General features: G+C 51.2%; 2 protein-coding genes and 1 long non-coding RNA gene across 14 annotated transcripts in view; 1 reads left to right on the forward strand and 2 right to left on the reverse strand.

Annotated features, from left to right (window-relative positions):
* LOC113612847 (uncharacterized) overlaps window positions 1–24802 on the reverse strand; it is a 116634-nt gene extending 91832 nt beyond the window's left edge. For 3 of the 5 annotated variants that reach the window (XR_003429989.1, XR_003429990.1, XR_003429992.1), the window contains exons 1-3: window positions 24516–24797; window positions 23856–23933; window positions 19587–19638 (exon numbers count right to left, since the gene is read on the reverse strand). This is a non-coding gene — a long non-coding RNA (uncharacterized LOC113612847). Of the gene's footprint in view, window positions 1–19586; window positions 19639–23855; window positions 23934–24515 lie in introns of all 5 variants that reach the window. The other 2 variants (XR_003429991.1, XR_003429988.1) reach the window with 2 other exon arrangements.
* A 2437-nt stretch (window positions 24803–27239) lies between these two features.
* On the forward strand, window positions 27240–28640 carry NINJ2 (ninjurin 2). The gene is made up of 2 exons (XM_027093365.1): window positions 27240–27550; window positions 28086–28640. Exons 1-2 carry the CDS (start codon window positions 27397–27399, stop codon window positions 28250–28252), a joined length of 321 nt encoding a protein of 106 aa, XP_026949166.1. The 5' UTR covers window positions 27240–27396; the 3' UTR covers window positions 28253–28640.
* Window positions 28641–31788: 3148 nt separating this feature from the next.
* B4GALNT3 (beta-1,4-N-acetyl-galactosaminyltransferase 3) lies at window positions 31789–121651 on the reverse strand. Of its 8 annotated transcripts, XM_027093094.1 has the most exons (22): window positions 56455–56677; window positions 55795–56228; window positions 54114–54316; window positions 53572–53675; window positions 52547–52624; window positions 45557–45652; window positions 45103–45193; window positions 44632–44732; window positions 44112–44179; window positions 42987–43065; window positions 42826–42892; window positions 41144–41287; window positions 40257–40366; window positions 39465–39565; window positions 39179–39240; window positions 37868–38666; window positions 36197–36516; window positions 35343–35496; window positions 35053–35125; window positions 34537–34690; window positions 33862–33988; window positions 31789–32208 (listed from the first exon to the last, which is right to left on the reverse strand). In XM_027093094.1, the coding sequence occupies exons 3-22, from the start codon at window positions 54247–54249 to the stop codon at window positions 32100–32102; spliced, it is 2973 nt and encodes a 990-aa protein (XP_026948895.1). In that variant the 5' UTR covers window positions 54250–54316; window positions 55795–56228; window positions 56455–56677; the 3' UTR covers window positions 31789–32099. The 8 variants fall into 8 exon arrangements, 7 of the variants coding, with proteins under 7 accessions (XP_026948895.1, XP_026948897.1, XP_026948894.1 ...); XM_027093096.1 differs by lacking the exon at window positions 55795–56228; XM_027093093.1 differs by lacking the exon at window positions 56455–56677 and having other exon boundaries at window positions 55795–56309.
* Window positions 121652–132240: the final 10589 nt, after the last annotated feature.

A 132240-nucleotide genomic window follows, 5' to 3' on the forward strand; every position in this document is an offset into this window, starting at 1 on the left:
GAAGTTTTTTCTCTCTACATTCTTTTCTCTGAGTTTCTGGTTTCTTACTTATGGTCTCTTTCACGTAACTTTCTATTTATATTAAAGGGCGAGGCACTAAACAGTTTACTGGAAGGGGAACTAAGTAGTGACAGATAGAAGACCTCTTCATTGTACCCTTTTCATTCTTTTGAATTCTGAGCCACATTAGCAGAAAGTGTATTCAAAAAACAAAAGTTTTTAAAGTTTATTTTAAGCTTTATGTGCATGGGTGTAGCTCATCCATTGAAGAACTTCACTGTAGACAAACAGAGGGGACTTCTAAATGTCAGTGTTTAAAAGTCTTCTTTCTGGGTCATCAAGTCTTTTCTGATGAGAATCTTCTAGACCTGCGTCTGGGGATAGGTGTTGGGGGAGGGTATCCACCTGGCTGACAGTTTTCTGGAATGAGGGTGGAAGGAAGGCTGAAAAGCCCACCGTTCAGAAGGCAGATTTTCAGCCAGGGACCTCAACCCTCTCCCAACTACACATACAACCGACCTGTCGGCCTCTAGCACCTGCCTCTCAAACCATCTGTGCTGAAGGACCAGTTATTAATCTCCCAATCTGTCAGGACCCACACATAGTCCACTGCACATGACAGTACACGTGACCCACCACACGTGACCCACAGTAGGGGGTCAAACATCAAACTGGCCTGTATCCTGTTCAGAAAGAAGCCACTGAGCATACGCCTGAATGTTGAGGCCATTTCAGATTTCTATAAAAATTCTAAACACTCTTACTTCTTGTACTTCTGTATCTTCCTGGGGCTAGTAACGAAGCCCGTGGACCTAAACCAGTTCACAGCGACACTCTGAGAGCACTGCTCTAGAAAGGAACAACTCTCTAGACTCTTGCCTTGAGGAGGAGCTGCCACCAGGCTGGCGGGGCGGGGCGGGGGGGGCGGACTCTGGAGGGTGGAACTGCTCTGTAAATAGGCTTTCGGGCCATCCCCCACCTCAGCTCTGCACTTCTCTCACACGCCTTGGTACCCTGTTTCCAAATCTAGTGCCTTCCTGAACTGCTCATGTCCTTTCTGCAGGCATCAGGACACAGCATCTACTGCTCAGCAGAGCCACGTACACCTCCTCGTTCTACCTGTTTCTGTTCCCATCCTCTTTGCTCTCGCAGCTTACACTTTTAAAAATACATATATTGTTGTTAAGATGGCAATACTCCCCACATTGATGTACAGATTTAATGAAATCCCTATCAAAATCCCAGCTGATTTCTTTGCAGAGTTGATCCTAAAATTCATATAGAATTTCAAGGGACCCAGAATAGCCAAAACCATCTTGAAAAAAAACCAACAAGTTTGGAGAACTCACATCTCCCAACTTCAAAACTTACAACAAAGCTACATTAATCAAGTAATCAAGTGTGGTAGTGGCCTAAGGATAGACATATGGGTCAGTGGAATAGAACTGAGAGTTCAGAAATAAACCCTCAGCTCTATGATCAACTGATCTTCAACAACAGTGCCAGGACAATTTGATGCGGGGGTGGGTGGGGGAATAGTCTTTTCAGCAAGTGTTGCTGAGACACTAGATATCCACATGCAAAAGAATGGAGTTGAACACCTACCTCACACCGTACACAAAAACTTGAACCGCTACCTCACACTGTACACAAAAACTAACTCAAAATGAATCACAGACCTAAATGTAAGAGCTAAAATTTAAAAACTCTTAGAAGAAAATACAAGAGTAAATCTTCATGAGGCAAAGCCTTCTCAGATATGATACTGAAAGCACAAGTAACATAGGGGAAAATAAATTGGACTCAGGAAAATTAAAAACTTTTGTGTCTCAAATGACACCATCAAGAAAGTGAAAAGAGAACCTATACATTGGGAGAAAATATTTGCAGATCATATATCTGATGAGAGACTTGTATGCAGAATATATTAAAAAAACCTTTTACAATCTATGATAAAAAGACAAATGACTCAAAATTTAAATGAACAAAGGATCTAAATAGACATTTTCCCAAAGAAGATATACAACAGCACATGAAAAGATACTCAACGTCATTAGCCATCAGGGAAATACAAATTTAAACCATAATGAAATACCACTTTATACTCACTGGGAGGGTATTATCAAAAAGACAGATAATAACAAGTGTTGTTAAGGATGTGGAGAAACTGGGACCACACGTATTACTGGTGGGAATGTAAAATAGTGCAGCCACTTTGGAAAACAGTCTGGCGGTTCCTCAAAAAGTTAAACATAGACCATATAACCCAGCAATTCCACTCTTAGGTGTATATATTCACGCAATGAACAACTGTCGAAAGCAACGTTATTCATAATAGGTAAAATGTGGAAACAACTCAAACGTCCGTCAGTTGAAGAATGGATAAATAAAACGTGGTACAGCCATACAATGGACTATTTTTCAAGAATGAAAAAGAAATAAAGCATTGCTACACCGTGAATGAATTTTGAAAACATTATGCTAAGTGAAAGTCACAATGGATCACTTCTGGATGATTCCATTTACATAAAATGTCCAGAATAGGGAAATCTATACAGACAGAAAGTAGCTTAGTGGTTGCCTAGTCTGGGGCCCTGTCGGGAGGGGAGGAAATGGTATAGGGTTTCTTTTAGGGGTGATGAAAATGTTCTAAGATGGACTGTGGCGATGGTTGCACAACTCTGTGACCATACTAAAAGCTACTGAATCGCACTCTAAATAGGTGAAACGTATGGTATGTCCATAAAGTGGTTGTAACGGATCTGGCCCACCAGGTCTGACTGCAGGTCTCCAGTGCCATCAGCTTTGACCGTGGGTGTCTCCAGCATGTCTCACGTACAGGGCTTCTCAGTTATCACCACGTTAGGGGATCAAATCCGAAGTCACACGTTTGTTCTTAACCTAATGGTACTTTACCAGATTGCTATTGGCTTCATTAGGGGATGTACCTAAAAATGGTGTTTACTGAGTCAGACAAATTAATCAACTGTGCCTGACTTCACTCTCTTATTACATAGGAAACGGTTTCTTTTATTTTTAAAGAAGAGATCTGGGCTTCCCTGGTGGCGCAGTGGTTGAGAGTCCGCCTGCCGATGTAGGCGACATGGGTTCGTGCCCCGGTCCGGGAAGATCCCACATGCCGCGGAGCGGCTGGGCCTGTGAGCCATGGCCGCTGGGCCTGCGCGTCCGGAGCCTGTGCTCCGCAACGGGAGAGGTTACAACAGTGAGAGGCCCGCGTACCGCATAAAAAAAAAAAAAAAAAAAAGAAGAAGAGATCTCTTTTTATTAATAGCAAATAATACAAAGAGCACCTGCCTACTTGCCAGCCTGGGAATGCATTGCATTCTTAAATGAGGACACAAATCCAGTTCATTCATTTAATCAACAAATATTTATCGAGCATTCACTATGCACTGGCTACTCTACCAGATTCCGTGAAGGCAATGGTGAACAAATTATAGAAAGGAGAGAGCTAAATAAAGAAGCCTTTAGGTCAGTGTCAAAGGACAGAGATATCCCTGCCAGAGGACTTGGTGCTGTTTTAATTATTGAGATGTTCAGAGAAAGGTCTATCCATCTATTTTTTTCCCTTTGAGAACTCAAGGTTGAGTTTTTTTTTTTTTTTTTTTTAAATAAATTTATTTATTTATTTATGGCTGCGTTGGGTCTTTGTTGCTGCATGGGCTTTCTTTAGTTGCAGCAAGCGGGGGCTGCTCTTCACTGTGGTGCGCGGGCTTCTCATTAAGGTGGCTTCCCTTGTTGTGGAGCACCAGCTCTAGGCGCGCACACAGGCTCAGTAGTTGTGGCGCATGGGCTTAGTTGCTCCGCGGCATGTGGGATCTTCCCGGACCAGGGCTCGAACCCGTGTCCCCTGCATTGACAGGCGGATTCTTAACCACTACACCACCGGGGAAGCTGCCCAAGGTTGAGTTTTTATAATTACATAAATATTAGAATAAGACTAACAGAAATGGAAAAAAGGAAGTTTACAGCAATTCTGCCACCTGGCCCTCCCCCGTCAATCTAATTTCAAAACTTTTCTCCTCTCCACCCACTTTTTAAAGCTTCCAGCTCCATCTCCCCGAGAGCTCTGTCCACCTTCACTGCATGTCTCTCGGAGGACCCAGTTCAAAGGACCTCCTGAGACTCACTGAGAATTTCAGACCTGAAGCGTTGAAGCCTGGTGTCAGCCAGGACTCCCCAGTTGCTCAGGAGCCTGGGGAGGGGGCCAAAGGAGTAAATGTGAATCCCAGCTCCAGCTCACTTCTGGGCGCATTCCGCACGACTCAGAAACCACGCAGCAGAGGCCAAAGGAGGCGGGCAGAGGGCTGCCGTGCCCAGCTCTGCAGAGGCAAGTCCCTGCCTTGCAGAAGGTTTGAGGGTCAGAGATGTGCTGTGAAGTCTGGCACGGCCTCGCTTCTCAGGAATGGTGGCTTGCACTGTGTCTAGGACACCTACCCTATTCTCAGGGGCTGCGATCCTCCTAATTTCTAGGAGTCTGCTTTGTTATTCTCATCACTCGGGGAGTAGAATTTTTTTAACGTTAAAAGGCTTATTTTGCAATATGACTACAAAGTAATACATCCTCTTATAGATCTTTGAAATTTTTCAAAAAACAACACAAAATCAAAATAATCTATAATCTGACCACTCAGAAACAACCAGTTAACACTTTCATGTGTAGTCTCCCAGTATTTGCTCTATGTGCATTGTATGATAAATTACACATCTTTACGTCCTATTTTGTATCCTAATGACATTATTCGAACATTACCCATGTCATTGTAATACTTATATAAAAGCATTTAAAATAACTAGCATTTAAAGATACTAATATCCCATAGTATGATTATAGCATAATGACTTAACCAATCCGGTATTGTTAGTTACGTCTGGTATTCACTGTTACCAATAGTACCATCATGAACATTCTTAAAGCTAAATCCTTGCACACATTTCTAATTATTTTCCCAGGATAAATTTCTAAAATGGAACTACTAGGTCAGGTTTTGAGACCCACTCACAAATTAACTGGGAAGAAAATACTTTTTAAGTTTGTGTTTTATCTGTTTAACATTTCTCTCTTTTTCTACTTATAAAAGAAATACATTCTTGTCCAAAAAAATTTTTTTAATTGTAGAAACATATATTAAAAAGGATTTAAATTTCCCTGAATTCTACTGTCCAGAGATAATGCTACTAACAGCTTGGTGGATATCAGGAGCACCTCACATGACACCAAGTGGTTGGACTCAACTGATGGCCACTTTCTAAACGTCTCCCCGCTTTCCGTCGTTCCTCACAAGCCCAGGCTGTCATGAGAGAGCTCCTTCTTTGAAGGTTGCCTCTGGCCAGGACTGAGCCATCCGCATACTTGGCTCAAGCCAAGCTGGCAACACAGACAAGCTGAGGAGGCCACCTCGGCCCCTCTCTGGATCCACCGCCGGTCCCCTCCCCGGGAACAGGAGGAGGGAAGGGCCACCAGAACGGAGCAGAGGAGACATTCACCTGGTGGACGCAAGTTCTGGCATTCAGCCCCTTGCTGCCCAGGGGCAGTGAGTGAAAGCCCCTGTGATATGGCCAAGTCTGGAATCCTCCTAGGGCACATGAGAATCAGGTCACTGGAAAGTACTATCTGTACGTATCCACACACACATGGGGTTCACAGCCGTGGGCTCACACACAGCATCAGCACCTGGATTCTGTCCACCAAGCTCCCTACCCCCACCCCCCCTCTACCAACATGCTCGTTTCTCAACAGAAAACTTATCTGCAGAAACTTGTGAGATGTGTTTATATATGAGAGACTAACTTGTCTCTGGAAGAAACCTCCCACCTAAACAAAAGAGCCCAGAGTCACAAAGAAAAACCCTATTGGTGATCATGAAAGGTCCCTTATGCTGGAAGGTTCAATATTATACTAGAAGCGCAGCCAGGCAAAAGGCTGCGGGCCTGTAACAGTCCAGCATCCCTGCAGACCAGCCTCACCCCAGTCCATCCTCGCCTTCCATTCAGAGTTCCCTCCACTCTTCCTGCTACAGTTCCTATGCCATCTCCTAGTGCTAACGGCTGCTGGTAATTCCAATTAGGAAATGCCCCTTCCTCCTCTATGACATCTTCTTGGCCAACGACAAGAAGTGGGAATTGCACTTGGCCCTATTCTGTCTCAAGGTACAATTTTTTGGAGACTTTTTCACTTCATCATATGTATAGAACATCTCCTTGACTTTATGTAACATGAATAATGCGCACTGCCTTTATTCCCTGATGTGTCTGACCTATTTTCACTTGTCCATTTCTTATAACTGGTAAGTCTGTCAGCGTCAATGTGTTACCATGTTCTCGGTACAACCCTTAGCATCCCTGTCAACAAAAAAGAAGCCCGTGTGTAAAAGAGCATATGGTAACAGTAGCAACTCTAAGGGTCATTGAGCAGTTACTATGTGCCAGGCGCTGCTGGGAGTCCTTTAAGTGCATTAACCCATTTAGTCCTCATAGCAACCCTATCAGGAAGGCATTATTGTTATTTTCATTTCACCTGTAAGAAAACTGAGGCACAGAGAGGTTAACTGTCTCGCCCAAGGTCACACAGGTGATAGCACCAGACAGCACTCAAGAGCTCACCACCTCTAACTGCTAACGTTTTAGTGTATAGCAGTCCACTTTTTACCTGTGTATGTAAACCATTTTGTTTTATTTCAGAAAATTGGGATCATAGATATACTTAATAGGTGTTGTGTCTTTCTTTGCTCAGGATATAAGTTTGTAATATTTGCCTTTTACTTTTAAGAAGTTCTTCATGTGGCAGAAAAGTTTAACCTTTTGATATCTATTAATTTTTTTCTTTGTGATTTCTGCCACGTGAAGTCACAGGTATTTTTTTTTTTAAGGTTTGAAAAAATCCTTCCCCATTAAAGGGTCATTATCTTGTCTTCTGGTTTTATTGTTTCTTTTTTACCTTTAGCAATTTGAGCTATTTGAAATTTATTCGATGAATAATGTATCCCTTTCCCTGGGGTAAGTTTTGATATTTCCTTAAGATCTGTGGACGGATCTGTTTATTTAATAGATGTTATTTTGTAGGGCAAGTCTTCCCTCTTCAGTCTTTTTTTCTAAGTGTTTGCCTTAATATGTTGCCAAATGAACGATAGAATTGTTACATCAAGCTGGCTGGCAATAAACCTGACAAATTATCTTGAGAAGAGTTGCCATATTTAAGATATTCAGATTTCTAATTTTTTCCATTAAAAAAATCATCTCCTACCATATTGGTAACATCTTTCTCAATTGTCCCTTTGTCTACTTGTATTTTCTGTTTGTTTTGTCTTGATTACACTTACAGAGAATGGTTGATTATACTTTTTCTTTGGCCATGCTGCACAGCTTGCAGGATCTTAGTTCCCCGGCCAGAGACTGAACCTGGGCCACAGCAGTGAAAGCGCCGAGTCCTAACCACTGGACCGCCAGGGAATTCCCAATATACTCTTCTTTCAAAAAACAAAAATCAATCCCAGAGGTTTATATACTAAATCTATTGACACTATGCTCTGTAACGTCACAAATTTCTGGAATCATCTTAATTTTGTTATTTTTTTCTATTTTCCTTATGTGTGTTTAACTGTTCTTTTCATAACTTTTCTGAGGTGAATTTCAGTTTGCTTATTTTCATCATTTCTTTTTTTTTTTTTTTTTTTTGCGGTACACGGGCCTCTCACTGTTGTGGCCTCTCCCGTTGCGGAGCACAGGCTCCAGACGCGCAGGCTCAGAGGCCATGGCTCACGGGCCCAGCCGCTCCGCGGCATGTGGGATCTTCCCGGATCGGGGCACGAACACGTGTCCCCTGCATCGGCAGGCGGACTCTCAACCACTGTGCCACCAGGGAAGCCCCATCATTTCTTATACTGGCAGCATTTACCTTTAATACAATTTTGACTACATTCCATAGTATGTTCTGATTCTCATAATTAGCTAAGGAGTCTGTAAATGATTTTTGTTTTTAAAGAGAAGGAAGTTTTATTCAGGGAGATACACACTCCGTAGACAGAGTGTGGGCCATCTCGGAAGGCAAGAGAGGCTGTAATGACTTTTTTTAAACAGCATTTTTGGAATATAATTTATATACCATCAAATTCACCTGTTTACAGTGTGCAGTTTAGAGAGCTGTACAACCAGCACCAGAACCTAATTTTAGAACATTTCTGTTAGCCTAAAAGAAACCCTGTACCTGTTGTCACTTACCTCTCACTCCTCCCTCCTCCCGACCCTGGCAACTATTGCTCTACTTTCTATCTCAATAGATTTGCCTATTCCAGACATTTCATATACATGGAAAGATGTAATACGTGGTCTTTTATGTCTGGCTTCTTACACTTAGCATGTTTTCAAGGTTCATCACGTCATGGCCTGTATCAGAACTCCATTCCTTTTTGTGGCCAAATAACATTCCCTTGTATGTACATTCTACATCTGATTTATCTGTTCCCTGACTGATGGACATCTGGGTTGTTTCTACTACAGCTATTATGAACACAGTGCTGCTATGAACATTCGTGTACAAGTTTTCATGTGGACAAATGTTTTCATTTCTCTTGGGTGGACATCTAGGAGTGGAATTGCTGGGTTATATGGTAGCTCTCTGTTTAGGCTTTGGAGAACCGCCAAGCAGTCCGAAGTGGTTCCACCATTTTACATTCCCACGAGCAGTGTGAGCTCCGGTTTCTGCACAGCCTCATCAACTGTTGGTATTTCAATCATTTTTATTGTAGCCATTCTAGTGGGTGTGAAATGGTGTCTCATTGATTTGCAGTGATAACTTATGATGACTAATTATGTTGAGCATCTTTTCATGTGCTTATCAGCTGTTCATGTAGCTTTTAAAGAAAATGGCCATTTGAAATTAGGGTTTTTGTCTTCTTATTTATTGGGTTATAAGAGTTCTTTATATATTCTGGATATTAATCCCTTATCGGATATATGATTTGTAAATATTTTCTCCCATTCCGTGAGTTCTCTTTTCATTTTCTTGATGGTGTCATTTGAAACAAACAAAATTTTTAATGCTTCATTTATGTATTTATTTATTTATTTTGGCCACGCTGCGAGGCATTTGGGATCTTAGTTCCCTGACCAGGCATTGAACCCATGCCCCCTGCGGTGGAAGCACGGAGTCCTAACCACTGGACCACCAGGGAATTCCCAAAAGTTTTTAATTTTGATGAAGTCCAATTAATTTTTCTCTTATCACTTATGTTTTTGGTGTCGTTTCTATAAAAACACCTTCTAACCCAAGGTCACAAAGATTTACTCCTATATTTTCTTCTAAGTGTTTTACAGTTTTAATTCTTTAATTTAGGTCTATATTCTATTTTGAGTTAATTTCTGTATATGATGTGAGACCAGGGTCCAAGTTCAGCCTTTTGCATATAAATATCCAGTTGAGGTGTGTTCTAAGTGTAAAACACACACGGAATTCTACAGACTGAGAATTACTAACATGCTTAAAGAAATAAAGAAGAAGATTGAAAGGACAGAGGAAGAACAGAGACTATCAAAATAAACTTGAAATATTAACAAACTAACAAAATAGAATTTCTAGAAATGGTGAAAAAAGCCAAAAAGCTGGATACCTCCAGCAATGATAGTAATTATCATTGGTAGTAACATCTCTGTATGATCCCACAGGTACTGCACTATTTTACATGTATTTTCCCTTTTCATCTGCACAGCAGTCCAGTGAGGTAGGGACAATTATTTGTCCCCATCTTCAGGAAACTAAGGCTCAGGGAACCCAGCTTGTCCAAGGTCACCAGGCGGGCAAGTAGGAAAGCCAGGCCTGACCCCACTCTGAGTTCAAAGTCCACATTTTTATCTGTTATAGATTCTTGCAAGAACGCAACAAGAATGCAAACAAGATATGCATTTTGGCTACAGCCTGTCCTAGATTTTAGACAGTTGGAGGGATGAGTAGAGCAGGAGGAGTGAGGGGTGACTTGGCCAAAATGGGGGGGTCTCTCTGCTCAAAACTGCCAGCTTATTTCACAGAGCGCACCTGCCGTTAGCCGGTTCCGGCTCTCAGAAAGCTCTCGCGTTAACATGACGCCCAGGCCCTGCCCCCACGAAGCCTGGCAGCGCCCCTAGCCCGGCTGCACCATGAGATAAGACACGAGGAGGGACCTGGGGAAAGAGGCCAGCCCGGTGACGCCCGACTGCTCCCTCCGTGACGTCCGTCCACAGCAGACACCATCCCTCCAGGGACTCAGGGCTCAGCCCAGAGCCCTCTGGTTTAAGACCAGCTCTACGGAGCTCTGATAAGCGCTGCCCTTCCAGAGGCTTCTGCAAACAGAATTGCCCCCGACCCTCTGGCCAAGGCAGCAGATGAGCCAGCCTTCAGTCCTGGGCAGGGGGTTCTCCGCAGCTGCGGCTGGGAGAGAGCAGGGACCGTTGCATCAGGAGAGTCAGCCCTCACACGGCTGACGTGTGCGGGGGTGGCGTGGTGAACGTGCAGGGCCGTTTCTGCCCCAGCGGAGTGCTGTCAGCAGGCAGGAGGTGAGGGGTGACGCTGCAGGGAGTTGTGAAATCTAGGCGCAGTGCCGCTGGGACCTTGCTGAGGGCTGGGGCCCCATCAGCCTGCAGGACGTAAAGCTGCCTCTGCTGTTGGTTCACAAAAACCATGGGAAGGAGCGGGGCCCTGACATCCAGGCAAGAGCCAGAGGACCCGGGGACCATCACGCCTCCCCCATGATCTGGGTCGCGACGCACAATTCGCCGCCTGATCGGAAGTGGTGCTGCCCTGGGTGGTGGGGACTCCGAGATGCCCCGGCGCGGTGACCCTGCTAGACCGCTGTCCTCGGCACCAGGCAGATAGGCGCCCCTCGCTTGCTGCAGAGCCACGCTCCTGCAAAGGCGTTCATGAGCTGAATCCTATAGGGCTGCACTGCTGCAGGCGAGATTCCAGACTGCGGGTTCAACCAGAAGCCCAGGGGTCATCCTTACCCCTCCCTTTCCCACACCCTCCGCCTCCATCATTCAGCAGCTCCCCGCATTCCACTTCCATTCCCGCCGCCCCGCCCTGTCTCCCGGCCTCCTGACTCTGCCCTCCCGTCCAACCTGGTGCTGCCTTTGTGGTGATCCCTCTAAAATGTAAGGAGGGCTTCCCTGGTGGCGCAGTGGTTAAGAATCTGCCTGCCAATGCAGGGGGACACGAGTTCGAGCCCTGGTCCGGGAAGATCCCACATGCCGCGGAGTAACTAAGCCCATGCGCCGCAACTACTGAGCCTGCGTGCCGCAACTACTGAAGCCCACGCGCCTAGAGCCGGCACACCGCAACCAACAGTAGCCCCCGCTCGCCGCAACTAGAGAGAGTCTGTGCGCAGCAACGAAGACCCAACGCAGCCAAAAGTAAAAAACAAATTAATTAATTGAAAAATAAAATGTAAGGCTATCACTTCTCACTGCTCCCCGGGGCTCCAGGATAAAGTCTGAGGACCTTATGGGACCGCCCAGCCTGCCCCACACGCCCGCACCTCTCCTGCCTCACCTACAACCTGCCATCTTGCATCCACGCCCAAGGACCCCTTGGGTCCTGAGCTTGAGCCCGCTGCTCCCTCCCTGAGATTCTGGCTCCTCCTCCACCCCAGGAGAACTAAGCCTGGAACACGCTTCTCCCCGCCCTGGCACCTTCCAGGCCTGAGGGCTCCCCCTAGATCTTCCATCTGTCTCTGCCAGTAGAGAAGAAGTTCCCTGAGGGCAGGAGCTGTGTTCCTCAGTCTCTGCAGCCCCAACATCTAGCATCAGTGCCCGGGACTCAGCCGGGGCACCTGGAACCTGCTTATAGAATAAATGAATATCCAGGAGAGGGTGTGGTTCTGCTATTTATTTATTGTATTCTTAATCTTCATTATGTTTTTCCTGATTATAAAAGAAGGATGTGCAGGTATTCTATTGCTCCTTCCCCTTTTATTGAGGAGCTACTGGAGGCTCCATAGGCAGAGAAAAGAAAAACGAGTGAATTCACCACCCTGAAAGCATGTTGTCTACAAAGTAATAAGCATTTATTGAGTACCTGCTGTGTTCATAGCATAGACCCTAAGTTCTGTGTTGGAGATAATGCCGCTGATTCCACAGAGCTCACTTGCACTCAAACTTAAGCAGAAATGCAACAATAATTTACACACTTATTAAGACAGAATTTAGAAATTTTAAGTAAGATTCAGTCAACACCAGGTTAAGCTCCTGTAGATACCCTTGGAATGACCACAGTTTGCATTTAATGTCTGGCATTGGAATCGTAAAGGAATGAGGTTTTCATATTTTACTGTTTTTAGCACACCTAGGTCAAATCTTCACTGTACCCTACAATTAGTTATTTCAACTATTTTTTTCATCAACCACTTTTTACTCTATAATAACTATAGTTGCCTTGCCTAGTTGTTACCTATTTTCTCTGTGCTCATCTAAAATAAAGCATGACAGACAAAAAAAAAAAAAAGACGTGTTAGTTGTCAAAAATTGAAATTGAGAAAATATATAATTTAGAAAGGGAAAGTCCTTACTGTGAGATAAATTCCTTCCATATTTTATACTATGCTTACACTAATGCACAGTAGTATAAAATAGATACTCTGCATATTTCGCTTAGTTTTTACCAATATAAGATCATATCTTGGACTTCCCTGGTGGTCCAGTGGGTAAGACTCCGCGCTCCCAATGCAGGGGACCTGGGTTCGATCCCTGGTAGGGGAATTTCCGCACGCCATTTGGTGCAGCCAGAAAAATAAATAAAATAAATAATAAAGATCATATCTTGGGCTTCCCTGGTGGCGCAGTGGTTGAGAGTCCGCCTGCCAATGCAGGGGACACGGGTTCGTGCCCCAGTCTGGGAAGATCCCACTTGCCGCAGAGCGACTAGGCCCGTGAGCCATGGCCGCTGAGCCTGCGCGTCCGGAGCCTGTGCTCCGCAACGGGACAGACCACAGCAGTGAGAGGCCTGCATACCGCAAAAAAAAAAAAAAAAGATCATAACTTATAAACAGCTCATACAGCCCAATATCAAAAAAACAACCCAATCAAAAAATGGGCAGAAGATCTAAACAGACATTTCTCCAAAGAAGACATACAGGTGGCCAACAGGCACATGAAAAGATGCTCAACATCACTATTTATTAGAAAAATGCAAATCAAAACTACAATGAGGTATTACCTCATACCTGTTAGAATGGCCATCATCAAAAAGACAAGAAATAACAAGTGTTGGTGAGAATGTGGAGAAAAAAGAACCCTCCAACACTGCTGGTGGAAATGTAAGTTGGTGCAGCCACTATGGAAAACAGTATGGAGCTTCCTTAAAAAACTAAAAATAGAGCTACCATATGACCCAGCAATCCCACTCCTGGGCATATATCCAGAAAAGAGGAAAACTAATTTGAGAAGATAGACGCACCCCAATGTTCATAGCAGCACTATTTACAATAGCCAAGACATGGAAGCAACCTAAATGTCCATCAACAGATGACTGGATAAAGAAGATGTGGTATATAGGTGTATACACACACACACACACACACACACACACACACACACACACACACACACGATACAGCTATTTGTGATTATTCTTCAGTGCTCGTTTGTCCATATTCTCTATTTTTCTATTGGTTCTCTTTAAAGACCTCTGTGTAAAGCAGGGAAATCAGTCCTTTGCCCTACGTGTTGCAATTTTTCCTCACTTGTCTTTGTCCTCTGACATTTGACGTTGTGTGGCAGTGTGGCGAGTGGCTACGGCACAGAATCTGAAGGCAGACGGCTAGGTAATCCTCGTTGGTCTCTAATTTACCAGCTCGGTGACCAAGATTCAGTTACTGAACCTCGGGTTCACGGGCTTTTATGAGAATGAAATGAGTTAAACGTGTAGAAAGGGTCCGGCACAGAGCTTAGCATGAAAAAGTGCTATGGGGGTATATGCTGCTGTTGTTACTATCTTGTATTCAAATAGCTTTCATTTTTATGCAAAATCAAATTCACTGATCCTTTACGAGTTCTGGATTCCACATCATGCTTAGAAAGACTTTCCTCAGTCTAAGGTTAGAAAACTAGCCACCAAGCGCGCCATTTAAAGGAGTCTGTGGGGAGTCCATTTGCAGAATGGATCTCCCCTCCCCAGCCCTCCCCCACTGTGCTCCTTCTAAGTTAATTCGGGATGGTTTTAAAGGGGAGGACTGCCTGTGTTTCCAACATGTGCAAGGACCAGGGAAGGTAGAAGGCACAGTGCTTTGGGAAATGGATGACAGTAGCTGCCGTTTCATGTCTAAAGGGTGGGCCTGGGCAGGTCACCCCTGCTTCATTAACTAAACCACTTCTGCTTGTCCATAAGTGGCAGCCTCATGCCAAGTTTCTGACCCTAAAGGAATTCATAGTCCAACATGAGAACAGACTAGTCATCAGGCGGAAGGTGTCACTGAAGGCCTGAAGGCCTCGTGGGGCGAAAGCATCCCTGATGGGAGGAGACTCACAGGTTGGCGGCAAGGAGGGGTGCAGAGGACGTTCCCAACACAGGGACAGGATGTCCCATCAAGACTCTGCAGACACGCCAGACCCTCCCGCTGCCTGTGCCCGCGGCCCCGGGGTGTGGTGCTGGAAGGAGGTGGTGAGGTGGAGACCAGCCAGAGGCCAGAGCAAGGAGCCGAGACTAAGACAGGAAATCTGGCTTCTCTCTCAGTTCCAGGACTTAACTTGTCAGATGGTCTTAAGGAAGTGACTTCACTCCTCTGTGCTCATTCGCTCATCCTTAAAATGCAGCCTCAGCTTGTGTCCTTAGGCCGTGCAAGTTCTACACGATGACACATGCGCAAACATTCTGTCCTGTGCAACGTAAACATTTGAGGTCCTCTGGCACTTTCTGCTGCTAACCGGTGACTGCAGCTGTTCCTGCCTGGGGGCTTCACTGTGGGTTAGGCCGCTGCTTTCCCTGGGGCTCCGCCCTGCTCCCTGAAGTGGGGCAGCTTCGCAGGGACCCAGGCCTCCACGTTTGCACCCCTTCCTGGTCGCCTGCGTCTCCACCCGACTCTCCTAGTCCTGCTGTTGACCCAGATCAGGGTTCTACTCCGGCACCCTTTAACCCTGACACAGCTCCCACACGTGAAGGGGCTGAGCCTCCTCCCCTGACAGGTTTCGGTAGCAGGTTAGAAACTGCCCGCAGGCACTTCTGGCCTTGTTTTCCTCAGACGCTAGTGTGGGCCCTCTCCATCCCCGGCAATTCCACCATCTGCTCAGATTAAGGGTGAAAGGGCAGCGAGCATCCGGACCTCAACTCCTCTCCACACCGCTAGAGCCCAGCCAACAGCGTCCTCCAGTGGGCGGCAGGGGTTGCCTCAGGAGAGCAGAGTCCTGGAGGTCTGAAGACCACTGCGGAGGGCAGCCCCTGAGCCTGGCACCCACAGTCCAATGCGTAGGGCTCCTTTGCGGGAAGGGCACTTGGTGGGAGTTCAGGAACCTGGGTTCCAGTTTCAGCACTGGCTGGTCATGTGACCTTGGACGGGTCCCCTTTCTTCTCTGGTTCTCGGTTTCCTCTTTGGTAAAAAAGAGGGTCAGGCACAGGGCTGAAACTGATGCCCTGCTGGCAAACAGAAGTGTGCACGGTTGGTTTGGGGCTGAACACCTTAAAGTGAGGCCGGCATTTCCCATGAGAAGAATTTCCTGCCACTTCCACCATGGAAGGCATCTGTGTTTGTGTTCTTTGCTGCTCCCCAGTCCTGGCACTTGGGAAAGGAGCTAGGAGCCTCTGGCCTTTCTGGCACCATTATTTAAGAGAGGCAGAAAATGCCACTGGCCACCAACAGGAAGCGCTAAGTACAGAACCAGATCTGGCAGGTTATCTCACCTCTGGAGGCCAACCTTAACCCAAGATGCAGTGAAGAGTCACTGCGTTTCCCAAGGGTGGTGGTCCTCTTGGTGACAGAAATCCTTAAACCTTTTCCCTGCACTTACTAGCAGACTGGGCTGGCTTCAAGGGGCCTGCTCAGAAGGGTCAGCACTGAGAAAGGGCCCGTGCTTGGTTTAATGCCATTACCATCTTAAAATTCTTCATACTTTTTTTTCTTTTTTTTTTTTTTCCGCTGCCAATTTCGGGATGCAGGATCTTAGTTCCTCGACCAGGGATCAAACCCGTGCCCCCTGGATTGGGAACGTGAAGTCTTAACCACTGGACCACCAGGGTAGTCCCTCCTAATACAGTTTGAACTAGGGGCCCTCAGGTTCATTTTGTACTGGACCTGCAAAGTATTATATGAACACCCACTTTGAAACTTTCACCAGTCTCTCCATTAGGGTACTGGTTCCCAAGGCAGGACTCTGATCTCCAGAGGAAGGACATCCTGAAGGACTCTTCTAGTCCCTCAAGATGAGCTGAGACGGCATACAAGCCCACAAATTCTCCTCCAACCTCCCCAAGTGGGTGGTCTCCTGTTTCCCACTTCAGCTGTCTCTCTCACAAGGCACCCACCTCTTTCTGTAACCCATCCCAGACTCCTCATCCCCGGGCTGTGCCCTCTGTACTCTGACTTCCTCAAAACAGAGGATGCTCGATAAACGTCTGTTGACTGAGGAAAGCAAACAGAGCTATCTTCTCAGAACAGGGTGCAGGGCAGTGCACACAGTGGGTGCTCAATCAATGCTGCTGACTCATGCACAGAGCAGGCTGGGGCACTGCACCACATGGCCGTGCCTGTCCTCAGTCAAGGCATCACGTGGACCATCATTCTCTCCCCTTCCGACCTGGTGAGGAAGGAAGGACAGGCCAGGGTTTCCTGGTGCGGAGGTGGAAGGACTATTCCCTGGGGACCCCTGGGGTCCCAGTGCCAAAATGCCCTGCAGGAAATGGTATTAAGAACCCCCGACACTTGCAAAGCCCTTTAAAGTTTAAAACCCGCTTTCATTAACTTTCTCCTCAAACTGTCTTGCAAGTCAAGGTGAATACTCCAAATACCAACTGTGGGTTGTTGTTCTAACATTTTTTCTTTCACTGAATATATTCCTGGAGGAAAAATTAGGAAATGCAGTTAAAGCCCAGAGAACAAGGACACCTCAAATCCTAGGGCCTAGAGATGACACTGTTAACATTTTAGTCCATATCTCATGAGATTTATCTCCGTACGTAATATATACCTTTCAAAACAGGATAACACTGTCACTGCTTTGTAATCTTACTATTCCCAGTTTTACAGGAGGCTAACAGAGGTCGCAGGTCATACAGCTGCTAGGGGTAGTGCTGGGGCCTGACTCTGGTGTCCTGACTCTGATGCTGGTGTCTGTATCCCTGAACCCGGCTGCTACTCAGACTCCACAGGGGCCGGAGGGGCTGATGGCCATGGGAACGGAGCCCCAGTCAAGAAGGGTTTGCTCGGACTGGGCTTCAGGGAAAACACCCCGAAACTGCCTGGGTGTCCCCCAGCTCAGCACGGGCGGGGCCGGGCCAGGCCCGGTGGCTCAGAGTTCCCACCTCTGCAAATCTGGATTTTGCCTGGCAGTAAACAGTCACAGGGATACGGGGTCAGCTGTCAGGCAGGGGCCCAGAGGGAGCAGGTGTCAGGTGGCAGGATCGGGCCACACAGCAGTGACCCTAGAGAGCAACTGGATATCTGTTGGTGGCCTTGGAGGGCTTGTCTGTTTGTATTTTTAGAAAAAGTGAGGGCACAGCAGTGACCCAGCAACTGCCTCGCTGCCTGGGCAACACGCTGGGCAGTGGAAAGGGGCTTCCAGCCTGAGTCCAGGCTGGTGGCTAAGGGCAGGACCGGCCGCCTCCCTTCCTTCTTTCCCTCCCCCCTCCCTCCCTCCTTCCTGAGCTCACACTACTAGCCAAATACTGAGTTAGGCACTAGAGGAAAGATTTCCTCAGGGCCCTGGCCTTCCACGAAGGTGGCAAAAGAACGAGAGCTGACCAGAGGCTTACAGAACAATAGTGGTCAAGAGCCAGAGCTCTGGCCCCAGACAGACCCAGGTTCAAATCTTGACTCCCCTGTCTCTAGCTGTGTGACCTCAGGCAAGTTGCTTAATCTCTCTGAACCTGCATTTCCCCTCTTAAGGTCTATGAGAAGCAAATGAGATAGTGCATAAACACACTTAGAAGAAGGCCTGGAACCTGGTAAGGGCTGGATAAACGCAGCTATGGAAAGAGAGGCTGTACCTTTGGAAGCATTCTGGAGCTCGGGCTGCCCAGCAGGGTCAGCATCACGGCTGGATCATTCCAGAGGATGCCGTGGGGCTTGGCTGAGAACGGGCCTGGGGCTTTCAGGGTCTGGCAGCCTGGCAGCGGCTCAGCCCTTCCACCACACGCTAGCCCCTCACAGTGAAGGAGGGGCCGGCATCCTCCTTTTTTGCCAAAGAGGAGGCTGGGAAGCAATGGGGTTGTGGGAGCTGCCCGAGGTCACCAGGGAAAGAAATGGCAGCCGGCTCCCACCCATCTGCTGACCCTGGCCCACGACACCAGAGCTGCCTCTCAGGGTGCAGGAGTTGGGGCTGGACGAGGGGTCTGCTGGGCCTGGCGGGAGAGTGGGTGACTCCTGGGGCTGCGGCGGGGGCGGCAGCAATCCTGGCAGGCAGGCTCTGGGCCGAGAGGGCATCTGACTCAGGGCTGGCCGACCCTGAGGGCTGTTTGCACCTGGCTTTGCTATCTGGGACCCAGTGCCCTGGGGACGCCTCACCGTCTTGATCCCACCCGCCCGGAGCTGCAGCTGGGCTTCTTCCGGTGAGAACAACAGCATACCCCATCCTCTCTGCCTGCCTGTCTATGCCCGGCCCCTGGCAGCGCCGACCCCAGGGACAACGGACACACATGGACACACACATGCACACATGTGCAAACGCGCTGAGGCTGTGATGCGGCACGGAGGGCCGCGTCAGGAGTGGACGCACCTATGGAAGACAGGCCCTTTCCTGCACCCACAGAGGGCTCCGTGTAAGAGGTCCAGCCAGGGAGCACAGCTCACAGTGGTCCTCCCTCCTCAGCCCCTGGTGAATGAATACAGGGGTGCCAGAGCCATCGTTGGCTCGTCAGGCTAGGTGCCGGGCTCTGGGATACAGCCATGAGCAAGACGGATAAAGTCCTTGTTTCCGTAAAGCTTATCTACTGGGGTGGAACTGAAAAGGTCTTTTTATCTCCCTTATGCTTCCCCCTTTATGCACTTGATGCTCTACTAATCCTTGTCATTTTAGGGGATTAGGCGAACAGGGGTGTCGGGAAGGTGGCGATCTCGTGGTATCCTCGCTGCCCAGCACATGCTAGGAGCAGAGAACACATAGGATGTTGGCAGGTCTGCGCACGGCTGGGTGGGGTGGGAAATTCACCACCTTCCCTTTTCCCATCTCCGTGACAGATGTGCTCTCCCGATGAGGTGTGCTCCCCTGGACTGAAGCCAGGGACTGTCGGCACAATGCTCACTGCTTCTCATTCTAATTGCCCGAGGTTTCAAGGAAGTAACGCTCGCCTTTTGCAAACACATCCTCTCGTGGGAACATACAAAACTCACACGCACCGTCGCGTGGAATGTTGATATTTTGCTTTACGATGAATTGTTCCGAGAGTCGTTTTCACTTACCCGTGTGTAGGCTTCCTATCTGGACACAGGTTCCGCCGCAAAATCTAAGGTTCTACAAAACCAAGGAAGGCTCAGTAAATGTTTGAGTGAAGACATGAAGAGGGTCTAAGGATAAACGTGTCAGGACCTGTAAACAGGCACGCGGTGGGCATGACCCGGCACTGGGGACGGGAGCTGCTGGCTTGTGCGGCTGGGGCCAAACGAATAAATTGGTTTTATTCGCCATTCAGTGGGGAGGTCTGGAGAGATACCCTCAGGGTCCACCTCTGAGGGGTTTCAGGACCTACGCTTCCAGGGACTAAAGACTGTAGTGGAACTTCCCTGGTGGTCCAGTGGTTAAGACTCTGTGCTTCCACTGCGGGGGGTTCGGGTTTGATCCCTGGTTGGGGAACTAAGATCCTATATACTGTGTGGCACGGCCAGAAAAAAAAAAAAAAAAACACAGGCTCCAGAGCCTGCCTGGGTTCAAATCCCAACTCTACTTTCAACAGCTGGGTGATCCCAGGCAAAAGTACTGAACTGTTCTAAGCCTTGACCTTCTCATCTGTAAAACAGGTGTTGTTAAAAGAACTCAGTGACAGCTGATGGAAGTGTCTAGCACGGAGCTTAGAAGATGGTAAGCATGTGAGGCGTTGGTGACGAGCTCAGTGTGGCAGTGCAGTGTAGACCAATGGCCCTCACACTTGAGGTGCATCAGACTCCCCTGAAGGCTTGTTAAAACACAGAGGGCTGGGTACCACCCCGAGTTTCTGATTCAGCAGGTCTAGGGTAGAATCTGAGAAGCTGCATGTCCAACAAGTTCCCAGGTGATGCTGCAGTTGCTGCTTTAGGACCATACTTTGAGAACCACTGGTCTAGAGAAGGGAGAACTCAGGTGTAGGACTTGGGAGCTGGGACCATCCCGCAGTGTCTGGTGACTTTGGGCAGTTAATCTCTTTGAGCCTCAATGTCTTTGCTTGTAAAATGGGACTCTTAATATCCACCTCACAGGAATTCCCTGGCGGTCCAGCGGTTAGGACTCTGGGCTTTCACTGCTGAGGGCCCGGGTTCAATTCCTGGTTGGGGAACTAAGATCCTGCAAGTTTCTCAGTGTGGCCCAAAAAAACCCCAAATAAACAAAAAAACCAACTTCATGGGGTCATGCCTGGCATACGGCATTCTCAGTATTTAGTTATTATTGCTTGAATTTTGGCTCCGTTTTTTGGCCCTTGAAGGATGGGTAGGATCACCATGAGCAGAGATGGGTCAGGCGGGCCTGCAGGACGCTGCTGAGAACCCCAAAGCCCAGAGCAAAGTGCCGGATGGATCTGGAAGCCCCAGAGCAATGTGCTAATTCGGAAAGAACTCGTTTTCCAATTCTATGGAAGTTTCTATGTGGCAAATCCACAATTAACTTTGGACCCTGACCCAGATGGCTGACAAGGTAACCTAAGAAAAAGGAAGTAGACCCACGGGGTTCCTATCACAGGCTCCGCGCCTTCCCGACCCTGCCTGCCCACTCTGCTCCCGCGTGTCCACGGCCCCCTTTTGTCAGAGAGAAAGCCTGTCACCTCTGGACTCACAGGGGGATCAAAATCCCTGGGGCCCCTGGCCAGGCCGGGCTGCCCCAGGGCCCACGCAACCGTGTGCACCTGGGACAGGGCTGGCGCCTTGCAAGACTGCACCCAGGGCGCAGAGGAGATTTCTGGGCCAGTTTGGTGTCATGACGGGAACAGCACGCAGACACCCCATCTGCGGTGGATCAGAGCCTGTCGATGTTTAAGGGCGAGACCCATTGCTCTTGGCACGGGAACACTGCAGGCCGAGTGCCTCAGGGGTCCGGGCCTTGGCAGGCTTTGGCCTGAAGACCAGTGACAGCAGCCGGCCTGAGTCACTGGTTCCGAGGCAGGATACCCGGGGAAAAAGGGCTCTCCCTGGACCAGGGGCACAGATTCACTGTCCAAACAGCACGCTCCTCACCCAGCAGTCCTTGGGCCTGAAATCCCACCCTCAGAGATCCATTGTTTGGTCTTTTTCAAAATAACTCTTTGAAGTAACTCTTTCATATAAAAAATTCAATGCTGTGCTCGTTTACTGGGCATTCAACGTGGGCAAATCACTGAGCCTGGCACCGTGGAGACCCAGGAATACGGAAGACGGATTCCCCACAGGAAAGCAGGTGGCTGGAGGGGCCACCTGGAGGGCTCCGAACACAGCCCAGGGTCTAGAAGGGAGGGCCGGCCTCCCAGGGGGCACGGGGAAGAAAGGCCTTTAGTCCTGGAGGGGGCAGGAGCAGGTGGAAGGCTGGGGCTTCAGGGAACAGTGAGTCATGCGGTACGGCCCCGTAAGGAGGGTGAGCCCTCAGCCCCTCCAGGGAGGGCAGAGGAGCAGGACACCAGCTGGAGACGCAGGTGGAAGCCAGCTGGGGGGGTCTGCACAGCAGGGACCGTGGGGACCCAGCGTAGGTGGGCTTGTCTGAGAACTTCCCTCCCTGGGAGATGGGCCTGCAGCAGCTTGAAGGGGAGCGTCCCCCAGGTGACAGGCGAGGAGACAGGTTCCCGGATGGGTAGAGAAGGGTTTCAAAGACCAGGGGTGCTGCTGAGAAGACAAACCTTCGGAATGTGGGCTGGGTCGGGCTGAGTCAGCACCTAGTACTTAAATGCCTCTAGGCCCACAGGTGGGAGTGTGGTCCTGCGTAGGAGAGTTTTCTCTCTCACCTCATCCTTGTTCTAAGGTTTCACAGCTTTCACAGCACATTCACCCACATCACCTCGCTGATCTTTTTAACAGCACTTTGGGCTAAACAGGGCATATTATTCCCATCTCACACATGGAGAAGCTAAGGCCTAGGTGAGCTGAAGTTATAAATTCTGCTTTATAGGAACCACTGGCCTTTTGGGGTGCATATTTGTTTCTGTTTTATTTATTTATTATTTATTTACTATTTATTTTTAGATAGTTCAAACATTTACATGAGTCAAAATTCAAAATGTCCGGATGAAAGCTTCTCTGTGAACCCTATTCTTCCAGCTGCCCGGGTCACCTCTTACCAGTTTGAACTCAAGCCTTTTGACTATGGGTGTAGGGCCCTTTCTGCCGCAGTGGGGCAGGGGCTCAGGACACAGCCTCCCCGTAGATTCAGGAAAGCCCAACGTAAGTGCCACCCCAGGAGGGGTGTCATACCTCCTCTGACAAGTGTCCATTTGGTCTTCTTTCATCTGAGGCCACATAAGTCTATCTTTAGAGCGTAAACTCCTTGAAGGCAGGGAGTCTATCTTCAACTTCTGGGAGGTCATAGAGTAGGGGTTAAAATTAGAGGCTCTGGCATATAGAGAACAGGGATAAAAACTGTGCTGTGGGACAAGTTACTTAGGCTCTCTGAGGCTCTGTTTTTTCAGCTACGATAAGGATGCCCTCACCAACTTCACGGGGCTGTGTGGGGACTGGATAAGATGACTTACGTCCCGTGTTTAGCTGTGTGTCAGGCACAAGGTCTGTAATCTGTAACTGGGAACTGCCGTCGTTCCCAGTGTTCTGGGGCCCGTGTGTGTCTGCAGCATGACAGACCCGGGCACCCTTTCACACTTAATCCTGACAGAGAATCAGGGATCTCAGGCAAATCGGCACAGTAGGTCCCTCAAATCCATGTATCTGAACCAATCGCTCACTCTTCCTGGGCTGGGATCTGCCCTTCCCGTTTGTGAAACCAGCCCTCCAAAGGCCGGCTCTTCACTGTCTCCTTTCAGGTGGTTTTTCTGGGGAGTCGGGCATTTTGACAGAGGGCCTGACAGCCCACGGCTCCTCTGGGCCTATTTTGTCTAATGCCCTGAGTCTGAGCTGATACACGGGGAAGCTGCCATATGGCTTTTCTCAGGGCTGACAGGAATGACTCACTGGAGGGTCACCCCTGCCCTGGAGCTGCCGAGGGCAAGTGACTCATGGCCTCTGCCTCTCGGAAGCCATGTCCTCGGCCCCTGAGACTACAGGCAGAGGAGGGGGCTTCCCCGCTCCTAGATCGCTCTGGGCTGGAAGGGAGCCAAGAAATCATTTATCCCACCTCCCTCATCTTGCAGATAAGAAAGGGAACCTGGTGGTGGGAACAGGCACACAGCCAGCTGGTTGCAGGAGTAGGATTTGTACCTGCCGTGACTTCTGTCGTTCCCTCTGGGCTGCGGCAGATCCCCACCCCTGGGCCTTCCAACCACAGCGCCCTCACTCCTGCCTCGGGCTCCAGGTCCTAAACACTCTGAGCAGTGGATCCCATGGCTTTTTGGTAGGACAGTTACTTACCCCTTTGGAAGAACATCCCTGGAATCTTGTTTCCAAGAAAGGGCAGAATGATCTGTTGGAGCTGGTGTTCCCACGGACCTTAGGGTCAATAAACAATATAAAATTGTGTTTACTTTTCTCTTAAAAGAGGCATTCCTTTCCCATCCAACTCAAGTTTTGTCAAGAAACAAAAATATAGGCCAGCAAGGATTAAGGGATAAATAATTGTCTGGCAGAACAATGGAGCAATCCATGACTTCAAGGGATGGAATCCACACCAGCCTTGGGAGCTGGGACTTGGCAAGCAAGCCAGAGCCCGGAAACAGGGAAGTCTGAGCGGGACGGAGGGCAGGGCGAGGAAAAGGGAGGGAAACGGCTGTGCTGGGGCAGGGCCAGGCGGGGGGCGACTCGGGGGACCCGGGGAGGGGTCTGTGGTGTCATCCCACCCCATCTCCAAACCCAGGTGCTCTTGCCGCCCAGAACCCCGGAGCCCGGACTTCCTATCAGCAGGGCCCTGCCTAGGCGCTCAGCTGCCGCGGGTGGGCAGGTTGAGGGGCGCGCGCATCTCCAGCAGGGGCTCGTCTCAGGCTTGGCGCCCCGCTCTCCTGGAGGAACAGTGCAGGGCGGGGGTGGGGGCCTGAGACGTAGACACAGAGGGTCAGGGGTCACGGCAAGACGCACTTCAGACGGGAAGAGTACGAGGCTCGGAGTTCTCTTTGCTTTGGGGAGGAGCCCGCTCACTCGGCCTCCAGAAAGGGATCTCCCCGGTTTGTGGATGTGGAAACTGAGGCCCAAACTGGGAGGCCCAGAGCCGGGGGTCCCGGCCGCCAGCCCCCGGCCCACGCCCGGAGGAGTCAGACGACGACAGGGGTCTGGGGAGGCCCGCGCGCTCCGCAGACCCCCGGGCGCAAGGGGCGGACCCCGCGGAGCCGCCGGTAGTCCCGGGTGGGAAGGGGCGGGGTGGGGAGGGCGCGGGCGGAGGAACTGAAGCGACTCAGGCCTGTTCTCAGGCCGGGCCTTTGTTCCCGGGACGCCGACCTTAAAGGGCCAGCGCCCGAGGCAGAAGCGCGCCCGGCGGCCTCCCCCCGCCCCCACTCCCACTCCTCCTGGGGTCGCTCCTGGGCTCCGGGCTGTCGGCAGAAAGTGGGGCGTCCTGCAGGATTCAGGGGTTCATCCAATCGAATCCTCAGGCCATAAGGGAGGGCCCTCAGGTCATTTCAATCATCCCTCTGCCTCAGGGCAGGGCTGCACCTAAAGTGGCTCAGGGGGATTAAGAAAACCCTTTTCCTGCTTTTTAAAGATACTGCCACGGGGCGACCCCTTTCTAGGCAGCGTCTCCCAGGGTCTCCCAGCCATCTGTCTTCTAACCAAGTCCCCACCCTGCAGGGTGACCCACCCACGCAGGCCCGAATATCAGGACTGGATCATTTGCACCCTCATTTGACACGCTTGGTGGGTTTTAGGCCGGCCTGGGCAGACCTGTGAACAGGCTCCCGTCCCGGGCCTCCACGGGGTCCAGGTTTCACACCAGTCCTGTCCTGTCCGAGGATCCCTCGCCACTCCACCCCCCAACGCCGCGCTGCTGGTACCAAAGTTGCTCCTCCGGGCCCTGAGCGCCACCACGCGGACACGGGAGAACGGTGCCCTGGGGGACTTACAGGGGCCCCTGAGAGCTTCCTGCCACCACTCTCAGTTATAAAGCAGCCTGAACTGGCGCAAATCAAAATAAAAGCAGGCCCTAAATTAAAGAGGAGAGGATGAGGCCTGTCCCCTCCTGTGCTCCTGGGAACCCACATCCTCTGTGAAGCGATGGCCCTGAGATCACTTAACAACCAACGCCCATCAGGTCTGTTAAAACCTAGGAACAGCCGTCGTTGCTGAGGCTCTGGAAGACCCGTGCCCGTGATACCCACCTCTGCTACCCCTGCCTCCACTCCCTCTCTGCTGGATGCTCAAAAACAAAACAAAACAACGAAACACCCCTAGAGGTTGGGATTGATGGTTTCGCCCACTGTTCCTATGCAACTTTTCAGAGAAGGGGGTCTCTCCCTGAAGCTTTCTTAGTAATTTCACAGTTTATCAGGTCTTGGACTTAGAGCCGGGTTGGGAAGGTGGAGAAAGTGCAAAGCTCGTCACTATGGGCAAACTGGAGGTGGGGGGCGGAACAGCGGCAAAGAAGCCCCAGCTCAGAGCTGTGCCCGGCAGAGGCCTCTGCGTCGTGGAGAGAGCCGGGGGCTGCCCCGTGGACTCATTCTCCTTGTGAGGGCATTTTATACCCAGAACAAAGATTTACCAGGTAAGCTAGGACCACAGGCTGTAGCCTCAGGGCCGACAGGGACAGTGTGGGCTTCGTCGGGTATTGGCCTTGGGATCCCTGGCCCTAACCAACCAGGCCAGCCAGCTCCAGACAAGCCCAGAATCCAAAAGGGGCAACCAGAGCTCTCTGAGACCTGCCCCATCCAACCACCCGCGCACCCGCCCGCTCAACAGACATCCCATCCAGGCTGTAGCATCTCCGAGACCTCCCTTCCTCTCCTTTCTCACCCCCATTCTCCTTCATTTCCTTGACAGCCTGACCCTAAATCAAGACCATAACCTTTCAACGGGTCTCCCTGTCTCTGGGCCCTCATGAGCCGCTGCATCCCAGGCGCCATATACTAAATGAATCTCCCTAAAACCTACCCAGGTTCTCTTGAGTGACGGCAGGGTTGCCTACACCATCCAGTCTGAATTTCTTGGTCCAGCGCAGAGGCCCACACCACAGGCACTGCATCGTGACTCTCTCTTTTAGAGTGAGTGACTTCTCAAGAAGAAGAGCTTCGTTTTAATATTTCAAAATCAAATCAAATGTAAATTATGCTTCAATAAATTCTCACCGAAAAGTAATACAAAAACAAACGAAGAGCCTTTGGCCAGTATGTTTTGCTGTGTGCGTGCGTGTGGGCACACAGACGTGTGCCCGAGCAGGGCTGCGGCTCCAGAGCTCCCCGCGAGGGCCGGGTGGGACCCACAGGCAGCTCCTGTTCCATTTGTGAAGCTCTGCACCCCACCTCGGGGCCGCATCGTCCTGGAAGAAGAGGTGCCTTTTCCTTCTCCAGCCAGGCCTCAGAGCTGAGACGCTTTCCTCTTGGAGGAAAAGAGCCGCCCAAGGCCAGGCCTGGCCCAGGTAAGATGGCGAATAAAATGAGGACTGCTCGTTTACAAGCAGCCCAGGCTCCTCCCTTTCGATGTGTGGAGGTGTGAGGCAGAGTGACCCTCCATGAAATAGACATTACAACACAGCATCATTTCCAAGTTCAAATGCACATAAGGGTTTTCTAGCCCACCTCTTTATTCTTTCAGACCACAGCACCGAGAAGGGGGTTACCTGCCCTCGTTTCCCACCTGGTGAGGGGAGACCTTTAAAACTCCACTCCTCTTCCCAGCCTCTCAACCACTTTCCTTCCGGAGCCTCCCAGGTAAGCCTGTGTTTTGTCCCCTACAGCCTGGGAACGCCAGCCCCAGGAGGAGCCCACCCATCAACCTGAACCACTATGCCACCAAGAAGAGCGTGGCAGAGAGCATGCTGGACGTGGCCCTCTTTGTGTCTAACGCCACGCAGCTGAAAGCGGTGCTGAAGCAGGGGCCGTCCTCTCATCACTACACCACCCTCGTCACCCTCATCAGCATCTCTCTGCTTCTGCAGGTGGTCATTGGAATCCTCCTCATGGTCATTGGTGAGGAGCCCAGGCCTAGAGTTGGCCTCGGGGTGGGGGGGTGCCCCCCCCCCCCGGTGGGAAGAAAAGCCTAAGTGCCTCCCTGTCACACCCTGCATTTGCACAGGCCACCTTCTCAGCCATAAGCTGCTGTTAGCCCTGTGCACCTTCAAATGCCCAAGTAACAACCACACAGTGCAGGCAGGCACCCTGTCCCACCTCCTGGTATCCCATCTAGTGGCCACTCCATAATACCTGCTGAATGACTATGCTCACTAACTCATAGCAGCGTTCCTTTGAGCCTCTTGTGCGAGCGTGCATCCCTACCCTTAGAAGACCCAGTATAACTTTGCAAATCCCGGCTCTATTGAGTACCACATGGATAGCCCACACTGGTCAGCTGGGGAGAAAGCATCTCAGCACACTGGCTGCCACCTCCCTTGATCTCTGAGGGACCAGACTTTCTCTGGACTCTAGCAGCTGTGGTGGGGGAAGCTCCAGGCTGTGGCCACCGCCCCCCCGCAGACACTTACCTGCCACTCCCCCTTCTCCACAGCTCGACTGAACCTCAACGAGGTAGAAAAGCAGTGGCGACTAAACCAGCTCAACAATGCAGCCGCCACCTTGGTCTTCATCACCGTCGTCATCAAAGTCTTCATCAAGGCCTTCGGGGCACATAAGACTGGGTTCCTGGCTGCCAGGACCTCAAGGACCCCTCTCTGAACACAGCCTAGAAGGCAGGTGAGGGAGGATGGGAGGTCCCCAGGTGGCGCTTCTCACCTCTGGGGGTTTGGGCTGGGAGAGAGAGAGCATTGCCAAGCAAAAGGGGAAGACCTGGGGCAGGGACGGGCTCTTGGAGAAGAGCTTGGCTTGGGACTCCCCAAGGTCCCCTTGTGCTCTCTCTTCTTAGGCTGGGCTTCTCTCCAGCCTGGGCTGGGTGGAGGCTGTGGTTAGTGGGGGGAAGAGGGAGATGTGGGTTTTCTCTTTGGCACCGTCCAGCAGCCCCTACAGCTCCAATCGTGGTCCACGGGCCAGCAGCGTCAACAAAACCACTGGGAACTGGCCGGCAGTGCAGAGCCTCAGGCCCCGCTTCAGATTCAGATCTGAACCTGTACCTGCGTCCTGAGAAGCCTGCCAGGGCAATCGTGGGACACTTCAGCCTGAGGCACTGGTCTGACCTGCCCTCCTCACCATCTCTCTGCTTCCCTACAGGTTCTGGGCCGGCCACTGCTTCCTGCTCTCTCCCCCGCTGATCTGCCAGGCTGATGGGCACAGTCCACAGCCCCTGGGAGAGCTCCTGGAAGGGCAACGTAGATACCCTTGCTTCCTACCCTCGGCCCTGGAACAAAGATGGGCCCTTTTATCAGCTTAAGTGAACTCATCTCGGCCTGGCGTCCTGAGCTCGGACTGGGGTACCACCCACCTTCCTCCTGGCAGCATCTCCTGTACCTCAGGCATGCATACCGAAGGCTGGGCCTGCCCAGCTTAAGGACTTTGGTTCTGACCCCACCCCATTCCTCCGCTCTGCTCCAGGCCTGTTTTCCCTTTCTGTGGGATGGAATGATTTCCCTTTATAAAGGTTTCTGCAAATCCACTGTGAGTCAGTTTTTACGTCTTCAGTTGGGGAGGCTGAGCACCCGGGCTGCTCTCTCCGTGTCCTAGAAACGGCTCAAAGGAGCAAGCCCTAGCCCGGAGGGAGAAGAGGCTTTTAAGTCATTCCCTCTCCTCTGGGTCCTGCTGAGTCAAATTTCCCGGCCTAGTGCCTTGGGCTAAGTACCATCTGCTGCATCAGTGGCAGACGAGTCATTTCTGGATTGGTCTGTGTACGCATGGTGCTTTTTGAGAACCTACTATAGGCTGCCCCAGCTTTCATAGCAGCATCTTCTCTTGGGCATGAGTTTAAGGAATACAAACTAATTTTGATCTCTGCCTAGACCAAATATGACTAGGACAGTACCTTTGTACCTGTAAAGCGGCAACAGGGCACCCCCAGCTCAAACAGAAATGACTTTTAGATTGTCTGCTCTTTTATTTTTATTTATTTTCACATTTTATTTATTTATTTGGCCGCGTCGGGTCGTAGTTGCGGCACGCAGGGTCTTCATTGCGGCGCGCGGGCTGCTCTCTAGTTGTGGCACGCGGGCTCCAGAGCCCATGGGCTCACTAGTTGCAGCATGTGGGCTTAGTTGCCCCGTGGCATGTGGGATCTTAGTTCCCGACCAGGGATCGAACCCACGTCCCCTGCGTTGCAAGGTGGATTCTTAACCACTGGACCACCCAGGAAGTCCCTATCTGCTCTTTTAGAATAAGCCACACCTCAGTTTCTCTCCACTGTTTACCCAGCCATCCTGTGTCCACCATCCTTTCTCAACTGAAACCACCAACCTCCATGAATCTAGTGCTCAGAAAATGCTCCTCAGACAGGAACCAGGTACGCCCCTTCAAGTAAACCACAGCCCAGGGAGGGTTGACCCCACCCCCCAGGCGGTGAAGGGTGGAGGGTCCCTGGCACATCCGTCAGAGGCTTGACAGCTGCAGGACGGCGACGTGAACCCTGGGCCCACCCCTCTCCCACCCTGATGGGCCAGAGGAAAACACAAGAGCATTTTGTTTTCTGAGAAGATGCTGTATTCAATGCTTTCCCTCCCCCCACCCTACACATTTCCCTACAGAGTAGCGGCCATGCCAGGCCCTCTCCATTAAGGCAGGCGGTGTGGAGGTAACAAACATCAAACACAAGGCACTGGCTGGGGCGGGGGGGGTGACGGATCAGGCAGGGGAGGCTGGGCGGGCTCCCGTCGTCAGGAGGGGTGAAGCGGGAGGGCTGTCTGGGTAGCTTTGGACCTTGCAGGGCGATGCCCAGGGATACGAGCAGCCCCAGAAAGAAACCTGGCACCGCAGCCAGCCAACTGCAGCTCTCGCCTACTCCCTACAGCCCTTTTCCCAAGGCACGGAGCCTGAGCAGGGACCATAAAAAGCCACGGCCTGAGGGCAGATATGGCCTCCGTAAACCACAGTCTATGAATTGAAAAGTCTGTGTCCTTCCTGATTTCTTAAGAGGGAGGCAGGGATTCTCTTCAACCTCCAGAAGGTTCTCGGGGGGCTCCATTCTCCCATAGGCCAAGTTCATGCTCTTGGTGAATGCAGGGCCCACCAAGTGGACCCAAGTAGACTTGGACTCCGCCACAGCACAGAGCCTGGGCCCAGCTGACACCCCCCCCGGGCCCTGCTGCACCTCCCCCTACGCCCTTCCTCACAGACACTGGGCTTCGAGATGCAGTGTCCGATGACCGTTGGTGAAGCAGAGTAGCGGCAGAGGCAGCAGTAGTAGAAAAATCCCCAGCCATGAAGGCGTCTGGGATCATTAGTGCAAGATACGTCTGTGATCGTAGGTGACAGAGAGGGTGCCCCAGACCACGAAGGTCAAGGGCTGTGTTCCCTGAAACGGCTTCACTTTTCATCCTCCGGCCCTGCTCCCTTCCACGTGAGGAAGTAGTTCAGAGCGATCCCCTCACCTCCCCAGACCTTCCCCCCGGGTCCCTGTTCCCTAGTTCCGGGTGTCTTCCTCCTCGTCTTCCCCACCGGGCCGGCCTGGGGCCCTCTCTGCAAGAGGGAGCTGGGCTGTGAGGACTCAAGCTGCCCACTTCCCTTCTCATCCCTTCCCGCTGGATCCCACCCCTCCTCTCCTCCTCTCCCGGCTCTGCTTCACATGGTCCCCAAGGCCCAGCTCACAGGCCGCTGGGACAGAAAGGGGCTTCTCGTCCCTGCCTTCCCCACCTTGCCCATGATACACGGCCTATTCACCCAACACCAGGGGGCCAGGAGCCCCCTGCCCATCGGTTCCCCGGCTCCCAACCCCCCGTGGCACCGGGAAGAGGATGGCAGTCTGGAGTTAGTGCCACCTGGAGGGTAAGGTTAATGCCCTAATTGGTGGCCAGCTGTTGGGTGGCCACCTGGGAGAGATATGCGTGTCCTGGAGCCACATGCCTGCGGGAGAGCTGAGAATGACTCCACGTGAGGCCAGCTCCTCGGTTACCAATCAGCTGTTGGTCAAGGACCGAGCGACGCACCTGTGGGTCTGAGGTATGCGGGGGCCCCCCTAAATGCACGACTCTGCCCCCTCACAGTCAATGCTGGATCTGGACAGGTACAGTTTTGGTTTTCTGTTAAAAAAATAAAAACCCCAATAAAATACGTCCAATAGGAGAGCTTCCCAGTCCACGGCCACTGCCCCCTGAGGGGCCCAGGGTGGACGCTGGAAGGCACCTCCCGGTCAGGGTGGTGTCGCCCAGGTAGGGCTTTCCTTCCTCAACCCGGTTCCGCTGCCCGTTCCAGGAGCTGTCCCGTCTCTTTCCCATCTTCTGGCCCCGGAGGCCCAGAGGTGGGGAGAGGCCTTGGCCTCCTCCCATGGAGGACGGCTGCCGGCGCAGGGGGTGTCGGCTCGGAGGCCCCTCGGGCCCAGCGCGGCCCCTGCTCCCCTCTCTCCTTCCCTCCGGCAGCAAGTGGGCACTGGCCAGGCCACCGTGGTGCAGGGGCTGGAAGCGGTGGGTCCAGCGGGCCACCCCCGGGGTTACGGCGTCTTCATCTGGCGGCGGTTCCACATGCCTCGCTTGGAATGGAAGTGATGGAAGAAATTCCGGAGGGAGAGACGCTCCACTTCCAGGCCTGCTTGGAGGATCCTGGGTGGGAAGGGGCGGGATGAGCAACAGGTGCACAGAGGCGGGGGTGGGGAGGGGGGCCCCCCGAGGAGCCTGCCTTCCACGTCTCCGCCAGGCCCTGTCCCTGTCACCCTCTGGCTACTCCCCATGGGGCAGGGGAGCGGGTGGGGCAAGCAAAGAGAGCCAAAGGGCCTGGACCTATGAGGCACGGCATCTTTCAGAGCCTCTCCCTCTACAAAGAATAGCGATGGGCTGGGTACGGCGAGGGTGAGGCAGAGGACCAGTGATGATGGAGGCGGGGGGCGGGGGTGGAGGGTGGAGGCCACAGAGCAGACCTCACCCATCCCTCCCCGCCCCCTTTCCATATACATGGCCTGTTGGGAGGCCTGAGCTTCCAGCAGGTGGAAATAACTGGAATTTGGAGCCGTTTCTCTCTCCTCGGGCTTCAGAGGAGGCAGGGAGGTCCAGAACTGGTCGAGGTCTGCCTCTTCGCAGCGGTGGGGGTGACACCAGCCTAGGCTTCTGTCCACCTTGGGGTCTGACTGACAGAGCTTTACGGGAGCTGCGTTATCGAATACAAGCTCCCTCACCCTCCCTCCTTTGCACCTTAAATTCCCTTAGTTTTGTCGCCTTCCCTCCTGCCTGCTCTCTAGGGAAAAAACAAACAGACCAGGTTGTTAAGCCTCCAACAGTCACAGCTGTGAGATTTGGGGCAAGTTGTTAACTTCTCCCCAAGGCTCAGTTTTCTCATCTGGAGAACGGAGACAATCACACCTACCTCACAGAGGTCTGGGGCGCAATAAAGGAGGTGATGGATGTAAATCACCTGCCAAGTACAGGCGCCCAGTGATTGGTGGGTGAGGAAGTGCCCTGTCTCTCAGGAAGAAGAGTGTATCTTCCCTGTCAAGGTCCCCTCTCTCCCGGAGCCCCTGACCTTGCCTGTCCACCTCCTCTGGGCACTGTTCCAGCAATTACACCCTTTCTCTCTTGGATTTTTCCCCTGTCCCTCCTTTGCCCCCACCCCTCAAGCTCAAATCTCAAGGGATCATCCGCCTCCCCTTCCCTTCTCTTGGCAATAAATTCTTGAAGGAGGAATCTCAGACTAAGCTTCCACTTCCTTACCACCCACATGCTCTGAAATCCCCTCACGCTGGGGTCCCACCAGCCTGCTCTCTGCTGCAACCCTTCTTCCCACCGCTCCCTGCCGCCGGCTGGCCCTGCCTCTTCTTTACGTACCACAGACCCTGTCCTCCTCCCCCAAACTCCCTTCTACCAGGTTCCAGGGACCCAGAACCTCCTGGATACCTGTTGCCCTTTAATGGTCCACACTGGCTCTTTTCCTGACCCTCTGCCGGGTCTCTCATCCACCGCCACAAGCTCAGCCTCCTCCCCAGCCGTGTCTTCCCGAGTGGGCAGGTGGGAGCCTTGCCGAGAACAGTACCACTCGCATCCACACAGCTCGGAGCCTGTGTTCTTCCCCCCGACAGTCTGCCAGGCACCCACCACGCCCGCCCTGTGACACAGGCAGAGGCAGTATCCCCTCCGATGGATCCAGTCTCGGCGAGGGAAGGAATCCGACCCCCAAGAGGCGGTGCTGGGCCTGGGGGGGTCTAGTCCTGCCCCCACCCGGGGCCCCTCCCCCAGGCCTCTCAGGTGCCCTCGCTCCCCACTCACCTGTCCAACAGCTCCCAGTCCTCTCCACCCCAGCGGTCTCGGAACTCCTTGGTGTTCATGCCCCCGATCCTGTCCAGGTCTGACTTGTAGATGCCGAGCAGCCCAAAGCCATTCACCTCCCAGTAGCCTGTGGACAGACGCCCCAGATGAGCTGACCCAGGGCCAGGAGGACAGAGAAGGCTGAAAGCTCTCATCTGCACGAGCCCCTCGCCTATGTGCGGGGGGAAGCCCCCGGAGCTAAGGTTCCGGGTCCAGGGGAGGCAGCAGTCCTACCAGGGAGGGACCAAGGGCCGGTGACAGCCCTACAGGAGGCTCTGACGGCAGCAGCCCCCGAGGGCACAGCCTTGCGCCGGGTGGGGAATCTTCCTCCCATCTTTGTATCCTCACACAGCACGCCGTCTGGCACATAGTAAGTGCTTAATAAAGGTCTGATGGACAAAAGAAGGGGAAGATGAGGCGGGAAATGTTCATCGCTGCTGCGGCTGCGTCAGCTCAGCCCTGGGGCACTTCTCTGCGGTCTGTCCAGCGGGGGGGCGGGGGGGGGGGGGGGGGGGGGGGCGGAGGGGGAGGGGGGGGGAGGGGTGCTGCCATTGTAGACACGAATATTTCCAGCTCTGGGTTAAGAAGCAAGACAGAGAGGCCTTTCCTACCCTCCCCAGCCCAGGACAGGCTCACCCTCAGGCCACTGGGGAGTGGCGCCGCAGTGCAGCCTCATGACCATGGGGGCGAAGGCCATCTTGCCCTCCACACAGTGCTTCCGGATGGTATCGATGATTCCAGCTGGGAAGTGGATGTGGAGGTCACAGAGGAAGATGATGCTGTGCGGGTCCTGGGGACAGAGGTGGGAGGGTCAGCAGCCCCTACAGACCACGGCGAGGAGGCCAGGCCGCTCTCTAGGGCAATCCTCAGGCTCTTTCCCATTTCAATGACTGACAAACTTGCGTGAAACAAATTGTTGGATGGGTTTCCAGGGTACTGGGCATCAGGGCGCAGTTCTCACCATCAGAGAGGGAATCTCAACTCCTCCCTGACCTTTCACGGACTCCGAGGACCCTGCATGAATGCTCCCACCCTGGTACCGGCCCTGCGGCGCAGCAGAGAGGACCCTGTGTCCTCGTCCCTTCCTCCCCGAGGAGCCGGCCGTCTGTGCGTCTCTTCAGCAGCCTTAGTCACGTCTCTCAGGCAGCTTACCTTCACCAGGTCCACGCCAGCCTGAAGCCCGGCTGAGCGTTCGAAGTTCCCACTTAGCTTCATGTACTGGTAGCTGCGGAGAGAGCAGAGAGGGGCTGAGCCTCAGAACCCGGCTGTGGCAGTCCTAGGTGGAAGCTGGCAGGCAGAGAAGAGGTGGTGCGTGCACCTGGGATGGGCCTACGGGCAGGCGGGTGCGGCCTCCGGGAAAAGCTAGAGGCTGGGAATCAGGGAAGCTGGCGGGGCTTCAGGAAGAAGTGGCTCAGGCTGTGCCCTGCCGAGAACACCCTCACCTCCGCAGCCTGGACCTTCGCAGGGCCATCTCGACGTCCATGTCCTCGCTGCTGTAGTCGGTGATGATGATGTTGAAGTGCGGGTCGCCGGTGACACCGAACAGGGTCTCCATGTCTCTGATGAATTGCTGCACCCAGCGCGCCTGGTTCTTTACTGCCCGGTGGGGCAGGCGGGGTGGGCGGGGAGAAAGAAGCAGAGGTAACACAAAGGAGGGCACCTCCACTCCCGGTTCCTGCGTGCTCAGGAGTCCCATCAGACTTTTGCTGAGGGTAATGCGGCTACGGGAAAGGTCAGCAGAGCAGCGGGGGACGGAGGGTAGAGGGAGAGCTCACCGTTACAGGGGCCTCCACACCACCACCACCACCACCACCCCGCAGAGCCTCCCAGGGAGGGCTCTGCGGGAAGGGCGGGGGCTTGTCATCAGCTCATCCTGGTAACCCTCCTGGGCTCTCACACTCAAACCTTCTAGCTGTCCATCTTACGGTCATCCTTCACGTTCTGTCCGACCCCACGGCTACACTCCTTGACAGGCTCCCCTCTTGCTATACAAACCAGCCAGTCTGCCCTCCCTGTCGCACTGCCCCAGGCCAGCAGCCCAAGCTGATTTTCACGTCCAACCCTGAATGCTGGGTCAGTAAGAAGAGCCGCTGGCCTATAGGTCAGCGTCCTTCCCAGCTGCAGCCCTGACTGCCCACATGACCTCACACTAGTTACTTTTCTCCTGTGAGCCCGTTTCCCGAAGTGGCCTCTCCCACAAGTTCTTGTGGAATCACATCGGGGAGCAGAGACCGGGTGCTCGTGATCACGTGAGGCCCCTGCTCCGCGGACAGCGCCCAGGTGGCAGGAGGCTCACCCGGCACAACGAAGTGGACCACGGCGTGGTGGTTCCAGGAGAAGCCCTGGGGCCAGCACAGCTTGGGCTCCGGGGCCCGGGCACTCAGGACATGTCTCTGGCGGTCGTGTGGGCTCCACACCAGGCCTTGCAGGTTCCGGGCCTCGGCCTCTTCCCCACCAGCGGCATCGACGCCCTGCCTGCCACGCGTGGACACGAACTCCGAGAGCCGCACCAGGTGCTGGCCTCGTTCCAGCAGCTCAAGCTCCAGCAGGTAGCGGCCCCCACGGAGGTGGTCCTGACGCTTCTCCACGTTCACGATGCGCCGCAGCTGGTACCTCCTGGCGGAAAGGGTGCGGGGCTTGGGTCACTCTTCCCGCATGTGGGAGCAAGGCCAGTCGTCAGGAGACCTTGGTCTTCGCCCAGCTTTGCTGTTGGTTAACATGCTTGCGTGATGCTTACCTGCTCCAGTGAGCACTGCTGCCATCTTTAAAAATGCACCTATTGGGGCCTCCCTGGTGGCGCAACTGGTTGAGAGTCCGCCTGCCGATGCAGGGGACACGGGTTCGTGCCCCGGTCCGGGAAGATCCCACACGCCGCGAAGCGGCTAGGCCCGTGAGCCATGGCCGCTGAGCCTGCGCGTCCGGAGCCTGTGCTCCGCAACGGGAGAGGCCACAGCAGTGAGAGGCCCGCGTACCACAAAAACAAAACAAAACAAAATGCACCTATTGGGCTTCCCTGGTGGCGCAGTTGTTGAGAATCCGCCTGCCAATGCAGGGGACACGGGTTCAAGCCCTGGTCCGGGAAGATCCCACGTGCCATGGAGCAATTAAGCCCGTGAGCCACAACTACTGAAGCCCGCGTGCCTAGACCCTGTGCTCCGCAACAAGAGAAGCCACCGCAATGAGAAGCCCGCGCACCGCAACAAAGAGTAGCCCCTGCTCGCGGCAACTAGAGAAAGCCCGCGCAGCAACAAAGACCCAATGCAGCCAAAAATAAATAAATTAATTAATTTAAAAAAAATAAAAGCGATAAAAATGTTCTGGAATCACGTAGTGGTGGTGGCTGCACAACATCCTGAATACACTTAAAAACCACTGAATCGTACACTCCAGAATGGTGAACTGAATGGTATGTGCCTTTTTTTTTTTTTTTTTTTTTTTTTTTGCTGCGGTACGTGGGCCTCTCACTGTTGTGGCCTCTCCTGTTGCGGAGCACAGGCTCCGGACGCGCAGGCTCAGCGGCCATGGCTCACGGGCCCAGCCGCTCCGCGGCACGTGGGATCTTCCCGGACCGGGGCACGAACCCGTGTCCCCTGCATCGGCAGGCGGGCTCTCAACCACTGCGCCACCAGGGAAGCCCGGTATGTGCCTTTTATCTCAACTAGAAAAATGTTGGTGGGTTGAATGAATGAATGAAAGAACAGAGCATTCATCCATGCCTTCTGCCCCCGCCCTTCTAGCCCACATCTGGGTCTCAAGGTGTCTTTTTAGCCCCAGTTTTGCCTGTCCCATCTCTTTACCAGCTCCCTCCCTGAGAGCCTTCCCAGTGTTCAGCCTGTGTCCTGGGCCAGGCCCCAGGGATCTCAGACCTTGCCTGATGGTGGGACCGAGACCTGACAGGCACTCATCCTCCCAGGCGCCTGCGGCCAGGGCCCCCCCCTGCCCAGCCCACGAGAGCCCTTTACCTTACCCCCGGCTGCGCTGGTTAAGCTTCTTCAAGAAGACCCGCGTGACCTCGAGCGCCTCCTGCTCGGGAAGCAGCAGGTTGCCAGATGTGTTACAGCTCAGGTCAATCCAGTCGGTCCGCAGGGCTTGGAAGTCGAGGTTGCTGGCACTGAAGGTCTGGTCCCAGTTCACCACCGGGTCGAACATGGACAGGTATTCCAACACCTCCCTCACCTCCTCCTCCTCTTCTTCCCCCTCGTCCTCTCCCTCCGCTCGTCCTTCCTGGCCGCCAGCCGCGGCCAACACCTCCTCCGCCTCCTTAGGCCAAGCCCTCCTGGGGTCCGGAGGCTCCGTCCTGTCGCCCCTTCTCTGCTTTGCAATGTATGACTCAACTTGACTCAGCCACTGGGACTGCCCCAGCGTCTTCCCGGGGCTGCCACCCGCGGGTCTGGGCCTCTTCACTGGAGGCGGGTGCCCTGCTGGGCGTCCCGGGGGCCACTTGTCAGGATGCCGTGGAGCCTGGTGGGGCTCGGGGTTGGGCTTCCTGGCCTTCTTCTCTGCTGGCTGGGCCGGGATGGCGCTGGTCCTTGCTGGGAAGGGGGCTGTGGAGTTCTGCGTGGGAGGGGGCACCACCAGGCCCCCCTGCGGCCGAGCCAGAAGCCTCCGCAGGCTTCGGAGGCGGCGGTTGGTGGCGTCCTGCCCGGGGGCCGTCGGGGGCCCTTGCTTCCCCTCCGGTGTCCTGGCGTTCTGGCCGTCAGGGGCAGGGGTGTCCTCTGCCGCTTCTCCGTACTGGGATTCTTCTAGAAGGCCTTCCTCGGAGCCTGCTGTCAACAACCATCCCTCGCGTGGGGTTTCAACCTCTCCCCAACAAGATCCACGAGACGGCTGAGGACCAGTGGGTGAGCCAGCGGGGGTCCCTGGCGGGGCCTGCACTGGGCCCGGGGTGAGTTACTCAACCTCAGCTAAAGCCAGGGTCTCCCTCTTCCATAGGGTTGTCAAGAGTGAGTGACACGAAGGACAGAAAGCACTAGCCAGGGCCTGGCACATGCAGGGACCCAGCAGATAGCCCCACTTAGTCCCCAGTACTGCAAGGAGAGAGGCCACAGGAAGACAGTGCTTCTGCACAGCAGAGCTTCCCTAATGATGGGCCGGGGTAGCGAGGCCCTCGGACAGTTCAGGTAGCGTCCCCCATGGCCCTTCGTCCTCTAAATGTGCCTTGGAAAGGAAGAGGGGGGAGAAGGGCTCCTCCCCCGACCCTTGGGGCTGGGGGGAAGGGCTGTGGGGTTTGCATTCTAAGCTCCTGCGGGGGGAGGGCGGCTCGGCTGTCACTCTGTACCTGGCTGCTCCGGCCCCTGCTTCGGAGGCTGGTCAATCTTGATGTAGTCCTGAAAGTTGAGCCTGCAGGAGTGAGGGAGGCTGGCATGGGCACCCTGCAGGCCATGGCGCGGTCGGGAGGGGCGGCCTGAGGTCATGCCCGGCCGGGGGTGCAGGGGGGGAGGCTGCGTGTGTGCACGTGTGCTTGTGTGAAGCACCCAGGAAGCGCCAAGGCTCCTTGGTGGAGGGTCTCTGTGGCCCTTCTGGTCCAGGCAGCCCTCCCGGCTCCTGCCCCATCAGTGTCTCACCTGTCCTGGTAGTAGGAGTTTTCCTGGTAGAAGCACTTATTATGGGTCTCCATGTGGCTCAGGCGGGTGTAGTCATTGGGGTAAACAAAGGACAGGTGAACCTGGAGGCGGAGAGCAGGGCTGCTGTGGACACAGCATCTGGATCCCACCCCACCCCTGACGTGCCCTCCCCTGGGCTCTGGACTGAACGTGCCCGGGTCAAGCTCCCGTGTGCACATCCCAGTGTCCTGCCCTGGCTCGTTCTCTGCAGCGGCAGCCGGGGCCACCCCTCCACCCCGCCCCTCCTGCGGCCTTGCCCTCTCCTGCCACCTCCCACAGTCCCGAGACAACCCCTGTTACTCCCTGCACTGTCTTTTGCCCCCTTTCAACATAGCTCGAGGCCTCGGCCACCAAAAGCCTTCTCAGCCCTGCCCCACGGCTGCCCCCAGCCTCTCCCGCCGTCACCTCTGGACCCAGGGGCGCAGCAGGATCCTGCCCCTGGGGCTTCCGTGCGGGCTAGGGGTTCTCCAAGGCGGAGCTCCACCTCACCAGCGCCTTGTCTATAAGTTTAATAAATACCGCCACCCTCGTTGCGGAGGGTGGGAGGCCTCAGCCAGCCCTCCCCGCACAGCTCCGGGCCCCGCAGGGCAGCCCATCCGGACCGGGCACAGCGAAATGTCGGTTCTCTGGGCCCCAGGAGGCATCCCACCCGCTGGCGTGTGGAGTGGGGAGGAGGGGCCAGCCTCTGCAGTCCCGGCAACGGGCAGCGAGCCCCCTCCCACGCCTGTCCCTGCCGCCTGGCCCGAGACTTACAAACCGGAGTCCCTGGTAGCGCTGCAGACGAAGCCCGTCCACCAGGTAGCTGGGCTTGTAGGGACAGTCGGGCAGGACGCGGCGGAGCTGGGACCTGGGGATCAGTGGCACTGGGACAGAAGGAGGTGGAGTGAGGTTGAGTGAGGGAGCCTGAAACAGGCTGGCTCACAGCCACAAAGCCTCCAGGCTGCGGGGCGAGGGCTGGATCTGCGGCCCCAAGCCCACACGTTTCTGTTTTCACTCGTGGCAGCATCCAGCCCGGCAGCTGAGGCCACCAAGCGGAGGCTGCCACCACTCTTGGGGGTGGGGGTGGATTCCAGGGGCAGCTGGAGGCAGAGAGCTCACACGCGGCGCCTGACTCGAGGCACAGGACGGTGCTGGGATCGCTGTACAGGGCCAGGCTCAAAACAGGTTTAGAAACTCCCAGTGAGGCCAAGAAGCCTCCCCCTAGGGCAGTGCCAGTAACTGAATTCCCTTCCGGCTGTCATGGCGGGGACAGGGCTGGAAGGGGACACTTTGTCGTCTTTTAAAATGTAAACACTCTGGACAGCTTAAGACTCCTACACCTTAGTGGGGACGTACTTCTCTCACTGGACAGCAAGAGCTAGAATCCAATAAGAAACCGATATACGTGATTGCAGAGGGCACACCTGGGTTCTGGCTCTATTTCTTGTCCTTTAATGTTTGCTCTGTAATGATTTGTACAATTGCAAAGCTGTACATCTGTCTTTTTGTACCTTTCTGTATGCATGTTATATTTCATACAAGTAAAAGAAAAGAGTCTCTGATTTGGGGATGTTGCGGTAGCACAGAGGCCTCCTCCTCGACATCCGCGGACCTGGCAGCGCGTCCCCTGGCCGGAGGTCAAGTCCGCAGGGAGGTCGTACCTCGATAGAGGGTGTCCCGAGGGTCGGGCCGCAGCATGTCGGCCAGGGGCTGCTCATCAGTGGGAAGAGGGTCTGGGGAGCCTGCATGGCTGGCTGCTGTCTGCGGGATGTGGCCCACCTCATCCATCCTCAGGACTGTCTCATCTGGGCCCAGGGAGGAAAGAACAGAGGGCAGCTGTGACTCCCAGAGAAAGTCAGCCCAGAAGCCAGGCCCCTGCCTCCTGGAGGGGCCAGGAAGGGGCCGACTGAAGGCTTCCGTATCCCCAGGCTGGTACAGTATGTGACGCGCTCAATCCCGCTTGCCCCCAACCCTGCCTCCACAGCCTGTGGTCTCCCTTGGACCCCCTCCACCAGCTCCAGGGCCAGCACACACCACAGTTTTGTGTGAGTTGGAAAAAGCCACCTCTTCCTCAAAATGTGTTACCTGCTGCCTGCTGGAAATTCATCATTAGAAGTCTGTTTATCTAACAAACACAGGAAGGGCACTTACTAAATAATAAGCCAGGCGCTGACCCAAGCATCTACAAATATCAACGCATTGAATCCTCAGAGCTGCTGGGGCTTATGTACTATTATCATCATTCCCACTTTACAGACAAGGAACTTGGGCAAAGGGAAACAAAGTCACGTGCCTGAGATCACACAAAAGCTGAGTGAACCCAGGCCTGTGTCTCAGCCTCTCCAGCAGACAAGCCCAGGCCCAGCAAGCAGGGAGCCCCTAGGCTTCCAGCACCCACCCCTCACCTCCCTCTGGGGGTCTGGTGTTCAAGACTACTTGTCCCCTATCTGACCAGCCCCGGGGGCTGGCTCCTTGTCTCTGCTCCCTGCTTCCTGAGATCATCTGCCGTGACCCCAGATAAGAGCTCGGTTACCTCTGGCCCATCTCACTGGCTTCTTACCTGAATTGGCCTCGGGCTTCCTTTTTCTTGGTTCACACTCAATCTATGGATTCCAATCTCCCTTCCTCTTCTGGCACCAACTGGCCCTTCTGCCCTGACCTCCTGCTTCGGTCACCGGCAGCCTCCCCCGACCCCTCTCGCCCCTTCCTCACTGCTGCCCTCTCCTGTGAACCAGACCTTCCGTTCCGCTCTCCCTCCTGCCCTCCGTGCAAACGCTCTTCCCACCGTCTCCCGGTCTCCTCCAGACCCACCTTCCCTTCCTCGCCAGGGCTTCTGCTCTGCCAGCTCCTCCTATACCTGGGCCCACACGGCCCACCTGCCAGTGGTGACTTCTTAGTGGGGCCTCCAGGCAGGGGGAAATCATAAGCAACAACAAGTATACTCGGGGAGTCCACTGACTGCAGCCTGAGAGAGGTGAGAACGCTTCCTCTCCTCTGGCCACAGCCGTGCGAGAACCATGGCGGCTCATCCGCAAAATAGGGACTGGCCTCCCTCAGAGGCTTTTCATCTGGAGTGAGCGTCCTGGTCTCTGGATCCCCTTGAAATCATACAGACAACACCGTGTGGAGGTGGACGGGTGTTTCTCTGGGGCGAGGGCTCGGAGAGGTTCCGGAAGGTGCTCACAGGTCACCGACCCCCCGGGAGCTAAGGACCTCTGACCATAGCGCCCTTCAGGCTCTGCTCCTTGGTCCGGACCCTCCACACCTCGTTCCAAGCAGCCCTCCCAGGCCCGCCAAGCCAGCCCCACCTCGGCCCGTCCCCAGGCTGGGGCAGGACACTCACTTGTGAAGAGGGACAGGGAAGCGGAGTCAATGATGCTGAACTTGGCCCCGGGGTCATTCCGTCGCCACTGGGAGAGGAGAGAGGGTGGACGCGGCAGGTTGGAGGTGGCTGACTTGGAACAGGGCTCAGGGGCCTGGGCAGAGGGGACCTCGGGGGCTCACCGCGACTTCCACGTGGTCGGTGCCCTGGTCGTTCTGCTTGTGTAGCACCTCGAAGTAGTACCTGCGGGCGGCTGACAGGCTGGCGGGAGAGGGCAGGGAACAGGGGGCTGTCTCCCAGGCCCCCACGCCGCCTGAGCCCCCTCCCAGCGCCACACACGCCCCGTCCCTCCCTCCCTTCTGGTCCCAGGGACCTGCTGGCGAGCATCTGGGTCAGAACCCCCATCACCGCTTACTGACAGGGCGGCCTCAGTCTTCCCTCCCGTGAGATGGGATACCAACAGCACTACCTCCCTGGATACTCAGCTCTCTGTTAACCCTCAGAGAGCTGTTCCTATGCGGAGGCACTGTGCTCAGTGCTTTATACACATGAACTCACGTAATCCCTGTTTGCAGGTAAGAACCCTGAGGTGCAGGAAATTTGGGTAATTTGCCCAAAGTCCCCAGGTAACAAGGGTGCAGGTGGGGTTGGGACCCAGGCAGTCTGGCTTTAGAGCCCTCATCCTCGGCTGCTGTGCTGAGTCTCACGGGAAGTGGTGACCTCGGGGGCTGGCACGGTCAGTGCTCTGTGCAAGCTGTACTGTCTCACTACCATCAACACCAGCACCAGCACCTTCAAGCCAACACGTGTTCGTGCCAGTGTGCGCGGGCCACCAGGTGGCGCTCTGGGGCTGGGATGGTTCCCATCCCAGCCACTCCAGGCCTTCCCTCCAGCCTGCCCAGGGGCTCCCCGCCATTCAGAACTTTCTGCAGCTCAGAAAGAGCAGAGGCGGTCCAGCTGTGGACCCTGCAGGGATGGAGAAAACGGGCAAGCAAGGGCGGGAAGAAAGGAGACCCATTCTGTTTTCCAGTCCTGAGTGCGTCTGAACAGCTGTGTGACCCTCATTAAGCCACAGCCCTCTCTGGGCCTCAGTTCCTCATCTGTAAAGTGAGGAAGGATGGGCCAGGTGGTCTCTAATCAAAGACCTGGTTTACCTGAATGCACGTGGCCCTGGCTCGCTGAACCTCTGTGATGGGGCGGCGGGGGGGAAGCGTCCCCCGGGCCCGGGCCCCGGCCCTGAGCCGGCCTCTCGGCACCTCACGGAGGCTGGGGCTTCTGCCGTTCCTGTCACCACACTCCCTACTCACCTCACTGGCCTGGACATTTGACTCCGAAATTTTCCGAACTCTCCAGGGGCAGTCCACTCTTTTCCAGTCTGGAGGTGTGGGGAGCAAGGGAAGAGAAGGGCGGACACAAAGGCAAAGTATGGAGGGTGGGAAGTGGCGAGTGAGGGGACACAAGCAGAAGGAGAGAGGAGGCAAGTGGGAGGAGGGAGGAGGGGAGATGGGGAGGGTGGGAAGGGACACGGGACCACTCGGGAAGTAACTCCCCTTCCCCGCACGCCCCTCCCCCAGCAGCCGGTGCCCACCGCGGGAATCCTCAGCATCAGGACCAGAGCACCCAGGATGGGTGTGGCCCAGTCCTGAGTCTTCCCCGGGTCTGTTCCCGGCCACACCCAGTCCATCCCTCTGTAAGATGGGAGGCAGCGGGGGAGAATGCTGCTTCTTATGTCTCTTCCCTGGCTGTCACACCAGACTGTCCTGATGGAGGCAGGTGACCTGGCTCCCGGGGGCAGTGGGAGGGCCCATGGGACCGTGGGGACCCTACCTTGCCGACACTGGCCAGCAGCTGCAGGCCTGAGACCTGGTCGTCACGGCTCAGCCAGAATTCTGCGTTGTCATCGGCGGCGATGGCAAACTGGATCTCCCCTGGGCATGAGGGCGGTTTCCAGGTGAGAGCAGGACGGGCCTCCACAGAGCGGGTTCTCATGTCTCAGGCTAAGTCCTCTTTGGGGGCTTGCTGCTGGGCTCCCCTCTTTGTAAAGTGGGGGTCTCTACACCCTGGGAGACCCCGTGGAGATGGAGACTTACAGGGAGGGACCAGCTAGTTCCAGACCCTTCAAATCAGGGCGTGAAGTGGCCGCCTGGGGTCCTGCGTGAGGCCTCACCAAGGCCAAACTCCCCCCCTCCCCTGAGGGTGGGCTATCAGGGTCCAGCTGACCCAGGGCAGGCGATGTGCCCCGGGCACCCTGAGAGCTCGGGCAGGAAGGGGAAGAGCGGGATCCGGGGCTGGCCTCACCGTCGCTGAAGGGGTGCAAGTAGCCAAAGATGCGGAGGCCGTAGTTGGTCCACTTGGGGGACACGGCCAGCTTCCTCAGGGTTGTGCGGATCTGTGCCGGGAAACCAGAGGGGGACCATTACCCGGAAGAGGGAAGAGGGAAGTGAAGAGGCTGGTCTGCTCAGGGCTGGCGGGAGGACCAGGAGGGCGGGAGGCAGGCGGACCCGCCTCCCGCTCCCACTTGCTTCTTTATCTAGGTGACCTGCAACAGTGCACAGCCCCACAACTGTACGTGGCGGCCTCCTGGGTAAACTATATTGCCAGGGAAATCCCTGGGAAGGGAACAAGGGAGACACTGTGGGCGTTAGACGGGGGTCCACAGGATAAAGGAAAAGAAACGAACCAGAACAAAAGCAAGGGAAGGTGAGGAAGGCAGAAGCGGGGGCAGGCGGGCAGCGGGGGAGGAGGCACTCACGTGTGGGTACAGGGGGAAGTGGAGGTCCCTCCGCAGCTGCTGCATGGAGCTGCCGCACCAGTCTTCAAACACGTGCAGGTTGACGCGGCCCCGGAACTGCACGGGGCAGGGACAGGGTGTGAGCGTGAGATGGGGCCGGCCTGCAGCCCCGGCCCGAGCGCTCCTCACTGTTGAAGGTCATGGTCCACCCAGTCCCGCTCCCGTCCTCGGCACCCACGGCTGCCTGGGGAACCTCATCCCCGTGGCCTGGCCCTGAGGCCTGGGGCTGTTTTTCTGTCCTTGCACGTGTCCACACGCCCACATGCATGTACACGCACATATACACACTCCCGGCTCTTTCCATGCAGGAAGTGGGCTGGTCTGCATCCCCCAGGCAGGGGGAGTAACAGCCAGGACAGAATGGCAGGAGGGAGGTGCCAGGCTGGGGCTTCAGCCGGACCCGCTCTCCCTCCCCTACCGCCTCGTAAGAGGACACCCGCACAGCTGTCTGGGTGAAACCTCACCCACCCGTGGTCTTCGTGCTACTGGCTGCCCTCACGGGGAAGGAGCTGGCAAAGCTGCAGGAGGTCTGGGGGCCCCATCAGCAGAGGGGCTCTGACGGCTCTCCTGGGAGCTCAGAGCCTCATGCTGCCCAGGCCTCTGCTGGGATGCCCACCAGGTGCCTGGGCCTTCGGGGCAGCCCTGGGAAGGTAGGAGCAAGGAGGTACCTGCCTCCCCTCCTCGGCTGTGGGGCTGGTGGGCACAGGACTGAGCTTGGAGGCCTGGAGCACAGGGCCCCCCTTGGAGGGGAGGGGAGGGCAAGGGCAGCAGACTGGACCCTGAGTGGGTGGAAGGGTGGGGAGTTGGAGAGGGGAGGGGGGTGGGGACAAGGTCCCAAATTATCCTGACAAAGGGCTTCAGATCACCCCATCTCAGCCCTTCCCCACTCCCCGCACCCCTCCCCAGCTTAATCTCCAGGTTGTGGGAGGTGGGCCCCAATCAGGCCACACAAACAGGCCCTGCCCTTCCCGCCTTCAGATATCAGAATCCGAGCCGCCCTTAAGGAAGACAGAGGAGGAAGGGACACCCAGACTGAGAGCCCAGACAGAAGGGCTTCAGCAAGAGATCCGCAGGGAGGGATGACGGGGGAGAGGAGGGGCCGGGGAGGGCCCCCTGACAGGACTGTCCCCTCCCCATGCGGAGAGCCCGTCACCCCGTCCCCTCAGCAACTTGGTTCTTCCCGGGACCGCAGGTAGCAGCCGTCGCTCCTCAGAATATGAGTGGGGGGCTGGGACGGGTGGGAGAGAGAATGTGGGCTGGGTAGGTGGGGGTCGGGCTAGGGCTTCTTGGAACGAAAGAATGGGGACATTGTGCTACTTCTGGGGAAATTCCTAAGTCCCTTTTACAAGACTCAGTTGTCTTCCCCACGCCCCTCCCGGGAGACTCGCCCCCAGAAGGCTGCTGTGCTCAGCCAGGAGGCCAGAGGCTACAAGGGCTTGCGCAGGGGAAGGAGGAAGGAGCTGGGCTAGCCCCCCACGGCCCCTCAGGGCCCTGCTTAGGTAGCGGCAGAGGAAACCCAGGCAGGGGGAGTACTGTCCACATCCCCGGGGGCTAGGCCCTGACTCAGCACAGAGCCAGCGCCCCAGCCACGCTCCACCTGCCCTCAGGCTGTAGGAGGGGATGGACACCATCCCCGAGGGACCAGTGGGCACCTTCTTCCTCCCCAGGCCCTGACTGGTGACCCTCACCCCCACCCCGGGGCCCATGTCCCTCCAAGCTTTGGAGACTTCGTGTCAGGCAGGGACATGGGACTCTGGCTTGTCAGCACGGCCCTCTGCCCCCTCTCTCCACCGTCCAGCAGAGCTAAGGTCCAGGGAAGAGTACTGGTTACTCCCACGCCCAGAACACGCCCACGGCCAAAGACGGATTGGAAACTTCTGCCTACAAGCAGTGGAGAAAATACCTGTTGAATCCTCTCATTTTATTTTTTATTTTATTTCTTTCTATTTTTTGGCCTCGCCACACGGCATGCGGGATCTTAGCTCCCCGACCAGGGATCGAACCTGCGCCCCATGCAGTGGAAGCTCAGAGTCCTAACCACGGGACCACCAGAGAAGTCCCCTGAACCCTCTCATTTTAGAGGTGAGAATATTGAGGCCCAGAGAGGTAAACTGAGCCCCTAAGGACACACAGCAATGAACCCTGTGGAAGGGGGAGGGCTTCTGGGAGTACGGATGCAGCCTGGTGGGTGCTCACCCACCACGTCCACTGCCTTCCACCCACCACAGGGTCCCTGCCAGGCCTCGCTGGGCTCACAGAGCCTCCCAACCGGATGGAGGCATCTCCCACCACTGACTCCTCACACTGCCTGTAGAACTGTCTTTCTAAAGACAGATCTGATCACGCCACTCTGCCACTTCACACCTCCGAGGGTTCCCAGAGGCTTCTGGACAAAACCTCACCCTGCCTTCCCAGCCTCACCTCGCCACACTCCCGGTCATACCTACACCCCAGCGCGCACACGCCTCTGTGCCTTTGCAGATGCTGTTTCCTGCTTGGAAGGCCCTTTCCTTTCTTCCCCACCCGGCAAACTCCAGCTCACCCTTCAAGGTTCTTTTCAAATCTCTCTCCCTAGGCTTCTGCAACTTCCCCAGGCAGAGTTCCAGCTCCCTCCTGTGGGTTCCCTGCACATCTTAATGATCTGAGTGAACAAATGCTTGGAGAAGCTAAGTCTGGAACCATATGTTCCTTCATTTATCCTATAAGCACCAAGTGTCTGCTCTGTACCAGTGATGACGCAAAGATGAAAAGGGTTCCTCAGAGGAGAGAGACATGCAGACAAACGGGCCACCTGTGCCGGCTACTGCAGAGGCTGAGATGCAGAGGGTACGAAGGCGCGGCGGCCAGGTCCACCTCCAGGAGGGGTGAGCAGCCCAGCACGGGTGTGAGCACAGACCATGCTGCTGCTTGGCCAGCCCGAGACCAGCACACCTGGCTGGACCACGTGACTTCCACCCAGCAGGACAATGAGGTCACCAGTTCCTACACACCGGACTCCCGTTCAGAGTTTCTAGCACCCGAGCTACTATTTTTTCTTTTTTAATAAATTTATTTATTTTTGGCTGTGTTGGGTCTTCATTGCTGCACACGGGCTTTCTCTAGTTGCGGTAATCAGGGGCTGCTCATTGCGGTAGCTTCTCTTGTTGTGGAGCACAGGCTCTAGGCGCCGCAGGCTTCAGTAGTTGTGGCACATGGGCTCAGTAGTTGTGGCTCGCAGGCCCTAGAGCGCAGGCTCAGTAGTTGTGGCGCACGGGCTTAGTTGCTCTGCGGCATGTGGGATCTTCCCGGATCAGGGCTTGAACCCGTGTCCCCTGCATTGGCAGGCGGATTCTCAACCACTGCGCCACCAGGGAAGCCCACCCGAGCCACTCGATTCCTGTTCACACCTGCCCCTCGAGGGAGCTCCCACTGGGAATCCAGGGGGTCCCAGCTCCAAGAGGGTAAGAGGTGGCTCTAGATTGGGAGGACAGGGCCCGAGGCCCGTCTGGTGAAATTCTGTTGGAGGGAATTGTCCCCATTGGAACAGATGGTTTGTAATTGAACTGTGGTGTCCCTTGTGTCTCCCCACGGTGACAACGTGTATGTTGGTGGTGGTTCAGGGCCCTGAATAAAGGGCAGCCTGATCCGCTCTGAAACCCGTACACAAACGTTCACGGCAGCTTTATTCCCAAGAGCCGAAAGAAGAAACAACCCAAATACCCATCTATCGAGGATCATAAAATGTGGTCCATCCACACAGTGGAAGATTATTCAGCAAAAAAATGAACACAGTTCTAATGTACATGCTGCCACATGGATGGTCCTCGAAAACTTAATGCCAAGTGAGAGAAGCCAGACACAAAAGGCCACACAGAGTGTACGATTCCCTTTATATGAAGTGTCCGGAGCAGGCAGGTCTAGAGAGACGGTAGATTAGTGCTTGCTGGGGGCTGGGGGCTGGGGGGCAGTGAAGGGGTGATGGCTAACAGGTGAGCGGGTTCCTTAGTGGTGAGGAAAATGTTCTAAATTGAAAGTGAGGGATGCACAACTCTATGAATATACTAAAAGCTACTGAATTGTACACGTTAAATGGGTGAATTATATGGTATATGAACTATATCTCAATGAAACTGTGAGAAAAAAGCGGGGGGAGCCTGAGAAGGGGAATCAAGGTCCCAGCCCTCCTCTCGGGAGAGAGACGCCGCCTCACCAAGCCCGCATGACGTCACCCACGGACTCTGACTTGCTTTGATCTGATTCTGCGTTCACCAAATTTCCTTCTTATAATTATTTTGGTTTTCTGGGGGTAGCGGCCTGAGCAGCAGACAGTGTCTGGTCAGTGGACCGTATACTGACTGCTAAGTGAATACACTGGCACCGAGGTTTGTTAATTGGTGGGGTTTGCTAGTCAGTGTCTTATGATCTGGGCCGACAGGGACAAGTCTTTGAGAGCGGTTACCCCATGCAGCCCAGCCCACCAGCCGTCCACTCCCGGTCTCACAAGGGAGTGGACTAAGCCTGCTGTGCTCGAGAGCGACTGCTGGCCTCAGAGATCCTGAGCTGCCGGCCAAGGGCTGGGGCGGGGAGACGGTCAAGGGAGAGACCACGGTCAGCCTTCCCGTGTTCTGTCCGTGCTCACCGGCAGGGCAGGGCTGCAATAGCTACGCCACCTTGGGGGAGTGACTGAGTCAACCCCTCTGGAGCCATCGCCAGGAAAGGGGCAACAACAGTGCAACCTGACAGCCGTGACAACCAGCAGATGTTCAATAAATAAATGACAATAAATAAATAAATGACAATAAATGACATTTATGAAGGTGTCCTTCACCTGAGCACTTCCTGCTGAAACCGTATGTCAAAAGGCAGGAGACAGGTAAGGAGAGGGGAACCGAGGTCCCCACGACGGGCTGGAGGAGAGGGCACCACTGCAGCTGGGAGACGGCATATGCTAGTTATTTAAACATTCGGGGCCTAACTATCCTTGCCGGTAAGATAAGGAGACTGGATCAGTGATTCCCTGAAGATCCATGAAGACTGTAATGAGCATTTTATAAGCCACTTTTTGTTTTCTTTTGGCCACGCCGCGTGGCTTGTGGAATCTTAGTTCCCCGACCAGGGATTGCACCCCGGCCCTCGGCAGTGAGGGCCCACTGGACCGCCAGGGAATTCCCTATAAGCCACTTTTAATAATAAAAGGACAAAGTCAGTGGAAATCAGGCATTTACCACCAAAAGGCTAAACACACTTGCTAAAAGATCAACTATTTCTTTAAAAAGTCAATCCTATTTTAATCACTATTTACTATTTGTCACTGCTGTCATGGAGATATATACGTATATATCTCCATCCTTGATTGGCCAAAAAAGGTAAGAAAACTAATGATTAATAAATGCAGATTATTATGTAGTTATAATCTTTCAAAATCATTGGTTCATTAAGAAAAATGATCCAGGGACTTCCCTGGTGGTCCAGTGGTTAGGACTCTGCGTTTCCACTGCAGGGGGCACAGGCTTGATTCCTGGGGAACTAAGATCCCGAGAGCCGAGGCCAAAAATAAATAAATAAATAATCCAACTGGCCTCAAAGGACAGAAGGCTGGATCGCTGGACCAATGGTTTTCGCAATGCCATCTCCAGGTGGGGCGGGGCAGGGCCTAATTACCCGATGATATCACCGGGTACAGGTGTGCCGGTGTTGTAATCCATCCTCTCTCAGGGTTTAAACAGAGGCAATTTCACGGTGTAGATAACCTACCATCATATTTTGTATGACACCGCATCCTTCACGCCCGCCCCACGGCAAATGGGTGGACTGGAAATAAAATCACCCAGGTGGAAGAGGTCAACCTGTGACAGGTATGGACGAGATGACGGGCTGGCTGACAGCACCCAGCCAAGAAAGGCTTGGACAAGTTGCACGATACAAAACCTAACTTTAAAATGTTCACCCCCAAAGCACCACGCTGCTCTGGAGTCTGCACAAGCTTTTACTCAAGGTGATCTTGTGCATGTGATTAACCCCCTGAGCCTCTGCTTCTTCACTGAAAGAAAAAGAATCTGTCAAATCCTATGTAACGAAAGGTATGATGATGCTTATGACAACTTTCATTCACACGTTTAACTGCTTCCTATAAAAATTTTCTAGGGCTTCCCTGGTGGCGCAGTGGTTGAGAGTCCGCCTGCCGATGCAGGGGACGCGGGTTCGTGCCCCAGTCTGGGAAGATCCCACGTGCCGCGGAGCGGCTGCGCCCGTGAGCCATGGCCGCTGAGCCTGCACGTCCGGAGCCTGTGCTCCGCAACGGGAGAGGCCACAGCAGTGAGAGGCCCGCGTACCGCAAAAAAAAAAAAAAAAAAAAAATTTTCTAAAGCGGAGTTTCCTAGTATATGTCCCTTAGAACACTGGTTTCATAGAATATTAATGGTTCACGGGAAACGGTAATTCTGGAGGCAAATAAGTTTGGTACGTGCTGAGCTAACAAACCCAGTCAAACAGATGACCGCAGAGCTCAGAGACTTTCATGTGCTAATGTGTACTTCCAGGGAGTGGATGTCTATAGATCTGAAACCATATTTAACAGTGGATTCCATTCTGCCTGGAATATCTTATGGGATTTAATGGTCCATGAAAGACAGTTTGGGAAGCCGAATTTTATAACTGGGGATTAACACGGACATGAAAGCCCTGTAGCTTTCCTCAGCTTTGCTTTCCTCACCCATAAAATGAGGACATTGTGTTATCCTATAGGGTCATAAAGCTGACAGGAGATTATGCACAAAGCCTGGCACCCAGTAGGCCCCCTGCAAATGTTAGAGCTTCTCTAAAGGAAGAAAATTCAATGAGCCTGGAACCCTTTCATTTTTTTCTTCAAATTAGATGAAAAATTTTAATAACAACCACTAGAAGAAAATTTTCTGGAGCCTCTGGAATTCCCTATAAACATTGTTTTTTAACCCTCTCCAAGAGCAGCCTCACCTCTGACAGCCAGGGGACCGGCTTATTCCACTTCAGGTAGCTGCTGTTCCCCCCGCCACCTCTCGCAGAGTCTTGGTCCTGGCAGAACAGAGAAGAATGAACTTGGTGGGAATATGAGGGTGACAGCAGGATCGGGGCCCCTTGAAAGTGCCTGTGGAAGCAGAGGCTCAGGAGACCCAGCCCTGCTGTCGGAGGCTTATCGACTTACGGACACTCCCCTTTCTGGCTCACACTATATCCCTCAGGAATATACCTCCAACGTATAACCCTGAGGTGCTTCTACTTTCCTGACTTTTCTCAGTCTTCCCATATGGAAAAATTTTTTCTAATTAGACCAGGCTCTCCTGAGGGCAGGGACCTTGCCTCCCTCTCCTGTGACTCATCTGTCCTAACAAGTGGGGGCCTCCTTGGAGGAGACACCCCACCCCCTCCCTACCCTGCAGGTCCATGGGTGCAGTTTGGCCCTGGTCCGGCCTTGGAGATCCATGTCTGTTCTAGGCTCAGAGGCTCAACCTTAGGGCTCCAGGCTGAACTGGACCTCAAGTTCCCTAATCCCCACCCAGAGCAGCTTCTAGGGACCATCAGCCCAAGAAACACCATAGGGAAAATACTCCAGTACAAATCTGTCCCCCAGCTATTTGCAGGGAGGGGCCGTCTCTACCGCATCATCTCTGACTCTTAGCGGCAAGCACTGGGACTGTCACTAAAGTACCAGCCCAGTCTTCATCCCGGCAAGAGGCGAGAGGTGCTGGTCCAGCTCAGACTGCTGATGGAGGCCACATGCCTGGACGGCTCAGACTTGGGCATCTTGAACTATGCGACAAGGCTTTGGGGAAGGCACGATGGACGTCTCTACCCACAAAGCTAGGAGAGCCCATGAGGCCAGCCTGCCATCCAGGGACTCCCTCTGCTCTGCCCTCTCCTAACACAGGATGTGAAGATGCCCTTCAGGCTCTGTGGGCAGCGGAAGCCGAGGACCCATGTTAACGCGCCAGCAGGGAGGACGGGCTGACCCTGCCACGTACCTTGAGGCCCAGCCTCTGGGGACGGTAGAACTGGAGATTTGGATCCACAGCCGGAATGTTCCTGCTGGCCAGAGCCTTGGCCAATTCTCTCCAGCTGCCATACCCTGAGGAAGGGAAAGAAGAAGAAAGGAACAAGGTCAGCACGACCTGAAGACCTCATAAATCCGCGAGATTCAGGGCGTAATAACAGAGGTAATTGTGTACCTTCTATGGCTCCTGAGCCCTCGTCTTGGGGTGGGTATGAAGTGGGGTGGAGTGTAGGGGGACAGTTACAACCTCGGCCAAGGTCAACACGGCAGAGAGCGAGGGCGTGAGCTCATCTCCTGTTAGGACTCGCTGTCTTTCCCAATTCAGAGGAGGAACCAGGTCAGGTGAACCCGGAGCTTTGTCCTGCCATGTGACCACCACAGGCTGCCTGTCGAGGCCAATTTCGCCCAAAAGCCACTGGGTGCACGGTGGCGAGCTGAGCTTTCCCCTCACAACCTCCCTGCCCCCGAGCCAGGGAGCCGGTGGGGCTGACGGGGGGCCCCCCCCCTGCCCACCGTTAGTCGCTGGGCTGCTGGATGGACCCAGAGCTGGGGGCGCCAGGAGACCGTGGGCCAGGACTTGGCGTTTGCCTTTCAGAATTATAAACAGCTGGAGATATGAGATTTGAGGCCCAGCTCCTCCTGGATGCATCTAGAGGCTGTGTGTGACGGCTGACATCTGTGCCCTGAGGCCCTGGAGCCGGTCGGCTTTCACACACCTGGGAAGGTAACAGCCAAACCACGGTGAGAATGAGGGAGACGCACGTGCATTCACAGCCACGCAGAGGGGCAAGGAGTCGCCGAGGGTTTGGGGGGGAGAATCAGAGCTCAGTGGTCAGCACTGCTGTCCACTGGGGGCTGGGGCTGCCCACAGGTCAGGGGGACGCTCGGGCAGGATGGAGACTTTGTGGAACCGTAAGGCAGAATTACAGGCCACCAAGAGCTGGGAGGGGCCTTCAAGACCACCTAGTTCTCATTTCAGGTAAGGAAATGGAAGCCCAGCTGTCTGGAGTCACTTAGCAAACACAGTTGACCCCCTTGTCCACAGGGGATACACTCAAGACCCCCAGTGGATGCTTGAAACCACACGTAGTACCGAACCCCATATATACGATGTTTTTTCCTATACATACTTATGATTAAGTTTAATTTACAAATTAGGCACCGTGAGAGATTAATAATGTTAACTAAAACTCAAATAGAACAGTTATAACAATATATTGTAATAAAAGTTATGTGAATGAGTCTCTCTCAAAATATTTTATTGTACAAACTGAATGCCTCTGCCATCTTAATGGAGCACTTATCATTCACTGTGGCTGTAGCTTCTGCAGTTTGAGGTGTGACAGCAAAAACAGCAAAAATTTCTTTTCCCTTCTTCACAATTTCATGGAGAAAAGATTCGCTCTTGCCGTAGATCTTACCAACCTTAGCATACGGTTTTTTTTCTTTCTTTAAGTTTCACCTTTTCACTCAAAAGAAGCACCTTATGGCTTTCCTTTGGCAAATGTGAATTTCCAGCATCACCGCCGTTGCACCGTGGGGACAGTGTTAAGTAAAATAAGGGTCCCTTGAACACAAGCACTGCGATGCCAGGACAGTCCATCTGGTAACCAAGACAGCTACTACATGACTAACGGTGGGAGGGGCTGGAGAAAGGGGGTGACTCACTTCCTGGGCAAGAGGGAGCAGGACAGCGCGAGATTTCGTCACGCCGATCAGACCGGTACACACTTGAAAGCTTATGAATTGTTTATTTCTAGAATTTCCCATTTAGTATTTTCAGACCCTGGTTGACCCTGGGTAACAGGAACCATTGAAGGTGAAATCATGGCTCAGGTAGGACCACTGTAGTGACAAAGCTAAGGCTAGAACCCAAGAGTTCAGATAGAACCCACTGGAAAAGTGCAGAAAGCTCTCCAACAGCTTCATCAAGATGCTCCCAGGACACTGCCGTGGGCGCTGCCCGGCAGTTAGACTGGCACCACTGGCCACCGTGAGCCAAGAGATGCCTGGAAGCAGAAGCATCCTAGGACCCCCAGGCGGGCACCAGTAGAGGCACAGCCAGCCAACCAGACACAGAGGAAAGAGCACAGCCCACAGAAGGCGGACATCAGCGCTTTGCCAGAGTGTGTGTGTGTGAATACCTCCAGGAAGGTGGGTGGAATGTGGGGCGCAGCAGGGGAGCTTTTCTTACCCAGTTGCATGCTGGGTGCTCCACAGGGTTTACTCAGCACCTCGCAGGCACGATCCCATCTGGGCGAGGTCTGATTACCCCCGCTTCACAGATGGGGAAAGAGAAGCCCAGGGCTGAAGGTCACAGAGTTCGCCGTTCCAAAGCGGGCATCGGAACAGAGAGCCTGTCTGCCTCACCAGCCAGCGTTTCCTCTTCCCGCCTACATTTTCTCCTGTGGATGCTGTTTGGTGTGGACCTGGAGGAGACCCGGGGGCAGAGCGTCCGCTGGGGATCTGTGCCCCCGGGTTTCTGCGCAGACATTAACCGTCCACTCGTGTTATGTTTATCGGGACTTCCGCAGGTTTATCCTGCTGCCATCAAGGTCTCTGCTGTTTCCATGGCTGGCCAGCGGGCAGGCAGAAACAGGTCAGACTAGTTCGACGCAGAGAGATGTTCTGGGGAAGAGGATCCAGGAGCCAGTGCGGTGACGTGAGGGGGAGGGAGGGAGGGAGACAGAAAGAGAAAGAATGTTCCCAGACCCAGCCCTACCTTCCTGCCTGGTGTTCCTGCGCTAACCAGTCTAAGACACTGCTAACAAAGGAGCCCCATCCCTGCCCAGGCCCCGGGGACTGTGGGTTAGTAGCTGGAGGCTCAGGGGCCTGGGGGACAAGTGAGTCGTACCGTGGGAGGGGAGGGGAGGCGCTGCCTTGCTTCTGCCTCAGAACAACTGGGTCACCTCTTCCTTGACTTTGCTCTGTGGCTGAAAACGACCTACTTGTAGACAAGGTTGTGAGGATATAACCCTAAAAATTCAATTCGCCGGGCTTCCCTGGTGGCACAGTAGTTGAGAGTCCGCCTGCCGATGCGGGGGACACGGGTTCGTGCCCCAGTCCGGGAAGATCCCACGTGCCGCGGAGCGGCCGGGCCCGTGCGCCATGGCCGCTGAGCCTGTGCGTCCGGAGCCTGTGCTCCGCAACGGGAGAGGCCCCAACAGTGAGAGGCCTGCGTACCGCAAAAAAAAAAAAAAAAATTCAATTTGCCACATCCGAGAGAGTTCCGGCGTGTCTCCCAGGCACGTTCTTTCCCACACACTAGTTTTCAGTGCCAGCCAAATTCTTTGACTCCTGGAAAGTGAAACAGGTCACCCCAAGGTCAATGGACTCTTCCCGTGGTCTTCACTATGCCGTGTCCTTGCATTTACTGGGAAGTGACAAGGAACACTGTCTCCTGGACCAAACTTTGGAAGGGCTCCTCTGAGCACTCTTTTCGACTAGGCCGTGGTCCTTGGGCCCTGTCCTTGGCCCGCCCAGCCCAGATTTTAGGAAGAATCCTGTTAACTCTGTTTACAAAACCCTCCACCCTTGATACCTGAACCCAATCAGGTAGCCAGGATGCTGCTAGGCTGGGCTAGCAAGAACCCCCCACCCTGATGTCTCCTCCTGGCAATTCTCCATCCACTGACCCATCGCGCTGCTTGTGGGCTGTAAATCCCTGGCTGCCTTTGGAACTGAGCTCAGCTCGATACCTCGGTCTCTTTCCCACACTGTGGTAGTACTGAATCAAACCTGTCCATCACCTTTAACTTGTGCCTGGCTCTATTTCTCTTTAAAAGAGGGTAACAGGTGGCTCTGCCAGTAAACAAGGACAAATCCACAGAACGGAGGGGATGTCAGGGGTTAAACCTAACCAGGCCCTGCCCAGGTCACAGGTGCGTCTGGATGGCTTTGAAATTACTTGGAGCTGAGACAGTCAACAGCCCAGCCTTTAGCAATTCAAGGAGCAGGAAACGCCCTTGGCAGACTTCACAGTGTGGAAAAGACAAGAAGGCTTGGAGTCAGGAAGCTCTCCATGGATGGCCACCATTATAAATGGTAACCGCTTGAGCAAGTAACTGAACCTCTCTGGTCTTATCTCTCTGGCTGGTGGAGATAAGACCCCTGCCCCTGCCGTGAGGATTAAATACTGTGCGTGTCAGACACAACTAGCACCCCGTCCCCCAACAATGTCTGAGTTCAGGGTTTTGGACCTGGGCGTCAGAAGATGTGAGTCCCAGCACCTCGAGAATTTTATAAAAACCGGAAACGGCCAGTCGCCGCCTCTCTCCTCTGGGCAGAGAAGCAAGACGACCACAGGCAGCAGCGACTCAGTGGTGGGGGTAACAGACAGCACTTCCTCTCTGCTGCCGGCTGTTCTCTGCGCCCCTCCCGTCACCCACCTATCCTCCCAACCCCGTTGCTATTCACTGAGTGCATAGCAGGCATCAGGCACGGTGTGGAGCGTTTCCGCTGTGTTAACCCTGCCAGAGGCACCCTGGCCCCACTTAGCCCCCTGGGGACCAGGAGCTAAAGAATGTGCTGATTTAACCATTGACACTTGTCACCTGCCCTCGGGTAAGTGAACTCCTGCTCCTGGCCAGAGCGCCAGCTGCCAGGGCCCCTTTCTCCTGCAACAGGTGTCACATTTGTGCCAGGAGACAGACACCCCGATCTCAGGTGACAGATAAACCACCACCGTGGGCCTCACGTTCTGCCCTCACAAAGCTGGGCTATCAAATTCACCATCAGCCGGAACTCTGCCAACATCTCTCCTCTGTGCTATGTGGACTCTTCAAAGGCCTGGAGAGCATCTCTTTGGCTCTTTGGTGAAAATACAGCATAAATACAGCCCTTGGTGCTTTCCTTTTTTTATTTCAGATGATACTTTTTTTTTTAATTTATTTATTTTATTTTTGGCTGCGTTGGGTCTTCACTGCTGCACGGGCTTTTCTCTAGTTGCGGCGAGCGAGGGCTACTCTTCGTTGCAGTGCACGGGCTTCTCATTGCTGTGGCTTCTCTTGTTGCGGAGCACGGGCTCTAGGCACGTGGGCTTCAGTAGTTGTGGCACGCGGGCTCAGGAGTTGTGGCACATGGGCTCAGTAGTTGTGGCACAAGGGCTTAGTTGCTCTGCGGCATGTGGGATCTTCCCGGACCAGGGCTCGAACCTGTGTCCCCTGCATTGGCAGGCGGGTTCTTAACCACTGCGCTGCCAGGGAAGCCCCCCTTGCTGCTTTTTTTTTTTTTTTAAACTCTCACCTATATTATTTCCCTGCATCCTCACCAACTCCCTGTGAACTGTTGTCATCTTCTTTAGAGATCAGGAAACAGAGAAGTGAAGTCACACAGTGAATAAGATAATCCATGTTAAGGACTTAGTGCTTGGAACACAACAAGCAATTAACCCACTGCAGCTCATTAGTTTATGATCCGTCACAGCACTGCAGATGTGAAACTTGCATTCGTTTCTCCTGATCTCTGGTCTGATTCTCTTGCTGATATGTCACGTGGTCCAAAGGGACATTCACACAAGGGGCAAAGGCAGCCCCTGGCTGCTCAGACAGATTTTGGATAGATTGTGAAGTTTCAGCTGAGGGACTGGACATGGGGAGAGGAATCAAGAATGATTCAGGATTTCTGCCCTGGCCGTTGGAAGGCTGGAGTTGCGCTTACTGAGATGGGGAGGACGGGTGTCAGAGGAGAGGCCGGGCTGAGAGTAATGCCCAAGAGAGAAGTGGAGGCATGGTGGGGAGGGGGTGCAATGAACGTGGTGTTTCTGAAGCTCCATCTCCAGCTTGGGCAGGGCTCTGCTGGAAAGGGCTCCCACCTGCCCTAAGACGCACTTTGCAAGAGGGGAAGGCCTGCACCCTCAAGGGCTGTAGGAAGGTGGGGTTCAAGGACGAGCCAGGAGGGCTGGTCCCACAGGCTCCATAGGTGTAAAGGACCCAAAGACCTGCAGATCCTTAGCAGACGATCTGCTAAGAAGCTCAGCATCTGTAGAGAGAAAGGTGGTGAACCCCAGAGGAGCTGAGCAGAGACAGAGCCCTTGTCCCACTAGAGAACAGCAGGTTGTCCAGGGAACAGGAGGTCATGACACCCGGGCACGGCTCCACAAAGGCCAGGAACCAGCACGGAGTCCTGGGATGAAAAAGCAAGGCTCTGACCTTGGAGTGCACCCGAGAGCCAGTCATGTGGGCTCCGCAGAGCAAAGCTGCCATGGCTGGACGCCAGCAGGGCCTGGATGCCACCAGAAACCCGAGGTGGCACAGTCAGGGATGAAGCCAAGGACTGTCACCTGGGAGAGAGTCTCTAAGGCAAACCAGAATCTCTGACAGCAAAGACACGGCCTTTCCTTTCCAGCCGTGACACCCCAGAGAACGTGATGCAAGAGGAACTATTATTAATGTAACCTTAACGTTTATGTGTCGGGCATATACTTATATTTATAGTAAATGAAATATAGATGATTTTATTTAGTACAAAAACCCTATAGGAAACTAAGGCTTAGAAGATAAAAATCTCACTGAAAGTCCCAGAGATAGTAAGTGACAGAAGATGTGAACGCTATGTCCTGAATTCCATGCCTCTTAGACTTGAGAACCTGGTCCAGCTACGCCACCTCATCACCTGGTGTCAGGCACACCTTAGTCACCGGCCCATCCCTCCCCGACACCCCACAGAGTAGCTCCCCACTCCCTTTAACGCCAGTAACGCAATAACACCTCCCCATATACGCCCAATAAGAGCAAGAGGGCGCATGGAGACCCAAACACCCCCGAACAGCTGGAGAGCTGGGCAGAAGCACCTGCGAGCAGGCCTGCTGCCCTCGCCCCGGCCTCTGAGCCTCTTCCTTCTCGACACGAGGGTGAACCATGCAGCCGCGGGTCTGGAGCAGCGTGGGCCCCAAGGAGGGTCCTAAGTGTGGGTCCAGCTCTGTCTCACGCTCCCTCGTAGCACAGGTACAGGGCGGACATCGTGACAAAGAACAAAACAAACCCCACAACCTTTCAGGCCCCATGTTACTCATCCGGGTCATGACAGGACAGTCAGAGCCACAAACACAGTTCTGTCGTGGGGAATTTTGACGAAGACCCCGGATGAAATGAGATGGTTTCAGGAAAATCTAGAGGTAACAGGGTCCAGGATTTCTAAAACTGGTCCATGCCCACTGAAGAGGTGCTTTAATCCTCGGGTGGACCTGGTAAAGGACCCCATGGGTCAGACTCTCTTGTCCAGTCATCCCGCTGGACTGGGACACAGGCAAGTTTCGGAACGTGGAGAAGCAGTGGGGCGATCCTTTCCCCTCCTGGAGTCTTTCAAAGAGGAAGTTCAGTGGCGGTCAAGGGTAAGCAATGGCAGGCTGGGAAGAGTGAATGCATGAATCAATGAACCAACCAATCCCCAGGCACTTATTGAGCGCCTGTTGTATACTCAGTGCTCTGCTAACTGCTGCAATGGGGAGAAAGGTACAAAAGGAGACATTCAGCTCCATCCACTCCTGGCACACCTGGGGTGGGCGTCGTGGTAAAGGAAGGGATCCACGTGACTGTGGCCTCGTGCATGTACTCTGGACCCATGCCGCGCCCCATGCAGGGCACGCACAAGCCATTCCTGCTTTAGGCAACAGACAGCCACACCTCAGGCCGCTGAGCTCACCAGATGCTGATGGTGTGATGCTGTGATGATTTTCCAGACTTGCAGAAACCTCAGACAAAGTGCTCTGCTAACATTTTCTGGGACCAGAGAATGGGTCTCCAAGATCCTAGAGTTCTGGAGAAGCAACACAGAGAGAAGAAAACCCTGGTTGCAGAAGATGGCCCTGGAGTCATCCCAGCAGAAAGGTCACCAGGACCCACCTGAAGCCCTGACGCAGCCCACAGAAGCTCTGGGGTTTGGAGCCACAGCGGACCGTGGCCCAGCAGCTAGTCAAAGCCCATGCTCTCGCTCCCGTGCCTTTCCAGGTAGAAGGACGGAGAAGTGGAGGCCCGAGATCCCAGAACTCTCTTTCCCGACTGGATGGAGGTGGGAGGGGTACTTTCCACAGTTAAACTGAACGCTGGAAAAAAGGCTGGGGGAGAGGGGAGTGGAGATTCCACTAGGAATGTGCCTTTAAAAAAGGAGAAAAAAAAAAGAGAGAGAGAGAGGGACTTCCCTGGTGGCGCAGTGGTTAGGAATCCACCTGCCAATGCAGGAAACATGGGTTCGAGCCCTGGTCCGGGAAGATCCCACATGCCACAGGACAACTAAGCTCATGAGCCACAACTACTGAGCCCGTGAGCTGCAACTACTGAGACCGTGCGCCTAGAGCCCATGCTCCACAACAAAGAGAAGCCACCACAATGAGAAGCCCGCGCACCGCAATGAAGAGTAGCCCCTGCTCGCTGCAACTAGAGAAAAGCCCGGGCGCAGCAACGAAGACCCAACACAGCCAGAAATAAATAAATAAAATTATTTTTAAAAATTTAAAAAATAAAAAAGAAGAGAGCGTCACCCAGCCAACTAATGAGAGACAGGGAAGGGGAGAAGTGGGAAACATGAGACAGCAAAGTTAACTACGAAGACTGTGGGGAGACCATAGTGAAATGCCAGAGGGGACCGGCAGGGTAGCAGCACTGCTTACAAAGCCCCCGTCCACCCATTAACCCGCCCCACCCAGTGGCCGGCTGGTACCCTGTGCACATGACAGGGTGACCATCACAGCTAACACGTGTGCACTTGCCCAGGCCGGCGTGTGCTAAGCACTGGACAGGTGTTGTCTAGTTTAATCTTCATACAATCCTTTCAGGATGGTGCTGATATTCTTCCTATTTTACAGATGAGAATACTGAGGCCCTGGGCAGTTCGGAGAGTACACTCTGCTCAAGACCTCAGAACCCTTAGAAAATAGAGCTGGGATTCTCAAACCCAGGGCATCTGACTCATTCCATGCCAGGGAAGTCCCACCATCTGACTCTTCTAAGACAAAAAAATATTTCTTAACAGGTATCTAATACAGACCTTTTTGTTTGTTGAGTGAGGAAACAATGGAATCCAAAGGGAGCAGGAAGAGAGAGGCACCCCGAGGCCAAGAAAGTTTTCTAGGGCCACACAGGGACTAGGTTTGGGACCTAGAGCCACCAACCCCCAGGCCTCTCTCCCCTGATGTCTCCGCTGAGAACAATGTACTCTTTCAAGCTGAACCCTTCTCTCTTCTCCATCAGCCTTGAGAACAAGGAAGATGAAGGATCTGATCTGAAGGCTGCCAGCCGCTAGCTGGTGAGGTCTGATGGAGCTGACGTGCCAAAGCCAAGCTGAGGTTGTCGTAACCTGTCCTGGGGAAGGAGGGCCAAGCGTGAGACCGGGAGGCATGCCCGGTAGTAGCTCTGGTCTCCAGCCGAGGACCTGGGCGCTGCATTCCTCCAGAATATCACACTAGCGGAAGCTCAAGGGCGAGACCACACCTAGGATGGAGGCCGGCGTCCTGTGCTAGCCCCCAGCCCTGAGTCAACAGCATCCCACCACGATCCATGCATCCAAGGCCTTCATGTCCCAGCTCTCTCTTATATTTTCATCCCAATCCTAGAGTCATGTCCCTTTTGCTGACGGGGATACAGAGACCCACAGATAAGTGAACGGACTTGTCTACCGTCAAAGGGGAGTCAGGGTTAAGACCGGACTAGAGCCGAGGCCTTTGATTCTGGGCCTGGAGCTCAGAGCACCACAGCACCGTGCTCACCCGTGGCTGCTGGGTTCAGTGGGCTACAGGGAGCCTGGCTGGACTCAGTTTAGGAGAGGCTGAGCACTAGCACCACGCTGGCAGGAACTAGGTCTCGTCATTACATTCACACTGTGTAAATCAGCTGGAATTAGAACCACCGTCCTACTTCCTGTCTCTGTGAATCTGACCACTGGACACCTCAGATAAGGAGAATCATACAATATTTGGCCTTTGGGTCAGGCTTCCTTCACTTAATGTTTTCAAGGTTCATCCGTGTGGTAGCATGTGTCAGAATTTCCTTGCTTTTCCAGGCCGAACCATATCCCATCATATGGACGGACCACATTGTGTTCCTCCGTTCATCTGTCGATGGACACTTGGGTTGTTTCTACCTTTGGCTACTGTGAATAACACCGCTGTGAACATGGGTGGGCAAGTGTCTGTTCGAATCCCTGCTTTCTCTTCTTTTGGGAAGGGGCTCTCTCTTAAACTGCTAAAAACTTTGTCCATTCTTCCAGAGATAGGCCAAGGGGGGCCAGGCTGCTGCCCTCATGGCAGAGACATGGTGGGAAACCTCGTGTCCACCTGAGGATGCAGGAAGTCTGTGGACCATGGGTGGGAGTAGGGTGGAGTCTCCCAGCCAACACGTTAAGAGGGAGAGCAGAACTTCCGACGGTGCCCAGGGTGGGGCCCTCGCGTGGACAGCAACGTCCTAGTCTACTAGCCTCTGTGGAAATGAGCAGTTTCAACACATCCCAGCTTCTGAGACAGGCTAAGTTACCTGGGCCCCTAGAACTCCAGCCCAGTGCCAACACGGGTCCACAAACTGGGGGCTACCCGTCCTCAAGGAGACAGGTACGGGAGCTTAGAGTAAACATTGGGAACCTGTGGATGCGAGCTGACATTTCTGTAACACCAACATAGGACAGTGCGGTGTGAACCACTCTGGATGTCTCGAACTCCCACGGTGAGTCACGAGGGCTGCAAGCTACTTACTGGTAACGTGTAGTGAGACCACACTGGTGACAGGTTGGGGGCCAAAACCAAGAAGTAGAAAAACCGGCCCTTCACTCAAGATAGTTTGTTCGGTTAGCATCAGGGGCCTGCCTGCCTGTCTTCCTTCCTTTCCCTCTCCTCCTTCCTAATTTGGACAAAAGGCAATTTGGGGAAAGACGACAGCGTGGCTCACAGAATCAGCGAGAAGCACACAACCAGGCTCCAGAAAGGCCAAGAACCAGGGCAGTGATGGAGGCCCCACCAGCCGGCCAATGATGCTGCAGATATCTGTGTGTCTCTACTCAGAATACAAATTCCCAGGAAAGAGTCCAAGTGGCCCCACCTTGGGCCGGGTGTCCCTCCAGTGGTGAAGGGGGACGTGCTGTGGGCAGTGGGGCTGAGACCCCTGCAGCTCCTCTGGAAGAACAGGTCGGGGGAGGGAGCCTGCTCCCTCCCTCCATGTGGAAATCATGGGGATTTTCTGAATCTTCCGTGTGAAAACAGCTGAACTCAATAATTGACCATTATTCCTAAAACAAAAGTGGGACTTGTCTGAGAGCCCTCTTTTTTAAGCAGGGGCACATAAAATGCAGATATAGCTGAAAGTATGAAAGACACAGACATACAGAGTTGGTTCTATAATACTTAAAAGACTTTACAAGATAAGGGGAAGATGGGAGAGTTGATTATCTAGTATATCCTCAGGAAAAGTAAATTCCAGACTCATCCAGACACACAATGTTCACAACACAGTTCTTGGGAAGAGAGGTAAAACCATCATCTGTCAGAGCCTTTGAAAGTAACACGTCATCAATTCATCAATTCATCAAACACTTCATCAATTCATTTCAACCTTGGTTAAAAAAAAAAAAAATGTAAGCACTGCAGTCGAGGGGAGCTGAGAAATCGTCACTGCAGCCCCCTACATGCTACATAAAGAAAACTGACGCGTGAAGACCGAGGTCACCGTCTGAGGTCACAAAGCAAGTTCAAGGCAGAACTGGCACTAGAACCCAGGTCTCCTCTCTTCCGGATCAGGATCTTCCGTCCAGACTGCAGGACGAACCTGGTTGTCCCCTGTGATGAGCCTGGTGCGAGGATCGGGGGCGGTGACAGCACTTTGTGGTCTGTGATCCTAAAACTGAGGAAAGGGCCATGACCTAAAGCAGCCTGGAGAACACGTTTCTCTGGGTATCTGATAGCTTGCTCGTTTGGGTCCAGCCAGTTCTCAATGTAGAAGCTGTGAGTGTATAAAGGCAGGCCTCAGAGCCCTTCAGACGCAGAGCTGTGCCACATGCACCTCCGACCCCCCTCAGCCACAGCTTTAAGTAGGAAGATGTTCGGTTTCCTTTGAGACGAGATGGTGGAGTAGAAGGACCCCACCGAGCTCACCTCCTCTCACGAAAACACCAAAACATCACAAATAACTGCTGAACAACCATCGGCAAAAAAGACTGGAACCTACCAAAAGAGATGTTCTATATCCGAAAACAAAGAAGCCACAATGAGATGATGGTAGGAGGGGCACTTTCACAATATAATCAAATCCCATACCCGCCGGGTGGGAGACCCACAAACTGGAAACTTCAGTTTAAAATACTCAACTCCATTAAAGCAATATCTGCATTTAAAATAAGCTGGGTAGGGGACTTCCCTGGTGGTGCAGTGGGTAAGACTCTGTGCTCCCAACGCAAGGGGGCCCAGGTACGATTCCTGGTCGGGGAACTAGATCCCGCATGCCGCAACTAAGAGTTCGCATGCCACGACTAAGGAGCCCGCGTGCCGCAACGAAGAGTCCACATGCCTCAACTAAGGAGCTCGCATGCTGCAACAAAGATCCTTCGTGCCACAACTAAGATCCAGTGCAGCCAAATAAATATTTCAAAATTTTTTAAATAAATAAGATAAAATAAACTTGGTATATTATAATGCATAACACTCAAATGTTTACTCAAGCTTACTTCTGTATGGAATGTTTTCCAGTACAGTAAGCCCCCTACATACGAACGAGATCCATCCTGAGAGCACGTTCCTAAGTCCAACAGAGTTAGCCTAGGTACCCAACTAACCCAATCAGTTATATAGTACTGTACTGTGATAGGTCTATAACACTTTTCACACAAGTAATACATAAAAAACAAACAGAAAATAAAGAAAACATGTTTAATCTTACAGTACAGTACCTTGAAAAGTACAGTAGCACCAGCACAACAGCTGGCACACGGGGGCTGCCATCGAGTGAACAGGCAGGAAGAGTTACTGACTGGAGGAGGGAGAGGAGGTGGGAGATGGTAGAGCTGAAGGGTCGTCAGCAACAGGAGACGGAGGAAGCTGCAGTGTCACTCACGCCTGACGCTGATGGCGCGGGTTCTGGGCTGGAAATAAAGACACTGTCCTACTGTACTCTATACAGTACCGTACAGTAAAGTACACAAAAGCACAACCACTTGTAGGGGATGCACACACGTGACAACGTACGCCAGACACGTGCACTAACTTACGTGACTGGACATGCGAACGCACGTTTGCATCTTTGACAGTTCACAACTCGAAGGTGCGTATGTGAACTTGAAGGTTCACAACTTGAAGGACTTACTGTATGTGATCTAAAAAGTGGCTGTAGTCAAGTTCAAAAGAAAGCTACTTTAAGGAACAAATCCAACTGCACTAGATACGCTTGTAAATAAACTTATGGCAGTAAAAAAATGACGTTCAACGAACAACTAATGATTTCATGGAAATAACTTTCATTGTTTTTATCACAGTTTGTCCTCTAAGCACCTCTATTAAAAAATACTTAATCCACGTATACAGACGTATCCACAAGCACATTAAATACTCCTTCGCCAGGTTATCTATCAACACTCTACGTGGAAGGGAAAAAATACCCTTTTCTCTGGGTTAACGACCACTTTTTAAAATAAACAAACAAAGGTAAGTATAGCTGAGAATAGGGAGGAAAGGAGCCAGGCAGGAGCAGTGATGGTCAGCTCGGTTGACGTTATGTCTGTTTCCTACCTTCACAAATAAGACTCTGCTCATTGGACTACAGCGTAGTTGTTAAAATATCTGCGTTAGTGCCAATGCTACTGAGCTTAATACCATAAGAGAATCTCTACCGGGCTACGCTGAGCTTCACAAATGCAGTGAGGACTTCCCCGGTGCTCCAGTGGTTAGGACTCTGTGTTTCCACTGCAGGGGGCACAGGTTCGATCCCTGGTCGGGGAACTAAGATCCCACACGGCGTGTGGCGCAGCCGAAAAGAAAAAACCACACACGCACACAAATGCCATGAAGCACTGCCCTCTAGGACGGCTGATTAAACTATTAGGATACGGCCTTTACATCCCTAACAGTCAAACACCAGCTCTAGGTCTACAGAGAAAAGGGCAATAAATAGGAGAGTGAAAATCTGATGAAGTCAACTGGTTATTTGATGTGTCAGTGACCACATTCCCTGAACCCAAAGTCCGGCTATGTGGTCTGACCAAGGCAAGAGCACATCTGCAACAGTTCATCTTTCCTGGAAACCCAGGCCAAACAGTCACATTGTTTATTTGACACAAAATTATCGGTTTCACAGATCGCCATTGTCTTAGCCTCACCAAATCTGCTAAACGCACTGGTGAAATGATCAGACAGGACTGATCTATGCAACTCGATCTAGCCTGTCTATAGCTGGGTTAATAGGAATCTGCCCAAAGAGGCACAAATAGCTCGAGAGGATAAAGTTCATTCCAAGACCCTGTACCCCATGCTGTGCCCTCACCCCCCGCCCCCCACCCCTCACCATCTCCCCAGCACTCTCCTCCCCCTGAGGCACAGGCCATGCTGGACAGAGGGACAGCCGGCCCAAACCATACAAGAGGGGGCAGCACAGAATCACTGCGAGGCCAGGTATGTTTTGAAATTCCCCCACATCAAGGACACATGGAGGGGTAGAAAGCCAACGACGTCTAAGTGGCCCCCCTGGCAAATCAAAAAAAAAAGACTTTCAGGGTAAACGTCCCCAGGATGGCCACGAGCACTACGGAAGGGGAGGGGAGGCTCCACTCTACCCGCTTTTTGCTGAGGATACTTTGCTAAGAAACACGGTCACCCAACCCGAACACGTGTGCCCGATGTGTCTTAAAGAACCTCAGCGAACCAACAGATCAAGGTCCAGCAGGAACCAAAGAGGAACTCAAGGACTCGTGCCCGAAAGCAGACAGACGGATGGCGCTGATCCTTCCCAAAATAGGAGAAAGTGAAAGAGAGAGCTTTGGAGAAGGAGCCAGGCCCACAGGCACGCTCCAAAGGTGCACAGGTGGGGCTCACGACCACCGAGCCACGCGCTGCGATCAACCTTTGAGATCGCAACCTTTTGGTCCGAGCAATTCTCGTTTTACCTGTGTGATACCTAAATGGTTTCTGGGGTACTTGTGAAGACAAGTGAGGCACTGAGAACTTAGATTATTTTTTGGCCTCCTGAGCATAAACTTTGATATTTAATGACCCGTGATAGCGGTCGGTATCCTAGTAATCCAGAAGACCCTTGGGGATCTATTAACTGTTTAGCATTCCCAGGTCTTAGGGGAATATGTTTTCCGTCTTTCAAAGAGCCTGTTGTAGGCAATTTGAAGAGTAAGATGCAAATATTCCCCAGAGTGGGCAGAGCACTGCGCTAGGTTTCCCCAGAGCTCACCAGCACACAAAAACAGATGCAGGCTTCGCACAAAGAAGGCACAGTCTCTTATTTATTTTGAAGTGGCTTCTTGGATCAGCTTCTTAGAGTTGCGAAGGCTGCACTAAATGGTTCATAGTGGGAAGGAAGCTCAAAAAAAAAAAAGAGAGACCTGTGGAATTAAAGCGGAAGCTGCAGGCAGTCAATTAGCTGGATTTATTGAGCATCTAGTACATACCCGTAGCCGCTCTGCCCGGCTCTGCGTGAAGAGCCAGTTTGGGAGCCAGGAAGATCTGGAATCGAGCCCCAGCCCTGTCACTTCCAGCTGTGTGAGCTTTGGCAAGTTCCTTAACCTCTCAGGGCCTCAGCTGAGTCAGCTCGCCACCACCCCCCCTTTCCCTTAGGAAGATTAATTAGATCCTTGAATGAATTAAACCAACATTTGCTCCCTGCAGACGGGGTAACGGGCAGCTTCCTCAGCATCACGGTACCAGCTGCTATTTACCAATTGTTTACCCCGTCCGGCATTTTTCGTTCATTAATTTCCAACATACACTAACCCTGTAAGGTAAATATTTCTCTCCCCATTCTCCCAGTAATAAAACTGAGGTTTAAAGAGCCCACATGGGACTTCCCTGGTGGCGCAGTGGTTAAGAATCTGCCTGCCAATGCAGGGGACACGGGTTCGAGCCCTGGTCCGGGAAGATCCCATGTACCGCGAGCAACTAAGCCTGCGAGCCACAGCTACTGAGCCCGTGCGCCACAACTACTGAAGCCCATGCGCCTAGAGCCCGTGCTCCACAAGAGAAACCACCGCAGTGGTTTCTGCGTGCGTCTGGTGCGTTTCACACCGCAACGAAGAGTAGCCCCCGCTCGCCGCAACCAGAGAAAGCCCGTGCGCAGCAACGAAGACCCAACACAGACAAAAATAATAAACAAATAAAATAAATAAATAAAAATAAAACTTTATAAAGAGCCTACATGATTTACTCAGGATCCCATAAGTGGCCAAACTGGGATTCAAACTAGACCTGTCTGGCTCCAAAGTTCACAGTCGTCCCACTGCTGCTGGGTCGACCCTCCCAGCAGCCTGGTGACGGCAGTGGCTATGGAGCCGTGGCGGGGGGGGGGGGGGGGTGACGGAGGCAAAGGACCCAGCCCAGGTTGGAAGGAGGAGCCTCAGCCAGTGCTGCTAACGCACAGAGGGCTCCGCTTCCACGCACAGGTCTGATGCCTCCTGTGCTTCCACGACACAAGTCTGCTTCACACACGCAGGGCGCAGCGAGGCCCCTGGAATTCAGAGAGGAGGACCCTGGTGGTCCGGGAAGACGTTGTGGTGAAGGAGGTCCAGGGCAGGTGCTCTGGGAAGCAGGTAGAGTTGCTGGGCCTGGGAATGGAAGTAAGTCGCCGCCCCTAAGGAGTCATGGTTTTTACAGGGCAACCTGGGTTGTTTCCATCTCCAAGCCCCACCCAGGCACCCACCTTGGCTCCCCGTGTGGAACACAGAAGTTTTTACCAAGATGAAAGTAGCCTATGAACACCACCCTCCCCCAGTGTCAGAGTGCAGAGGTTCACCAAGAGAAAGCGATGACCCCTGCAAGCCCCACTGCCCCCGCTCCGGGCCACCGCTCAGTTCTCTTGCTAATAATGCCCCCATTACGCCTACCTTCACAGCCGGATAACCCCCCCCCGGGGCTCAGTCTGGACTATCCTCTTTCCTGTCTATGCCCCCACTCTCTGGTCCTTGGGTATCCCGTCTGCACGTGGACAACTTCCCCGCTGCCCCCTGCCCGCCCCCCGAAATTCATATCTGTATCTCCGATGTACGAACCCACTCCCCTGCCTGGAGATCTGAGAGGCACCTCAGACTCAACAGGCCTGAAACCAAACTCTTGATTTCTCCTGCCAAACGTGCTTGCTCCCCGTGCTCCCCATTTTAGTAACGGCAACTCCAGCCTTCCAAGTGCCGGGTCAGAAATCTCTGAATCATTCTTGATTCCTCTCCCCACATACAGTCCATCAGCAGGTCCAGTCATCTGCGCCTTCAAAAGCTACCCGAAGTCTGACTTCTTCCGACACCTCTACTTCCTCCACCTTGTCCCAGCCACCATCTCTCGTCTGGTCCCTGTGCCTCCACCCTCACCCCCTACAGTTCAGCAGTCAGAGTGACCCCACCAAAATGCAGGCCACGTCAACCTCCTGCTCAAATGCTCCAGTTCCTTCCCAGCTCATTGCGAATACAATCCAAGGTCCTTTGGACCTTATGAGTGAGGCTTACTGGGGGCAGACCCAGGTCACACTGCTTCTTCCGGCAGCCTTATTATCAGCACACACTTGCACGATCAAAAGTGTCCCACAGAATGTAAACTGGTGCAGCCACTATGGAGAATGGTACGGAGGTTCCTCAAAAAGCTAAAAATAGAGCTGCCGTATGATCCTGCAATCCTACTCTTGGGCATATATGCAGACAAACTATAATTCAAAAAGATACATGCGCCCCAATGTTCACAGCAGCACTATTTACAACAGCCAAGACATGGAAACAACCTAAACGCCCATCGACAGAGGAATGGATAAAGGAGATGTGGTACATATATACAATGGAATACGACTCAGCCATAAAAAAGAATGAAATAATGGCATCTGCAGCAACATGGATGGACCTAGAGATTATCACACTAAGTGAAGTAAGTCAGACAGAGACAAATATCGTATGATGTCACTTATATGTGGAATCTAAAATATGACCCAAATGAACTGATCTATGAAACAGAAACAGACTCACAGACACAGAGAGCAGACTTGTGGTTGCCAAGGGGGAGGGGGGTCGGGGAGGGCTGGACTGGGAGTCTGGGATGAGCAGATGCAAACTATTATATAGAGAATGGATAAACAACAAGGTCTTACTGTAGAGCCCAGGGAACTCTATTCAGTATCCCAGGATAAACCATCATGGAAAAGAATATGAAAAAGAATGTATATGTATGTATAACTGAATCACCTTGCTGTACAGCAGAAATTAACACAACACTGTAAATCAACTCTACTTCAATATAATAAATTGTTTTAAAAAGTGTCCCACAGACGATAGGGTCCCTCGACTGGAGATGCCCCTCATGTTAAATCTCTGCCCCGATCTCCTCTCCCGTCCCCTTATCACTGTTCCGCTCCAGCTGCTCTGGTTTCCTTGCTGTTCCTCCCACCACCAGGCATGCAGTACCTCAGGGTCTTCGCACCCCTAGACTTGGACATGGCTGTTTCTCTCTTCCCTGGTCATCCCATCTACAACAGTTCTCTCTGCCCCCAGTCACCACCCTCTCTTACCCTGCGTTATTTTTCTTTCTTTTTTTTTTTTTTGGCCGTGCCACGCGGCTGGCAGGATCTTAGCTCCCCGACCAGGGATCGAACCCGCAACCCCTACAGTGGAAGCGCGGGGCCTTTACCACTGGACCGTCAGGGAAGTCCCCATTACTTTTCTTAATAGCGCTTATTACCGCTTGACTTGTTACGCGCGTGTGTGTCTAAAATCTATCTTCTCCCCATACCTATTTTGTTTATTATGCCTAGCACACAGTAGGCACCTGTTGAGGAAATGATGTCACTGTTAAGAGTATCCATCCAGCTCCACACAGCGGTTAAAAGGAAGAGCTGCAGGGCTTCCCTGGTGGCGCAGTGGTTGAGAGTCCGCCTGCCGATGCAGGGGACACGGGTTCGTGCCCTGGTCCGGGAAGATCCCACATGCCCCGGAGTGGCTGGGCCCGTGAGCCACGGCCGCTGAGCCTGTACGTCCGGAGCCTGTGCTCCGCAATGGGAGAGGCCACAACAGTGAGAGGCCCGCATACCGCAAAAAAAAAAAAAAAGGAAGAGCTGCAGAGTCAGATGCCATGGTATCTAACTACATGATCTCAATCTCTAAGCCTTGGTTTCCTTCTCTAAAGTAATGATATTAGTAGGATTTACACCTTACGAGGTTACTGGTTATGAGGATCAAATGAGAGTGGCATATAGTAAGTGCTCAATAATACTGGAGATAATAATAGAAAAAACAAGGATTAAAACATTTAGCATTTAATATGTGCCAGGCAGGGTACTAAACATATTATAAATATTATCTCATTTAATGCTCATAGAAACCCTTTGAGGTAGGTACTGTCATTATCTCCATTTTACAGATGAGGAAACTGAAATTCAAAGAGGTTAAGTAACTTTCCCAAAGCCACACAGCTGGTAAGTGGCAGAGCCAGGATTTGATCCCAAGGTCTCTGGTTCCAGCATCTGTTCTTACCCACTCTTCTGCTTTGATTACAAACTCTTCCTGTGTGTGGTTCCTTTTGTTTTCTAAAAATTCCAAGTGTTCATCACAACCAGTGAACTACAGAGAGATACAGTCGGCCCTTGAACCACATGGGTTTGAGGTGTGTGGGTCCACTTAGATTAGATTTTTGTCAATAGTAAATACAGTACTCGTACTACTGTAATAATAATAGTTCAACAGTATTACATGATCTGCAGTTTGTTGAATCTGTGGACATGGAGCTGCAGATACAGAGGAACCACAGAGATGGAGGAACCGCTGATACGGAGGATTGACTATAAGTTATACTCGGATTTTCGACTGTATGGGGAGTCATCACCATAAGCCCTACCTCGTTCAAGGGTCAATTGCATGTGATTTTTAAGGTTATCTCTGCTCCTTCTTTCTCTCCTCACCACAACTAATGGTAACAGTCAGGCCAACTTCCATACCTTTGCACTTGTTTACACACTAACAGAATTCTTAACTTTTTTGTTTTAAAAGATATATTTATATTACTCTGGAACTTGCTTTCCTCACTCACATTGTAGACATTTCTCTTGGTTAAAACATAATCCATTTTTTAAAAATAGCTGCAGTAACATTTCACGGTATGGCTATAGCACAAGTTAGCAGACTGTTTTCCTACCGACAGCCATTCACTTGTTTCCAAACGATGCTTCCAGCTCGTGTGGCTGCTACGATCTCTACAATCAAGTTTCAAAGTGAGACGTCGAGGTACAATATATTTTTAAAATTTTTAGTAATTGACATATTACTTTTCAAAATGGTTTGAAAACAATCCACCTTGTCAACAGCGTGATTTAAAAGCGTCTATTTCCAGGCAACTTCATCAGCACCACAGGTTCGTCTTTAAAATTTTTGCCAATCTGATGGAAATATGTGTTTTTTAAAACACAGATGAACTTACACTATACATATTACCCTGCAACTTGCCTCTTTTTTTCCCTCAACGATAGTATCATGGACATCTTTTCAATTGTTGTAAACATTGCTGTTTACCTCATACAGTTCACCTCTGTGTCCTGGAACACATTTCTTTCCCACATGGGACAGCTGATCTATGGGCAAAGATGCTGACCTACCTTAATTGGCAAGAGAAGGTAGAAATTATAATTAAACAAGTACAGAATCACTTCACACCCAGTGGGATAGTGGTCATCAAAAAGACAGAAAACAACAAGTGCTGGCGAGGAGGTGGAAGAAATGGAAACCCTCATATGCTGCTGGGGAGAATGCAAAACGGGGCGGTCACTTCGCAAGACAGTCTGGCAGTTCCTCCAAAGGTTAAACGTAGATACCACGATTCTACTCCTTGGTGTACACCAGGAGAAACAAAAACACCACAGCACTATTCACAATAGCTGAAAAGTGGAAACCACCCAAATGTCCATCAGTGATGAACAACTAACGAAATGCAGTAGTGTATCCACAGTATGGAATTATTATTCAGCCATAAAAAGAAATGAAATGCTGATCCAGGCTACGAAATGGAGGGGCCTCGAACGATGCTAAGTAAAAGCCAGCGCAAAAGGCCACGTATCGTACGATCCCGTTTACGTGAAAGTCCACAAGAGGCCAGTCCACAGAGACAGAAAGTAGATGAGAGGCCGCCAGTGCTCTGGGGGAAGGGAACAGGGAGTGACTGCTGTGCCGTGCTGGGTTCCTTTTGAAAATGATGAAAATGTTCTGGAATTAGATAGTGGTGATGGTTGCACAACCTCGTGAATATACTGAAACCACTGAATTGTATACTTTAATGAACAAATACACCCACACGGCCTCTACTTCTCTTTCCACCGAACACCTGAGGCTCCCCACTCCCCACGCCTTCCCGAGCATCTCCACCTCCAGTTCAGTAATCCTCATCCTGAGAGAGCTGGCAACAGGTTTCCTTTCAAAGCGGCCCGGTAGGGTTTGTCGATAGCACGGCCCCACCCCCACCCCGCTCAGACCCAACCCCCTCTACTTTGTACCCAGATCGTTTACTTATTAAACCAATTAGATTAAATGACTCACGCTGCACCCTTGGGCAGGAGACGGGTAAACAGCTCACAAAGGAGTCTGACTTGGACTGGAAAGGGCCTGCTTCCCTCTCAGCCCAGACTCTCTTTACCAGGCACCCCCCCCCCCGCCCACCCCCCACCCCCAACAAAGCGTTTCTCAGGTCGCAGGAGGATGCCTGAGATGGGGGGGCGGTTTGCTGCCCCCGCCCACCGTGCTTTCTCACCCCCTAGGACGCCCACACTGATCCCTCAAAGAGCTGACAAAAAGAGCCTTATCTCCACTGCTTACACAGCCAGCAGGCCACCAGCCCAGCATCCGTGTAAAGGCTCGTAGAATTCCTGGTTCTCCCAAAACCTGTCCTTGTGCAAAACGGCCAGGAGGGTATCTAGCACCCTTTGCTGCCACATCTTAGCCCCACAGAGGGCACCTCGCTGCCCCATCTTCCGAGGCTCCATCCCTGTCAAGATGTGCTCGGCTTGGAGGCCGTGGAGAGGCCCTGCAGCTAACTGGCTGAAGCAGGCGGAGCTCCTCACTCATCTTACCTAAAAACGAGGGGCAGGGTCTGGATCATTTCTCCAGGCTCTGAGACTCGTGACTGTTCAGTTCCATGAACACTGACTGAATTCACCAGGTCCTGGAGGGGACAACTGTCACAAGGTCTCCATCCCCGGGGAAGACAGCGGGGGACGGGAGGGCTGACCCCCAAGGACACACTCTCGGGACAGTGCGGGGGCTCCCTGGGAGTGTGGACAAGCGGGCCCCGGGTCCCCTTTGCTCCCTGCTTCCACACCCCACCCTGCACACGGTGGAGGCCGCAGTTAGAACCACCCTGATCTGCTCTCAGCATCTCCTTCCAAGCACTACCTCTGAGGCAGCCCCCTGTGACAGCTTGGAATCCGGGAGGGAGGTGTGATTTGAGTCAGATCCTGTCCTGGAGTGGAACCACATCCTCTCCTGCCAACCCCCCCCCATCCAGGAATTTCCGCCTTTGTATATTTATAAGACTCTCTTAAAATAGGTCCCGGCAAACAGGAGCAGAGACCTGATTTGGGTCGATGAAATCAGCATTTGGGAGGGTAAAGACTCCTGGGAGTAAAGCTGGTATTTTCCCTCCTATTCCGTATCTGGCTTCCAGTACCATCCAAATCCCCCAGGAGGGCTCCCCTCCCCCATTCAGTGCTGCCTCCCAAGCTTCTACCCTGGGAACCACCCCGTCTCCTGTCCTCTCAGTACAGAGTTGCTTAAAACACAGCAGACCCCGGCCACCCTCTAATGCTCATTTATTGTTAAGCAGCTGCATTTTGCAAAGTCCTTCTAGGCTGTCAGCCTTTTGCTCAACGAGCCCATCCACCCACCTAAATGGGGTCTGAGTTTTAGAAGGAGGGGACGCAACGATCAAGGGAAGGTCAGTAGGTACAGATGTCTGTCCTCGGCCCCCATCGGCCTCAGGACAAGTCGTCCATCATCCGTGAGGGGCTGGAAAGCAGGCGGTGATGAGAAAGGCAGCGTCCCGGGAGCGTGTCGGCCTCAGACACCAGCTGGGGCCTGGCAGAGACTCCCGGTCGGGTGAGAAAAGCCAGTATGGTCTCCACCTTTCCCAGCGGAGCCTGGCACCTCTGCCCGGCGTGGGTTACACACTGTCTGGTCAGCCTCCCTGGGCTGCATGGGAGGAAAGGACATCGGCTCCCCTGATCCTTTTCTGAGAAAGGACTTATTCTATTTTGCAGTGTGGGAAGCCTGCTGGGGTCTTTGTGGAAGGAGACAGAGGGTTGTCTCTTTCTTCCCTTACTCTGGTTTGTCTAAGTCCCAAGGCAGAGAAGGTCAGGCCTAAAAGGAGTCCGTTTGTAATCCCTGGCCGGGGGAAGAAGGGCCCTGGAGCTCTGCTATTGGGGCCTGTGTAAAGGAGAGGTCAGAGGGAAAAGACCAGGGCTGAGGCAGTGGACGTGGGGCTTGGGATGGTAGGGAGGGTTTAAGGCAGCTCAGACGCTGTGGTGTTCCAAGGGACAACTACAGATAACAGATCCGGGTTAAACAGGTGAAATATAAAAATAAGATGCTGGGCTTCCCTGGTGGCGCAGTGGTTGAGAGTCCGCCTGCCGACGCTAGGGGACACGAGTTCGTGCCCCGGTCCGGGAAGATCCCACATGCCCCAGAGCGGCTGGGCCCGTGAGCCATGGCCGCTGAGCCTGAGTGTCTGGAGCCTGTGCTCCGCAACGGGAGAGGCCACAACAGTGAGAGGCCCGCGTACAGAAAAAAAAAAGAAAAAAAAAAAGAATCCACCTGCCAATGCAGGGGACATGGGTTCGAGCCCTAGTCCGGGAAGATCCCACATGTCACTGAGCAACTAAGCCCGTGCGCCACAACTACTGAGCCTGTGCTCTAGAGCCCGCAAGCCACAACTACTGAGCCCATGCGGCACAACTACTGATCCTGCATGCCTAGAGCCTGTGCTCTGCAACAAGAGAAGCCACCACAATGAGAAGCCTGCACACCGCAATGAAGACCCAATGCAGCCAAAAATAAATGAAATAAAATAAAAAATAGCTTTTAAGTAGAAGGAAAGAGATGGAAATAAAAATAGAGGAGAAGCAAAATTTGAAACCTGTGCTAATATTCCACTGTCCTGTAATAGGAAGGGCACTGGGGCAGGGGTCAGGAGGCTGGGGTTTTGTCCTTGTCCTCTCACTAGCTTTGGGACCTCTCTGACCCTTGGTGTTCTTCCCTATCAAGTGATGACATTTAAGGATATTCCAAATGTCACCTTCTGTGATTTGATGATAAACACACATAAATGAAAACTGCATGTTGCTGGCAGATCCATCATGGGTCCTCTTTAAATATTAAAGACCCCCTCCCCCATACATTTAAAATATTTCAGTCCGTAAAAAAAAATTCTGAACTGCACAGGATTTTTCAGGGACAAGTCTACAGGTACACTGTACCTCTGCAGTCTTAGAGGTTAGAAAAATGAGAGAGAAATTGGGTTACAGTCTGATTTATAAGAAGAGTGCTGGCTGATGCTTAACTGGCTCAAATCTATGCAAATGAAAGAAGACAAAAAAGATGGGTGGAGTTGCAAATGGCAGTCCTCCCGCTTGTCCCCAAACTAGGGCTCTTCATGGGAGAGGGCTGGAAATCCTTGGCGGCTCCGAAGAGCTTTGTTTCCAGCTCCCCACGCACCGCCCCCAACTCCTATCAACTCCGGATGCCCAGGAGATTTGAGAGGCAGACCTATTCAGAGCCCTATCTCTCTGCAGATAGCGATCCTGGGCCTGGTTAACGTGAAACGAGGGTCTTCACTCGACAATGGAGTGTGGCGGGGAGACAGTATCACATCCAGTGGGAACATTCCGAAAATGGGACGAGAAAGCGTGAGAAAGGCCAGAAATCGCAAAAGCGCAACCCAAGGATGGGGACAAATTTCTCCCCCTAGCAAATTTCAGCAAGAGCCAGTTCTTAATCGATTTGGGGTTTATCCAAAGAAACTCTCCAATCCAAAAAGGATGGGGGCGGGGAGACCGTGTAGATAGATGTGCCTTCCCTTCCCCGGCTGGGCTCTCAGGGTTGGAAAGGACGCTGGCGCCGTACTGCCTGTTCCCGGGGGGGCAGTCAGCATGGTGGCCACCCATCCCTGTCTTTACCCTTTCACTTGATGTTAATTTATTCTAGGAAGAGAGTCAAAGCCGAGGTACCAGATAACTCGCTAATTCACCGCTTACATAGTGTAGAAGTCTGCTAAACCCTGTGGTGAATACAAAGGGCAAAGCTGAGTCTTTCACAAAAGCGCCAACAGATATAAATTAATACAGTGCAAACCAGTAAGGATTAAGCTGACGCGTAACTGGTTCAAATCTTAAACTAGTAAGTACTGAACTATATTAATATAGTACAAACTGATGAGTGGGCATGGAATAATGGAGTGATTAGAAGTGCACGGAGTTAGCCTCGAAGTGGTAACTCTGTGTAAGCCCAGCCTAGGCCCTCCTGCCCTGGCCGTGGCAGCCCTGGCACTCAAGGCAGATAGAACTCTGGACCTAGAAATCAGACCTAGATTTCATCCTGGTTCTGCCACTCAGCCATGCTGCCACTCTTCAGTGGTGGGCCATTTTCTGTTTTAGCCTGTGTCAAAGAATAACAACCCCTGCCCTTTCCAGAATGTTACAAGAATCAAGGAAAAAAACAAAACAAAAAAAACCATTATATATATAATGAGTGCTCTGAAGTCCAAGGAAGGAAAAAGCACCAAGATCAATTCAAACAAGTTCTGTGTGTTAGTTTCCAATATGAAATAAAAGAGATTTCAAAGGCAAACCGAATGTAACAGTGGTCTTGGTTACGAGGTCTACACTTCCTCTGGCCTGAGCCTGTCAGCATGCACGATAATTCGATCAATGACCCACACTGCCTGGCACAAAGAGGGAGACAGACCAGCGTGGCTAGACACCAGTTCTGCCCACGGTCTCACTCACTTCACCCTTATCTCAACAGGGCACCCAGACCCCTGTCCCTCTCCCCTGCCATGATTTTATAACTGTGACAGGACAACCCCTTTAATCCCCTCCTCCCTATAAAACTCACCGCCTCCTGGCAGCGCTAGGATTTCAGACACTACAGGCCCAAGGCCCATCTTCCGTCTGTACTCCTGGTTTTCCTTCCCAACTCATCCCTCCCTCTCTAATTGCCTTTCTTCAGCTTTCCTTCTTTCCCTGGGGTAGCACAGGAGACCGTCCCCGGAGTTCTGAGTTAGGGGTTCCGAAGGAAGGAGGGGGAGGTCTGAGGACAGTGCTGTGGGCAGTGAAGACATGGTTTTATCCTGTTATCTTTGGCTGACAGGCAGCAGGTTAATTTTTTAAAGATTTTTTGGTGTGGACTGTTTTTAACGTCTTTATTGAATTTGTTCCAATATTACTTCTGTTTTATATTTTGGTGTTCTGGCCACAAGGCATGTGGGAACTTAGCTCCCCAACCTGGGATCAAACCCGCACCCCCTGCATTGGAAGGTGAAGTCTTAACCACTGGACCGCCAGCGAAGTCCCAGCAGCAGGTTAATCTTACTGTACCTTCTCTCTATAACAAACTCTGCATATTAGCAGTGGGCAGGGGTTGGCTGATACTAAAATCTCGGTGTCAGAGGGCTTATTGCTCAGCTTTAGGCTGTGTGGCACTTGATAATACAAGGCAGGCTTAGCTGTCACCCTGGCCAAGCATCCTAGGCTACAAAGAAGTGGGCCACATTTAACATTCCTTGATCCGTGGCCCAGAAGGGGGCTGGCAGAACCCCCAGGCAAAGTGTCAGAGAAAGGGACCCGACCCAGCGGTGGGCCACAGAGTCACACAGACATGTGTTTGACTCCTGGCTTTGCCATTTAGTTGGTAAACATCCTTGGGCAAATTCTGACCCTCCCTGAGCTGTGGTCTTTTCCGCTGAAAACGACCTCAAAAGCTCCAACAGAACGGAACTGAAAGAAAACCTCACGTGGAATCACTGAGCTGGGCGGTGTGTTTTGAGTTGAGGACCACCACCCATCAGTGGTCCATGAAATCAACTTAGTGGGACACAAACAGTATCTTTAAAAAAAAAAATGAAAGGAAAGCATCACAGTCACCCCGAGCTGAAGGAAGTATTGTGTTGTTCAATGGTTCCAGTCTCGTCTGTAATGGTAAGTGTGTGTGCACTGGCAATGCAAAGTGCACTATTTTGTGGATCATGGTAAAAAAGTTTGAGTCCCTGACCCAGAAGGATCAGCTAAGATCTGGGGAAGAGTTAGCAGGTGATGTCACATGCATCCCCTACATGGAATACCCTGTCTGAATCTGTAAACGTTGGCCTGACATTCGTTCATTCATTCTTCTCAAACAACCCGGCCCCATCAACACACAGGCTCCCCTGCTCTCCCTTGCCCTCCCCCCACACTGGGACTTTGGCTCAGCCTCAGCATCTGTATTCCGAGCCACTGTCTGGGGGTCGCCTACACCTCCCCAGTCCAACCATAAGCTCCCCAAGGGCAGCTGGCAGCGTCTTATCCCTTTCTCAACAGCGGGCAGCAGAGGCCCTGCACGGGGCGGGGAGGGGGGCATTCAGCAGCAGGGGAGCAGGTCCAGGTTTGTGGAGGGAGAAGGACAACTGGGTCCCTTTAGAATTCGATTCAACAGGATTCTTACTGAAGGCTCGTGCCGTGCCGGGCACCGTGCTGGTACCATCACTAGCACCGTATGTAACTTGAAAAGAACAGGAATTATTATTCCAGTGTTAAGGGTGAAGAAATTGAGGTTCACCCAACAAGGAAGCAGCAGAGATTTGAATGCTAGTCTAACTTTCTTATTATTCACTCATTCCTTCATTCATTTATTCTTTCAAAGGACACCTAACAAAGGCCGGCCATACGCTAGGCATTGTGCCCAGCACTGAAGACACAGATAAAGATGAACAGTCCCTGACCTCAAATAAGAGCTAACAGACACTCAAATATGTGAATCTGGTAAATGCTTAGAGAAGGGGATGGACAGAGCGGGCTAGATTTGAGACGCGTTTCATGATTATACGGGAGAGGTGGGAGGATGAGTGATTTTTATATTTTACTTAAATTCAAGTCTACAATGTTGGATTTTTTTTTCTTTTTTTTTTTTTTACAACGGGCACGCATTACTTGTATAATTTTAACAAGAAGGACACAGGTGGTCAGCGGCGTCGGATGCTGCGGAGGCTGGCAGGATGAGGCCTGGAGAAGTGGGGTCTGCCGGACCCCAGGTTGGGGGGACCTGCCCAGATAATCAGGGCTTGTCTGCATGGTAGACGGTAAAGAAGTGGGGGCAGGGCTGCTGGGGGCGGTGGGGGAGGACAGAAGCCGACTTCAGACAATCTTTCATCTGACAAGCCCCAAGTTCCTTAAAGACATGGATTCAGGGCTCCACACAGCAAGGAGGGTTAGCAGCGATCAGAAATCTGAGACACAGACAGGAGAAACGCTTTGTGCAAGAGCCGCGGAGGATTTGATCCCCGATGGCAGCGATGTCGGGGGCTCCCGGGAAAGGTGGGCTTGTGGGGCGGGGGGGGGGGGGTGTGAGCTGCAGGGGGGGCGTGTGAGCTACGGGGGGGGGGCGGCCGGGGGGGGATGGGGGCTGCAGGGGGGGGGTGGGGGCTGCGGGGGGGGGGCGTGTGAGCTGCAGGGGGGCGTGTGAGCTGCAGGGGGGGCGTGTGAGCTGCATGGGGGCGTGTGAGCTGCAGGGGGGTGGTGTGTGAGCTGCAGGCACAGCCCTGGTGGAGGGGGGAGGCACCGCTGGGACGTGGGATCACGGGGTGCGGCCCTGGGTAGGTGGAGGACAGGGGTGCAGGAGAGAGAAGAGGTGGGCCAGGCCGCGGCACCCAGATCTCACCCTGGGCAATGCCGGGAACAGCGGGTGCAAACCCCAAACGGCCTCGGCCTCCCGCTTGCCTCTGTTGAGCCACTGCACCTGCCTAGGAGTTGCTACTCGGGAACTTGCTTAAACAGAAAGGAAAGATGTCACCCGTCCTGAAAAGATGGGAAGAGCTGCCACACTGTCCGCTTCGGGGCTGGGCATCTCCCCACCTCTTCCCCACCTTCCCAGACTTCAACGTCTCCTTGCCTGGCCTGTCATGGCCTCTCTTCCTGAGGCTTTTCTGCCCCTTCCTCTCCCTCCTCCCACTGGTCTCTCCTCCCTCCTCTGACCCCTCTGCACTGTGTCTCCACCCCACGTCCCCGTGCCACCTTCCACGTCCTGACGGTCCTGATCGACACTGGGAGCCGACCCCGCGAGGCTGTGACGATGGCTTCCGTCGGGGGAGGCCCAGCCCCGGGCAGGCGAAGGGCCCTGGCAACAGCTGCTGTAGGCAGAGCCCCGCCAAGAGCTCGGGGGTGCTGGGGCCGCTGTCAACAGGTGGCCTGCACAGGCGGCCAACTGGGCCCATGCCCGAAGGGAGGTGATGGCGAAACCACCCATAAACAAGTTCGTCTGCCTGGACCGGATCTCCCCTCCCGGAAGGACACCCAGTCCTCACCTTGAGCGTCTGGTTTATCCTGAAGCCCAAGAGGCTCGGGTCCCTTCTCCCCTTGGCCTTTGCTCTCGGCCTTAGGGGAGGCCTAGATCCCTCCCGGGGGGTGGGACAAGATGTGTGACGGAGGCAGCAACACGGGGTGGGGGGCCGGGAAGGCCCCACCCCCGCCGGCTGAGAAGTTCCTTCTGGTTCACATCTGCCCTCTGGCCATCACACCCCACCCGGCGTGCGTCTGCACCCACACAGGGCCTGCTTCCTTGACGTAAGTCACCTGCTCGGACCTTAACTTGTTGATACCCCAAACCCGAGCTAAACGTACAAAGGTCAGAATGACCACAGCCAGACCGGCGACTCCCATGATGCCACGCCCAACCAGCTCAAGCTTCCTGAAGGGGGACAACAGTCCCTAGAAGCCTCCCCAGGCCTCTGAAAGAGGTCTGTCCACAGCTTCTACATTGCTGGGCTCCCTGGGTTCCGACCCAGATCACGCCCACCAGATTTTCCGTGCTCCATTGCCAGGTCCCTAGATTCGCCAACTCGCCATTTAATTGGATTTCCCAATTCCACCGTCGAAGAGATACGGTCACGGAGATCCTTTTCAGGGCAGGCCGATGCCCCGTTGGCTGTCCAGCTCCTGGAAGGAGCCTTTTTAAGGATGGGCTTGGGAACACCCAGGAAGACAAAGTTATCAGTGTTGCCTTATCAACACAAACTCCTCGACTCTGCTGTCTGGGTTTTCTTTCCCTCAGTTTGCTGTTGCAATCAGGAAATTTTCTTCTCTTATAGGTACCAACCCAGCCATTCCTGCCTCTCCCCACTACCCCCACCTATGATCCCACACACGCGGGAATCTCGCCTCCTGAGAGCTTATCAAAAACCAACACGGGTGTGGATCCGAAAAAGGAAAAAGAAAAAAAACCCCACAGACCAAGGAATGGATCAAGAACCAACTAAAATCAGGAAGTCAGTGTTAAATGGGCCCACAGATGCAGCCATTAAAATTCATCGTGGGGGCTTCCCTGGTGGTGCAGTGGTTGAGAGTCCGCCTGCCGATGCAGGGGACATGGGTTCGTGCCCCGGTCCGGGAAGATCCCACATGCCGCAGAGTGGCTGGGCCCGTGAGCCATGGCCGCTGAGCCTGCGCGTCCAGGGCCTGTGCTCTGCAGCGGGAGAGGCCACGACAGTGAGAGGCCCGCGTACCGCAAAAAAAAAAAAAAAAAAAAAAATTCATCGTGCGTTTGACAGCCTCCCTCCAGCACATAGTACAGGGCACTGGTTTGAAGCATCCAAAGCCAGCAGAGTGTGGCCCTGTAGTGACCTGCAGTCTAAAGTGTCTAGTTTTGGGTGGCAAGTGGACTTGGGTGGAAACGGGGGTGTGGGAGCTGGGGTGACGTGGCAGCACCTCGTTCGTTCAAAGGCCAGCCTCACGATACTCATCAGAAGCAGCATCAATCAGGAAGAGGGAAAAACAATCTCTCTTCGGGTCAACCGCGGGGCACTGCTAAGGTATTAATAAGCCCAGGGGCAAGCACAGAGGACTTGGCAAGTGGCCAGGGTGGGGGAGGGGCATAAGGCTAGAGGAGTAGAAGCAGGTCTATTTATCGTTTAGTCACTGCACCGGAAATCTGGGATGGGCATCCAAGTCGGGGGGCAGGGGAGGGCAGGGACTAAGAAACCCAGTGGGCATTGTACCCAGGAGGGGTCTTAAGGATCACAGGCTAGGAGGTGCTTTAGGGCATGAAATCCAAACACCCCGGAGGATGGCTGTCCTACTGCACAAGAGAGTAGCAACAAGGAGATGGCAAGCCGGCCTCACCAAGGACAGGATGTCTACATCCTGGCATGGAGACGAGGTGAAGGTGGAAGGATGGAGACAGGGAGGCCAAGCATGGCACAAAGTGCTCAGAGAGAATGAACGAAGGCCGTTCCTCAGGAAGAAGAGGTACCATGTGACCCAGCAATTCCACTCCTAGGTGTACACCCAGTAGGCTTGAAAACAGGTGTCAAAATCAGTCCTCATTCCAGAGAAAATGAGGACGCTCGAAGAGGGCAACCAGTGTTTAGCACTATTCACAACAGCCAAAGGTGGAAGCAACCCAAATGTCCGTCAACGGATGAATGGATAAACAAAATGTGGTCTGTTCCACACAACGGAATATTATTCAGCCAGAGAAAGGAACAAAGTACTAATAACACGCTACAGTATGGACGAATCTTAAAACCGTTATGCTAAGTGAAGGAAGCCAGTCATAAAAGGTCACATGCTCTATGAATTCGTTTATACGAAATACCCGGAGTAGGTAAATCCAGAGACAGAAAGCGGATTAGAGGCTGGCAGGGTTGGGGTAAGAGGAATGGAGAGTGACTGCCTGAAGGGTACGGAATCTCCTTTGGCGGTGACGAAAACATCTTGGAACAGGGCAGAGGTGATGGTCATACAACACTGCGGATGTACTAAATGCCACTGAACTGTACACTTTAAAAGGTCAATGTTACGTGAATTTCCTTTCAATTAAAGAAAGAAAGAAAGGACGTCCCTGCTGGTCCAGTGGTAAAGAATGCACCTTCCAATGCAGGGGACGCGGGCTTGATCCCTGGTTGGGGAACTGGGATCCCACATGCCACAGGGCAACTAAGCCCACGCAGCACAACTACTGAGCTCGTGTGTCTCAACTAGAGAGCCTGCGTGCCGCAAACTACAGAGCCCATGTGCCCTGGAGCCTGCACACCACAACTGGAGAGAGAAAACCTGCCCGCCACAACTAGAGAGAAGCCCTCGTGCCACACCAAAGAGCCCACGTGCCACAATGAAAGATCCCGCACGCCTCAAGGAAGACCCTGCGCGCCGAAACTAAGACCCGATGCAGCCAAAAAAAAAAAAGAAGAAGAAGAATGAATAAAGTCAGTAAGGGAACAAGGCTGAGAGACGCCAAAAGAGAAAACAGGAACTAGAGGTGGGCAAAGGATTGAGTTACCATCACTTGCTCTCCAGGTCCACTGCTCTCAGCCTTTTCTCTGCCATAATCCTTGACAGGTGACCTGTCACGGCACATCCTTGGGCATAGTTGGGGCTCTTCGCAGCTCTCAAGGAGCTAACGAATTTCAACCTTTTCTCCACACCTCAAGAAAGCGTATTGGAATACAAGTGAGGGAAAAGGACATGAAAGCGCTTTTATTTTATAGATACACGTATGAACACAAAATATATACTACCAGTAAAGTATAACAATGTATACATTTAAAATATAAATCCTCCATGAGCATTGATATTCTTGTAATCCTTCTCTTCACAACCGCCTGGCCCCTGCTTCCATCATTTCATGGGGATGCAATTTGGGAGATTAGGATTGACATAAATACACTACCATGTGTAAAACAGATAGCTAGGGGAACCTGCCATATAGCACAGGGAGCGCAGCTTGGTGCTCTGTGACGACCTAGATGGATGGGATGGTGAGGGGCGGGGGGCGCGAGGCTCAAGAGGGAGGGGATATGTATATACATACAGCTGATTCACATCACTGTACAGGAGAAACTAACACAACATCGTAGAGCAATTTTACTTCGATAAAAAAAAATAAAGAAAAAAGAAAGCTTTCCAAGGGCAAGACGTAACCCTGAACTGCTCCAGCATACTCAGGACTACCCTTAACCTACCTGGTACCTTTGTGCCCTTCCTCTGGGCACGCAACTTGGTAAGTGGAGCTCATGCTAGATTTTGTCCCCGCACACTCCCCAGAAGGGGAGCATCTGTGCAGTATACAACCTGCACAACTGTACACACAAGCCCTGAGCACAGGTTGGAAATATAATGGATACTTCCTAAGTGCTGAAAATAGGAAGCAAACTTAGACCTCATCACATCTCACCTATGGCATATTTGAGGTCTAGGCGACCCTTCAGTTTCTTATTTCAGATGGTGCATTTGGGGAAGGGTGCACTGGTCAACTGAGTGAAGGCTTACAATGAAAGTCAAGGTGACAAACGGGAAAGAGAAAGTCCCAAGGATTCCAGAGAAAATGAGGACCCTCGAAGAGGGCAACTGGAAAGCCTCCCCCAGTTAAGTGAACCACTAAGCCAAAAGCACTGGAGAAGAGCAGTATACTGAGGTAGCTAGGAGCATGGATTCTGAAGTCAGATAGACCTGGACTGAAATCCTGACTCTGTTACAGTTGGCCTGTGCTAAACCTTCTGAGCCTCAGTTTACCTATCTGTAAAAGAAAAATAATACCTACTTTGAAAGAGGGCTTTTAAGATTTAAATGAGGGGAGGGGCAAGATGGAGGTAGGAGATTAAGAGGTACAAACTACTATGTATAAAATAAATAAGTTACAAGGGTATACAGTACAACAGGGAATATAGCTAATATTTTATAATAACTATAAATGAAGTATAACCTTTAAAAATTGTGAATCACTAGGTTGTACACCTGAAACATATAATATTGTACGTTAACCATATCTCAATTTTTGAAAAAGGCCTTAGACATCAAGAGACAAAAGACTGAACAGTGGAAAAAAAAGAAAAAGATTTTTTTTTTTTTTTTTTGTGGTACGCGGGCCTCTCACTGTTGTGGCCTCTCCCGTTGCGGAGCACAGGCTCCGGACACACAGGCTCAGCGGCCATGGCTCACGGGCCCAGCCGCTCTGCGGCACGTGGGATCTTCCCGGACCGGGGCACGAACCCGTGTCCCCTGCATCGGCAGGCGGACTCCCAACCACTGCACCACCAGGGAAGCCCAAGAAAAAGATTTAAATGAGCTATTGCACAGAAAGTGCTCCACAAATACCAGTTATTACTAATCCTCCAGCACCTGTTTATGCGAGTCTGAAGCTAACAAACTCTAGGTCTCCCTTTACACCCCCAGATTTCTAACTCCTAACCAAAGGAGCCAGGTGGGACTCTCACAGTATCTCTCAAAATAACAAGGGACATCTGATCCTAAACCCTGTAAATGCTCTGGTTAACGACTCTCGGTTACCGAGGAAAAGACACTCCAGGGAATTTCCCGGCAGTCCAGCAGTTAGGATTCTGCGCTTCCACTGCAGGTGCATGGGTTTGACCGCTGGTCGGGGAACTAAGATCCCACATGCCTCGTGGCACAGCCAAAAAAAAAAAAACAACACAGGCCCCCATCATCAGACAGGCAGCCTGCCTTCCACTCTCCCACCACTGCCCTCGGGGCCCTGTGTGCTCCAGCTTTTGGTGCTCGTGCCACTTGCTCAGTGCCATGGCTGGTGACCAGGGGCCGATCGGTGGGTCTTCCTTCATCCCTGTCCTAACGCCTCAGCTTCCAGTACTGCTCACGGGTCTCTGAGACAAGGAAAGTCATATCCCTCCGGAAGTTCTCCCAAGCCATACGAGTTACACCTGCATGTTAAGCTGGTCCCTTCCCATCCTGCAGCGCTGCTACAGAGTGGGGAGGAGGGAGAAGAAACTCAGGGCCCAAGGACTCACCTGCTGGCCTCCTGGCTCCTAAATTCAGCACTATTCACAAGGGCTAAGTGAGCAGAGTTCAGCTTAAGTAAAGGGCCACTGGCTTTCCCTGCTGGTGCCGTGGATAAGAACCCGCCTGCCAATGCAGGGGACACAGGTTTGAGCCCTGGTCCGGGAAGATCCCACATGCCACGGAGCAACTAAGCCTGTGTGCCACAACTACTGAGCCTGTACTCTAGAGCCTGTGAGCCACAACTACTGAGCCCGTGAGTCACAACTACTGAGCCCGCGTGCTACAAACTACCAAACCCCACACGCCTAGAGCCTGTGCTCCACAACAAGAGAAGCCACCACAATGAGAAGCCCATGCACCACAATCAAGAGTAGCCCCCGCTCACCACAACTGGAGAAAGCCTGAGCACAGCAACGGAGACCCAACGCAGCCAAAACTGAATGAATGAATGAATAAATAAATAAATAAGTAAATACTGCTTGAAATGCCAGAGCTTGCAACGTGAACTCTCTGACTGATGGTACATTTTGCAGAATGGACAATAAGGCCCTTTTCTAAAGGTGACCTATGCCCATGAGGATGAGAACCACACTGAGAAGACCTCAGGCTGAGAGACCGATGCAGAAGCATGGTCAGCCTCCCAGCATGGACTCTGATGCTGCTGGGCCATCAGTTCCAGCTGATGTAGAAAACGCACCACCCACCTCGATGGCTACTGTTACTTCTATTAATTTTTTAAACTACCTCCAAATCTTGACGATTCACATTTAAATGAGGTGGAAAATATATCTGAGGCCATGTTAAAAGCTCGTAGATAAAGGTAGGAACTACTAAGGAAAGTGGCTGATATACTGACAGTTTTTAAACTCTTGATAGATATAATGGTGAATTACTGAAAGCTCTCCCTCTAAGATCAAAACAACATTCATTGTATTTCAACACTGAACTTACTAGCCACCACAGTAAGGCAAGAAAAAGAAATAAAAGGCATAGTGACAGGAACGGAATGAATAAAACTGCATTTATTCTTAATCCAAAGATTATGTACTTAGAAAACCCAAAGCAACTGAGAAACTATTAAAATTAATGAATTAGGGGCTTCCCTGGCGGTGCAGCAGTTGAGAATCCACCTGCCAAGGCAGGGGACACGGGTTCGAGCCCTGGTCCGGGAAGACCCCACATGCCGCTGAGCAACTAAGCCCGTGCTCCACAACTACTGAGCCTGCGCTCTAGAGTCCGCAAGCCACAACTACTGAGCCCACATGCCACAACTACTGAAGCCCACGCGCCTAGAGCCCGTGCTCCACAAGAGAAGCCACTGCAATGAGAAGCCACACATCACAACAAAGAATAGCCCCTGCTCGCCACAACTAGAGAAAGCCCACACGCAGCAACGAAGACCCAACACAGCCAAAAATAAATAAATAACTATTTTTAAAAAGTGTTTAAAAAAAATTAATGAATTAATTAGCAGGTTTGCAAGACACAGGGTCAATATACAAGTCAATTGTATTTTCTACATACTATCAATAAACAATTGAAAATGAAATTTAAAATACAATATTTACAAGAGTATCATAAAAATCAGACACATTGGAATAAATTTAGTGAAAGATGTGCATGAACTTGACATCGAAAACTACAAACCATTGTTCAGAGAAATTAAAGGAAGCCTGCAGGGAATTCCCTTGTGGTCCAGGTTTTCACTGCCAGGGCCCAGGTTCAATCCCTGGTCAGAGAAGTAAATCCACAATCCGTGTAGCACAGCCAAAAAGAAAGAAAGAAAGAGAGAGGGAGAGAGGGAAAGAAAGGAAGGAAGGAAGAAAGAAAAGAAAGAAAGATGCCATAAAAAAAAGAAAACCTGTATAAGTAGAGAAATATTACATTTTTATTAATTGGAAGACTCAGTATTACTAAGATGTCCATTCTCTCACAATTTCATTCCATTCAAAATCCCAGAAGACTTTTTCTAGAACTTCATAATGAGTTGATTCTAAAATTTGTAGGAAGGCTAAAGGACCATAAATAGGAAAATCATAAAGAAAAAGACCAAAGTTGGATGACTTACACTATAAGATTTCATAACTTACAATAAAGCGACAGCAATTAAAACAGTATGATATGGGTATCAAAGTTGGATAGTCCAATAGAAGAGTCCAGAAATACACACACACACACACACACACACACACACATACACACACACACACACACACACACACACACACACATACACATACACACACCTGATTTTCAATAAGGATTCCAATGCAGTTCAATGGGGAAAGGAAAACAGGAAAATATTTTAAAATAGAGTTAGAACATATAGATATCTGCATGGAAAAAAATTAAACTTAATCCATATCTGTCACCATACAGAAAAATAAATTCAAAATGGATCACAGAACTAAAGTCAAAAGCTAAGTTTCTTGAAGAAAATATATCTAAAAGATAATAGCTCAATAACCTTGGGATAGGAAAAGATTTATTACACAGGATATAAAAGGCACTAATGATAAAAGACAAAAAGAAAATTAACTGGACCTCATCAAAACTAAAAACTGCTCATTAAAAGACAAAGAAAAAGCCTGAAAGTGAGGGAGAAATGTGTAAAACGTGTCTGACAAAGGACTCATATCCAGAATATTAAAAAGAACTCCTACAAGTCAATAAGACAATTCAATTAAAAAATGACCTAAGATTTAATACTTCGTGAAAGATACAGGAATAGCCAACAAGCAAACGGCAAGGTCCTCAACCTCACTGGTCAACTAGGAAATATAAAGTAAAACCATAATGAGGTACCACCTCAAAACCACTTGAATTACTAAAATTAAAAGACTGATATTGTCAAATGTTGTAAGGATGTACACCAACTGTAATGCTTATACCTTAGTAGTGAGAGTATAAAATGATACAGAGACTATGAAAACAGTTCAGCAGTTTCTTACAAAAATTAAACATATACCTACCCTATGACCCAGAAATTCTACTCTTATATACCCAAAAGAAATAAAAGTATATGTCTACACAAAGTCTTGCATAAGAAAGTTTATAGTAGTTTTATTTACAACAGCCCAAACTGGAAAGAACCCAAATCCCCATCAAGAGAAGAATGGATAAACAAATTGTGGTTTAGCCAAAATTAGGAATACTCCTCATCAATTAAAAAAAAAAAACTGTTGCAAACAACAACATGGACAAATCTCAAAACCATTTCTAGTGAAAGTACCAGACACAAGCCCATTACTGCACGACTCCATTCACACATGGATCTTCCTTGACTCATGACGGGGTCATGTCCCAATAAACCCATCGTAAGTTGAAAACATCATAAATTGAAAATGCGTTTAATACACCTCACCTACCAACCATCACAGCTTAACCCCTCCTAGCTTAAACATGCTCAGAACACTTATATTAACTTACAGTTGGGCAAAATCACCTCACACAAAGCCTATTTTATTATAAAGTGTTGAATATCTCATGTAATTTATTGGGTACTGTACTGAAAGTGAAAAACAGAACGGCTGTCTGGGTGCTATAGGACGGTTCTAAGTGTATCAGTTGTTCACCTTCGTGACTGCAGAGCTGCCTGGGAGCTGTGGCTACTGCCGCCCAGCATCTCGAAAGAGGATCAGATCACAGCATTACTACTGCTGCAAAAGATCAAAATTCAAAATGCAAAGTACAGTTTGGGGTTTTTTTTGGCCATTCCCCGAGGCTTGCGGAACCTTAGTTCCCCGACCTGGGCCCCTGGTAGTGAGAGTGTGGAGTCCTAACCACTGGACCGCCAGGGAATTCCCCAAAGTACAGTTTCTACTGAACGCCTATCGCATTTGTACCATCATAAAGTCGAAAAATCGTTAAGTCAAACCATCATAATTCAGGGAACATCTGAATGAAGTTCAAGAACAGGCAAAGCGAATCTATTAGAGAAATCAGAACAGTGGTTGCCCAGGAGGAGCTGACTGAGAGGGGCTTTATCCCCTGCCCTAAAACTCCTCTGCACTCCACTGACTCATGCCTCCCCTTTGCCCTAACCTGACAGTCGCTGATCTTTTTACTGTCTCCACAATTTCACCTTTTCCAGAATGTCAAAGAGTTGGAATCATACAGCATGTGGCCTTTTCAGACTGGCTTCTTTCATTTAATAATTCGCATTTAAGGTTTCTCCATGTCTTCATGGCTTTGACAGCTCATTCCTTCTTAGTGCACTGTCTGGATGTATCAGTTTATTGAACCATTCACCTCCTGAAGGACATCTTTTTTTTTTTTTTAACATCTTTATTGGAGTAGAATTGCTTTACAATGGTGTGTTAGTTTCTGCTGTACAACAAAGTGAATCAGCTATACATCTACATACATCCCCATCTCATCCCTCTTGCGTCTCCCTCCCACCCTCCCTACCCCACCCCTCTAGGTGGTCACAAAGCACTTAGCTGATCTCCCTGTGCTACGCGGCTGCTTCCCACTAGCTATCTATTTTACATTTGGTAGTGTATATATCCATGCCACTCTCTCCCTTCATCCCAGCTAACCCTTCCCCCTCCCTGTGTCCTCAACTCCATCCTTTAGGTCTGCGTCTATATTCCTGTGAAGGACATCTTGGTTGCTTCCAAGTTTTGGCAATTATGACTAAAGCTGTTATAACATCTGTGTGCAGGTTTTGGTGTGCACACAATCCTTTAGGTAAATACCAAGGAGCATGATTACTGGAGTAGATGGTAAGAGTATGTTTAGTTTTGTAAGAAACAGCCAAAATGTCTTCCAAGTGGCTGCACCATTTTGCATTCCCACCAGCAATGAATGAGAGTTCCTGTTGCTCCACATCCTCACCAGCATTTGGTGTTGTCAGTGTTTCTGATTTTGGCCATTCTTACAGGTGTGTAGTGATATCTCACTGCTGTTTTAACTTGCAATTCCCTAATATCATATGATGTTCAACGTACTTTTCATATGCTTACTTGTCATCTGGATATCTTCTTTGGTGAGATACCTTTTTGGGTCTTTTGCCCACTTTTTAAAATCAGGCTATTCTTTTTTTTTTTTTTTTTTTTTTTTTGCGGTACGTGGGCCTCTCACTTTTGTGGCCTCTCCCGTTGCGGAGCACAGGCTCCGGACGCGCAGGCTCAGCGGCCATGGCTCATGGGCCCAGCCGCTCCGTGGCATGTGGGATCTTCCCGGACCGGGGCACGAACCCGTGTCCCCTGCACCGGCAGGCGGACTCTCAACCACTGCGCCACCAGGGAAGCCCTTGTAATCCATTTTGAGCTGAGTTTTGTGAAATGTGTAAGGTCTGCCCTAGATTCATTTTTTGCATGTGGACGTCCAGTTGTTCCAGCACCATTCATTGATAAGACTACCTTTGCTCCATTTTACTGCCTTTGCTCCTTTGTCAAAGATCAGTTGACTAAATGTGGGTCTGTTTCTGGGCTCTCTATTCCATCCTGTTGACCTACTTGGCTTTTCTTTTTTGTGTGTCAATACCACATTGTCTTGATTACTACTGTAGAGTTATAGCAAGTCTCAAAGTTGAGTGGTATCAGTCCCCCAATTTTGTTCCTCTCCTTCAACGGTGAGTTGGTTATTATGGGTCTTTTGTCTCACCATATAAACTTTAGATCAGACTGTATATATCCATAAAATAACTTGCTGAGTTTTTGACTGGGAGTGCATTGAATCTATATATCAAGTTGGGAAGAACTGAGATCTTGACAATATTAAGTCTTCCTATCTATGAACTTAGAATAGCTTTCCATTTATTTAGTTCTTCTTTGATATCTTTCAGAAGAGGTTTATAGTTTTCCTCATAACTCTTGTACATATTTTACTAAACACCTAAGTATTTCACGGGGGGGTGGTTCTAATGTAAGTGATAATGTGTTTTTACTTTCAAATTCCTTGTTCATTACTGGCGTGTGGGAAAGAGATTAACTTTTGTATACTCATCTTGTATCCTGCAACCTGGCTACACTTGCTTATTAGTTCCAGGAATTTGGGGGGTTTTGGAGGGTTTTTTGTCGATTCTTTCAGATTTTCTGCATAGACGATATCATCCGTGAACAAAGGTGGTTTTGTTTCTTCCTTCCCAACCTGTGTACTTTTATTTCCTTTTCTTGTCTTATTGCATTAGCTAGGACTTCCAGTATAATGAAAAACAGTGGTAAGAGGGGACATTCTTGCCTTGTTTCTAAACTTGACAAAAGCTTTGAGCTTCTTACCATTAAGTACAATATTAGCTGCAGGTGTTTTTGTAGATGTTCTTCGTCAAGTTGAGGAAGTTCACCTCTATTTCTAGTTTGCTGAGACCTTTTATCATGAATGCGTGTTGGATTTTGTCAAATGCTTTTCCTATATGTATCCATATGATCATGTGATTCTTCTTCTTTAGCCTGTTGATATGATGGATAACATTAACTGATTTTTGAATATTGAACCAGCCTTGCATACCTGGGATAAATTCCACTTGACTGTGGTGTATAATTATTTTTATACACTGTGGATTCAGTTTGCTAATATTTTTTAAGATGTTTATTTTATTTATTTTTTAATAAATTTATTTATTTATTATTTTTGTCTGTGTTGGGTCTTTGTTGCTGTGCGCAGGCCTTCTCTAGTTGCGGCGAGCAGAGGCTACTCTTCATTGCGGTGTGCGAGCTTCTCACTGCAGTGGCTTCCCTTGTTGCGGAGCACGGGCTCTAGGTGCGCAGGCTTCCGTCGCTGTGGTGTGTAGGCTTCAGTAGTTGTGGCTCATGGGCTCTAGAGCGCAGGCTCAGTAGTTGTGGCGCACGGGCTTAGTTGCTCCGCGGCATGTGGGATCTTCCCGGACCAGGGCTCGAACCCGTGTCCCCTGCATTGGCAGGCGGATTCTTAACCACTGCGCCACCAGGGAAACCCCCAGTTTGCTAATATTTTGTTGAGGATTTTTGCAGCTATGTTCATGAGAGATAATTGTCTGCAGTTTTCTTTTCTTGTAATTTTCCCCCCCTGGTTCTAGTATTAGGGTAATGCGGTCCTCATAGAATGAACTGTAAGTAAAGTTAACCCTTGCACACCACTAGTTTGAGCTTTGTGGATCCACTTATACAAGGACATTTTTCAATAGGAAATACTACAGTACCACATAATCTGTGGTTGGTTGAGTCCATGGATGCAGAGGAACCGTAGATATGAAGGGCCAACTATAAATTATACCCCCGCATTGTTCAAGGGTCAACTGTATTCCCTCTGCTTTTATCCTCTGAAAGAGACTGTTGAGAATTGGTATACTTTCTTCATTAAATGTTTAGTAGAATTCACCAGTAAGCCCACCTGAGTTTTGTGCTTTCTGTTTTGGAAGGTTATTAATCATTTATTGAATTTGTTTAATAGATATACACCTATTCAGATTGTCCATTTCTTCCTATGTAAGTTTTAGCAGACTGGATCTCTCAAAGAATTGGTCCAGTTCACCTAGGTTATTAAATTTGTAGGCAGAGGGCTGTTCATAATATTCCTTTATCATCTTAATGTCCATGGAATCTACAGTGATATCCCCTCTTTCATTTCTGATACTAGTAATTTGTGTCTTCTCTTTTTTTCTTAGCTTGGCTAGAGGCTTATCAACTTGATTGATCTTTCCAAAGAACCACCAGCTCTTGGTTTCATAGATTTTCTCTACTGATTTTCTATTTTCAATTTCACTTATATTTCTGATCTAATCTTTAAAATTTCTTTCCTTGCTTACTTTGGAGTTAATTGGCTCTTCTTTTTCTAGCATCCTAGGGTGGAAGCTTAGGTTATTGATTTCAGATCTTTTTTCTTTTCTTATATATACATTAAAACAATGCTATAAATTTCCCTCTAAGCACTGCTTTCACTGTATCCCACAAATTTTAATAAGCGGTATTTTCTCTTTCATTTAGTTCAAAATATTTTTGAAATTTCTTCTTTGACTCATTATTTAGAAGTATGTTGTTTAATCTCCAAGTCTTTGAAGTTTTCCAGCAATCTTTGTGTTATTTATTTCTAGTTTAATTCCATTGCAGTCCAAAAGCAGACACTGTATGATTTCTACTCTTATTAAATTTGCTGAAGTGTGCTTTATGGCCCAGAAAGTGATCTTGGTGAATATTCAGTGTGAGCTTAAGAAGAATGCGTGATATGGTGTTGCTGGGTGAAGTAGTCTATAAAAGTCAATTATACCCAGTTGACTGATGATGCTGTTGAGTTCAACTATGTCCTTACTGACCTTCTGCCTGCAGGATCAGCCACTTCTGATAGAGGGGTATTACAGTCTCCAATTATCTTAGTGGATTCATCGATTTCTCCTTGCAGTTCCATCATTTTTTGCCTCACATATTTTGATGCTTTGCTATTAGTCACATACACAGTAAGGATTGTTATGTCTTCCTGTTGTATTAGTATCTAATGCCCCTCTTTATCCCTGATAACTTTCTGTGCTCTGAAATCTGCTCTGTCTGAAATATAACTATTCCTGCTTTCCTTTGATTAATGTTAGCATGGTATATCTTTCCCCATTCTTTTATTTTTAATCTATATGTATCTTTATACTTAAAGTTGGTTTCCTGTAGACAATGTAGGTGGCATGTTATTTTTGGATCCATGTGACAATCTGTCTTTTAACTGGTGTATTTAGACCCACTGATGTTTAAAGCATACATAATCAAATACATTGTTGCTATTATTATTTTGAACAACTGTTATCTGTGAAACATAAAATTTTTTTTATTTTACTTTCATGTATTCATTCTCCAATGCTCTTCCTTTCTTTATATAGATGAGTTTCTCACCTATATAGTTTTCCTTCCCTCTGAAGAACTTCTTTTAACATTTCTTGCAAAGCAGGTGTACTGGCAATAAATTCCCCCAATTTTTGTTTGTCTGAGAAAGTATTTCTCTTTCACTTGTGAAGGATAATTTCACAGGGTACAGAGTTCTAGGTTGGTGTTTTTTTTCTCTCAACACTTTAGATACTTCACTGCACTCTCTTCTTGCTTGCATGGTTTCTGAGATGTCAGATGTAATTCCTACCTTTGCTCCTCTATAAGTGAGGCGTTCCACCCACCCCCCAACTTCTTTCAGGATGTTTTTCTTTATCTTTGATATTCTGAAGTTTGAATATGACTGGGGGGAAGGGATTTATCTTGCTTGGTATTCTCTGAGCTTCCTGGATCTGTAGTTTGATGTTTGACATTAACTTGGGGAAATTCTGAGTCATTATTGCTTCAAATATTTCTCCTGTTCCTTTCTCTCTTCTCCTCTGGTATTCCCATTGCACATGTTACGCATTTTGTATTGATAGTCGTCCCGCAGTTCTTGGACAGTCCATCCTGTTCTGTTTTGTTTTGTTTTCCTCAGTCTTTTTTCTCTTTACTTTTCAGTTTTGGAAGTTTCTATCATCACATGCTCAAGCTCAGAGATCCTTTCCTTGGCATATCCAGTCTATTCATGAGCCCATCAAAGGCATCCTTCATCTCTGTTACAGTGGTTTTGATCTCCAGCGTTTCTTTTTCATTCTTTCTTAGAATTAAGATCTTTCTCCTTACATCACCCATCTCCTTCTGCATGGTCTACTTTTCCCATTAAAGCTCTTAACATATTAATTGTAGATTTTTAAATTCCTCGTCTAATACAGGATGGCTAGAATGGCCTGGAGTTGGGTATTTCCCTTCCCCCAGGTACGTCAGGCTCTGGTAAAACACCTTCTCCTTAGGGCAGACCTTGTTAAGAAGAACAGTGTGCTCTGGCACATTTCAAAGTGGTCCTTTCCCTTCCCCCTGCCGGAAGCACATGGGTATTTTCCTCCAGTGTTCACTGTAGGTGAATGAGGACCTGGTAGAGCTCCAGGAAGTAAAAACACAGAAGTGTAACCTCCCACCCCCATGACTGGGCACCCGTGAAGTTTTGGGGTTTTTTTAATTTCTTTTATTGAGACTTAATTGACATAGAGTGTACAACATGTTGATTTCATACATTTATATGTTGCAATATGATTACCACCGTAGTGTTCGCTAACAGCTCTATCACGTCACATACGTGTGGTGGGAACAATTATGATCGAGTCTCTTAGCAACTTGGAAGTTTATAATTCAGTATTGTTGACCATAATCACTGTGCTATGCGTTAGCTCTCCCCCCTGAAGTTTTCAACTCTCAGACTTGTCCACGCCGAGCCTCCAGCAATTTGTCAATTACAGGTTAGGTTTTCCTACCCTGGCACTGGTTCCTAGGGAGCTTGCGGCTCCACTATGTTTTGTTTTTAAATTAACTATATTTGAGTGTAATTTATATACAATAACATGTATCCATTTTAAGTAAACAGTTGTATGAGCGCTGACAAACATACATGCCTGTATAACCTCCACCCCTTTGCCTGGATTGTTCAGCTTCCTGGATGGTCTAGCATGCAGCTGGGGCTGAGGACCACGGCTCCGTCATTCCCTGTGGCCAGCCAAGGGCTTGGGACTCCCAACTCTGAGGTTATTCACTTATTTCTGGGTCCTGGTTTCTTCACCTCTCTTGCTCCTGGATGGAACCTCTGCGAGCACCACCCACCACAAGAGTACCTATTTGCTGATTCCTGATATTATAGAATCCAGCTCAAAGTGGACACAAAATTTCCTTAAATGGTCACCTCAGCTATCTCTCACATATCTGTTGAGCCTGTAGCCATTTCCCATAGCTGGCTCCTCCCTCCGCATCTCTCGATTTTAGCCACCCTTGGACTGTAAGGACCTCTTTCCTCTCCCTGCCCATCTTCCCTGGGGAATGCAGCCACCTCTGCTCCCATCAGGGCGTGAGGAAGAGCCTGGCCTGGCCCTCTGTCTTCATCGTCCCTCACCTCCATTTATCTAAGTTCTCCGCATCATTTATGTCCCAGTTCAAATCCCACCTCCACCACAAAGCCTTCCTCCCCCAGCTAGATTTTCTTTCTCTTACCTGTACCAGGCACGTGAGCACATAATCACGCTCCAGGTTCCCTTAGCACTCACCTTGTACTAGTTACTTCAAACAATCAAATTCAATTAAACAAATATGCAATCAGCTGAGGGCTTTCTTTGAAGAAGGCATAAGGCTAGGTTCTGGGCAATACCAGAACTAAGACCCAAAACAGACATGGTTCCTGCCCTCACATGACAGACTCTAAACAAAAGTAATAAGCTTGGGCTTCCCTGGTGGCGCAGTGGTTGAGAGTCCGCCTGCCGATGCAGGGGACTCGGGTTCGTGCCCCGGTCCGGGAAGATCCCACGTGCCGCGGAGCGGCTGGGCCCGTGAGCCATGGCCGCTGAGCCTGCGCGTCCGGAGCCTGTGCTCCGCAACGGGAGAGGCCACAACAGTGAGAGGCCCGCGAACCCGAAAAAAAAAAAAAAGTAATAAGCTTTACCCAAGGTGAGGGGGTTTCTGGGCACTGGGGAGAACAAGTCAAGGGGATGCACTATCTCTGATGTACACATCTGTCTGTGCAAGAACACCATAGCTCCTGCAATACCAACAGGGCGGGGTTCACACTTCTCTGTACCTGCTGCAGCTCTCACACACCGAACTACCAAATGTTCATTGACTGGACCTGAACTCACAGAACAGGTACTGTTGGACAGGTATGGGGTCATCACAGGGGGTAATTTAGCATCCTCCAACACTAAGCTTTTGTTTTTTCATTTTCTCCTCTTTCCTTTCCTGCTCACTGTCTTTCCTTCCCTGTTCCTTGTCCCATTTCCAGGCTTCCCTGGCCTAATCCTGGACCAGCCTGGGGCCCAGGGGCATCCTGGTCATTGCTCAGCTGTGTACTCCCTTCCTCTTCATGGCCGTTTATTTCTTAGCTCATCCCATGCGGAGAGAAACCGCAGCCCTAAGGTGGTCTACCTTGGCTACTCGTTAGAATCACCTGGAAAGCTGATGCTTAGCCCTCATCCACCCCCCAACCTAACTGATTGACTTGCGGTGAGGTCTTGGTAAGGACAGTCCTTCAAGTTCCCCAGGTGATTCAAATGTGCAGCCAGATTGAGAACCACTGGGACAGACTAAGGATTTCAAAGCCTTCCCCTTCTCAGTTGAGAGTGATGGTGCCTCCCCAGAGATAACCACAGAACTTGGCGTGGGCCAACAGAACAGTATCGCTCACGCTGGGGGTGGGCTAAAGACAGGACTTTGTATCTCTAGCATCTCAGCTCCGGAATGGACGTCATGGCAAAGTTGAAGCCAGCACCCCTGGAGAAGGCAGGGAGAAGAGAGTTTTATTAACAGAGGAATGCTGAGAGCAAGAAGGCAGACTGCCTGGTGCTCTCGGTGGGGCAGAGGGAAGATCAGAGGAGGTACCACCTGAGAAGGAGCTGACACAGCATTATTTCTCAATAAGTGTCAGCTTTCACACTGATACAGTGCTTTTATATTCAAATGATTTGCACAAGAAGGATCACCAAGTAAAATGAGTTCCATTTATCAGATTTGGAGGTAGAAGTTTACAGAGATTAAGTAACCTTCCTGCCTTTGTATCCTCCACCCAACCCCATAGGCCAACTGACTGCGAAATCAACCCATGTAATGGCTAGGGTGTCCACACTCAAACTTGACTGCAAAGATGACTCGCCACAAAACCCTGAACAAGGTAAGTAACCTCTCTGAACTTTAGTTTTCTCACCCGTAAAGTGGCATCTATGTAAAGGCTCCCATCCCCCCAAGAGCCATTGTGAAGATTGAATGAGCTCCTTGCAAAGTACACACGGTGGGCTATTATCACAATAGCTCTGCACTAGCGCCCCTCACCTGCCAGGTAATAACTGATTGACCTGTCTCTCTTCTGCTTACCTAAGCCCCCCAAAGGCCATTTTTCTGTAGTTTGTAAACTCCCTGTATTTTTAAAATTACTTTTTAAAAGAATTATATCATACATATCAAAGGATACAGATGAATGGTTTAAAGAATAACACCTGGACTTCCCTGGTGGCGCAGTGGTTAAGAATCCGCCTGCCAATGCAGGGGACACGGGTTCGAGCCCTGGTCCGGGAAGGTCCCACATGCCTGGAGCAACTAAGCCCGTGCGCCACAACTACCGAGCCTGCGCTCTAGAGCCCACGAGCCACAACTACTGAGCCCACGTGCCACAACTACTGAAGCCCGCGCGCCGCAACAAGAGAAGCCACCGCAATGAGAAGCCCGTGCACCACAACCAAGAGTAGCCTCCGCTCACGGCAACTAGAGAAAGTCCGCACACAGCAGCGAAGACCCAACTCAGCCAAAAATAAATAAACAAATAAACTTATTTTTTTAAAAAAAAGAATAACACTTGTGTGCCCATCAGTCTGCCTAAGAAGTAGACATAATCAATTCCTTTGAAGCCCCTTGTGTCTCTGTCCAATCTCATTCCCATCTCTCTCCCACAAAATAATACCTTCCTGAACTGCTTCCTTGATCTTTTTTTTGAAGGTCAAAATCTTTAATTTTTGCCAATATGACGGTGGGAAAATGGTATCTTTTTGTTGTTGTTGTTTTTTCCTTGATTTTCTTTTCACCAAAAACAGGTTGAGTCCCAGCAACTATTTTTAATCTTTGTATCCCCAGAATATTGAACTTTACAGTATTCAATAAATATCGGATAAATGAAGAAATGTCCTAGCAGAACTAGAACCACAACTGGTTTTTTTTGTTTGTTTGGTTTTTTTTTTTTGCGGTACGCGGGCCTCTCACTGTTGTGGCCTCTCCCGTTGCGGAGCACAGGCTCCGGACGCGCAGGCTCAGCGGCCATGGCTCACGGGCCCGGCCGCTCCGCGGCATGTGGGATCTTCCCGGACCGGGGCACGAACCCGCGTCCCCTGCATCGGCAGGCGGACTCTCAACCACTGCGCCAGCAGGGAAGCCCACAGCTGTTTTTTTTAATTCTCATCTGCTTAACCTTGGGCAAGCTTCTCTAGTCTTCAGTCTCCTCATCTGTAAAAGGTGGGGACAGTTTCCATGCTCCCTGGGTCCCCTTCCAGCACAAGTCTACGATTAACCCAGGAGCTGTCTCCTGGGGCTAGGACTTGGCATGCTGGAGAATGATGTCACAGCCTCCAACAGGTGTGTCCTGACCCCCTGGCGGGCTTCGCGTGGGTGACACAGGTGCCAGTACCAACCCCTTGAGTTCCCGGGGCAGCAGAACCCTAGGGCTGGCTGTCTCCAACCACAAATATGCTTATCTCTTTACCTCCATATGTGATGCAAATATCTTCTTCCGTCATTTTTGATGTGTGCCAAGAGGAAAAAGGTTGAGGAAAACGATATTAGACTTAGCTTGGTGGTGAGCGGGAGGCTGGATTTAGCCCATAAACCCAGGACAGTCTGGGGATTCTGTCTCTTCTCCATGTTGCCCCGGCTGCCCCACGATGGAGGTACCCTATCAGTAGTTTCCTGGGTACAGAGCCATCTAGAAAGCGACGGAGGAACGAGCTATCTTCACGCAAGAAGGGGAAAGGAAGACTTGGAGAAAGCAGTGGCTTCAAGGTCCCACCCCCTGTGCAGAGGAACCCTTGTCCCCCCAGGCCATCCCTGCAGCTGGGACAGAGGCAGGAATGTGTTGCCGAGAGCAGACCTGGAGGGCCGGGCCCAGGGCTCCCGGCGGGCAGCCCAGCCCCACTGCCAGGCAGCCACAGCTGTTGGCAGGGAGTCCCCAGGTCTAAAATTAGCCTCCTGCTCTCCACCCAGGCAGCTCCACGCTCCCTCTGCCAGATGGGCCCTGCGGTGAGGTAATGGGAGCCTCAGGACAGCAAGGGGGCAGGGACCACAGCACAGAGCAGAGTCCCGCTTCCCCCGCAGGGTCAGCCTCAGGCTGGGGGACCGGGTACAGAAGCATGTGTGTGTGGAAGCTCCGCTTCTCCTCCGCGTCTGCACCTCTGGGAACACGCTGTCCTGTTCTGAGCTCGAAGTCCAGCAAGGAAAGGAACACACCCTCTCCTGAGAGCTTAAATGTGCCAGGGCCTCAATGGCCACCACGGCCTTGTGGGGTCAGGACCATCATTCCCATCACACAGAGAGCATGGGGATGCTCACCGAGTCAGCTCACCTGAGCCAGGGACCCTGGGAGGGAGAATCCAAAAGTGCCCGCCCCCTTCTTTGGGAGGGGCATCTCCTCCAGGAGGGGCACCTTTTGAGGCAGAGCCCGAGCCCGTGGCTCCCTGACCCCCACCTCCAAGCCCCCCAGCTTCTGACGGTCTGGTCAGGAAGCCTGTGGCTGGAGCTGCAAAAATAAGAGGGCGATCCCGGGCAGCAGGCCTGCCTCTGCGGGCTGAGCACACAGAGGGCTGCCCAGGGGCAGGGCGGGGAGGCTCCGGGCGGGGACTGCTCAGAAATGCAGAGGAGTAGGAAGGCTACAAGGAAGATGACCGTGGTCACCAGGGGCTGTGAAATGCCCGCAAGGTCACCGAGCCTCTCCAGCCAAAGGCTTCCGAGACCATCGCCCCCAGGCCCATTACCCAGGGCTCATCCAGCCTCACCCCTCCCTCACCGACCCCACCTGGGGAGCCTGTCCTCCCACCCCCAGGTGAGTGGGGGAGGGGAAGGTGGGGGACGGTCACTGTCTCGCCAGTAAGAGCTGGACCCAGTGCCCAACTCCCACTTCTGCCTGCCTGGGAAGGCAGGGTCACACGGCTAGGAAGGGAGTAGAGAAGGGCTCTGAATGCGGCACCTTCTCGCTTCCAATCTTTCTCCAGCCACCTCCAGCTCAGAATCCTCAGTGCTGATGCAAACACTGCTTCCTCTGCGAACAATGTCAGAGCCAGAGAGCACCTCAAGGACTAAGGAGCGGAGCCTGCTCCATTTGCAAATAAGGAAGCTGAGGCCCACAGGGCAGAAGTGACTTCTCAAAGTCAGGAGGCCAGTTCAGATCAGAACCAAGACTGGAACCCAGGTCCCCTGACTCCAGCCCAGGGTCCTTTCCCCAACACTGCGCTGAAAAGAAAGCCCAGATGCTCCGGTTCTGTAACATGGCTTCTCCTCTCCTCCTTCTGCTAGGACAGGCCTCAGTCGATCAGCCAGCTCACCAGTGACCTCCTGCTGCTTGGCCAAGCACGCCAGGCCTCCCTTCAGGACCTCTCACCCGCACCTGACCCTGCTGCTCATCTCTTCCTTAGCAGCACGACTTCTCCTCCACGTTTCCTTCACGGTTCGTTCTGTCTCCCTCGTTGGCTGGCTGTGGACAGCCAAAGGCCCCCGCAGGTGCAGCCCCTTCTGCTGAAGACCAGATTCCACATCCCACTCCCCCATTCCAGCTCTGGCAGCCCAGGGAACATCCATCAGCTGGTGGAGGGGAGGGCTCTGGGCAGGATAGGACAGTGACACCCTTAAGGCACAGCCGTGAACCCAAAGGCCCTGCGCAGGTGCCTGGACCACAGACTGCAGCCCGCTGAGCTCCTGAGCCATCCGCATCTCTCTCCTGTTCTGAGAGTCGGAACCCTCCAGTGGGTCTCACGGGTTTGTCTATGCCGGCACCTCCTGCCTGCCCTCTCTAATAAAGGAGCAGCCCTAGCTGCTGTCTTCCCCGTGAATTCCAGGGTTCAGCACGCAAATGGTCCCCCACCCATAGACTCTGGCCGAGGACACCCTCCCAGACAGGTGGAAATGACTAATCTTCCTTCGGGAAAAGGGGCAGCAGCCTCTAATCCCAAAGTATGCCGGCAGCCTGACTGGGTCCAAGTTCCCAGGAAGAAGCTTCCACGTGAAACAAGGGCCACTGTTCTCCCCAGGCATCCATGCGTCCCTCACGTGACTGGTTCACGAAAGCCCTGCCAGCTGGGGAAAGTGCTCACCGCCCTGGAGTTTCCAAACCTTCCCAGAGACATAAAGGAGCAGAAAAGTATAGAAAAACAACTCCTTCTTGAGAATTTTTTTTTCTTGGTTTTAGAAGAAACAACTTTGGGGTTTTCTTCTGCCTTTCAGGCTTCCCGACGTCTAAATATGCCAAGCGTAATCATTTATTGTACAAACCAAGTTATGTACAATATATGTTTATCTTGCTAAACTAAGAGAAAACTACTTTGGATCTGTAAGGGGTGCCAAAAGTATTTCATAGTTGTTTCCCTAAAAATATTACAGTACATTTTCATTTCCCAGAAATCGAACCCCCCCCCCCTAATTTTTATATGAGCAAGTACCTTGGGCAGTTTATAACCATTTCTTTTTCTCAAAGTGGTAAATATCAACTTCCAATTTAATAGCTCCTGCTTCCGTAAATGTTTCCCTGCAACAGACAGGTGGTATTTCCTAAGTAGTATAATTAAAGCTTCACTATTGTAGCATGTTACTTATGCAAATATTTTTCTAATTTTCATGCATCAGAGCAAAATTGAATTCTTATTCAACATGCTAAATCAGGCTTTAATATTATTTTTTCCACCTCCTCTCCGAACTCTTCCAAACGCGTTCTGAACCCACGTATTGCTGTCTACCTGCAATTTTTCTTCAACTTGTCATCCATTTCATCTTTTACCCCCAAAAAGAATTGCCTCTTACAGACTTCCATAATCCTAGTACTAGGATCATGAAAACATCAGCCCTCATCCGCTTGTATCCTTCTACAGAGAAGAAAGGAGAAGATAACATTTTTCAGAATTTGTTACATGTTTTCCTACCAAAGGGTTTCATGATTCACGTGCTCCTGGATTCTTCTGATATAAAATCAACTTTGTCGCAGTGAACACTGTGGTACGTCTCTTTTTGAATGATGGTTCTCTCAGGGTATGTGCCCAGTAGTGGGATGGCTGGGTCGTATGGTAGTTCTATTTTTAGTTGTGTAAGGAACCTCCATACTGTTCTCCATAGTGGTTGTAAGCAATTATACTCCAATAAAGGTCTATTCAATCAATCAATCAGCTTTGTCTATTGCTATTCCCCATCCCTCCTCAACTCAAGGAGGTAAGACAGGAAATCGTAACTCCACGCGCTTTTTCTTTTTTTAAGGTCTATGCTTCTTTAGCAGAATGGGCTCTGTTTTTTGTTTTTTTTTTTCGGTACGCAGGCCTCTCACTGTTGTGGCCTCTCCCGTTGCGGAGCACAGGCTCCGGACGCGCAGGCTCAGTGGCCATGGCTCACGGGCCCAGCCGCTCCACGGCATGTGGGATCTTCCCGGACCGGGGCACGAACCCATGTCCCCTGCATCGGAAGGCAGACTCTCAACCACTGCGCCACCAGGGAAGCCCAGAATGGGCTCTGTTTTGAGGATGGGAGAGTGCAAGGGACAAAGGGACCTGCTGGATGAGGACTGTCACGTCTTGGCCGCCCTTTGCAATATGAGAATTCAACATCAATAAGAACTTCCTTGCAGGTGACCTTCAGCTATCAGTGCACTATCAATGCAGAGTGTCGCTGGAGAAATTTCAGAAAACCCACAGATCAGCCCAACAGCAGCTGAGTTGGACACATGATCCACCCCCAGCTAAACGGCAATAACTTCAGCTAGGTAACTGGCAAGATAAATAGATCTGAGAACCAGTCATATGCATACTTAGTACACATCAGGGAAAAAGGACCATGTGAATCTCAGACATTAAAATGAAGCTTCTCAGCAAACAGAAAGGGATGGTGAGAGCACTGCGTGGGCACTGGGAGTCCTGGGCCCAGCACCGCTCCCTGGGCAGGTGCTGAAAACACTCTCGGCCTTAAATCCTTTACTGGTAAAATCAGAAGGCTGCGCAAACACTGCACTTCAAGAGGCAACTCCAGTCGACTTGTAGCGACAGCCTGGCGAGCTGTGTTGAGAAAAATTCTGAGTCTGCAACTGGGCTCGGGAAGAGAATTTCATGTTCTACTGGAGATGCCTGCCACTGACCTGGAATAAGAAAGGCAGGTATTTTCCATCTCAGAATTTTAAAATCTCTGCGCTCCATTCCTATCCTAGGATTCTTTATGATGTGTGAGAGAAAGCCCCCAAAAAACCATCAAAAGAGAGACAAAGGGGCTTTACAAGCTGATTAAGTGATAATCAATAATAATAGCTAACATTTATTAAACAGAAACTGTTCTAAGTACTTTATATGTGTTACTTCACTTAATTGTCATGATGAAACCCAGTGAGGTAGGTACCACTATTAATAATTCCATTTTATAGATAAGGAACCAGGACACATTGATGCTTAGTCACCTGCTCACAGATTTAAACTCAGGTAGTCTGACTTCTGAGCAAGCTAGGAGGGAAAGGAGGGAGGGAGGGAAGGAAGGAAGGAAGGGAAGGAAGGGAAGAGAGGGAGGGAGGGAAGAGAGGGAGGCAGGGAGAAAGGGAAGAGTAAAGACACTGGCAGGTGGCGTGGAGGACACCACAGCAACCTCAGAAGTTAAGGCAGAAGGGCTGGCAGTGTCCACACAGGGGAAATGCAGGCCCAGCGAAGGCTGTGCGGGCTGAATTCTATCAGTGCTGAATTCTATCAATTCCACGAGTGCTCGTGGGGAGGGTGAAGCAAACTGCCATGACCGGACACTTGGGAGCCACCTCTGGCTTCTCTGACAACCTAAGCTGGAGTTCACAAGAGCAACCCAGATGAAGGAGGCATCAAAGAAGATATCAGCTGTGAGTTTCAGATAGTTCAACAGATGTTCCAGAGAGGGTGAGGTCAGCTGGCACAGAAACAACGAGGAAGGCTTCAGGAAAGGGATGAGGCCGACAGGATGGGCAGGGGCGTGAACGGCAGGCAGAAGGGTATCATGAGCCTGCAGAGCAGCGGTGAAGAGTTTGAGGAAGACCAGCCCGAGGGACAGGAGACCCCAGCTCCAGCTCCCCATGGCGAGAAGCGACGGTGAAGCTACTGCTCTCTGGACAGTCACTCCCAGAGTTTATACACGCTCCTCTGCATCTCCTAGCAGCCGGACTGCTTCCTGGCTCTTTGTTCCCCTCCCCACCACCGCAACTAGGGTAGAGGGATTTAATTGGGAGGATGTCACCAAGTCAACCAAACTCTGAGAATTTACCATGTGCAGGTATCGGGCAAGGCACTCAGGCACAGTTCTCAACTAGGGATCCACGGAGGGGTGTCAGGGGCCTGTGCACCTCCCCAGAATATTATGCAAAATATGAGGGGGGAGGCAAATTTCTGGGGAGAGGGTCGCCAGTTTCCTCATCAGATTCTTACAAGGGTACACAAGCCACAAAAGGTTAAAAATCTCTGCACCAGGGAGACCAAGGGGGAAGTGCCCAGGTCCGGCACTCAAGAAATGCAATCTCGTGGGGGAAGACAGACAAACAGAAATAACCCAGGCAAGGCAGCCTCTGAGAAGTACCCTAACGGAGTACAAAAAAGCAGAGTGAGGGAGGGGGGCAGAGGTTCATTCCAACGGGGATGCCCACAGGATGTGCTCCCCACACCCCAGTTTTGGGATCCAAGTTTGCAATGAAGGAAAAACAGACATTACAGTAAGTCCCCTACGTATGAACCTTCAAGTTGCGAAATTTCAAAGATACAAACGTGCAGTCCATCAGCGTCAGGTGTGAGTGAAATTGCAGCTTCCCCCGTCTCCTGTTGCTGGCGATCCTTCAGCTCTACCATCTCCCACCTCCTCTCCCTCCTCCAGTCAGTAACCCTTCCTGCCTGTTCACTTGATGCCAGCCCCTGTGTGCCAGCTGTCGTGCTAGACTACTGTATCTTTCAAGGGAATGTACTGTAAGATTAAACATGTTTTAATTTGGGGGTTTATTTGTTTTTATGTATTAGTTGTGTGAAAAGTATATAAACCTATCACAGTACAGCACTATATAGCCGACTGTGTTAGTTGGGTACCTAGGCTAACTTTGTTGGACTTAGGAACAAATCGGACTTACGGAACTCGTTTGTTTGTAGAGGACTTACTGTATTACTTCTCCCCAAGCCTAGACAGAGCCCCTGGCCAGAGCCCCTGGCTCAGGTACTCCCAGCAGGAAACCAAGAGTGTGAGGCCAACCCTATCCCCCCAGAAGGAGGGGGAAGGAGGACACTGCTCCAGGACTATGGGAGGTGGCAGGAAGATACCCTTCCTGAAAACGAGCGCTGACCCTGGTCCACCCGTCCCCGCTCTGCCAGCTCCCATCCTCTGAATTCCTGGGGTGCTTGTGGCACTGACCCTCGGGAGCCCCTCACTCTCCCGGCCTCAATTCTCCCACACTTTGTCCAAAAACTTTGTGCCATCACCTGTTTCATTCTCTCCCAAGACCTCACCGCCATCTGAAATTCTCATCTCTTTGTTGAAGCGTTCGTTACCTGTCTTGTCCTCATGAAACGTAAGCTCCATGACAGCAAAGCCCTGAAATGTCTGGTTCCCTCTCCATCCCTAATACCTACAACACTGCCTAGCACGTACGCACACTCACTACATATCTGGTGAATGAGTGTCTGTCTCCTGTCCCTTTGTATGTATTCTCTTGAAGGACCAGCACGGCATCCAGGTCCCAGAGGAAAGTGTAAGAAGAAACAGAGGCACTTTCTTCCCCCGAGACCACTTCTGAGATACTGGGTGTGCAAGGCGGCCCTTAATTTAAATGATTATGGCAGAGCATAGCCAGAGGACCACGTGTGACGCTCAGAACTTTAGTATCCTATCACCTTCTGCATCAACAATACTGCCAAAGTGTCATGTGTTTCTCTGACAGGTCTCAGCTTTCCTGTCACCCTCCTCAGCTAGGCACTCATCGCCCATACCTTAGGTCATTGCAGTGACCACCTAGGTGGCCTCTGTCGCCAAACCATCTTACGAACCTCCAGCAGCTTCATCTGCCAATAATCACTGTTCCTAGGACATAAAAGGTGTCCACAGACTTCCCTGCTGGTTCAGTGGTAAAGAATCCGCCTTCCAACGCAGGGGATGTGGGCTCGATCCCTGGTCGGGGAACTAGGATCCCACATGCCGCGGAGCCACTAAGCCCATGTGCCACAACTACTGAGCTGGCGCACCTCACACAAGAGCCCACGTGCCGCAAACTACAGAGCCCACACTCTCTGGAGCCCGTGTGCCACAACAAGAGAGAAGCCCAGGTGCTGCAACGAAGACCCCACAAGCCACAACTAAAGACCCGACGCAGCCAAAAAAAAGTAAATAAAATAAATTTTAAAATAAATAAAGAACTGCTTTAAAAAAAAAAGAAAAAAAAAGGTGTCCAGTAAGGGTCTGAAGAATTAAAGCATGAATCCGTGGATGAAAATAAGAAACACTGCCTTCATCACATAAAATCCCTGCTTTCAAAAATCTATGTTGCAATACAACAAACTAGTGAATATAACAAAAAAGAAATAGACTCCCAGATAAAGAGAACAACCTAGTGGCTACCTGTTGGGAGAGGGAAGGGGGGAGGGGCAATAAAGGGGTAGGGGGTTAACAGATACAAACTACTATGTATAATAAAAATCAGGGGCTTCCCTGGTGGCGCAGTGGTTGAGAGTCCACTTGCCAATGCAGGGGACACGGGTTCATGCCCCAGTCCAGGAAGATCCCACATGCCGCGGAGCGGCTGAGCCCATGAGCCATGGCCGCTGAGCCTGCGCGTCCAGAGCCTGTGCTCCGCAGCGGGAGAGGCCACAACGGTAAGAGGCCCGCATACCGCAAAGAAAAAAAAAAAAAATCAGCTACAACGATGTATTGAACAACACGGGGAATACAGTCAATATTTTATAATAACTATGAATGGAGTATAGCCTTTAAGAACTGTGAATCACAACAGACTCACAGACTTAGAGAACAGACTTAAGATACCAGAGGGGAAAAGGTGGGGTGGAGGGATAGTTAGGAAGTTTGGGATTGACATGTACACAAGGCTATATTTAAAATGGATAACCAACAGGGACCTACTGTGGAGCACAGGGGACTCTGCTCACTATTCTGTAGCAACCTAACTGGGAAAAGAACTGGAAAAAGAACAGATACATGTATATGTATAACTGAATCACTTTGTTGTACACCTGAAACTAATACAACATTGTTAATCAACTATACTCCAATATGAAATAAAGTTAAAAAAATTGTGAATCATTATATTGTACACCTGTAACTTATATAATATAGTACATCAACTGTACTGCAATTAAAAAAAAAGAAATTAAAAAAATTCTATATTGCTCTCCACCAAGTCCAAACGTGCAGCACCCTGGCACTCGAGACTCTGCGATCACGTCACAACCACCCTTCCAATTTCATCTCCTTCACACTGTGGGAGCCTCTGCCCTCAGGATCTGAGTTCCCTGAACTTATAGTTAGCTTATGCTAGACACCCCCTCCAAATAGCCACCTTTGCTTAGGCACACACACACACACACACACACACACACACACCCCAATAACAACAGAATCTTGGAGCTGGAGGAGGTCTTAAAAACTGAAGCCATAATGTGTGTATGTATAGCTGATTCACTTTATTATAAAGCAGAAACTAACACACCATTGTAAAGCAATTACACTCCAATAAAGATGTTAAAAAATAAATAAAAAACTTCAAGCCAGAGCTCTTCTTTTGGGGAAATACAGCAGAACACTAAGAAATGCTGCATAAAATTTGACAAACTTATTTACATAGCTAAGGGCTCCATAAAGTAAGGGCAATCTCCAGGGGTCAAAAAATGAAGATGTGAACATTGGTGCAGCTCTAGATAACATACTAGGCAAAATTAATTTTAGAGTATTAAAAACAGAACAATTTTTAAAAAGGAACCAAATCTGAAGTAGAGCCAAGTAAAACTTACAGATACGAAAAATACAGTCATTGAATCAAAAGAAAAAATGGGGCAGATGCCTCTGCCTCAAGGTCCCTCCCTAATTTTCTACCCCTTCTTTGTGCCTATGCAGCTTGCCTGCCTTCTGTTGCTGGAAGTTGTTCACCTGAGATGTGCTCTCAGCCTCTCCCTTTGCCCAGCCCTCTGCTCAGCTGAAATAAAGAAGCAGAGCCAGGAACTGAGAATTCACCCCGACACTCTGTGCCTGGCTCCTGGGGAAGCCTCCCAAGTCCTCACCGCACCCCCCTGCCCCGAATCTTTGGCTAAGAGGTGGTGGTGAGAGGTCCAGAGATCAGCTGGCCGGCGAGGGGGCTGTGCATGTGCACAGGCCTGCACACATCCATTTGGACCCCGGTTGGCAGGAAGGGTGGAAAGGAGAGGATCAAGGGATTTGTAAGAAGATCTCAGCAGAGAGGCCTTTAATCTTTGAAGCAACTGCCTGAATGGAGGCCACATTGTCAGGGATGACCTTGGGGGCCAAATAGCCAGAAGCGCTGGGATAACTGCCACCCCTCCGCCAGGCAACTGAGTCTTGAAAGACCGGAGCCCAAAGTCCAAAGATGGACTGGCCCCGTGGCCCCTTTGTGACACGGTAGTGGCTCCAAACCAGACCCGGAAACAAGCATCCCATTGAATGGAAGACTGCGAAACTGAAGCCCTCAAAAGAAACAGGACCTGTGCAAGCACCCGCGATAAATCAGCTTCAGAGCTTAGATTAAAACAGAGATAAAGCCCAGTGTTCCTGCCTCTGAGACCCGGAAGTCCTCCGAGCATACTCAGGGACACGCAGTAGAGTGACAGGCTACGTTGCCCAACTGCTGAACTTTGGTGCCCTGGTCCGTTGCCAAATGGCTCTCATTCTCCACAAAACCCTTGACTTCTAACCCACCCCTCCCCATCAGTGCAGATCTGTGTCTGGGGTGCAGACAGAAAGATGGAGGATGGAAAAGAGTCTTGTGGCAGAATGCGCGTGTGGTGGCAGGTGCGGGCGTGGGTGGCCTGGAGACGGCAGAGGGACCGGGCACAGCTGTGTCACGGGCCAAGAAGCTGGAGAGACGAGGGCCAGCTGAGGAATGCATCTCCACACTCCTGCCTGCCAGCCTTTTTCTAATTCTTACCAGATTGTAAACTCTGAAGGGGAAGAGATGGGAGCCAACTCTCTCCTAGCTCCTGACATGTGCTAGGCTTATGTTCAATCTAACCGGGCACTTCCCCTGGCCTGTTTTCTCATCTGTTAGTAAAGGGGCTGGACGGCTCATGTTCGTGACTTTCTACACCCAGAAGCCACAGCTCTTCACGCTCCTGGTCCCCCCACTGGCCTGGGGGGAGGTTAGAAGCCCAAAGGACAAACTTGAGGTTCCTGGCCTTCCTGGCCAGTCCCCTCGGTTGTTTTATTAGTATTGTCAGGGGTGCCCCAAGCTTTATTAAATTTTCCTTACATTTATGTCATTGTTTCCAATGACAGTGGCTCAGGCCCCAGTATGTCAGTAAATTCCAAGCTTTTGATGTCCACTTCACACATAAGGAGGTGAGAATTTATTTTTGAATGTCATTCAATTTTTCAATACCTAAATAGACTAAAAACAAAAACATCAGGAAAATAATAATTCATGTTTTGGGGGGGGGGTGTTTAATCTAGAATTCTTTCCAGAATCCAGCATCTGGTTATCACAGCTATTATACTTTATTTTATTTTATTTTTTTTGCGGTACGCGGGCCTCTCACCGCTGTGGCCTCTCCCGTTGCGGAGCACAGGCTCCGGACGTGCAGGCTCAGCGGCCATGGCTCACGGGCCCAGCCGCTCCGCGGCATGTGGGATCTTCCCGGACCGGGGCACGAACCCGTGTCCCCTGCATCGGCAGGCGGACTCTCAACCACTGCGCCACCAGGGGAGCCCCTATACTTTATTTTTTCTTTTCAAGAATCTCTAGGTCAGAGTAGTGGGATTATAGGTGACTGTCAGTTTCTTCTTCATACTTTTATATATACCATAGCACTTTTATTGATTTCTTTATGCCTTGATTTGGTCCAGAAAAAGTTAAAGCGGCTTGCAAGTACCACAGAATATAAGATGACATAAACTAATAGTAGTTGTGGGAAAGAAAGAAAAAGATAGAGGAATAAAATTGGTACCAAAGTGCAAATCGTAAAATCTTTTACACTTTTTTCCAAATGAACCAAAAACTGAATTCTAAAGCTTTCTAGTAACCAACACAAAGGGAGAAACCTGTGTGGTTATATAATTTACATGGCCAATAAAAATGAAAACAAACGGACTGCTCAAGAGAGCAGAGCTAGTTCTAATATCAAGATCAGAAGAAAAGTTCTCATCACAAGAAAAAAAATTGTAATTATGTGAGATGATGGATGTTAACTAAACTTACTGTGGTGATCATTTTGCAATGTATACAAATATCACATCATTATGTCGTACACTTCGGTATGTCAATTATATCTCTAAGACTGGGAAAAAAAAATAAAGACCAGAAGAAACGTTTCTGGAAGGTTCTCAAACACAGGATAAGCAATGACTCTCAATCCCATCCTTGGAGAATGTCACAGGGCTATATCTCATAGCACTTAGGTCCTGGGTCTTGCCCCTCCTTAAGTTATTGGATCAGTTGTACTAGGTGCCTCATGCACAAAAAGGTAATTTTATAGGGGTTACTGTGGTCCAGATACACAGCCATTATCTGGTATAATGAACATGTGTTGTTTTCATAATCATAAAGAAATATTATTTTAAAATAAATCACATACTGTGTGATTCCATTTCCATAAAGTATAGAAATAGACTATATTAATCTATGCTTATGGTAGTGACAGAAATCGCTGGTACCATTCTGTTTCTTCATCAGGGTGTTCGTTACAACGGTATGCTCAGTTTGTGGAGATTCATCAAGCTGTACCCTTACATGTGCACTTTTCTGTACATATAACATACTCCCATGGGAATTTCCTGGTGGTCCAGTGGTTAGGATTCCGGGCTTTCAATGCCAGGGGCCCAGGTTCGATCCCTAGTCAGGGAACTAAGATCCCACAAGCCACGTGGGGCGGCCAAAAAAAAGAAACCAAACCAAACAAAAAAACCCAACAAACAAAAAAAGGTACTTCCATGAAAAGTAAAACAAAAAAAAAAGGGACCACATGGACAATTTGCATGCTTATTTTCTGCAAAAGTTGGTCAATGGTAAAAAAATTTTAAAGTTTAGCATAAGAAGTAAATTACAGACTAAAATATCACAGAGATTAAAAAAAATATATGGATACTTCTAACACTGAAAGCAGTGCTTGTTGGAACCTAAGAGTCTGTAAAAATTTAATCTATCCGTCATGCTTTGCTCAAATGCATAACATATTCAGCCCGGGACCCTTTATATATACCCCATCCAAACTACTCTCACCCCTTCCAGTAGTACTTTTTATATCAGGTAACGTATAAATCTATTAATTGTGGATCACAAGGTCAAAGGAGGGTTGTCTGAAAGCTCAGAACGTCTGCTTGGCCTAGCTGAGACCTCATCATCCTCGGACAGAAGGAAGCGTGCTCGTGGAAATTAAAAGGTAGGATTTGAGAGCGGTGCAACTCGGTAGAGAAGCAGACAGTCAGCGGCCAACTGCAAGAACAGCCTCCAGGACCCCTTCCAAAGCAAACTCTGCTCTGGCGGCTGCCCTGCTCCGCTCCATAAAGCCCAGCCCAGGCTCTGGGGCCTGGAAAACTACTGCAGCGCGCCGCCAGCCACTCCTAAAGCCAGCACAGAAGTGGCTGCTTCAAAGGCCTCGTGCTGCAAAGCAGTCAGAACCGTGCGGGGCATCTGGACACCTCCCAGGACAGGCGCGGCCGGCAGCCCAATCACCACCGAGCAGGAGATCGGGCCTCAGCCCACACGAGGGTCCCTGGGTGACAGCAGGACAGCAGGGCCGGCTGTGCTGCTGGGATTCTGCGGCCACGTCACAAAGGACTAGAGAGACCAGGAAAGGAGAGGCCAAGGCTGGGTGAGGGCCCCGTCCTCACACCCTGTGGTCCTGGTGCAGACGGCGCTGGTCCAAAGGAAACACACTTTTAATAGGAAAAGCAGTGACGGCTTAATTCTTATCCTTCGCATTTGTGTGTAAAGGCTACCGCTGTTTATACGTATTATGGTACGAGGAACAAGAATTCCTAGGTTCTATTCTTGGATCCATCACTGATAAGCCAAGTATCTGCCAGTGAAAATATCAGGTGCTTGGAAATTCAGAGCTTACCGTCCATAACCAGAAGGTATTTGAGTGCCCAGTATCTGCCCTGAATTGATTACTGACTTGAAGTTCCAGGCAGCAGCCGGGTGGCCAGAATGGCAGCATAAAGAGAGGTAAGCAGGACGGAAGAAAGGGAGCCAGAGGCTCCATGGGAAAGAGGGGCAGCCCAGCCGGGGCGACATGCGACAGGGTCCTGGGCCCAAGGGGCCCACGAAGCAGCTGTGCTTCCCTCCACACTTGCCTCTGCTCTGAGGCTCAGCTCTAAGCCACAGCCCTCCCGCTCTGCCCACACATCTGTCTCATCTGTTTTTCCCTCTCTCCTGGCCTGCGTCTCAGATTACCGTTCTGCCCTGAGCTACCTCTGTCACTGGAGGGTTTGTCTCCCTTCCAAATCGGAATGTCTGTGGCGACCCCGGGAGCCACAGGGCCCGCCTGACATCTGTGGCTATGCCACCGCAGCCCACTCGGAGTCACTTAGGAATCGCGGGGGCCAGCCGGACAGATGTGTTATAAGTTTCAGGCTTGGAAACACCTTGGGGTTTAGCAGGTACACTGGACACTTAAATGGGGACATTGCAGACCCAGCCTTGTGAGATGTGGAAAGAGGCTGGTGTGCACCACCATTCGGCCCTGGCTCTGTGGCCAGCTGTGATCGCTTGGTTCCAGCACTGAGTTGGTCTCAGCAGCAGGTCAATTATAGAGCAAAGAACCTAGAAACCATTTTAGTCCAGACCTCTGCCCTCAGGCAGGACGTAGCTAATCCAGTCTGAACAAATGGGTATAGCTCATTAAAAGCTGCCAGGACGGGGTCTTTAACTTCCAATAATAATAGTCTGGGCCCGGGGTTGCTCTCAGCCAGTACACACCGGTACACCTGTGCCAGTTCTCAAAATACTGGAACATTTATGAACATGTTGGTATATAGTGACTGCCCCAGGCCCTCTGAATGTCCCACTAGAGCCCTGACCTGTCCTCAGGAGAGCTCCATGACCCAGCAGCTAAAGACTAATGCCAGCCACAGTAAGGAACCTTCCGCCCCATCCCAGCACCACCATCCATACCACAGTACAGTATGGTTACACAGTTTTACTATTTCCCTATCCATTCTACAACACCACCTTATTCTAAAACTTTCGACTGCTTTCTCTTATCTACGAATAAATACCACCCTTTAAGGTTGTTCTTCAGAGTCTTTCATACTGTGGCACCATCCCCTATCCTCCTTCACACCCTCTGCTTCACCAAACCCAGACGCTCAACATTTCCAAACACTAACTTGTCCTTGACTATTGGTCTTGGCTTCTGCTGCCCTCTCTGCCTGGAATAGCTTTCTCTTTCTGCATCCACTAAAGTCTTACCAACTCCTCAAGATCTCCTGAAATGTCACCACTTCCATGAAATATTAGTTGAAAGAGCCGTGTCCCATTTCCAGAAGTGTCACAGCAACGTGTAGGTTCTACCTCTGTAAAACTTAACGGTTGTCTCCTATTACGATCATTCTCATATACGCACCTCAACTCCCCTCCTAGAGGGAAAGCTGTGAGAGGCAGAAACCATAACAGAGTCATCACCACGTCTAAGTGACCGAGCACAATGCCCTGCTCGAGCTACGTGCTAAACAAATATTTGTTTAAATGAGTGAGTATGAAGCCCGCGCGCCTAGAGCCCCTGCTCTGCAGCAAGAGAAGCCACCGCCATGAGAAGCCCGCGCACCGCAACTAGAGAAAGCCCACACGCAGCAACAAAGACCCAACGCAGCCAAAAATAAATAAATGAATAAATAAATTTATAAAAAATAATAATAAATAAATAAGTGCGTGAGTGAGTAAACAGCTCTCATTCTTTTGTCCAAGGGACCCATTCTTCTATCTGTGAACAGTTTCGGTGGCTTCTCCCTGAAGTTACTCCAAATGTGGTTGTATCTTTTTCTACAGATGGAGCCCAAACTGCATATCACGCATCTCAAACTACGGGGTTATTCCATAAGAAGCAGGAAGCGCGCTCCCTGTCATTACTTGACCACCCTGGAGTTTGTAACTACCAGCTCTCCATACATTTCTCCCAGCACCAGATCAGGGCGGCAGTCACACAGGGACAGGCAAATGAAAGGTTCTTGGTAACGGAGGCTGGCCTTACAGATGACAGGAAGGCTGGTGGTGCAGTGAGCTGGCAGGGGCTGCTACAGAGAGGCAGGGTGGCTTGCTGGGAAGCAGAACCAGGCTGGGGCTCCGGTTGCTGCTGTGTGCCAGGGTGTACGCGAGGCAAGGCTAGCAACCCTCTTCTTACCGCTGTGCTTTCTAATCCCTCCTTCCCCACTCTCCCTCCAGAGGAATGGCTGGGAGTAAGACCTATAAGACAAGGCAGGACTTTGATGCACGACGTCTGAGCTTCTTAAAAACAAAGGACGGGGGACCAGGAGCCAGAAAGCACAGCCACTGTCTAAATCTCATTCCAAAAGGAAATCAAGGAAAGAGTAGAGTACGATGGGACAGCCCGGCATGACAAGCCACCCTGCCAGCAGGTGGGCTTCAGGGTTCTAGGAGGCTGAGAAGAAGGTACGAGGGATCCATCAGTGCCCAGGCTTGGGCCCCCGTTAAAAACAACAGTTAGGGAAACGGAAAGCCAGTTCTGGACTAGGAAGCTGAGAACATTCTTCTGGAGAAGGGTCCGTTTGGAAAAGGAAACAAAGAATAAGGAAACCCAGTCAGAAAGTGAAGATTCATCTAGAAGGGAAAAGAAACTGACCCAGGAATTGATGGCTAAGGATGAGACAGCCAATAGGAGACAGAGGTTGGGAGCCAGGTGTGAGATGATAATTATGGCAAACTGCTTCCGATCTCTGAGGAGAAAGCTCACTTGGGGTAAAGGAAAAGTATGTGCTGGGGGGTGAGGGAGGCGGATGGGAGGCCATTCATTTCAGGGTCACAAAGCAACTGCTCTGCTCTCCGGGTTTGGCCATGCCGCAGCACGTGGGATCTTAGTTTCCTGACCACGCATGGAACCCGTGCCCCCTGCAGTGGAAACGTGGAGTCCTAACCACTGGACCGCCAGGGAAGTCTCTCCTCTCTGGTTTTAATCTGTGCAGTGGACTCCACTGGCTACCAGGTTAACAAGATGGTGGCCAAGGAGGAGAGAAGGGAGATCCCTCCCAGGGCCTCCCACCCACCCACACTCCACCTGGGCTCCTCCACGGGGGACCCTCTGAGTGGCCGTGGTATGGAAGAGTAGATTCACTCTGTCTTTCAGAGGAGCGAGCAAGGCCTGGGGAGCTGAGGGAAGGCAGCCTGGTCTTCAGAAGGAAGAGCTCTTCCTACTTGAGACCTGTGGACCTGACTTGCGAAGACCCTTCCTCGTGGTGTGCTGGGCTCCCTGACCCTGGAAATGCTCAGGCGGGGAGATCACACAATCGTAGTGTTCACACTGAAAGGGACCAACTCCCTCCTTCTACCTGAGAAGCTGCCATTTGCGCCTGGATTTCCCAACTAGTTAGCGTCAGAACCAGGAATGGAAGGCCAGTCTCCAAACACACAGCCAGAAATATTTCAGCAGCCACAGAGTGAGAGGTTCCGCCATAAATACCCATCTCTGTCCTGAACCGGCTCAGTTACTGACCCTAGTAATTCCCTGTCTTTGGCCACAAGAGGAGGCAAAGCACCACACCCAGCCCTGGGCAGAACAGCTGACACAAGAACTTAGAGCATCTTCTCACCAGAGTTCCATGCGTCGTCCGTTAGGTTTCCTGAAAGGGGGAATGTTTATAATTCCATACGTTGTCTGGAATTATAACCCTCCCCCCTTCAGGATTGGGAAGGGCACCTAGTAGTTCTGGGAGTTTCTCTTTTTTCCAACTATTGCAGCGACCTTTTACCCAGTGCCTGACACTTCGGAGGTTTTACTTCACTCTGTCAGTAGTAAACTGAAAACCACCTCGGACAGGCATGCCTGTTGAAGTAAAAAGAGAAAGAGAGCATCCCCTCCGTTTTCCTAGGAGGAAACTGAGACAGAAATTTTAAGTGGCTCTGGCTCCGTGGAAAAAGAGAAGCAGGAATCTACCCACTGCCCGGTCCACTGAGCTGCCCTGAGCAGGGTATGGGGGTTCAGCTCATTCCGCAGGGTTCCCGAGGGGGGCTGCAGACAACCCGCTGGGGGTGGAGGGTGGCCAGGACCAGGAGAGGGGACCGCTCGAGGGAGGTGGGAGACTTGTAGGAAGAGGAAGGGGCTGGGAGGGGAGTGGCCTGTGGGAAGAGGGGGAGGCGAGTGGCTCACGGCGGTATCGTTAAAATAAAGGACCCACCCCCCGAAAACGCCGCAGGGGTGCAAACGGAGCGAGCCACGGAGAAGGCGGGTAGCAAAGTTTGGGTCGCGCAGACCGGAGCGAGCGGCCTGGTGGAGGCGGCTGAAGGCGCCCCAGACACGGACCTCACTCCGCGTCGACGCTTTTCTCTGGTACCGGGTCTGCGAGCCGAGTGCGGCCAGTGGTGGCCCCGAGGCTCCCCCGGCTTCCTTCCCGCGGGGCGCCCGGCAACTGGAGACCCAGCGAGGTGGAGACCGGGTCTGAGATGGGGGGTGGGTCCCCCCTGAGGCGGGAGCCGCCGGCCCTGCCCCCTCCCCGCTGCGCGCCTGCCGCGGCCCCGGCGCTACTCACTCCGGTTCAGGGGGTTCCCGCCGACCTGGGCCGACGCCGCCAATTCCAGATAAAGAGTCCAGAGCCCCACGGACACCACGGCGAGCAGCAGCAGCAGCCGGAAGCGCCTCCGCAGCAGCTTGACCGGGCGCAGCAGCAGCAGCAGCCGCGCGGCCCGGGGGCTCCCCATGGCGCTGCGCCCCTGGCCCCGGCCCGGCCCCGGCCGGCTCTCAGCGCCGCGCCCCGGCCGCCCGACCAGGCCGCCCCGCCGCGGGGCGCCGGCTCATGCTCCTCCCGAGGCTCCGCCGGCTCCTGCCCACGCCCGGACGCGTGCTTGCTGCCGGCCGCCCCACAGCTCCTCGCTCGCCGCCCACTCTCGGGCTGCCCACGAGGAGGCTACCCAGGTGCGCCGCCCCGCCCCGCTCCTCGCCCCGCCCCCTCCCGCCCCTCCGCCCGCCGCCCACCTGCCCCGCCCCCGGGCCCGCCCTGCCCCCGCGGCACAGGTGGGCCCCGCCCCCGAGCGGAGCCGGGAGGGGGACGGCCGCTCGGGCCTCGCTGGTCAATACCCGGCGCCTCCGCCAGCCGGGGGTGCGTGGGGCAGGTATGATCTGCACTCTGCTCCCCAAGCACGAGTGAGGTCGAAGCTTTGTAGACGCGGGGCGTGGGGCGGGGGTAGTGTTGGGGAGGCTGCGGCTTGGGGCGTTTCGTGGCCCGCAGCGACCCTACCCCTGCCTTAGAGTAGACATCGGAGCTGGGGAACCCTGGCGTCTCAATTCAGTCGCGGTCTCCTCTCCCAACCACATCTCCAAGAGACCCTGGGAGAGTTGTACGGCCCCCGGGGTGAACCCAAGTAGTTGCTCCCAGACGAGGATGACAGAGCCCGGGGGGAGAATGGATGTTGGAGGGTTCTGAGGAAAAATTACAAATCAGAAAATAAACCAACAAAACGACAACAAAACCACAAACTCACTCCTAGAGTTAAAAAAGTTCATCAAGATATTCTGCATTCCAGTTCTCTGCCTTCAGGCAGGTAAAACATTATTACCTGATTTAAATGAGAGAATTAAAGTCCAGAGGAACACAGTGGACTGCCTAAGGTCATTCATCCGGGAACACTGCAGTTTTCTTTTTTGCTTTTTCTCCTGGGGACAATGCTCAGGAGACTATGGAGAAAGCAGGGGGTCAAAAGCATTCCCGGACATTTTAAAGCCACATGAACAGCATGCAAATACTGTTGACACACAGCTGTTCACATAACTGAGTGGTTTCCCCTCCCCTCTGCTACCACTGTAGCTGGATGTCCAACCATCCCATAGGCCCTACTGGACTATTGGAACTTTTCTAATTAGCCCCCCAACTCCAGGCTCCCCACCTGCCACCACCCCCCATCTTCTCTACTACCACCAGATCGTCTTCATAAAATCCTCTATGCCTCCATACACCTGCTCGAAAATGTGCTTACTGGTTAAAGTGCAAACTGTGAATCTGGCATTCAGGGCCTTCCGAAACATTTTCCAACTTTACGTGGCCATGCGAAAGCTGCTGCAGCTGAAATGAGTTGATTCACCGCCTCCAACACATTTTCCTTTCCAGTTGGTCCAGTTGGTCAGGTCTGACCCCTCCTCCAAGGTCCATTTCAGGTCTGTGAAGCTTTCTTGGACCCGCCCAGTCCTGAGCAACCCCATCCTCCTTGGAGCTTTGGCACAACTGGCAGCCTGATGTGTACCCACCTACTGGTAGGTGCACACTCACTTTGAGTGTGAGTATAGTCTCCCAACTTCCCTGTGAGGCTTCAAAAGTGAGAACTGAAAAACAAATATCGCATATGAATGCATATACGTGGAATGTAGAGAAATGGCATAGATGATCTTATTTGCAAAGCAGAAACAGAGACGTAGAGAATAAACAAACAAACGTATGGATACCAAGGGGGAAGTCGGGCGGGGTGGGGGTGGGTGATTTGGGAGATTGGGATTGACCTATATACACTATTGATACTATGTATAAAATAGATAACTAATGAGAACTGACTGTATAGCACAGGAAGCTCTACTCAATGCTCCATGGTGACCTAAATGGGAAGGAAAATCCAAAAAAAGAGGGGATATACGTGTACAAATAGATGATTCACTTTGTTGTACAGTAGAAACTAACACAACGTTATAAAGCAACTCTACTCCAATAAAAATTAATTTAAAAAAAGGGGGGGGAGAACTGTGCACCCTCAGGATGCAGCACAGCGTCCATTTGTCACTTGGTACCCTTTGAGGAGGGAGGTAGTCCCAGGAGGGAACGTCCCCCAGAATTCTCAGTGTAGTTATTCAGCAAAAGGTGAATCTGAAGGACAGTTCTCTACTAATAGCCCCGGGGAAATGTCTCTGTGAAGGTCCAAACCACAGCTGTGTGCACTTCCCACCCCTTCTTTCTCTCCCAAAGACCAAGACAGGAGCAGCCAGAGGGTACAAGCTTGGCCAAGGCAGGTGGGAGGTGACCAGGGCCCCTGCACGTGGAGTCTCTCTCTCTCATGGGGGGCAACCACCCTGGACGTTAGGCTGAATCACTTTCAGGACTTTGTATGAAAATTGGTGGCAGCCCCACGATTCTCTCCTTAAAGACTGGCCCTCTGGGGCTTCCCTGGTGGCTCAGTGGTTGAGAGTCCACCTGCCGATGCACGGGACACGCGTTCGTGCCCCGGTCCGGGAAGATCCCACATGGCACGGAGCGGCTGGGCCCGTGAGCCATGGCCGCTGAGCCTGCGCGTCCGGAGCCTGTGCTGCGCGACGGGAGAGGCCACAACAGTGAGAGGCCCACGAAACGCAAAAAAGACTTCAATCTACCAGACCCTTGAAGTGTTTATTATGTGGGAACTGGGAGAGATATAAAACATGGAGCATGCCATCTAGTTGAGGAAAAAGACATTCCACTAAAAAAGAAAAGTGACACTTTAAAGGTAGAGTTTCTGGTCCAAATAGTGAATTCCAAAGAAATTCAGAAAAGGAAAGAGATCAGTCTGCACCTCTCAGTCCTGTGCCCTCCTTTTCTCACTCCTCCTCTGTTCTTATACCTTGAACAGATGGTTACTTTTGTGCTTATGGTGAGAGGGCACAGGGGTGGGGAGGGGTGAGGAGGCCAGGAGACTCCTGGGACTCTCCCTCCCTCTTCTGTTCTCTTTCCTGCTGTGGTTGCCTCACATCAGACCCTGATTTCAGACCACATGCTCCAAATCCCTTTTCGACTCCTAGTGACATCACAGCAGGGAAGGATCTGGATTCTTTCTCAATCGGTTGAGCTTGCTGTCATCCTCCCTCAGATCCAGAGGTATTTGTGGTGACAATTTTTGGTGGCATAATATTGCCACCGAGGTCTGCTCATTGTGTCAATTTAACTGGATGCTCGCTGGTACTTCTGATGATTTTCTCCATCCTTTCACTCTCCCACTTCAGCCCTGGCACCTGCCCTGAATGGCCCAGGGCCATAACACACAAACTGTACCTGAAAGGAGAAAATAAGTTCCAGCATGTCACCTGTCATATTGATGGGACAGACTCTGTCTTTGGCTCGGCAAGGATGTCAGAGTCCAGCCAAACCACAAAGGTTCTTCTCCCAAATTACAGAGGCTTTCTAAGAGAAGTCCACCTAAGCTTTCTAAAATGGGCCGAGGATAGCACAGGGAGCAGAAAATTCTGATTTGTAAAAGGGAGGGGTGTCCACTGACCTGTAGGTATGTGAGCAGAACTCTTGTATCCAGAGCAATTCTTACTCTAGACGATGGGGATGTCAGAATATACTAGATCCCGTAACCCCAGCGTTACCCTTCCCCTTTCCTAAAACCTGATGTCTACGTTATAATGCAGCACCTTTGGGGACTTCCCTGGTGGTCCAGTGGTTAGGACTCTGTGCTCTCACTGCCGAGGGCCTGGGTTCGATCCCTGGTCGAGGAACTGAGATCCCACAAGCCATGTGGCATGGCCAAAAGAATAATAATGAGAGTAATGCAGCACCTTTGAACTTACAGCACGTGTGTTTTATTTCTCACCATCACAGGAGACTAACAGGGGAGATAGTCTCCATTTTACAGACAGACTTCACAAGTAAGCTTCGGTTTCTTGAAGGTGACCTGCGCCAAGTTCACGTGACCAGTAAGTGCTGGAATCAGGACTAGAACCAGATCTTAAGCCTCTGGCGCTCTTCCCATTGCACCCAGGGAGTCCTACCTCTCCCGCCCCACCCTCCCTATTGCTTTCAACCCACACAGAGCCTCACCCTCCTCTTCTCTTTTACTGCGGGAGCTTCCCTGCTATTCAGATGTATTTCATGGAGATACCTTGGTTGGAAATTCCAAGGATAAATCAGCAGGAACTCTGGGCCATCACTAAGCCAGTGTCCTGAGATCCTTTGAGAGAAATCCTGAGAGAGGAATGAACAGTGCTGAAGTGATCCCCAAGGGCCACAGTCAACTCATGTAACTCATCCATACCCAAAGCTGTAGGTTTCTCTGATTCCATTTTGCACGTAGGAAATGGGCTCAGAGACGATAAATAACTTACTCAAGGCGATGTAGGTAACCCTATCTCACATGGGACTCAAACTCAGGCTTTCGAAGTTCAGACCTGCTACTTTTTTCTTTTCTCCCTTTGCACATATTGCTACCCTGGAGAAATATAGTCACCCTGGAAACTGTGAGCTCACTCTCAGCACGTCTGTAACCCACTCAGCCACGTGACCGTTCTTCTCATCCTCTCCTCCCCACCCTCATTCATGCTGCCTGGGCGGCCCTTTACTAAAGATGGCTTTTTTTTTTCCTGTCCCTTTCTTCCCCGAGTCCATCTTTCACAAATCTTTCTGCAGAGTTCGCTACTGCAGAGGTCAACCCCAGGAGAAGGTGGAGACCCTCACTGAATGCTTCTTATTGGCTACTTCTCCTGATGTCCAGTGCAGTTGAGTCCTTCTGTCTGGCTGATAGAATTGTATGAGCCCGGGCCAAGCCCCTAGCCTTAGCTCCACCATCTGTGTTCCTAAGTCATTTCGCATACTGGACTGGGAAACAGATGTATATTTACCATCTCTGTAGAAGGATCTGTGCAAGACTACATCACAGAGAGTCAAGGGAACCAGAGGAAGAGGGTAGAGATGTTGTGCTGAAGGGTCAGATCCCAGGCAGTTCACATACTGAGAGCATATAACTTCATCTCCCTCCCAAGCAAATGAGCCTCGAATGCAGTCCTCAAACTCGAGGCGTGACCCAGACCGGAACTCTACGCTTTGAAGCTTTTTTGGCATCTATGGCTGGGTCTGGCTTCCCTTTCCAGCCTGCACTGTGATTGCCTCCAAACCAGCACAAGCTCTCTTCCAGCATTCTGCCCCCAGGAAAGAGGATTCCCCAGCAAGTCAACAGACAATTATCCAGGTTGAAAAACTAACTTTGACTTGTGCAGTTTTCACCTGAGTAATACCAATTATTCCCCTCCACTCAGGTCTGCTTGGTTGCTGGGAAACCTACAGGGAGAAAGGGTAAACAGCAGTCTTGGTGGCTCATTCACTGTTGCTCAAACAGAAGCTAAATCAGCTCTCCCTGAAGCTCCGCCTCCTGCCTCTCTGACACGAAACGCAGTGGAAAGGTATTCTCTCACCTTCTCTGGGAAGATGGTCTCTCCTGTCTGCATCTTCCAGCCTGCTACTACAGGTACTGGCGAGGAGCTTTGCGCTGAAGCTAAGGATGACGACCCATGGTTCTGAGTAAACGTATGACGTCTAGAAGCTGTGTGACTTACAGTGGCTCCAGGCCCACGGTCCACAGCGCCCGTACCTCTGAGAGAAGTCTTGGGGTTCCCGACTTTTCTTCCAAGGGCACATCCCACAGACCAGGTCCCCACGAGTACAGACACACAGGTGTACACACACTCCCCTTTGGGGGCTGCACAGGTGGCAGCTTCCTCTCACACCTTAGCTCTCTGGTACCACCTCCTGCAACGCTGAGGGTGTTCTCTCAGCATTTGCTGAATAGGCTGTAGGTCTCCAGGCCTCTGAGCGAAGCTGGATTTCCTGCCTCTCTTCTTTGATCCTGGAAAAAGAAACTCTTTCATGTACGTCTCCCACTCTTGACTTCACAACTTCTCCTGTCCCCAGCAGGGCTTGTCGGTGACCACACCTGTCCTACGTTCTATAGTCTGTACTGCTTCTGAAGCGTCCAGCCCAGAAGTCATTCCATAAACACTTTGTACTCACGGAACATGTTCTTACCCCTGCTCATAGGAGGTTCCGCCTCTTTTAAAGCCCATTCATGTAAGGACGCCTTTCTCTAATAAAGCAGAAACGGGAGCATGGATGTCCCTTCCCTTGCCTCAAATACCACTGAATCCACTCCTCTGCTGGGGGCGCTGCAGGCAGCCCAGGCAAGGGATCGGCAGGGCAATGTCAACCTACCTAATGGCTTTGCTGGGGAAGAACAATGATCCCAAAGCCCGGGACATGTGCCGAGTGCCACAAAACAGCTCAAGTGCTCAAGCCCCAGACAGACTTTCTGAAAACCTTCTTTGTCTGAGTTCATAGGTCCAGGCTATGAACCCTTGTGCGAGAACCCCAGTCACTCCACTTAGCGTTCAATCACTGCAGCATCTCAGCGGCCCGACTCAGGTTCCAGACAGTGATGCTGGGCACCGATGGAGCTGAGCTGTTGGTTTCAGGTTTCTCAGCTGTGTTATCTAAGGACCGGCTGCTTGGGATTTGATCAGGGCTGGTTTGGGAGAGAGGCAGACGCTGTCTTTTCCCCAGAACAGACTACTCTTTGAGCTGGGCCGCCACCCGGACTGGGGATGGAAAAAAGAAAACACAAATCCCCACTGTATGTGGTTCTCCGGAATTTAGCTTGGCCCTGTAGAAGGAAAGTTAACAGCAACATCGCTCTCCTCTCCAGGCCCTCTGCAGGCAGCAAACCCCATTAACTGAAGCTTGTCCGGACTGGGAAGGCTTAGGGCAGGGCCAAGAGCAAGGTCTGACCCTCTCAGCAGGGGCCGAGGCTCCTGTCTCTTTCCAGGTCAGTACTAAAGTGCTGAGGGCAGGAGACTGATTTCAAGTCCGTTTAGGAGGACCGACTAACATAGAACATTCTCCTCTGGCCAAGCTCCGGAGAAAGGAGACCAGCCCCATCTAAGGACTTGGAACGAGACAGTCAGTGAAACGACTCAGGGGATGCGGTGCAGATTCTGTTTTCCTGGCCCCTCATGTTCTGCCCATGTTCACCACGTGTAGGTGGTGGTGACGGAGGGCCATTGGGGAGGGTGTTCAACGTAAGGACCCGTCTTTTGGAGAACATGACCTGCTGAGTTCTTCCTAAGCTTTCAGAGCTGATGAAAAATTCTTCTGCCTTGACAAAGATTCTGCTTTTCATCCAGGCCTCTTACCGTCCAAAGAGGCTGTCAGTGCAGGTCACTGAGAGACGTGGAAAACCTTTTATTCTGTCATCCCAGGTCTTTCTAGGGGACGTTGCACACCCTGTTTTCCTTTAGAGTATTTAGAAGGTGACCTCAGAGACAACCAGTCCATCTCTGAATTATTTTTCTCATCTTGCTCAGCTGTCCTTTGCTATCCATTTTCCAATCCCAGTGTGATCTTGGCTTTCTAGGTGGAATATTTTTCTTCCAGGTGTGATTTCCCTTAAATCCCATACTGTTCTCAGGGGCAATTACCCCTGCTTTCAGAGACCTCCAGAAGAAATCCCACATCCTCACCATTAGTAGTTGGAGTTGTGGAAAAACTGGAGCTCACACGGGGGGGAGGGGCTGTGAAGAGAGCCTGTCCGAACCCTGGGAACCAACACTGATGGGATGCACGCAAGAGGGGTCAGAGGTGAGGAGGGGGTCAGCCCAGCAGACACGGGAGTCCGACGAGAACAGGGCTCGAAGGGGCAGAGGGCGGGGACGGGGCAGGTGGGGACAGGGCGGCACATCTCAAATGCCAGCACTTGGGAGGTGAAGCTGGGGACCAGCTTTGACCACAAGGAGACGCGGAGGGATGAATTTGAGAGGGGTCGGGTCAGACTGAGCCGAGGTGACACTCAGAATCCCAAAGATATTAGAGAGGATTTAAGCAGAGAACATACAGAGAAAGAAGAGTTTTATAAGGTGGTTTTTTGGGGGGGTTGGTGTTCGTTGGTTTGACATGAAGTGAGAAAGAGAACAGAGCTATTTGCCCACAGAGAGCAGAGCTATTTTCTGCAGAAGCTTATCAGGTGCTGGCTGGGCCTGGGGAGCGACACAAGAAAAGCAGGGCTGTGGTGGGCAATTGCTCTAAGTAAAAGAATCCTGGACAGACCAGTTCAATCCTGATGTATCACTGAGCTTGGGGCCAAAGGAAATCTTACAACAATCTGCATGACAGCACTACTACAGTAGGCTCATCCAGGTTTTAGATCTCTCTATTTAATATTTATTTTTTAAATTAATTTTTATTGGAGTAGAATCGATTTACAATGTTCTGTTAGTTTCTGCTGTACAGCAAAGTGAATCAGTTACACATATATCCACTCTCTTTTAGATTCTTTTCCCATATAGGTCATTTAATATTTAATGATCACTGTTCAAATGTCAAGCTGAGGTGGCCAATTAAGAGACTCTGGAACTGTCAACAGAGCAATATCAAAATTGTGCTCATTTAAAATTAGCCCGGACGTTGCTAGATACTAAAGTGCTTAGTGGATCTGAGACAATTGGGAGCCAGAAGGAGAAGAAAATGTCACAAAACCAGCACAAGGCCCAACATTGTGATCCAATCTGGAGTTACTGAGATGCAAAAACTGCAGACTAACCATGTCCACATGGAAATGGGGGGAGACTGGATCCTGTACATAGGATCACTGTGTTCTCTCTTACCACCATGTGCGAATCTACAATTATCTAAAATGGATAGATAGGTAGGTAGGTAGGTAGAGGTAAGCTGACGTATCAAGCATATTATTTTATAATACATATTTGTCTAAAATAAAAAAATATATATTTAGCATGCCAACTTGAAATGCCTCTATAACCCAAATTCCGGTGTAAATTGGGTGTATTTCTCAACCTCATATTCCTTGCCATTGGCTGGTCTGTTCCTGTGTCAATACAACACGGTTGTTTTTTTTAATTTATTTATTTTATTTACTTATTTCTGGCTGCGTTGGGTCTTCGTTGCTGCGCGCGGGCTTTCTCTAGTTGTGGCGAGAGGGGGCTACTCTTCGCTGCAGCGTGCAGGCTTCTCATTGCGGTGGCTTCTCTTGTGGAGCATGGGCTCTAGGCATGCAGGCTTCAGTAGTTGTGGCGCACGGGCTCTAGAGCGCAGGCTCAGTAGTTGTGGCGCATAGGCTTCTATACACAGTGATGTGGGTGTACTGCGTTGTCACCTTAGGAGGTAAGTAATTCTCCAGAAGTCCAGGCTGTATCCACACCAGCGTTTTGTAGGGCTAACTTGAAACTAGGCTACTAGCCAGTGCAGGAGGGGGAGACTTCACAGCTCAGAACCATCAAGCAATGTTTTCATAGCGAGACTTTAAAAAACCCTTTCCAAACACTTTCTTTGCTGAGCCTCTCCTTTCGCTTGGCAGCCAAGCCTCCCTCCAGCTCCACCTTTTGTTCTGCTGCTCTGCCTATTCCTTTCTTTAAAAAAAAATACTAATTTATTTATTTGGTTGTGTCGTGTCTTAGCTGTGGCAGGCAGGCTCCTTAGTTGCGGTAGGTGGGCTCCTTAGTTGTGGCTCCAGGGCTCCTTATTTGTGGCATGCAAACTCTTAGTTGTGGCATGCATGTGGGATCTAGTTCCCTGACCAGGGATCGAACTCAGGCCCCTTGCATTGGGAGCACAGAGTCTCATCGACTGTGCCACCAGGGAAGTCCCTCTTTTTTTTTTTTTTTGAGTAGCTAGGTCCAAACACTTCATTTTTTACTTATTATTTTTAAAAAATTTTGGCTACGCCACACGGCTTGCAGGATCTTAGTTCCCCAACCAGGGATCGAACCCAGGCCTCCACAGTGAAAGTGCAGAGTCCTAACCACTGGACCACCAGGGAATTGCCTGGTCTGCCTATTCCGATCCTTTTGGGGCTCTGTGCTCTTATCCTTGGGAAGCTGGGAGGGCGCGTGAAGCAGACTGGCTTGCTACAGTCGGAGGCGTTTTTCCATCGGCGGTCGACTCAGCTCCGTGTCCTTCGCCGAGATCTACTCTTAACAATTCTACCACCTGCCCCTCATCACTCTTTCCTGGCTTGCCACTCTTCTCAAGCTCCACTCACATCAATGCCCCATCTCACTTTTGGTGGATGGCTTTGATTTTATTTTCTATATGAAAAATGAGGCAGCCACCTTTCCACAGTTACCTGCTTCTCTGCTCTGATTGGCCTCCATCAGCACCGGCTCTCACCCTCCTGCAGCTTCTTCCTTCACAAACACCCCCTCATCCCTCTGTCCTCAGTACCGTCCTCTGGCTTTTTCCTTTCAGTCTATAAATGTGATCACGTCTTCCCCAACCTGAAACCAAGGAAAACTGCTTTCCTTGGTCTTATCATCTCTAAAGCTACTTCCCATCTTCCTTCTTGTCTCACTCCTCAGCCTAATAGGGGCCCACTTCCATCTCCACTTCACTGGAATTGCTTTAAATTCACCTGCTACTAAATCACCAAATCCAATATCGCAATTCTAGTTTAGCTTATTTTTCTGCAGTGTTTGACAATGCTGCCAACCTCTCACTTCTTGAAGTTCTCATTCCCCTAGGTTTCCAGAACTCTGTTTTCTCGTTATTCAGACCGTTCCTTTCTTACCAGCCATCTCTCTGACCATTAAGGTTTCCCCCTCACCTACATCCATAGCTTGGATCCACGATTTCAATTATCTTCTTTATGCTAGTAAGTCTCCATCTCTATCTTTAATCCCAACTTCTCTTCGGACCTCCATATCCCTATTCTCAAATTTACTGGAAACCCACTGCTAAATC

Source organism: Aethalodelphis obliquidens, unplaced genomic scaffold (genome assembly GCF_003676395.1).
Source record: "Aethalodelphis obliquidens isolate GAN/ISIS:26980383/991018 unplaced genomic scaffold, ASM367639v1 scaffold83, whole genome shotgun sequence".
Taxonomy (NCBI): domain Eukaryota; kingdom Metazoa; phylum Chordata; class Mammalia; order Artiodactyla; family Delphinidae; genus Aethalodelphis; species Aethalodelphis obliquidens.

What these genes read in the sequence shown, in the direction of transcription:
- NINJ2 (XM_027093365.1), top strand. Translation starts at nt 27,397, where the DNA reads ATGCTGGACGTGGCCCTCTTTGTGTCTAACGCCACGCAGCTGAAAGCG. An exon ending in AATCCTCCTCATGGTCATTG is followed by an intron (nt 27,551 to 28,085) that starts GTGAGGAGCCCA and finishes CCTTCTCCACAG; the next exon opens with CTCGACTGAACCTCAACGAG.
- B4GALNT3 (XM_027093091.1), bottom strand. Translation starts at nt 121,471, where the DNA reads ATGGGGAGCCCCCGGGCCGCGCGGCTGCTGCTGCTGCTGCGCCCGGTC. An exon ending in CGGGAACCCCCTGAACCGGA is followed by an intron (nt 53,676 to 121,302) that starts GTGAGTAGCGCC and finishes TCCCTTCCTCAG; the next exon opens with GGTATGGCAGCTGGAGAGAA. An exon ending in CCGACCACGTGGAAGTCGCG is followed by an intron (nt 42,893 to 42,986) that starts GTGAGCCCCCGA and finishes CTCCTCTCCCAG; the next exon opens with TGGCGACGGAATGACCCCGG.